The sequence below is a fragment of the Euleptes europaea genome, chromosome 3, assembly GCF_029931775.1.
Source record: "Euleptes europaea isolate rEulEur1 chromosome 3, rEulEur1.hap1, whole genome shotgun sequence".
NCBI lineage: Eukaryota > Metazoa > Chordata > Lepidosauria > Squamata > Sphaerodactylidae > Euleptes > Euleptes europaea.
Window position 1 is genome coordinate 121,581,192 of NC_079314.1, and position 142,423 is coordinate 121,723,614.

General features: G+C 50.0%; 3 protein-coding genes across 3 annotated transcripts in view; 1 reads left to right on the forward strand and 2 right to left on the reverse strand.

The window, feature by feature from the left end:
* Positions 1–2,009, reverse strand: part of TSPAN33 (tetraspanin 33) — a 20,521-nt gene extending 18,512 nt beyond the window's left edge. The window contains exon 1 of the mRNA XM_056846801.1: positions 1,899–2,009. Coding sequence (XP_056702779.1) covers positions 1,899–2,006 — 108 coding nt within the window. The 5' untranslated portion in view covers positions 2,007–2,009. The remainder of the gene's footprint in view (positions 1–1,898) is intronic.
* Positions 2,010–13,497: 11,488 nt separating this feature from the next.
* Positions 13,498–66,033, forward strand: TNPO3 (transportin 3; the record flags this gene model as incomplete). The annotated part of the gene is made up of 22 exons (XM_056846798.1): positions 13,498–13,635; positions 28,093–28,293; positions 30,510–30,583; positions 32,535–32,691; positions 36,403–36,546; positions 37,918–38,093; positions 38,851–38,989; positions 39,773–39,919; positions 40,798–40,905; positions 41,324–41,415; positions 42,609–42,748; positions 44,829–45,020; positions 45,698–45,789; positions 47,691–47,767; positions 48,891–48,951; positions 50,749–50,889; positions 52,721–52,837; positions 56,031–56,125; positions 57,252–57,408; positions 59,138–59,305; positions 62,418–62,530; positions 65,941–66,033. Coding segments are annotated over 22 exons (2,790 nt in total), but the record flags the coding sequence as incomplete, so codon positions are not given.
* Positions 66,034–71,027: 4,994 nt separating this feature from the next.
* On the reverse strand, positions 71,028–93,001 carry IRF5 (interferon regulatory factor 5). The gene is made up of 8 exons (XM_056846633.1): positions 92,810–93,001; positions 90,136–90,325; positions 82,012–82,058; positions 78,150–78,183; positions 75,995–76,324; positions 73,897–74,286; positions 72,520–72,638; positions 71,028–71,267 (listed from the first exon to the last, which is right to left on the reverse strand). The coding sequence occupies exons 1-8, from the start codon at positions 92,981–92,983 to the stop codon at positions 71,028–71,030; spliced, it is 1,524 nt and encodes a 507-aa protein (XP_056702611.1). The 5' UTR covers positions 92,984–93,001.
* Between the last annotated feature and the right edge of the window lie 49,422 nt (positions 93,002–142,423).

Genomic DNA, 142,423 nt, shown 5'->3' on the forward strand with positions numbered 1-142,423 from the left:
AGGGAAGAAATACTTCCTTTTATCTGTTTTGAATCTCTCACCCTCCTGTTTCATCGGATTTCCCTGAGGTCCAGTATTGAGAGAGAGAAAAGCTTCTCCCTGTCCAATCTCTCCATACCATGGATAATTGTATAGACCTCTATCATGTCTCCCCTTAATCACTTTCTTTCCAAGCTAAACAACCCTAAGCGTTTTAACCGCTCCCCATAGGGCAGTTGCTCTAGTCCCCTGATCATTTTGGTTGCTCTTTTCTGCACCTTCTCAGGCTCTGCAATATCCTTTTTCAGGTGTGGCAACCAGAACTGTACGTTTTATTGCAATCAGAGATTTTCTCCCCAGAGCTTAAGAACACCATAAAAACACCATGACCTCAAGATTAGTTGCCTTGACCTGGATGGCCCAGGCTAAACTGAGCTTCCCAGATCTCAGAAGATAAGCTGGGTCAGCTCTACTTAGCGCTTGGATAAGAGACCACCAAAGAAGCCCAGGGTCGCTATTGCAGAGGCTGACAACGGCAAACCACCTCTGAAGGTCTCCTGCCTTGAAAACCCTATAAGGTGATTATTACTTGACAGCACTTAATTATTAGCAGATGGAGTAGTCATCGAATCATAGAGTTGGAAGGGACCACCAGGGTCATCTAGTCCAACCCCCTGCACAAGGCAGGAAATTCACACGCACCCAGTGACCCCTACTCCATGCCCGGAAGATGGCCACGGTGCCCTCCCTCTCATGATCTGCCTAAGGTCAGAGAATCAGCATTGCTGACAGATGGCCATCCAGCCTCTGCTTAAAAAACCCCAGGGAAGGCGAGCTCGCCACCTCCCGAGGAAGCCTGTTCCGCTGAGGAACCACTCCAACAGTTAGAAAATTCTTCCTAAGTCCAGACAAGCCTGATCGTCTCAGATCTCAGAAGCTAAGCAGGGTCAGCCCTGGGATGGGAGACCCCAAAGGAAGTCTATGGTTGCCACGCAGAGACAGGCAATGGCAAACCACCTCTGAACGTCTCTTGCCTTGAAAACCCCAGGGGGTCACCATAAGACCGATTGTGACTTGACAGCACTTAATTATTAGCAGCCTGAATAGCCCAGACAAGCCTAATCTTCCCAGATCTCAGAAGCTAAGCGGGGTCAGCCCAGGTCAGTATTATATGAACACATGAAGCTGCGTTATAGTGAATCAGACCATCAAGGTCAGTATTGTCTACTCAGGCCGGCAGCCGCTCTCCAGGGTCTCAGGCAGAGGACTTTATCATCACCTCCTTGCCTGGGCCCGTTAACTGGAGACGCCGGGGATTGAACCTGGGACCTTCTGCATGCCAAGCAGAGGCTCTACCACTGAGCCACAGTCCCTCCCCAGTACTTGGATGGGAGACCACCAAGGAAGTCCAGGGTTGCTATGCAGAGGCAGGCAAATGGCAAACCGCCTCTGCCCATCTCTTGCCTTGACCTGGACGGCCCAGGCTAGCCCGATGCCAACAGATCTCAGACGCCAAGCAGGGTCAGTCCCGGATAATACTTGGATGGGAGACCACCGAGGAAGGTTGCTATGCAGAGGCAGGCAATGGCAACCTCCCTCTGCTCGCCTCTTGCCTTGAAAACCTATGGGGGGGGGGTGTCACCAGAAGTCGGACGCGACTGAACACTCAGACGGCTTTACTCCGCCGCCGAGATCAGTCTGCACCCAGGAGCCAGCAAGAGCATTCCCACGAGACGCCGGTTTCCGAGTCAAAGAGCAACTGCAGAATGTGACCCCCCTCCTCCCTTCAAGGGCAAAAGCCTTTCCCCCCGCGTCGCCTTCTCCCCCGGTAACCCAACACCCGCGGGCCTCGACACACGTGTACGCCCCATTCACACGGGACACCCCGGTTGCAGCCAGCCCCGGCCGCCGCGGCTCACCCAGAAGATCATGTTGAAGAAGAAGAGCAGGTACTTGACCAGGGGGCTGACGAAGGAGAAGTCCTCCGCCTGGGGGGCCGCGGAGCCCCCCGCCGCCCTCTTCGCCATGACCGGCCGGCTGCGCCGCTCGCCCGTCCACTGCGCCAGCTGCAGCCCCGCGCCCCGCCCCCTCTCGCCTCCCGGCCCGCCCATTGGCCGAGGCGGCCCACGCCTCCCTCCCGATTGGCCCCGCTCCCCTTCGCTCCCCTTTCCCCTTCTTTGGAACGCCGTGTATCGCTTTTCCAGGCGCCGCCACCTGTTCTTAAAGGGGCCGCGTCGCGCCAAGAGGTTCACACCTGCGGGCTGACTCCGGGTTGCCAACTCCAGTTTTTTTGGGGGGAATTACGGGAGATTTGGGGGGGGGGTGTCTGGGGAGGCCAGAGGGAGTTCAGCAGGGACGTGATAAAAACATTAACACATGAAGCTGCCTTACACTGAATAAACCTTGGTCCATCCAAAAAGAAGAAGAGTTGGTTTTTATATGCCGGCTTTCTCTACCACTTAATTCACAGTGGGTAGCCGTGTTAGTCTGTCTGCAGTAGTAGAAAAGGGCAAGAGTCCAGTAGCACCTTAAAGACTAACAAAAATATTTTCTGGTAGGGTATGAGCTGTGAGCTGTGGCTCACGAAAGTGAGCTGTGGCTCACGAAAGCTCATACCCTACCAGAGAATATTTTTGTTAGTCTTTAAGGTGCTACTGGACTCTTGCCCTTTTCTTCTACCACTTAAGGGAGACTCAAACCGGCTTACAATCGCCTTCCCTTCCGCTCCCCACAACAGACACGCAGTGAGGTGGGTGGGGCTGAGAGAGCTGTGACTGGCCCAAGCTCACCCAGCTGGCTTCATGTGTAGGAGTGGGGAAACAAATCCAGTTCACCAGATTAGCCTCCGCCGCTCATGTGGAGGAGTGGGGGGATCGAACCCGGTTCTCCAGATCAGACTCACTCCACTGCTCCAAACCACCGCTCTTAACCACCACTGCACCACACTGGCTCAGTATTGTCTACTCAGACCGGCAGCAGCTCTCCAGGGTCTCAGGATGAGGTCTTTCACATCACCTCCTTGCCTGGTCCCCTTAACTGGAGATGCTGAGGACTGAACCTGGGACCTTCTGCATGCCAAGCAGATGCTCTACCACTGAGCCACCCCCTCCCCATCCCATAGATGGCATAGAGTCTGTCCTCGGAAGCTTCCATTTCCTCCAGGGGAAGCCATCTCTGTGGTCTGGAGATCTTCTGTAACCCCGGGTTTGTGGGCAGAGCCTCGATTTGGGAAAAGGAGGAAGCTCTGTGGGGAGCCATATGCTCATAGAATCTTAGAGTTGGAAGGGGCCAGACAGGCCATCACGTCCAACTCCCTGCACAATGCAGGACCAGCCTAGAGCACATGGTTGCCAACCTCCAGGTGGTGGAAGGAATCCAGACAGCACTCACACAATATATATTAAAGTACTAATTTATAAAGGTGAAGGAAGGTGCAAAAGTGAACAATATATACAACAAGGTAATAACCAGATACACATATAGATATCAATAGCAGTCCAGCAGCAAAAAAGTTCAATGTATAAATATCCTGGGAGTCAGGTAAGTCAACGTCAATTCCTGAGTGTCCTGAGTAACAGGTAAGAAAAATTTTATACTCAAATATGGACTTCTTTAGATGTTGTAAGTTGCTGGAAAGCGGAGTCCCAGGCAGGAGCCACGGAGGGAAGCTGTTAGGACGTGTTGTCTAGATCCAAATCACGTTTCGCTCATGGCTTCATCAGCTATCTGTATCTGTGTATAGAAATAACCAAATATCCAACTAATAAAACATGATTTTCAAAAAAATTACAATACTCATAAAATTCATTATTTATTATCATAGTGTTAAAAATGATCAGGAAGGAAATATCTCTAGATGACAGAGATCAGTTCCTCTGGAGAATATGGCTTCTCTGGAGGGTGGACGCTAGCTATAATCTTATACACTGCTCAGGTCCCTCCCCCCGCTGAAACCCCACCTTCCCCAAGGCCCCACTCCCAATTTCCCATCCAGAGCTGGCAACCCTAGCTGGAGGACCTGTTCCACAACACGTGGAAAATGATATAGTGGTGTTGTTTCCCAGCCCAGAGGACCCTCTCACCGATGTCCAGTGTATGTGTGTGTGTGTGTGTGTGTGTGTGTGTGTGTGTGCACGCGCCATCAAGGCGAGGGGCCGTGGCTCAGTGGTAGAGCATCTGCTTGGCATGCAGAAGGTCCCAGGTTCAATCCCCGGCATCTCCACTTAAAGGGACTAGGAGAGTAGGTGATGTGAAAGACCTCTGCCTGAGACCCTGGAGAGCTGCTGCCAGTCTGAGTAGACAATACTGACCTCAATGGACCAAGGGTCTGATCCAGTATAAGGCAGCTTCATGGGGAGGGGCCATGGCTTAGTGGTAATGCATCTACTTGGCATGCAGAAGGTCCCAGGTTCAATCCCCGGCATCTCCAGTTGAAAGGACCAGGCAGTAAGTGATGTGAAAGACCTCTGCCTGAGACCCTGGAGAGCCTCTGCCAGTCTGAGTAGACAATATTGACTTCAATGGACCAAGAGTCTGATTCAGTATGCAGCTTCATGTGTAAGTCACAGCTGACTTATGGCAACCCCACAGGGTTTTCAAGGCAAGAGTCATTCGGAAGTGTTTTGCCATTGCCTGCCTCCGCATGGGCTGAGAGCGTCCGGAGAGAACTGAGACTGGCCCAAGGTCACCCAGCAGGCTTCATGTGGAGGAGCGGGGGAATCAAACCCGGTTCTCCAGATAAGAGTCTGCTGCTCTTAAACACCACACCACTCTGGCTCTCAGTGTCCAGTAGAGGACCCCAAAAGCTGTCCTTTGGTGACCAGCAAGGTCAAGAGTGGGTTTAAATTCCAGTTCAGGAGAAACAGTGAGAAATCAGGGTCAAACATTTCCCTGTTGCCGGGCCAGCGACTTGCAAAGATCACATATCCACCGGCTTGCCAAGAGGCCCCAGTGTGATCGGAGGATGCTGGAATCCATGTGTCTAGGGCAGGAACCCTCAACCTTGTTGTGTCTGGGGGCACTTTTGGAATGTGGAGACCAGGTGTGTTACGCCAAGCACAGGGGTCTCCTTTTATTGGGGGAAATTAGCTGGAGACTAGACAGAGCTTTGCAAGAGACTGGCGTGGGAATCTTTAAACCAATTTGTACGCCAGATGAGCAAACCAATGGAAAGAGTCCCAATAACAATTACATACTGTTACAGATAAAAGTAATAATACTAATAACAGACAATGAACTGTTATAGTATTATTATTGTTGTTATTATTATTATTATTACTTCTTTTATCTGTAACGGTAGGTAATTTTGATTGATATTTTTTGTTTCTTTTTCTTCCCCCCAATTTTATGTATGTATGTAGTTTTTATGTATGTAGTAAAGTTTTTAAATTAAAAACAAAACAAATTAAGTCAGCAGTAAACAAATAAAATACAATAAAATAAAGCCAGCAATGGCTGGGAAAGTGCTATTTCTCCACTTGCCAATGCTAACGAGCTTATGGAACTGAAATTAATTAATAAAAAAGGAAAGAGTTTAATGAATTTTAAGGGTTTTATTAAAAGTAATCAAATTTGTTGCACACACACACACACACACACACATACACACACAATTCCCAATACATACAGAGCTAAGAAAGCACAGGTTTGAGGAGGTGGTCACAAGGATAAAGGGGTCCCTGGGGGGGGGGGTTACAGTTAACTTCCCGAAGAGCGAGGTCCAGTGCGTGCCACCACAAACTGGCTTCCAGTAGGGGACCAATCCCATTGGTGAGCACTGATCTAGGGGATGCTCTCGGTTCACAAGGGGCACTGGCCTCAGCAGTTGGGTCTCACTGTCGGTCTTTATCACTGGTCCCCAACACGGAGGGTTGCCAACCTCCAGGTACTAGCTGGAGATCTCCCGCTATTACAACTGATCTCCAGCCGATAGAGATAAGTTCCCCTGGAGAAAATGGCCGCTTTGGCAATTGGACTCTACGCCAGTGAAGCCCCTCCCCAAACCTTGCCCTCCTCAGGCTCCGCCCCAAAAACCTCCCGCCGGTGGCGAAGAGGGTCCTGGCAACCCTATGCCCATGGATGCTCTGGTGCCCACTGGTACCATTCCTGGTGCCTGCCAAGTGTCTCTAGGAAGTAGGTAGGGCCAGATGTGACTTTTGCCTAGAAACGCTTCTGAGTGGTTGTGCAGATTGTTAAAAATGTTGCTTTGGCAGCAGCTGCCACCACAACACAAGGATCTTTGTTGTGTAACTGGAGGTAAGTTGCAGCAGCTATTTTGAAAGAACGAAAACCTGGGAGCTCAAACGCTTCCCACTCCCGTCGCGGCGCCACCTTGAAGTCGTATCTTATACACCCAATAACATTTACCATCACTACTCTATACCTGATGATCTTTTAGATGCCGCTTTGGATAAATCTTTACTTGGTGACTGGGTGTTTAGGATGGATGCCTTAATTGACAAAGCAACAATCCGAGAGTCTAATTTTTTCTCCTGGTTCCATAACTATAAGAAAGATCATCTTAGATCTTCCTATTTGGTTAACCTCACGTCTCAGAACCTTAGGGTGGCTTTTACCTTCCTAAGATTTCAGATTATGCCTTCAGCCTTTTTGACAGGACGGTATAATAAAATCCCAAAGGAACATCGCACATGTTCTGCTCTGCTCTGGCTAGACCTCACCTAGAGTACTGTGTTCAGTTTTGGGCACCACAATTTAAGAAGGATGCAAACAAGCTGGAAGGTGTCCAGAGGAGGGCAACAAAGATGGTGAGGGGTCTGGAGACCAAGTCCTATGAAGAAAGGTTGAAGGAGCCGGGTATGTTTAGCCTGAAGAGGAGAAGACTGAGAGGGGATATGATAACCATGTTCAATTACTTGAGGGGCTGTCATATGGAGGATGGTGCTGAGTTGTTTTCTGTAGCCCAAGAAGGTCGGATCAGATCCAACGGGTTGAAATTAAATCAAAAGAGTTTCCGTCAAGACATTAGGAAGAACTTTCTAACAGAGTGGTTCCTCCGTGGAACAGGCTTCCTGGGGAGGTGGTGGGCTCTCCTTCCCTGGAGGTTTTTAAGCAGAGGCTAGATGGCCATCTGTCAGCAATGCTGATTCTGTGACCTTAGGCAGATGGTGAGAGGGAGGGCACCTTGGCCATCCTCTGGTCACTAGGGGTATGGGGGGGAGAGGTAGTTGTGAATTTCCTGCATTGTGCAGGGGGTTGGACTTGATGACCCTGGTGGTCCCTTCCAACTCTATGATTCAATGATTCTATGTATCTGTGGATCTTTATCACCGGAGGACATTTTTCATTATGTGTTATCGTGTCCGTTGTACAGTGAGCCTAGAGCCAAATTCTTGGATGGAATTTTGAAGGGAGTGATTTTTTGTTCTGAAATCGATAAATTGTTGTTGCTTTTTACTCTCTGACTCTGATTCGCACGTAACCTTCAGAATGTCTCAGTTTGCTATTTCGGCCAGGAAGATCAGAGCTCTTGAAGCTATTAAGAAAAATTCTGTACAGGAAAGCAAATGAGTGTGATCTTTGTTTTAATAGAGATTTTGTTTTTATCCTGGCAATGTATATTGATGCAATTTTATCCTTTTTAGATACCATTTCCGGTTTTTTGTACATATGTAAGGTCATTTTGTAATGGCCTATGGCTAAACAAATAAATGAATTCATTCTTTCATTCAGCAGCTATTTTGTGATGGGCTCCACCTCTTGCGGCATCCATTTTGTGGCTGTGCCCACCACACTGTGTCAGAATGCCAAAGGTGCCTGCAGGCTCAAAAAGTTTGGGGAACCCTACTCTGGACCCATGAGCTGGAATGTGCTGGAAATCACACCCGATGCTCTTGAGCAATCACCCATTGATGTGCAAGATTTTGTACCATGTCCCACCAAAGAGACTTCGACGTCTGCAGGGAAGCTGTGCGTTGTGCGTTCCTCCAATGAGGGCTTGTTGGCTGTCTCTCAGTGGAGGGAAGGAACAGCAGCCTCTGCCTTTCCCGGGGCCTTCTCTGCAGCGGCCCCTTTGTACTAGTATAGCCTCCCAGCGCTCGTATGGAAGACTTTCACTTTGGTGGTGGTAGAAAGTGCTGTCAAGTAGCAGCCAACTTATGGCAACCCTTCAGGGGGTTTTCAAGGCAAGAGGCGTTCAGAGGTGGTTTGCCATTGCCTGCCTCTGCATGGTGACCCTGGACTTCCTTGGTGGTCTCCCATTCAACTACTAGGGTTTCCAACCTCCAGGTACTAGCTAGAGATCTCCTGCTATTACAACTGATCTCCAGCCGATAGAGGTCAGTTCCCCTGGAGAAAATGGCCACTTTGGCCATTGGACTCTATGGCCTTGAAGTTAGGGTTGCCAACTGCCAGGTAGTGAAGGAGAAAAAAGACACCTCTGTACTATTATCAGGAGGATGAGAAAACCAGTATAGGAGCAATGCTGCTAACAATGCCAATATATTATAGCTACATATACACTTTACAGTATGTGGTAATGAAACCACCAACAACACATACATTCAGTACAACAGTGGATGTACAAAATTTCCACAGCTCATTTGAATTCCATCAGGTAAGTATCAAATAAGTCCGTTGAAATAATTATCTTAGTCTTTTCTCAAAACAGATGCTGCAAGATGAACAGTCAAGGAGAATACGATCGTTTCGGAGCACAAGGGCTCAGTTCTTCATCAGTTCTTCAAAAGTTGCAATGCATGAAATCATATATCAACATCCATGATACCAGGCCACTTGAGTCCTTACCAGGAGTGGAAGGAACTCAGCATCTTACCCCTCTGGGGAAGTATTATGCACTTTATTCTGGAAAAGGTTATTCTTTGAAACCTGAGACGTGTCAACTGGCTGTCCTCGACGGCCTGGTGGGATGCTCTGTCCGGTGACATCAGGGCCCTGCGGGACCTTAAAGGGTCCCACAGGGCCTGCAAGGCAGAGCTATTCCCCCAGCAATCCCGCAAATATCGTCTGCTGGCCTCCCTGTTTCCTCCCTCCTGTTATATTATTGATGACAACTGAGGGGTGACCCGCCGCGTATATCCGGCAACATGAGCAGCGTTCAGGCGTCATCTGTAGGTCTGCAATTTTTAAGTTTTCAATTGGGATGTTATGGTTTTAAATTCAGATTTCATGGTTAGTTTCATTATGGATGTATTAATGCATCTTTTACGATGTCACCCGCCCTGAGCCGGCTTCGGCCGGGGAGGGCGGGCTGTAAATCACTAAATAAATAAGTAAATAAATAAAAATTCAGCTGAGTGCACGAATCTGGACATGTGTGAATCGGCCTTGAGTTCCTGGGACACAGAGCCCTTTGCCTGAATCCCTCGAAACAGACATTTCCTGTTTTCCTAAGATGTCGAGGACAGCTGCATAGCGGCGTGCCGGACTATTTTGCTCGGCACGCAAAGCTGGTACTCTGTGTCAAGAGCCAAGGTGAGGCTCGGAGGCCCTGGGGGGCGGGGGCTAGGGCTCAGCTCACTCCCAAGGTGTCTGTCAATGCAGAACCATGACATCCCCCCCCCAAGGCAGACACCTTGTGTTTGCTGGCCCACCAATATCTTGAGAGGCTGAAGGAGGATGAAAAGGTCGCCTGCTCCTAGTCTAGGTCCAGCATCCAGTGTCTTGTGTTTCAAGAAAACAGGCGCAGAGGCGAGCATGTTAGTCTTTGTCCAGAAAGTTCTTCTCCACTCCCAGATCTCATGAAATTGCCAAACCTAACCTAGATCTATGGGCCAGGCTGTGATCCTGGCCCATGTGGAGTTGGGGACGTAGTGTACTTTCGCACCACAATAAAGGCCAGCTTATAGAGGCTTACAAGAACCTCACTGGGATCTTGTGGCTGATGAAGTAAAAAAAACAAAACCCAACAGGGAGAGGCCGTGACTCAGTGGCAGAACATCTGCTTGGTATGCAGAAGGTCCCAAGTTCAATCCCTGGCATCTCCAGTTAAAGGGACTAGGCAAGCAGGTGATGTGAAAGACCTCAGCCTGAGACCCTGGAGAGCTGCTGCCGGTCTGAGTAGACAATACTGACTTTGATGGACCAGGGGTCTGATTCAGTGTAAGGCAGCTTCATGTATGCCTTGACCTTTGCAGAAGGTCCCAGGTTCAATCCCTGGCATCTCCAGTTAAAGGGACTAGGCAAGTAAGTGATGTGAAAGACCCCTGCCTGAGACCCTGGTGAGCCGCTGCCGGTCTGAGTAGACAATACTGATGGACCAAGGGTCTGATTCAGTAGAAGGCAGCTGCATGTGTACAATGCAATCAAGAAACAGTGGCTCTCCAAAATCTCAGCCCAAGGTAGCAACATTTGCTGACTGAAACTCTTTAAATACAAACCACCTTAGACTAAGCCGGCCCCTTGGCTTAGCCAAGAATGGTCCCCTCTCACTGGCAGTGGCTCTCAAGGATCCTGGGCAGGTTTTCCCAAAACCTGATACCAGAGGAAATAAGGTAAGATATTCTGTAATAGTGCAATACTGAAGGGGGGGCAGAGCTGCATAGGAGGTGGCGTGACACTATCACTGGTGTATATGTCGCTCTGGGTCCTCTGAAGTGGCATGGACGCCGATGCAGGCAACTTATGCTGGCACCGGGGAGTGGCGCAGCAGCCTCCTGGCATCATTTTTCTGGCACGAGAGCTCATGCCGGCGTCTGGGGGGGCAATCTCTGGAGCAGAGGAGCCTTTAGGCTGGGAAAAGCCTGGGGATTTGGGGATGGAGCCTAGGAAGGACAGGGACCTCAGTGGGGCACATTGCCACAAAGCACACCCTCCAAAGCTGCCAGGGGAACTAGGGTTGCCAAGTCCAGGATGGGAAATTCCTGGAGATTGGGGGGTGCAGTCTGGGTAGAGGAGGGCTTGGGGATAGTGTTGCCAGGTCCAGGTTGGGAAATACCTGGAGATTTTGGGAACGGGGCCTGAGGAGGGTGGGGTTTGGAGAGGGGAAGGATTTTAATGCCATGTGTGTTAAATGCCGTCAAGACACTTCTGACTCATGGCGACCCTATGAATCAAGGTCCTCCAAAACGTCCTGTCCTTAACAGCCTTGCTCAGGTCTTGCAAACTGAGGGCCGTGGCTCCCTTTCTAGAGTCCATCCATCTCTTGTTGGGTCTTCCTCTTTTCCTGCTGTCTTCTGCTTTTCCTAGCATGATTGTCTTTTCCAGTGACTCTTGTCAATGCCATAGACCACACCTTCCAAAGCGGCCATTTTCTGCGAGTGAACTGATCTCTATCGGCTGGAGATCAGTTGTAAGAGTGGGAGATCTCCAGACACCACCGGGAGGTTGACAACCCTATTTGGGGAGGACAGAGACCTCAGTGGGATATAATGCCACAGTCTACCCTCCAAAGCAGCCATTCTCTCCAGGGGAATTGACCTCTGTCATCTGGAGATCGATTGTAATTCCGGGAGAGCTCCAGGCCCCACCTTGAACATATGCTGGATCAGACCCAGGCCCATCAAGTCCAGCAGTCTGTTCACACAATGGCCAACCAGATGCCTCCAGGAAGCCCCCAAACAAGACGATTGCAGCAGCCTGTGTCTCACAACACCTAATATAATAGGCCTGCTCCTCTGATCCTGGAGAGAATAGGGATGCATCATGACTAGCATCCATTTTTACTAGTAGCCATGGCTAGCCCTCTCCTCCATGAACATGCCCACACCCCTCTTAAAGCCTTCCAAGTTGGCAGCCATCACCACATTCTGTGGCAGGGAGTTTCACAATTTAACTATGCGTTGTGTGAAGAAATACTTCAATTTATCTGTTCTGAATCTCTTTCCCTCCAGCTTCAGCAGATGACCCCACGTTCTGGTATTATGAGAGAGGGAGAAAAGCTTCTCCCTGTCCGCTCTCTCCATAACAATGCATAATTTTATAGACCTCTATCATTGCTCCCCTTAACAGCCTTCTTTCCAAGCTAAATAGCCCTAAGAGTTTTAACAGCTCCTCGCAGGGCAGTTGCTCTGGTTCCCTGATCATTTTGGTTGCTGTTTTTCTGCACCTTCTCAAGGTCTTGACGACAAGAGTCACTGGAAAAGACAGTCATGCTAGGAAAAGTTGAGGGCAGCAGGAAAAGAGGAAGACCCCACAAGAGATGGATGGACTCCATCAAGGAAGCCACAGCCCTCAGTTTGCAAGATCTGAGCAAGGCTGTCAAAGATAGGACATTTTGGAGGACTTTCATTCACAGGGTCGCCATGAGTCGGAAGCGACTTGATGGCACTTAACACACAAGCTCTGCAATATCCTTTTTTAGGTGTGGTGATTCTATGACCTTAGGCAGATGATGAGAGGAAGGGCATCTTGGCCATCTTCTGGGAGATCATGAAACAGAGGGCATCTTGGCCATCTTCTGGGAGATCATGAAACAGAGGGCATCTTGGCCATCTTCTAGGAGATCATGAAACAGAGGGCATCTTGGCCATCTTCTGGGCATGAAGTAGGGGGTCCCTGGGGGGTGGGGGTGGGGTTGTGAATTTCCTGCTTTGTGCAGGGGGTTAGACTAGATGACCCTGGGGATCCCTTCCAGCTCTATGATTCTATGATTCGGCACCATGCATAATTTTATTATTACACCCTCTATATTCCGGCAGCAATACTTGGATTTCCCCTAGAGACAGCGGGAGCCCCTCCAGAGACACAAGGCGGGAGGAAAAATGCCGGGGAGGGGGCTTCCTAAAGGCAGCGGTGGGAAGTCATTTTGTTGTTAAATTAGAGATATTACTTGTTTTTCTTTTTATTATTACTATTATAATCTGTTGATATATTAAATGAAGAAAATAACAATTATTATTAAAAAAAAACCCTAAAGGCAGGGGTGGGAAGTCATTTTGTTGTTAAATTAGAGATATTACTTGTTTTTCTTTTTATTATTACTATTATATTCTGTTGATATATTAAATGAAGAAAATAACAATTATTATTTAAAAAAAAACCCCTAAAGGCAGGGGTGGGGTGGAGGCTTTGGGGCCTCCCACCAGAGGTCGCAGGAGACCCCTCCCCCTCCTCCCCGGGCGGGCCACTTCCGGGTTGGCGCGTGGTGCCGCCCGGACGGCTTTGGCGGTGGCGCCGGGCGCGGGGCCGGAAGTGCGTCGTCGCTGGCCGTCCGTCGGTTCCGGGCGGGAGCGGCGGGAGCGGACGGCAGGGCGGCGGGGGCCCCTGCCAGGCGGCGCGGCGCGGCTGGGCTCGGCGGACGGCGCCCTCCTCGGGCGAGGCGCCCCGGCGGCGGAAGAGGGGCGGGGCGGCGGGGCCCGGAACGCGGCGCGCGAGGGGCGGGGTTTCCGGGGGGAAACGTCCTCCGGGGACACCGGCCCCCTCCCCGCCCGCTTCCGGCCCGGTAACGGACTCGCCCGGCCATGGGCTCCGAGGCCTGAGGAGCGCGCGGAGGCCGAGCAGGAGGAGGGCGGCGGAGCAGCGGCGGCCATGGATCCTGGCGGCGGCGGCGGCTGCCCTGGGCCCGCCGGAGGAGGCGGCGGCGGCGGAGGAGGAGGAGGCGGCGGCGGCGGCAGCGGCGGCGGCGGGGGGAAGCCCGCCCTGCAAGTGGTGTACCAGGCCGTGCAGGCGCTCTACCACGACCCGGACCCCAGCGGCAAGGAGCGCGCCAGCCTCTGGCTCGGGGAGCTCCAGAGATCGGTGAGCGCAGCGCGCCTGCGCCGGAGGAGGGGTGCGCGGCCGGGCCCGGCTCGACTCGACTCGGGAGCCTGGGCCTGGCGCGGGGACGGCAGGGAGGGCGAGGCCCCAGCGTGGGGGAGGGGGAGGGGAAGGGGAGGCGCCTGGGGCGTGGGGGGTTGGGAGGTCGCGTGTCCACAAGGCTCGGGTGTTGCCCCCCGCCGGGGGTAGATGCAGTTGGGGGCAACAGAGCAAGTGAGGAACCCCCCCCCTTAGATGCAGTTGGGGGCAACAGAGCAAGTGAGGGAAACCCCCCCCCCCTGTAGATGCGGTTGGGGGCAACAGAGCAAGTGAGGGAAACCCCCCCCTGTAGATGCGGTTGGGGGCAACAGAGCAAGTGAGGGAAAACCCCCCCCTTGTAGATGCAGTTGGGGGCAACACAGCAAGTGAGGAACCCCCCCCCCTTAGATGCAGTTGGGGGCAACAGAGCAAGTGAGGGAAAACCCCCCCCCCGTAGATGCGGTTGGGGGCAACAGAGCAAGTGAGGGGAAACCCCCCCCCTTGTAGATGCAGTTGGGGTCAATAGAGCAAGTGAGGGAACCCTCCCCCCATAGATGCAGTTGGGGGCAACACAGCAAGTGAGGAACCCCCCCCCTTAGATGCAGTTGGGGGCAACAGAGCAAGTGAGGGAAAACCCCCCCCGTAGATGCGGTTGGGGGCAACAGAGCAAGTGAGTAACCCCCCCCCCCCGTAGATGCAGTTGGGGGCAACAGAGCAAGTGAAGGAAACCCCCCCATAGATGCAGTTGGGGGCAACAGAGCAAGTGAGGACCCCCCCATCCGTAGATGCAGTTGGGGGCAACAGAGCAAGTGAGCCCCCCCCCCCCCGTAGATGCAGTTGGGGGCAACAGAGCAAGTGAGGTAAACCCCCCCCCCCCGTAGATGCAGTTGGGGGCAACAGAGCAAGGGAGGAGGGCTTCTGAGACTGCCCTGGACAGCTTGCTCTGTTGCCCCCAACTGCATTTACTGTGTGTGTGTGTGGGGGGGACTTCTCAATGGCATTGCCCTGCTTGGGCAGCTCGGGGACAAGAGGCCCCTCAGGCTGCTTCTGGGGAGGGGCAGCCGCCTTCCTCTAGGGCGATGTGGATCTGTCTGGGGGGTGGGAACAGGGAGGCCTTCTTCGTCTCTCCCATCCCCGGGGATCCCAGTCCCGAGAGGACAAAGTCAGTTCCAGAGAGGTGTCTGGAACTGCAGTTTCTCTCCCAGCCCCACCACCCCTCCCCGTCTCGACTTTCGAGCTCTGCTCAGAACCTAACTGTTGCGACAGATCTCTTGGCACCGGGCGGAGATTTTTCAGCACTTGGCAGCATTCTCCACGGAGCCCGGCAAAAGCATGTGCTGCTGCTCCCTGCACATTGCGACAGAAACACGGCACTTAGAGTTCTCGTGGCTTCAAGGAGTGCGCTGCCAGCCGGAGGGCTGTCTTTGGGCCCCGTGCAAGGATCTCTGCCCCTGCTCGGATGTGGCAGTGCCGGTAGCGGGAGTTGTTCAATTTGGACCTCTGCCCCGGTGTTTTGCTTACCTGTAACTTTGGCCCCGGGCTGTTTCCGTCCAGCGTTGTGACACCAGGGGGGAGGTGCCGCTTCCTTCTGCTGCCCTTCCTGGCCATGCGCTTTCAGGCCCTGGAACAGGGCTGGCCCTGGGATTGGAAGCCTTCATAGAGGACGGGCACAGGCCTTGCACTGCATGAAAACACAGTACAGATTAAAAACAAAAATTCTCCTGCATTAATGCCCAGTTGTGAACATTATTTTTTGTGCTTGATAAGTGCAGGAGATCGCATTGTACGTTACCGCCCCACCCTTTCCTGGGCCTGTGCTGCTGGGTTGCAGTTAGAAGTAGCTCTGCTCCTGGTTCTACAAAGGGTTGCACATGAGGAAGCTGTCAGCCGATTGGCAAGCCTGCCCAAGCTGATTATAGTTTCAGGGCAGCTGAGAGCTTGCACAGTTTTGGTCCCCTCTTCCCTTTCTTATCGCGTTCTGTGGAAACGGGAAACTGTGTTTAGGGGGACGTGGAACAAGTAACAGAGTGGCGTCCATAAACTGTTCCTTGTGGGTGCAGGAGAGCCAGCGTGGTTAGTGGTTAAGAGCAGTGGTTTGGGGTGGTGGAGTCTGATCTGGAGAACTGGGTTCAATTCCCCACTCCTCCATGTGAGCGGGGGAGGCTAATCTGGTGAACAGGATTTGTTTCCCCCTCCTACACATGAAGCCAGCTGAGTGACCTTGGGCTAGTCACAGCTCTCTCAGCCCCACCTACCTCACAGGGTGTCTGTTGTGGGGAGGAGAAGGTGATTGTAAGCCGGTTTGATTCTCCCTTAAGTGGCACAGTGAGTTAGCATATAAAAACCAACTCTTCTTTCTTGGGACTTTCTTCATTCTCAAGATGTTTGAAGCGGGTAGCTTTTGAATCTGGGAGGCTTGGGATCAAGCCCAGCCCTTGCCAAAGAATCATTATTATTGTCTTACAATGTTTTAATTTACTTCATTTATACTCTCAATTTCTGCCCAATGGGGACCCAAAGCAACTGACATCGTTCTCCTCTCCTCCGTTTTATCCTCACAGCAACCCTGCGAGGTAGGTTAGGCTGAGTGTGACTGACCTAAGATTACCCAGCACGCTTCCATGGCAGAGTGGAGATTCGAACCTGGATCTCCCAGATTGTAGTCTGACAGTCTAACCATTACACCATGCTGGCTGGGCTTCGCAACGTCAGAAATTATGGCTGTCCTGTAACATGCTTTTCCGTTGCAGGATATATTTTGGAGCGCACGTGCTTTATTTGGAAAATGTTTTCCCTGCTTTTCTCACGTGAACTCAAAGCCGTGATTGTTTGTTTAACATAGTGATAGGCTGACCGCCCAAGGGTTGAACACTCCTCATAGTTTCAAATTGGCCCAACATGCCTGTGGTTCTCCAAACTCCTAAAATCTGCAATCGTAGCATGTTCTGTCCTAGTAGATACTAGAGATAAGAAAAAAGAATAGCTTTCGAATTAACTCAGAGAGCCAATGTGGTGGAGTGTCTGTGGTACAAATGAATTACATGCCTATTATATTAGGTGCTGTAGAACATGGGCAGGACAATGCTGCTGCAGTCATCTTGCTTGTGGGCTTCCTCGAGGCACCTGGTTGGCCACTGTGTGAACGGACTGCTGGACTTGATTGGCCTTGGTCTGATCCAGCAGGGCTTTTCTTATGTCCTTATCAATAAGTTAAAAATATGGAACTGTCCTGAAAAATAGCCTTGGAAGAGAAACAGTATTTCGTGTTTATCCTGCCTCTTTCTGCAAAGGGCTCAAGTTTGGTTTTTCCTTCTCCATGTAATTGTCCCACCCACCACATAGGGAAGGGGAGGCTGATAGAGAATGGGAATCTGAGGCTGCAACCCACCCTCAAATTATGGAATCCTCTCCCCCAGGCGGTGAGAGCGTCCCTGTCCCTACGTGCCTTCCGGATCCAACAAAGGACTTCTCAGGAAGACCTTCAGGCTGGATTGAAACAGGACTGAAATGAGAGCCGGTGTCTTAAGAGCGTGGTGGTGGTTTTCAAATCTCTGCTGCTCATGAAAGGTCCCCGGGTGACCTTGGCCGGTCAGGGTACCTTTCAAAGTAATTTGAGAATGGCCAGAGGATTCAGGGCCATTCTTGCAAAAAGTAGAAGAGGCATAAGATCCCCACACCCTCGTTTCCTAGGCCTAATGCTTTGGGCAGTGGCTCCGCCTTGTTTGTGGGCTTCCTAGAGGAACCTGGTTAGCCCCTGCGTGAACAGACTGCTTGACTTGATGGATCTTTGTCTGATCCAGCAGGGCTATTTTTATTTCATACCTATTCTCTATAGTATCAGAGGAGCATGCCATAGCATATTAGTGATGTGGAGCACAGGCAGGATAATGCTGCTGCAGCTGTCTTGTTTGGGAGCTTCCTGGAGGCACCTGGTTGGTCACTGTGTGAACGGACTGCTGGACTTGATGGGCCTTCGTGTGATCCAGCAGGGCTGTTTTTATGGTCTTAGTTATGATGCATCCCTATTCTCTCCAGGATCAGAGGAGCAGGCCTATTATATTAGGTGCTGTGGGACACAGGCAGGACAATGCTGCTGCAGTCGTCTTTGCTTGTGGGCTTCCTGGAGGCACCTGCTTGACTTGATGGGCCTTGGTCGGATCCAGCATGGCCTTTCTTATGTTCTTATTGTGGAACTTCCTCCCCTAGGATGTGGTTATGGCTGCCAACTTGGAAGGCTTTCAGAGGGGAGTGGACATGTTCATGGAGCAGAGGGCTATCCATGGCTACTAGTAAAAATGGATGCTAGTCATGATGCATCCCTATTCTCTCCAGGATCAGAGGAACATGCCTATACTATTAGGTGCTGTGTAACACAGATAGGCTAATGCAGCTGCAGTCGTCTTGCTTGTGGGCTTCCTAGAGGCACCTGGTTGGCCCCTGTGTGAACAGACTGCTGGACTTGATGGGCCTTGGTCTGATCCAGCAGGGCCTTTCTTATGTTCTTATGTCTTCTGGCATTGTGGCTTGAACAGAACTAGGCAGGAGGCTGCTTTGCTAGTTAGGTGAACTGGGTGGAAAGATGGTACATCCAGTCTGGCTGGGAGTGGGGAAGGAGCCCTGTTTTCTAGAAGGGCTGATGCAGGGATGGGACGCATGCAGTAAGCAGAGGGGGCTGGGCATGAGCCAAGCAGCTGAAACAAACTAAAAGTTGGGCTGAAAGGGTTAACAAGCTGGTGGATTTGCTCTGGCTATAGTCCAACCCTTTGGGGCTGGAGTATTCTCTGAAGCGGAATGCATGTGTGAATCCTTTGGCAGGTCCTATGTGGGAGGTGAGTACCGTTCTCACAGGACTGAGTTATGCAGAGTTACTCCTGTCTAAGCCCGCTGATTTCAGTGGCTTATGCTGGAGTAGCTCTGCATTACAAGTCCACTGTTGGCAACTGGTGACAGGGTCTGAGGCGCTGTCTGTCAGCGTGCCGGTTGATCTTTGCCTGCAGTTCTCTGTGAGCCATGGTAAACTGACTCTGGGTGATGTACCCGGTATCTAGGATCCAGCCTGTACATGACCTTAAAGTTCTTGCACAGTTGTCTGTTTTTTTTGGGGGGGGGGGTTAAAACATTTTTTAAAAAAGAAGACTTACTTAGAGCCAGCATGGTGTAGTGGTTTGGAGCGGTGGAGTCTGATCTCAAGAATCGGGTTCGATTCCCCACTCCTCCACATGAGTGGCGGAGGCTAATCTGGTGAACCGGGTTGGCTTCCCCACTCTTACACATGAAGCCAGCTGGGTGACCTACCTCACAGGGTGTCTGTTGTGGGGAGGGGAAGGGAAGGTGGTTGTAAGCCGGTTTGATTCTTCCTTAAGTAGTAGAGAAAGTCGGCATATAAAAACCAACTCTTCTTCTACTTCATCCTGCTTTTCCATGGATTGAACATGCAAAGTGACCTGCAGGGCAAATAAAAAGGAATAACAGTTTGTCAAAATACATCAAATCACAATTAAAACTCAATCCAGCTTAAATCTGTCAGGCACAAAATAAAGATGCTGTCAGACTCATTCTAGGATAAATACATATTAAGTTTTTTTGCCAGAAGGCCTGTAAGAACGAAGGCAGGCATACTTCTTGGGGCAGGTAGTTCCACAGTCTAGGGGTGGTGGCTGGAAAGGCCCTGGATTTGCTGAGCAAACTTCTGGAAAAGCAGATCTCTGCAGGAACTCCCCCCCCCCCCAGTGATAGCAGAACTGGGGCTCGTTTGAGGCGTGGTGGTGGTCCTTTAGGTACTTTGGACCTGGGATTGCACCTGCTTGCAACTACATTGTGTTGTAGACAGACAAGCTGAAACGAGAGGAGTCATGATGCATCCCTATTCTCTCCAGGACCAGAGGAGCATGCCTCTTATATTAGGTGTTGTGGAACACAGGCAGGACTATGCTGCTGCCGTCGTCTTGTTTGTGGGCTTCCTAGAGACACCTGGTAGGCCACTGTGTGAACAGACTGCTGGACTTGATGGGCCTGGGTCTGATCCAGCAGGGCCTTTCTTACGTTCTTATGCAGGAAGGAAACCTAAATAAGCTCATGTGGGTCTTGAGCGGGCTGCTTTAAACATAAGGATGTTCCAGGATCCGAGGAGGAGGGCCAGGGGAGGTTTGTCACCTGCTGATGTTGTCCATCCATGAGCGTGCTGTCTGAGTGGAGGACAAATAAAGAGGCTGAAAAAACCTGCGCTTGCTTGCATCGATAGGCACACGGCTGGTGGGGTGTCGGCCGAGGTGAAAGAGAAACGCTGACCGCAGTGAACTGGCCTGTCTCTGTTTTGTGTTCAGGGTTTTGTTCTGTGTTTGGTCAACTTCGTTTGCACATTTGATGAGCGGAGGGCTTTAGGGTTACTCCTCTTTGGACCTTCTGCATTTTCGGCCAGAAAACAATAAATGCTCATCAGTGTTAAGAGGTTGTTTTTTAAAAAAATAAACGAAGTGGGGCGGGGGTAGGTAAAACCCTATGTGAGATCAGTTCATTGGTGGTTTAATGCATAGTTAAATTGTGGAACTCCCCGCCCCAGGATGTGGTGATGGCTGCCAACTTGGAAAGCTTTAAGAGGGAAGTGGACGTGTTCATGGAGGAGAGAGGTATCCATGGCTGCTAGTCAAAGTGGATACTAGTCATGATGCATGCCTATTCTATCCAGGATCAGAGGAGCAGGCCTGTTATATTAGGTGTTGTGGAACACAGGCAGGATAATGCTGCTGCAGTTGTCTTGTGGACTCCCTAGAAGCCCTGCTGGATCAGACCAAGGTCCATCAAGTCCAGCAGTCAGTTCATGCTGCTGAGGTCACCATGTTTGTGGGCTTCCTAATGGCACCCGGTTGGCCACTGTGTGAACAGACTGCTGGGCTTGATGGGCCTGGGGATGATCCAGCATGGCCTCTCTTCTGTTCTTATGTGGGCACTGGGGTCAGTAGCTCGAAATGTGCCCTCGCGGACACCTTTCTAATGACTGGATGCGGGCGTGTCATACTTGTTAAGCCCTCCCCCCAATATGTCCCATTCAGCAGCCTCAGGAAAATAAATTTCATTTCAAAGGGGTTACTGTTCCACCCTAGCACGAAAGATCGCATTTTCCGATCCTGAGACTGCTACGTGGGAGCTGGTGTGGGATAGGGGGTAGAGAGGAAGACTTAGGATCCTGGGTGACCTGGGTTCGAATCCCCATGCTGAGAGCCAGTGGCTAAGAGCGGTGATTTGGAGCAGTGGACTCTGATCTGGTGAACCGGGTTCGATTCCTCACTCTTCCACATGAGCCGTGGACGCTAATCTGGTGAACTGGGTCGGTTTCCCCACTCCTCCACATTAAGCCAATTGGGTGACCTTGGGCTAGTCACCGTTCTCTCTGAACTCTCTCAGACCCACCTACCTCGCAGGGTGTCTGTTGTGGGGAGAGGAAGGGAAGGCGATTGTAAGCCGGTTTCTTCCTTAAATGGTAGAGAAAGTCGGGCTCTAAAAACCAACTCGTCTTCTTCTCTTCTACCACAGAACCTCGTTGGGTGACCGTGGGCCCATCTCAAACTCTCAGCCTGGCCTACCTCCCAGGGTTGTCGTGGGAGAGGGGAGGAGGGGAGAACGATGTTGTAAAAGCCACTTTTAAGTCCTAGCAGGGAAGAAAACTGGGATGTAAATAAATGCCAAGGCATCCTCACGGCGGCCCTGTGAGAGCAACCCTGGACGGTGGTCTCCCATCCAAGTCCTAACTGGGGCCGACCCTGCTTAGCTTCTGAGATCTGATGAGATCGGGCTAGCCTGGGCCATCCAGGTCTGAGTTCTCTCACCTTTATGGTGGGAAGTGCCGTCACATCGCAGTTGACTCATGGTGACCCTGCAGGGTTTTTAAGGCAAGAGACGTTCAGAGGTGGTTTGCCATTGCCTGCCTCTGCATAGCGACCCTGGACTTCCTTGGACGTCTCCTATCCAAGCACTAAACTAAGCATTACCCAGCTTAAGCTTCCAAGGTCTGACAAGATCAGGCTAGCCAGCATAGTGTAGTGGTTAAAAATGGTGATTTGGAGCAGTGGACTCTGATCTGGAGAACCGGGTTTGATTCCCCTACTACTCCACATGAGCAACAGAGGCTAATCTGGTGAACTGGATTTGTTTCCCCACCCCTATACCAGCTGGGTGAACTTGGGCAAGTCACACTGTCTCAGCCCCACCTGCCTCACAGGGTGTCTGTTGTGAGGAGGGGAAGGGAAGGTGATTGTCAGCCGGTTTGATTCTCCATTAAGTGGTAGTAGAAAGTCGGCATATAAAAAAACCAACTCTTCTTCTCTCTAAGCTTCCAAGGTCTGACAAGATCAGGCTAGCCACCCGGGTCAGGGCAGAAACAAACAGTGGTGGTTTGCCATTGCTTGCCTGTGTGTAGCAACCATGGACTTCCTTGGTGGTCTCCCATCCAAATACTGACCAGGGCCTTTTGTAGCTGGGGACAAAAGAGACTCGGCTGGTCAAGATTGTGAAATCATGGCTGTGTCCCAGTTTCCCGACTCCAGCAGTCCCTCTGCCGAGCCACGCAGGCACTTGGATTTCTCCCTCCCCTGGCTGGGAAACACTTCTTTGCCTCTTGCTCTTGTGGTGTTATCAGAGTCTTGTTTGTTTCTGTTACCGAGGGCACGCTCCGTGGTGCCCTGTTTGAATAGGGGCCTCATCCTTCGACTCCATCCTGCTGCTCCCGCGTCGTTCTGTCTCCTTCTTTTAACCACCCTGTCAAAAAATGTCAGCCCCTCTCCCAGGCGGTCCTCTTGAAAGCTGTTTACCTCAGGGGACAGTTAATCGTTTCATCCAGCGCCCGGTGTGAACCCGAGTTCGGTTTCCCAAGCATGCTGGGATCAGTTTTCAGCCTCCGGGAGCAACGCTGGATCCAAATGTGAGAAAGGAAAAGGGCCTTGGAACCGGCGCGGGGATTTCCTTGAGGCTCTGGCGACGGTCACAAATCCAGGAGGGATCCTTTTTGAAATACTGGGTGATCCATGGTGCAAAAACGGATAACTTTCTCTCTTACCTGCCCTAGGTTTTGTATTTGTCCATCCTCCTGTGTGTTTCCCTCTCTGATAACTCTCTGAGCCAGCGTGGTGTGGTGGTTAAGAGCAGTGGTTTGGCGTGGTGGACTCTGATCTGAAGAACTGGGTTTGATTCCCCACTCCTCCACGTGAGCGGCGGAGGCTAATCTGGTGAACTGGATTTGTTTCCCTGCTCCTACGCATGAAACCAGCTGGTTGACCTTGGGCTAGTCACAGCTCTGTTAGAGCTCTCTCAGCCCCACCTACCTCACAAGATGCCTTTTGAGAGCCAGTGTGGTGTAGTGGTTTGGAGTTGTGGACTCTGATCTGAAGAACCGCGTTTGATTCCCCACTCCTCCACATGAGCAGCAGACTTTAATCTGATGAACTGGATTTGTTTCCCCACTCCTACCCATGAAGCCGGCTGGGTGACCTTGGGCTTGTCACACTCTCTCAGCCCCACCTACCTCACATGGTTGTCTGTTGTGGGGAGGGGAAGGGAAGGTGATTGTAAACCAGTTTGATTCTTCCTTGAGTGGTAGAGAAAGTTGGCATATAAAAACTAACTCTTCTTCTTTCCCACCTGCCCCGAGTCCTGAGATTCTGTCACTAAACCATTTCCAGGGAGGCCCAAGAGACATTTTCTCGACAAGGTATAGGTGAGACGGCCGGCCGGGGAGGCTGACCTACTTGAAGGGTTCCATTTATAGGGGAACAAGACACTCTCTGGCCTCATCTGCCGAGAACGCCTTTCCCTTCGTCTGGTTGTCAGTGTTCGCTTTCAAGCGCTGGCCTGCACCCCTGCGCACGTTCGTTCGTTGGAGTGTGCGGCTTTGGAAAGGAAGGAAAATTGTGCCAGTTCAGCGCCAATATTATGCCCTTTCTGTGGCATTTGGTGGCTGCTACAGACGCTTGGCACTCGGGTGAATTTTTTTTCCCAAGGCCAAGTAAGTTTTTCCTTAGAACGCAAACATGAGCGCTGCCAAGGGATGAAATTCCATGCTGTTCCCAAGAGCGAGCTCCGTTCCCCTCTCGATATATATATATTTTATTACTCTTAATCTTTTTTGGGGTTGCGCGGGGAGATCTTGTTTCGTTGTTGACCTCACGGGTAAATTACAGGGGTGCAAACATTTTGCAAATCCTTAGGAGCCACCCTGAGGGCAGAAGAGTCAGGGATTCCCTTCTCAGGCTTTTTGTGGGGAGGGGCATATATCCAATGACAAGACTCACTGGAAAAGACAATCATGCTAGGAAAAGAGGAAGACCCAACTAGAGATTGATTGACTCTGTAAAGGAGGCCCTCAGTTTGCAAGACCAGAGCAAGGCTGTTAAAGATGGGACTTTTGGAGGACATTGATTCATAGGGTCGCCATGAGTCGTAAGCGACTTGACGGCATTTAACACACACACATATTTACAAAGGGAAGTGGTATGGAGAAAAGGGATATTTTTACAAAATTAGAAGTTGGGAAGAAAGTGAAGTCCTGATGTGGAAGAGGGCTACAGCAGAGAGGGGCTCTGGCTTCCCTCTGCCCCCCTCTTAAGTGGTAAAGGGAGAGTGCAAGAGGATTCAGCTAGGTCCCAGATGCAGCAGGAGGAGATAGGCTTTCTGCCCAGTCACTAGTCCCAGTTGTGAAGTTGCCCATGTGCAAATGGTTGCGTCAGTGGCTCAGTGACGGAGCATCTGCTCAGCATGCAGAAAGTCCCAGGTTCAGTCCCCGGCATCTCCAGTTAAAGGGACTAGGCAAGTAGGTGATGCGAAAGACACTGCTGGTCTGAGTAGACAAATACTGACTTTGACGGACCCAGGGTCTGGTTCAGTAGAAGGCAGCCTCATGCGTCCCTGTGTGTATCCCTGATGTGCTTGGCATAGAAAGGGGTCCCAGGACATCAGCCTCTGAGCTAGGAGCCCTGCCTCCTGTCTCTTACTTTAAGGTCACGCATGCCATCTCCTGGTGGCGACTGGAAATTACTCTTCACATGCTCAGAGGCCTGGTTATCTCCAGCTGAGCTGCAGTGTGAAGAAAGAGGCTTGGTTAACACAACTCAGAGTGGAAGGTCCAGGCTTGGCTCGAAGTAACAGACCCTGGTCCGGCCTGCAACTGAGCAGGGCGATGCATTCTTCTGCTGTTGTTTAAACGCGCAGTCTGCCCCGTGTGGGAGGCCCTAGGCAAGCATCCATGGATTCAGGCGTGATTTCCCAGCTGATGCAAAAACGTGGTCTGGCAAAGGCGGAAGGGGTGGTTTTGCACATGGCTTTGAAAACGGCTGTGTAGCTTTGCGTGGGACTCTGCCCACTTCCCTCCACTCCTGTCCTGAAGAGGGGTTTTGCCTCGGCCAGTATCATATTTTAGTCAGGCTTTGGGGAAATGCTTGGTATGAATTCAGTTTCAGCCAGATGAAGTGTCGGTGTGGGGTCCTAAAACTGCACTGGTCCGAAGCTCAGCTCCAGCCAGAAGCAGTCAGTCTGCAGATGATTTGCACATGCCTGCTACTCACCAGAGGACTGTAACATGCAGGATTTACTTACACGAATGAACTGGGCCGTTGCAAATGTGGCTCAGTGGACAGAGTTTCCGCATTTTCCCACACTGATCGAAACACAGTGCTTTGCTGGTGTGGCGGTCCAGAGGTTCAGCTGCCAGAGATTTCCTGGCTCAAAAAAATACCAGGCTGCGTGGGAATCCAACCTGGGCAGCTGCTACCAGATTGAAGGCCGATCTGCACAGTGGGCAGAATTGAATAGCCGAGGGTGGGTTTTTTTTGGCCCGTTCAACTTCAGGCGGCAGGTGAAACATAGTGTGGTGATACTCAGTGGCTTGGGAGCTACCCGTGGCTCTTCTGAGCACTGTTCCCTGGTGCGGCACCTGTACCAGTTTTTGGTTCACGTGAAGCCACCTTATGCTTAATCAGACCCCCTGGATTCATCAAGGTCAGTATTGTCTACTCAGACTGGCAGCACCTCTCCAGAGTCTCAGGCAGAGGTCTTTCACATCCCCTGTTGCCTGGGCCTTTCAACTGGGGATGTCGGGGATTGAACCTGGGACCTTCTGCATGTAAGGCAGAGGCTCTACCGCCCAGCCGCAGCCTCTCTCTAAATGAAGCTGCCTTATACTGATTCAAACCTTTGGTCCGTCAAGATCAGTATTGTCTACTCAGACTGGCAACGGCTCTCCAATGTCTTAGGCGGAGGCCTTTCACATCACCTACTGCCTGGTCTTTTTTGTAAATGGAGATGCCAGGGATTGAACCTGGGACTTTTTGCATGCCAAGCAGATGTTCTACCACTGAGCCACAGCCCCTTCTCTGACCGTCTTGAACACATGAAGCTGCTTTATGCAGAATCAGACACTTGGTCCATCAAGTTCAGTATTGTCTACTCAGACTGGCAGTGGCTCTTCAGGGTCTCAGACAAAGGTCTTTCACCAGATCCTTTTAACTGGAGATTCCGGAGATTGAACCTGGGACCTTCTGCATGCAGAGCACATGCTCCACTACTGAGCACATGAAACTGCCTTATACTGAATCAGACTATTTATTGATCATTGGTCCATCAAGGACAGTATTGTCTGCTCGGACTGGCAGCGGCTCTCCAGGGTCTCGGGAAGAGGTCTTTCACATCACCTGCTGCCAGGTCCTTTAGCTTGAAATTCCGAGGGTTGGGACCTTCTGCATGCCAAGCAAATGTTCTGCCAACAAGCCACAGTAATAGTGAAAGTGGTTCTTCATGCGTTGTAGAGTGTGCGCCACCAGCGTAGCAGATTAGAACGCACCTCCTTGGGAACAGGACCCATCACACAGAAATCAGGTCCGCTAAGAAGCAAATGGTATCTGCCCTAAGTTGAGTGGCGGCTGCAGCCATGTTACCGGAGGGGAGAGGGATCAGCTGCAAAGGATTGCAGGCGTGCCCTGAAAGTCCTGTCGGAACAGGAATGCACTATGAGCGTTCCTCGATGCCTTCGGGTGAATTTTCCCCAGGGGAGCCAGTTCCAGAGAGCCAGCGTGGTGTAGTGGTTAAGAGTGGTGGACTCTGACCTGGAGAACTGGGTTCGATTCCCCACTCCTCCACATGAGCTGCGGAGGCTAATCTGGTGAACTGGATTTGTTTCCCCACTCCCCCACGTGAAGCCAGCTGGGTGACCTTGGGCAAGTTACAGCTCTGTTAGAAGAAGAAGAAGAGTTGGTTTTTATATGCCTACTTTCTCTACTTTTGGCCGCCTGGTAGCTAGGGTTGCCAGCTCTGGGTGGGGAAATTCCTGGAGGTTTTGGGGGGTGGAGCCCGGGGATGGTGGTGGTTTGGGGAAGAGAAACACCTCAGTGGATTATATGGCCACAGAATCCACCCTCCGAAGCAGGCATTTTTTCCACGGGAACTGATCACTGTTGTCTGGAGATAATTTGTAATGTTGGGAGGTCTCCAGGCTTCACCTGCAGGTTGGCAACCCTACTGGTAGCTCAGCTCCCACTGGGAGGAGTCCTGGGGGGCGTGAATAGTCAGAACAGAGGCCCTCAGAGTTCCTTGCAGTATGGACGCCCATCCCTTTCTAGAAGCAAGATCAGAAATCCCAGCATCTCTGTCACATAAGAACATAAGAAAAGCCATGCTGGATCAGACCCAGGCGCATCAAGTCCAGCAGTCTGTTCACACAGTGGCCAACCAGGTGCCTCTAGGAAGCCCTCAAACAATACAACTGCAGCATCCTCTCTTCCATAAACATGTCCACTCCCCTCTCAAAGTCTTCCAAGTTGGCAGCCATCACCACATCCTGGGGCAGGGAGTTCCACAATTTAACTATGCATTGTGTAAAAAAATATTTCCTTTTATCAGTTTTGAATATCTCACCCTCCAGCTTCAGCAGATGACCCCGCGTTTTGCTATTATGAGAGAGGGAGAAAAGCTCCTTGTCCACTCTCTCCATACCATGCATAATTTTATAGACCTCTATCATGTCTCCCCTTAATTGCCTTCTTTCCAAGCTAAACAGCCCTAAGTGTTTCAACCACTCCTCGTAGGGCAGTTGCTCTAGCCCTCTGATCATTTTGGTTGCTCTTTTTCTGCACCTTCTCAAGGTCTGCAGTATCCTTTGCAATATCACCTTGAGGGCTAGGAACTAGCTTTTGAATAAAATCAGTCATCTCTGGATTTCTGTGATGATTACCAGTATGTGCACTAGAAATCACATTTTTGCACTCCATACGAATTCTTTGGCTTTCTGTTTGTAGCTTTTTCGGAAGAGTTGGGCACACTTGCCAGGTTTTGTGGTTTTTCCCAGTCTGACTTGCCTATGAAACAGACTCCATACAGCTCAAAGGTGCTGATACACCTGCCTCGGCCTGACCCTGTCGTTCCACCTTGCCTCCCCCTCCCCAGGTACACGCCTGGGAGATTTCCGATCAGTTGCTGCAGATCCGGCAGGACGTGGAGTCGTGCTACTTCGCAGCCCAAACCATGAAGATGAAAATCCAGACCTCATTCTACGAGCTCCCACCGGACTCGCACGTCTCTTTGCGGGACTCTTTGCTCACCCACATCCAGAACTTGAAAGACATGTCTCCTGTCATCGTCACACAGGTAAGCGGCCAGCCTGGTGGGCATCTGGGACCCTCTGCTCAGTGGTGGATGACCTCAGAGTACTGGGGTGGAGGTCCAGGGTAGGAGACGGCTATAGTGTCCGTGTCCTTATCATAGAATCATAGAGTTGGAAGGGACCACCAAGGTCATCTAGTCCAATCCCCTGCACAATGCAGGAAATTCACAACTACCTCCCCCCCACACACACACCCAGTGACCCCTACTCCATGCCTGGAAGATGGCCAAGATGCCCTCCCTCTCCTCATCTGCCTAAGGTCGTAGAATCAGCATTGCTGACAGATGGCAATCTAGCCTCTGTTTAAAAACCTCCAGGGAAGGAGAGCTTACCACCTCCCGAGGAAGCCTGTTCCACTGAGGAACAGCTCTGTTAGGAAAATTTTCCTAATGTCTAGACGGAACTCATTTGATTTAATTTCAACCTGTTGGTTCTGGTCCGACCTTCTGGGGCAACAGAAAACAACTCGGCACCCTCCTCTATATGACAGCCCTTCAAGTACTTGAAGATGGTTATCATATCATACTTGAAGATGGTTATCATATCACCTTCTTGCGGGCTTCCCAGAAGTACCAAGCTGCTCCTGTATCCGGGCTTCCTGTGGGAAAAACGGGTGGCAGGGGTGGCCAGAGGTTCCTTTCGCCAGCTTTGGCTGTTCCTGGGCAGAAAAGATCTTACCACTGTGGTGCATGCCCTGGTAGCATCTACATTAGATTAGTGCAATGCGCTCTACGTGGGGCTGCCCTTGAACACTGTCCGGAAGCTACAGTTGTTACAGAATGCTGGAGCCGAGTGATGTCTGGAGTGGGTCATAGGGGCCGTATCACTCCAGTCTCGTTCCATATATGCTGGCTCCCAATTTGCTTCAGAGCCCAATTCAAGGTGCTGGTATTGACCTTTAAAAGCCCTGCATGGCCTGAGACCAACGTACCTTAAGGACCGCCTCCTCCCATATGAGCCTACCTGTAAACTCCAGTGTCCAGAACACACCTTCCTCTGGGCATAGAGCAGGGGTCACTGGGGGAGAGGGGTCACTGGGGGAGAGGGGGGGAGGCACTTGTGAATTTCCTGCGTTGTGCAAGGGGTTGGACTAGATGACCTCTTGAGATCCCAGTTCTATGATTCTATATCCCAGGGGCTGGGCTTCTAGGATAGCAGATAACAGCGTCGGGGCCCGATGGTAGATTGCTTCTTCAAGCCGCCACTGGGGGTTGCTTGTTTGCTGCCTGGCTGGCTCTGGTTCCTCCCCACCTCTCGCCATTATTCCCTGGCCGCATCTCGCCTGCTTGGAGTCCCTCCTGTCCTGAGCTCACTGCCAGGGCTCTGGAGATGCGGTCATATTAATGGAATTAAGTATCCAAAGGTCAAGAAGAAATAAACATCCAAGGCTAAAAGTTATATGTATGTATGTATTTATTACAGGCTAAAATCACATATAACACATGTAAGGCCCTGCAAAAGCCTACCAAATCAACATGCTCATGTAACAGCGTGGTGTAGTGGTTAAAAGCAGTGGTTTGGAGCAGTGGACTCTGATCTGGTGAAGCAGATTAGTTTCCCCACTCCTCATGAAGCCAGCTGAGTGACCTTGGGCTAGTCACTCTCTCTCAGCCCCACCTACCTCCCAGGGTGTCTGTTGTGGGGAGGGGAAGGGAAGGTGATTGTAAGCCGGTTTGATCCTTAAGTGGCAGAGAAAGTCGGCATATACAAATCAACTCTTCTTCTTCTAACTCAATTAGACATAAAAATCACACAATTAGACTCTGCCCATATGCATTTCAGCCATATAGCCTTCTTCAGTGGTCTAAACAATCACCACTCCCGACTACAAATTACTTACATACATTTCTAAAATTCTCTATGACTGCATGCGCGTTGTGTTCTGAAAAAATAAATAAAAAGATATAAAAATATTAATTAAACAATTAACATGTATGCATCAATTATATTATTATTTTTTTAAAAAATTAAGACTTAGTTACTGCAGGGTAACAAATAATATATAACTGCAAAACTTCTTCCTCTGTTTTAGGCTTCCATACAGATGGGAAACTATTCCCTGTGTGTGTTTCCCTCTTAAAGTTTCCCTCTGAAAGACCGTCAGTAGTACCCGGCGGGGGGGGGGTGTTTTGGGGGCAGGAGGGAAGAGGCTGGCCTCTTCAGGTTGTCTGAACCTGCTGCTTTTTCCTTCTATCGGCAGCTCGCACTCGCGATAGCAGACCTCGCCCTGCAGATGGCCTCTTGGAAGGGCTGCGTCCACACACTGGTTGAAAAGTAAGTAACGCCCCGTGAAGGTCTTCCTCTTCCCCCTCCCCCTCCCCAGTGATAAACGTCAACATGTGTAACAGGTGTGTGAGGTTTACCCTTGCCAGGTGTGCAGCCTCACCCTCTGCTATGCTAGAGGGGAAATTTAAGTTGGAAACGACTTGATGGCACTTAACACACACACACACGCCCTGGGAGGAGAGATTCTGCCCCTGTAAATCAGGGGACTTAGAAACTATTGAGCACGCCCTCCTGAATTGTAATTTTTACACATTCCCCCGTTCTAAGTTTATTGAGCCCCTCTTATTGAGAATGGGACCTGACAGAGCAGGAGAAAAGATTGAGATGCTCCTACAAGGGGATAATCCTTCAATCACTTTACAGGTTGCGAAATTTTGCATGGCAGCAATGAAAATTCGTCGCCATAGAACAGTCTCTTAGCCCAATTGGCAGATATATCTCGGCTGTTATTTCTCTTTTTAAGTGTTATAAGACTCGGACTGTAATTCATTGTTTGTAAGACTATATTAGTCCATAATATTGTCGAAGGCTTTCACGGTCAGAGTTCATTGGTTCTTGTAGGTTATCCGGTCTGTGTGACTGTGGTCTTGAGAGACACTGTCCTTCAGTGTTACTCCTCTGAAGATGCCTGCCACAGCTGCTGGCGAAACGTAAGGAAAGAAAATACCAAGGCCACGGTCACACAGCCTGGATAACCTACAAGAACCAATATATTAGTCCATGTTTCTTGTTTTATCTGGCTAAGGGCCGTAAATAAACAATCTGTCAGTTGTGCTAGGTGCAGTGTGATGTAACGTCCAAGCGGATGACCTTGAAATCAATGGAGGAGGGGCTGTGGCTCAGTGGTAGAGCATCTGCTTGGCAGGCAGAAGTTCCCAGGTTCAATCCCCGGCATCTCCAGTTAAAGGGACCAGGCAAGAAGGTTATCTGAAACACATGGAACTGCCTTATATTGAATCAGACCCTCAGTCCATCAAAGTCAGCATTGTCTACTCAGACCAGCAGCTGCTCTCCAGGGTCTCAGGTATAGGAGGCCTTTCACATCACCTACTTGTCTAGTCCCTTTAAGTGGGGATGCCGGGGACTGAACCTGGGACCTTTTCCATGCCAAGCAGAGGCTCTACCACTGAGCCACGGCCCCTTTCCTGGAGAGCCGCTGCTGATCTGAAACTCCTGCGCAGCTGAAAGAATTGGGCCATTGAAATTGGGGGGGGATGTGGCCTACTTTTTTGGCCCCTTTGAAAATGGGTTCAGAGCACTGGGGGCCGGTTGGGCTTCTTGGATAGCACCAGTGGGGATGTGTTCTGTGGGTCTCAGGCGGCCTAGAGGGGAGGGGGGGTCTCTGGGAACACGTTCCCCTTTTGTCCTGAAATGCAGAGAAGGAAGCAAAACTGAAGGTTCTGCTGCCAGCCTCGGTGTGCATATGGGGGCCTGGCTCAGTGGCTCCTCTCTCTCATCCAGGATGGCTTCCCTTCCAGCGTGAGAGCCAGCGTGGTGTAGTGGTTAAGAGCAGTGGTTTGGAGCAGTGGACTCTGATCTGGAGAGCTGGGTTTGATTACCCACTCCTCCGCATGAGTGGCGGATGCTTATCTGTTGAACTGGATTTGTTTCCCCACTCCTCCACATGAGTGGCGGTGGCTAATCTGGTGAATCAGGTTTGATTCCCCACTGCTACACATGAAGCCGGATGGGTGACCTTGGGCTAGTCACAGCTCCCTCAGCCCCACCTACCTCCCAGGGTGTCTGTTGTGGGGAAGGGAAGGTGATTGTGAGCTGGGTTGATTCTCCCTTAAGTGGTAGAGAAAGTCGGCATATAAAAACCCACTCTTCTTCTTCCATTCTTGTTTTTGTGTCACTCCCGTGGCAGTGCCATGCCCGCCCCGCAGCGTCACCCTTCTGAGCCTTTTCACATCTCCCATTCCTCCCCTGCATCTTCCAGGTACAACAACGACGTGATGTCGCTGCCCTTCTTGCTGGAGATCCTGACGGTGCTGCCGGAGGAGGTCCACAGCCGGTCCTTGCGCATCGGGGCCAACCGCCGCACCGAGATCATCGAGGACTTGGCCTTCTACTCCAGCACAGTTGTCTCACTGCTGGTAAGGTGGAAGCCACCGAGCCGAGAGTTGGAGAGCTCGGGAGACACGACTCACAAGCCAGCGTGGCCTGGTAGTCAGAGTGCTGCCCTTGGCCAGCGTGGGTTTCCTTCGAGTTGATCCTTCGAATCAATGGGGGAGTGGCCGTGGCTCAGTGGCAGAGCATCTGCTTGGCGTGCAGAAGGTCCCGGGTTCAATCCCCGGCATCTCCAGTTAAAGGGGCCAGGCAAGCAGGTGATGTGAAAGACCTCCCCTGAGAGCCCCTGGAGAGCCCCTGCCGGTCTGAGTAGACAATACTGACTGTGATGGGCTAAGGGTCTGATTCAGTAGAAGGCAGGCCCATGTGCTCAATCCCTGCTTGCATCCATTGGCCACTTATTATATATCCCATCAAGAAACTTAGAGGGAAGAAGAGCATTATATCGAAGGAGCATAAAAGCCCTAAGATATTCACGGTTTGTAATGTCTGACAGATAAGGCATGGTGATGTTTCTAATAAGCAGGTCCTTTCTAAAAAGGGGATTATGAATCCTGTTCAAATCACGCTGCCTCTCTACCTCAAAGACTCTTGTCTTAATATGTTCTTTGGCTGATTCACACGTCATTGATAGAAGGAGCTGACGGGAGAGCTGGTAGTGGCCCAGTTTTTTATTGAGAGCTAATTGCCAGGGGGCAACAAAAGAGTCTGTTAATATCATGGACCACGGCCCTTCAGCGAGGGTTGATGTTCTCCGGAGTCTCCGCCTGGCGGGTCAGGACAGGCACTCAGCTCCTCAGATATGGAGAATTCTTCCCCGGGGGTGCCCTGCAGTGACCGTCCTGGGTCAGGGTTTGGCTAAGTCGGCCGGCTCGCTGTTGCAGAGGCAGAATCGCTGAGGGGACGGCGCAGGGCCCTTTCTCCCGCTCTCTGCCGGCTTTTGCTGAGCTTTCATTTTTCCGTCACTGATGGCTCCGTGGGATGATGCACGGCTGACCGACTCCTTTGTGACCCAGTGGCACTTTTTGTTTGGGTTGCTCCTGGATTCCCTGGGCGATTTCCCAGAATGCCCTGCAACCACTTCGGTCTCTGCCTCCACTAAGATGGTGGCTGCTGGTTGGGTTCACGCTGCCGGTTTTTGTATATTAGCAGCTTGTGAGGTTCTTAGTGTAGAATGGGCAGTGTGTGTTCCACCCGTTGCTGGAGGGTGAGAGATTCAAAACAGACAAAAGGAAGTATTTCTTCACACAACGCATAGTTCAGTGGTGAAACTCTCTTCCCCATGATGTGGTGATAGCTGCCAACTTGGGAGGCTTTAAGAGAGGAGTGGACATGTTCATGGAGGAGAGGGCTATCTGTGGCTTCTAGTAAAAATGGATGCTAGTCATGAGGCATCCCTATTCTCTCCAGGATCAGAGGAGCATGTCTGTGAAACAGGCAGGATGCTGCTGCTGCAGTTGTCTTGTTGGTGGGCTTCCTGGAGGCACCCAGTTGGCCACTGTGTGAACAGACTGCTGGACTTGATGGGCCTGGGTCTGATCCAGCCTTCTGTTCTTACCTATTTTCTCCAGGATCAGAGGAGCATGTCTATTTTATGAGGAGCTGTGGAACACAGGCAGGATAATGCTGCTGCAGTAGTCTTGCTTGTGGGCTTCTTAGAGGCACCAGGTTGGCCACTGTGTGAACAGACTGCTGGACTTGATGGGCCAGGGTGTGATCCAGCAGGGCTTTTGTTATGTTCTTAACACAGGCAGGACAGTGGTGCTGCAGTCGTCTCGTTTGTGGGCTTCCTAGAGGCACCTGGTTGGCCAGTGTGTGAACAGACTGCTGGACTTGATGGACTTGATGGGCCTTGGTCTGATCCAGCAGGGCCTTTCTTAAGTTCTTATATAGTGTTGTTAAGGGAAGGGGGTCATCAGGGCTTTATTTTTATTTTTTAAAAGCCACATGAGGCTCAGCGTTGGGAAGGGGCCCCTGCCCCTTGCCCCCAAAGGGCACCCCGCTCCTTAGTTCTAAGCACTCGGGAATTCAGTTCCTTTGTTTGTAGCGCGTCTTTCTTGCTGAGACTCGGGGCGGATTCCACAGCTTAAAGCCAAGCGGTCAAATTGGCAATGTCTGACAAACAACGTAATAGGACTGGGATCCCCAAAATTGGAAATGGTGCAAACAAGTGTCATGCAAGAAAGAATGGAGTTAAAGTAGGTGGAGCTTTGGTCCCAGAACCTCCCCCACAATTATATTTTGTTTTTTCCTTCATATATATATATATATATATATATATATATATATATATATATATATATATATATACACACACACACACACACACACACACACACACACACACACACACACACACACACACACACACACACACACACACAGGCCAGAAATAAATTTCTTGCTGAGATTTTAAAGGGTATAAATTCTTTTCCTCTGGTGAGAAACTTAATTTTCCATCTTTCCAGTTTGGATCAGTGTTGTCCTTATAGGGTGTCCCAATTCACCCTATAGGGTCCCTTGGCAGCCAAGAAAATATGGCCTCGAACTGTGTCTAAAGACTGGACTATTTAATCATATATAGTGAAGGTGTTCACATGTTTTTTGACATGTCCTTAAGAGTTTTTAACATTATAATGTCCTTGCTGTTGCCGTAGGTGTTTATGTCCCCTTTCTGTGTCCTGATTGTAACGGCCTTTGGCCTTATACAGTAAATACAATGTGACAGAAGTAGACAGTAATGCAGTCAGAGCAAAGTAATGCGCTCAATGAACAGTGGGATAGATTTTGGCGATGTTGCCTGTTGCAGCTGCCGGATGTTAAAGGAAAGGCACTCTGTACGTGGTCAGAGATACTATCGCGTCTCTTACCCGATTTCTTGAAAGAACCAGCATGGACACTGATGGAAAGGATATAGCGCTTAATTTTCTCAAAGATTGTCAGGGGCAAAAAGACGGTTGAGCTGTCCCCAGCAGTCCTCTCACCCCCCCGGAGGCACAAGTCTCCTCCCAATTAGGGAATGCAGAGAACATCAGAATATAAGAAAGGCCCTGCTGGATCAGACCGAGGTCCATCAAATCCAGCAGTCTGTTCACACAGGGGCCAACCAGGGGCCTCTAAGGAAGCCCACAAGCAAGCCGAGTGCGGCAGCATTTATCCTGCCTGTGCTCCACAGCACCTAATAGTCATGATGCGTACCTGCTTAAGGCATGCTCCTCTGATCTTGGAGAGAACAGGTATGCATCATGACTAGTATCCATTTTGACAAGTAACCATGGATAGCCCTCTCCTCCATGGACATGTCCACTCCCCTCTTAAAGCCTTCCAAGTTGGCAGCCATCACCACATCCTGGGGCAGGGAGTTCCACAATTTAACTATGCGTTGTGTGAAAAAAGACCTCCTTTTCTCTGTTTTGAATCTCTCACCCTCCAGCTTCAGCAGATTACCCCGTGTTCTAATATTATGCGAGAGGGAGAAAAGCTTCTCCCTGTCCACTCTCTCCACACCATGCATAATTTTAAAGGCCTCTGTCATATCTCCCTTCTACCACCTTCTTTCCAAGCTAAACATCCCTAAGCGTTTCAACTTCTCCTCATAAGGCAGAGCGGTACAGTGTTCCACACGTGCCGCGGCGAGGGTCATGCCAACGAAGCGACTCTCGCAGGCGAGCAAGTGGGTGAGCCCCCCCGCAAAAGTTCCTCTAAGCGCTCGTCTCACCTTTTCCCCTTCCGTGCAGATGACCTGTGTGGGGAAGGCTGGCAACGACGAGAAGATGCTCATCAAGGTCTTCCGCTGCCTGGGCAGCTGGTTCAACCTGGGGGTCCTGGACAGCACCTTCATGGCCAACAGCAAGCTGCTCTCACTACTCTTCGAGGTCCTGGTACGTCTTCTGGCCTCCCTGTTCTGCAACGGGCGGCCAGGTCAAGTGGTCAGTGGTTAACAGCTGAAGAGGGGGGCTGTCCGGAGGCCACGTCTGTCTCCTCTGCCCTTGGCCACCGCTGCCGGGGTCAGGGGTTTCCAAATCTGGTCTTGGGTTACTGGCCTCTTTGCGCTCGCCATCGATCTTTTCTTGCCCCCCCCCCCGAGTCCTCTGGCCCGTGTAGGGGGCTTGGGGTTTTACGTAGATGGTTTTGTTTCAGACAGTTTTATTTAAGACTGCATTTGACGAATTTAGCTTTTATTTATCGGCAGTCCTAATTAGAGTTTTTAAATTGTGGTCTTTGATGTGTTTAAAAAAAAACCAACCAAGGTGGTTTTTATTTATATTGTAAGCTACCTGGAGTTGCACAAAGTAAAAAAAGGCACATAATAAATACATATACAAATAATAATAAGAGGAGGAGTTGGTTTTTATGGGCTGACTTTCTCTACCACTTAAGGAAGAATCAAACCAGCTTGTAATTGCCTTCCCTTCCCCACAACAGACACCCTGTGAGGCAGGTCAGGCTGAGAGAGCTCTAAGAGAGCTGTGACTAGCCCCAGGTCACTCAGCAGGCTTCATATGGAGGAGTGGGGAAACCAACCTGGTTCATCAGACTAGCCTCCGCCATTCATGTGGAGGAGTGGGGAATTGAACCTGGTTCTCCAGATCAGAGTCCACCGCTTCAAACCACCGCTCTTAACCACTACATCATGCTGGCCCTAAATAAATAAATATTGCATGGGTAATGCCTTCCCTGGACTGCTGTAGTTTCCCCTTCTCTCTTCCCAGGGTGTCACCTGCAGCTCTCCTGCCCCTTCCCTCTTCCAGCCCTGACATGTTCCCCAACCTTTCCTTGCCACCTAACACAGATTGAGCAGCGTCCGGGTCTCTTAAGAGACAGTGTGGTGTAGTGGCTGGGAGCAGCAGACTCTAATTGGGAGAGAACTTTGTTTGATTCCCTGCCCCTCCACATGAGTGGCGGACTCCAATCTGGAGAACTGGGTTTGATTCCCCACTCCTACCCATGAAGCCAGCTGGGTGACCTTGAGTAATTCACAGTTCTCTCTAAACTCCCTCAGCCTCACAGGGTGTCTCTTGTGGGGAGAGGAAGGGAAGGCGATTGTCACCCGGTTTGATTCTTCCTTAAGTGGTAGAGAAAGTCGGCATACAAAAACCAACTCCTCTTCTGTGTATCCCCTGCTGTTCAACCATTCTGGTCACAAAACAGATGCTGATGTTAAGAGTTCTAGTGGGAAGGAGATGCAGCTAGTAGCCAGAAAGTGCCCCCGCAGGATGTCTGAGCCAGCTTTATGTTCTGTCTCCTTCCAGCAACAGGACAAGACGTCGTCGAACCTGCACGAAGCCGCTTCTGACTGCGTCTGTTCGGCGCTCTACGCCATCGAGAACGTGGAGACCAACCTGGCCCTGGCGTTGCAGCTCTTCCAGGGGGTGCTGACCCTCGAGACGGCGTACCACATGGCCGTGGCCCGAGAGGATTTGGACAAGTGAGTCGCTGCGTTAGAAGGCCTTGGTGGAGCCTGTAGAAGAGGAGGCGCGTTGCTGGTCCAGCATTCGACAGCCTAAGAATTCCATCCGTGAGGTTGAGCTCATTGGCCCTGACTAGAAAATTTATGGCACATGAACACATGAAGCACATGAACCCACCTTATACTGAACTAGACCCTTGGTCCATCAACATCAGTACTGTCTACTCAGATCGGCAGCGGCTCTCCAGGGTCTCAGGCAGAGGACTTTCCTATCACCTACTTGCCTACTCCCTTTAACTGGAGATGCCGGGGATCTGCATGCCAAGCAGATGCTCTACCGCTGAGCCAGGGCCCCCCTCTATGGCTTTCCAGGGTTTCAGGCAGGGGTCTTTCACATCACCTACTTGCCTAGTCTCTTTAACTGGAGATGCCGGGGATTGAACCTGGGGCCTTCTGCATGCCAAGCCAAGGCTCTACTGCTGAGCCACAGCCTCTCCCCCTAATGGCAACCCCTTCCATTTATGCTTTTCCTGGTTTATTGTTAGGAACAATTCTCAAGCGTTCCACGGATCCTGCCACCCATGGAGTTGGTAAAAATCCATTTGTAACATCACGAGACTTGCGAGTTCCCATTTTTCTCCGTTCAAGAAAGGGCAACTCGTGGGCGTGTTCATGGTTAGAAAATTTTCAGCCAGATGTGCTTTTATGTTCCTGGGGGCTTTCCCTGGCAAAGGCTGCCACTCAGTGACCCGCCCCGCTCGATTCTCTCTTTCAGGGTTCTGAATTACTGCCGGATCTTTACGGAACTCTGCGAGACACTTCTGGATAAGATCGTCTGCACTCCTGGCCACGGCCTGGGGGACCTGCGGACTATTGAGCTGCTCTTGATCTGCGCGGGCCACCCGCAGTATGAGGTAGGAACGTCCCCGGCAGCCAGCAGCGCCCATGTGCCTCCTCACGAGGTAGCGAAGATTGAATTCAGTCAATCGACCTTTATTGGCATATACTCAGAAACATGACGTAAGCAGTACACAAAATTCACTGTCCATACATTTTCAATTTAAATATGATTTAGACTTTAGTCCTAATATTGATAACTTCCATCAAAAATTCTGCTACCTTTAAAGTGACCAGGAATAGTATAATTCAACAAAAACCGGCATACAGAGAATTCTTGACTAGATTTCATTTTATCAATCAATGGTAGAATTTGTTCTTAGGCAGTTCATGAGAGGGAGGGCATCTTGGCCAACTTCTGGGCATGGAGTAGGGGGTCACTGGGTGTGTGTGTGGGGGGAGGTAGTTGTGAATTTCCTGCATTGTGCAGGGGGTTGGACTAGATGACCCTGGTGGTCCCAAATATGATTCTAATTGTTTTTTTACGAGGACCATTATGCAGGTGATAATTCATGATTATATGCTGTAGCGTATTGTGTTGACTCAAGCCACATACGCATAATCTTTTCTCAAATGGAATATTTTTAAACCTGCCATTTAGGATTGCCGAAGGGAGGGCATTCAGCCTGGCAAGCATAAATGTCCTCTGTGCAAAGATTGAGTTGTTGGAGGGCCATTTAGCAGGGGTGTGTGTGCGGGGATGTCTAACGGAGGAGCCAAGCATTGCTCTGCGTGCATCCCCGCCAGGAGAAGGGGCGCTGCCGCGTCCGCTAGCTCAAAAAAACTTCCTCCCGCCACAGGTGGTGGAAATTTCCTTCAACTTCTGGTACCGGCTGGGGGAGCATCTTTACAAGACGGACGACGCTGTCATCCACAGCATCTTCAAGGCCTACATCCAGAGGCTGCTCCACGCCCTGGCGCGACACTGTCAGCTGGATCCAGACCACGTAAGCTTGGCTGGTCTCCCTTCCTGCCCCTGAACGTGAAATGTGAGCGCGCCTTTTCCTCTGGGCCCCAAAGGTGGTGAGGCCGAGCTAGGCGGCTTCTTGGCTGTGGTCACGGGCCATGCAGCCGTTCGCCCCTCCTGAGACAGGGAGATTTTGGGGGCAGAGGCTGAAGAGGGCAGGGTTTGGGGAGGGAAGGGACTTCGATGCCTCCCCAAAATCATTTTTTAGAGCCATTACTGCTCTTTTCCTTTAGTACCTGGAGGTTGGCAACCCTACCAGCAAGTTGTGATTTTGATTATTTACTGCTTTGAGCTTCAGAAGGAGCAGTTTGTATGGTTGTTTTTTTGTTTAAATGAAAACTGCAAGAGAGAATTGAGCATGGTCTTGTCCATATATTCAGAGAACTGTTGTGGCAGGCTTTGGATAAAATCCAGTTCCCAAATCCATTTCCCGGCTTTGTTAGTTTATTAGCTAACGTTGCCCTTACTCTTGTTGGGTGAGTCAGTTTAGAAGAAGAAGAGTTGGTTTTTGTATGCCGACGTTCTCTACTACTTAAGGGAGACTCAGACCGGCTTACAATCACCTTCCCTTCCCCTCCCCACAACAGACACCCTGTGAGGTAGGTGGGGCTGAGAGAGAGCTCTAAGAAAGCTGTGACTAGCCCAAGGTCACCCAGCAGGCTTCATGTGTAGGACTGGGGAAACCAACCTGGTTCTCCAGATTAGCCTCTGTTGCTCATGTGTAGGAGTCGGGAATCGAACCCGGTTCTCCAGATCAGAGTCCACCGCTCCAAACCACCGCTCCTAACCACTACATCACGCTGGCTTAATTTCTTTCTGTGTCCCATACCTCTTTACCCCCTGATTTTCCTATGCTAGGAAGGGATTCCTGAGGAGACGGATGACTTCGGAGAGTTCCGGATGAGGGTGTCGGACCTGGTGAAGGACTTGATCTTCCTTGTCGGATCCGTGGAATGTTTTGCCCAGGTGGGGAGTATGTGCCGGGGAAAAAAGGGTGGGATCCCGTGTGGTTTGCATTTTTTCCCCAAATTGCCCGAGATGCATCAATACTTTCTTCCGCTTTGGGGGTGAGATGAGGTTCCGAAGGGGCTTCGTTCTTTATCCCGCCGGGATCATTGGCCTGCCCTTCCTTTGTGTCGCTCGGCGGCGGGAAGTCTTAGCGGTTGGCTGCAAAGCTTTACATGTCCTGTAACCTTACAGATGTTTGGTTATGACTTGGCTGCCTCGGTTCTCCCAGATGTTGGGACGCCAAAGCCCCGTCGCTAAGCGCACGGGCTCGGCCAGCGGTCTCGGGGACCCATTCTGCCTCGTCCGCGCCTCTCTCCTTGCCGAAAGCCCTTCTCGGTTCTCAGCTCAGCCCTTCTCGCCCTCTTTCCCTCCACAGCTTTACGCCACCCTGAAAGAAGGAAACCCTCCTTGGGAAGTGACGGAAGCCGTGCTCTTCATTATGGCTTCGATAGCCAAGAGCGTTGATCAGTAAGTACTGGGGAGCCAGGATGCAGCTATCCACACTGTGGGCACAGACCGCTGCTGGTTGCCGTGAGGTCCTCACTGAGTCCTTTCCAGATTGGCCGGGGATCCTGGAGGGTTTTTGTTGCCATCTTCTGGGCATAGAGTAGGGGTCACTGGGGATGTGGGTGGAGGAGGTAGTTGTGAATTCCCTGCATTGTGTGGGGGGTTAGGCTAGATGACCCTGGTGGTCCCTTCCAACTCTATGATTCTATTCTAGTCCAGTAGCAATTCAGAGACAAACAAGATTTCCAGGGTCTAAGCTCTCTAGAGTCAAAGTGCCTTCATGGCTACTAGTCAAAATGGGTACTAGTCATGATGCATAGCTATTCTCCAAGGAGCATGCCCATTATATTAGGTGCTGTGGAACACAGGCAGGCTAATGCTTCTGCAGTCACCTTGTTTGTGGGCTTCCTAGAGGCACCTGGTTGGCCACTGTGTGAACAGACTGCTGGACTGGATGGGCCTGGGTCTGATCCAGCAGGGCCTTTCTTATGTTCTGCATACAGCTGCCAGGCAGATGGACTGACTCATAGCCCACCTACATTGAGGCCCACACACCACCAGCACAAGCATATTTGGGGATTTCTGGGGTTGCCAGCCTCTAGGTGGGGCCTGGAGACCTCCTAGAATTACAGCAGGTCTCAGACTACAGAGACCAGTTCCCTGGGAGAAAATGGCTTCGGAATGCAGGCAGGAGAATGCTGCTGCAGTCGCCTTGTTTGTGGCTTCCTGGAGGCCCCTGGTTGGCCACTGTGTGAACAGACGGCTGGACTCGATAAAACTTGGTTTGATCCAGCAGGGCCTTTCTTATGTTCTTATGCCCTTGGTCAGACCTTTGACCCGCAGAAGCTCATACCCTGCAAATCTAGTTGGTCTTTAAGATGCTACAGGTCTTAAATCTTGATCATAGACACAGAAACTCCCTTCTAAACTCCTTGACTTCAGCTGGCATAGAAGAGTGTTCCTCTGGGGAGGACAGCACTGGAAAGGCATTTTAGACATCTTGATCCCGTCAGTATGCCCCAGAGCTCAATTTTATATGCAAACTCAGTTACAAATGGTGCGTTTTAAAGCAGTAAGATAAGCAAGAACGTCCATGTTGCTGCTTGGGCTGTGTTTGTTACCTTGGCGACTGATCCACTGCCTCCTGCTCTCAGGGAGAACAACCCGACGCTGGTGGAAGTGCTGGACGGGGTGGTGCGCCTGCCCGAATCGGTGCACCTGGCTGTCCGCTACACGAGCATCGAGCTGGTTGGTGAGATGAGCGAAGTGGTGGACAGGAACTCCCATTTTCTTGGTGAGTGGTTACGGGGGGATGTGCTCTCTTCTCCCCCATCTGCTTTTGTGTCTAGCAAGGAGCATCGTCAGGATCCCTGCAGTTATTAGTTGATAGCAACGCAGGGTTTGATTGGCGGCAATACTCGGTGGAAGCTTCAGTCCCAATGTTAAACAGCCTGCTGTTTATCCCGAAGATAACCCTTAGCATTTAGACGACGTTTGGGGGTGTTTCAAAAGGCCCCTGTAAGGTAGGCCAGTCCGCCTCCAGATTGCAGGTAAGAGGTGGAGCCTGTTTGCCTGAGGCTGCCTAGAGTGGGGGTGGGGGGAGATCCAGGGGCTTCCTGGTTTGTAGCTCAGTCTCTTGGACTTGAGGCTGCTCTTGATCACAGGGAAGCGGCTTAACAGGCAGGACAGGCTCACCTTGTGCTTCCCGAAGACCTTTGCTTCAGCCCGTACGACTCGGGCCTCGGGAAGGCTTTGGGTAACAAAGATGGTGAGGGGTCTGGAGACCAAGTCCTATGAGGAAAGGTTGAAGGAACTGGGTATGTTTAGCCTGAAGAGGAGAAGACAGAGAGGGGACATGATAAACATCTTCAAGTACTTGAAGGGCTGTCATAGAGGGGAGGGTGCCGAGTTGTTTTCCGTTGCCCCAGGAGGTTGGACCAGAACCAACGGGTTAAAATTAAATCAAAACAGCTTCCATCTTGACATTAGGAAGAATCTTCTAACAGTTAGAGCGGTTCCTCAGTAGAACAGGCTTCCTCGGGAGGTGGTAAGCTCTCCTATCTAGTGATAGAAAGGGAGAGGCGCCTTCACCCACCATGCCCCATGACAATCTGTTTCCACAAACCAGGCCACAGCGTGTTGCTGGCAAACAGAGCAGGCACTTGGTCAGAGGTGCCCACTGATGACTGGGGCTAGGAAGCCACTCTAGGGTCAGGAAGAAATTTTCCTCCTGGCCAGAATGGCCAGGGATCCTGGAGGTTTTTTGTTTTTTTTTGCCATCTTCTGGGCATGGAGTGGGGGTCACTGGAGGTGTGTGTGGGGGAGGCAGTTGTGAATTTCCTGCATTGTGCAGGGGGTTGGACTAGATGACCCTGGTGGTCCCTTCCATGATTCTATGAAGGTGCATTGCCGCTGATGAGGTCTGTGGATCTCTTGATGCTGCTGCTGTTAATTAACCTGCCAGGACGAGAGATCCTATACCAGTGATGGCGAACCTTTTAGAGACTGAGTGCCCAAACTGCAACCCAAAACCCACTTATTTATTGCAAAGTGCCAACACAGCAATTTAACCTGAATATGGTTGCTAACTCCAGGCCGGGAAATTTCTGGCGATCTGGGGGACAGCGGAGTTTAGGGAGGGAACTGATCTGTGTAGAGCTGCGGTCGGTTGTAATCTTGGGAGATTCCCAGGCCCCAACTGGAGGTTGGCAATCGTGTATGTGGGGTGTGTGTGTGTTAAGTGCCTATGAATCAAAGTCCTCCAAAAAGTCCTATCTTTGGCAATCGTACTGGGGAGAAATCCCTGCGACGGCGGGAAAGCAAGGCAACGTACCCGTGTTACCTCAGGATCAGCCACTTATTGCAGCCTCGGGGAAGTTGGCTAGGCTGCACAAACAGCAGTTCTGGGCCATCCAGTTCAAGGCAAGAGATGTTCAGAGGTGGTTTGCCATTGCCTGCCTCTGCGTAGCAACCCTGGACTTCCTTGGTAGTCTCCCATCCAAATACTGACCAGGGCCGACCCTGCTTAGCTTCCGAGATCTGACAAGATCAGGCTAGCCTGGGCCGTCCAGCTGAGAGCTTCTAGTGTTTAGGGGGTGGTGAAAAATGCCACCCATGTTTGCAGTCGCGAATTAGCATGGTCCTTTTTAGCTGGGTGGTTAATTGGCCAAAAGATCCTTTTCCGCTGGTCCGTTGTTTCATTGGCTGCGAGTGGCTAATTTGCAACTCCATGGCGAGGCCCTCTTCCTGCGACCACGCTTGGAGCGCTTCCTCTTAAAAACCCCTTTTCTTTTAACCATCTATGCATAGAATAAAGGGACCCTCCCTGATTAATGACTTGCTTCCTGGCTTCTACCCCCTCTCCCAAAAAACAGATCCGGTGCTCGGCTTTTTGATGAAGGGCCTCTGCGAGAAACAGCTGGCCTCGGTCGCTGCCAAAGCCATTCACAGCATCTGCTCCGTGTGCCGGGACCACATGGCTCAGCATTTCAGCGGCCTGCTGGAAATCGCCCGCTCCCTGGACTCCTTCATGCTCTCGCCGGAGGCAGCGGTCGGACTCCTGAAAGGTACGTGCCCCTCTGGGAGAGAGAAGAAGAGTTGATTTTTATATGCCGACTTACTCTACCATTTAAGAAAGAATCAGACTAGCTTACAATCTCCTTCCCTTCCCCTCCCCACAACAGACACCCTGTAAGGTAGCATGGTGTAGTGGTTAAGAGCCGTTGTTTGGAGCAGTGGACTCTGACCCGGAGAACTGGGTTTGATTCCCCTCTCCTCCACATGAGCAGCGGAGGCTGATCTGGTGAACTGGATTTGTTTCCCCACTTCTCCACATGAAGTCAGCTGGGTGACCTTGGGCAAGTCACAGTTCTCTTAGAGCTCTCTCACCCCCACCTACCTTACAGGGTGTCTGTGGTGAGGAGGGGAAGGGTAGGTGTTGGTAATTCAGTTTGATTCTTCCTTAAGTGGTAGAGAAAGCAGGCATATAAAAACCAACTCTTCCTCCTCCTCCTCTTGTAGAGAAGGGGACAGACTAATCTCCCTGGCTCGGTATGAGGCAGTGCCAGAGCCGGCCCTTTTCCTGTCCTCCGTTTCAGCCCCTGGACATCGGGCGGCAGAACTGGGAAGGACCCGGGCTTGAAACCCTGGAGGGCTGCCATCGGTTAGGGTGGGGAGTCGTGAACTGTAAGGGGCCTCTTGAAAGGTTTTCATTTTTCCCTGTTTTTTCCCCCTTGGCGTGCAGGGACTGCCTTGGTGCTGGCCAGGCTTCCGCTGGAGAAGATCTCGGCGTGTCTCAGTGAACTTTGTGCCGTTCAGGTGATGGCGCTGAAAAAGGTACACTGCAGCTTAGCGTGACTGCTTGATGGGGTTTTTTTACATCAACAACAAAGGGGGGAAAAACCTAACCCTAAAAAACAGAATTAAGTACCCAAAGGTCAAGAAAAAATGAACATCCAAGGACAAAAGTTATACAATCTGAAAGTTATATCTGTACAAAATATGTATGAATTTAGAATCATAGAATCATAGAGTTGGAAGGGACCATCAGGGTCATCTAGTCCAACCCCCTACACAATGCAGGAGATTAACAACTACCTCCCCACACACACACACACAGTGACCCCTACTCCATGCCCAGAAGATGGCCAAGATGCCGTCCCTCTCATCATCTGCCTAAAGTAATAGACTCAGCATTGCTGACAGATGGCCATCTAGCCTCCAGGGAAGGATAGCTCACCACCTCCTGAGGAAGCCTGTTCCACTGAGGAACTGCTCTGTTAGAAAATTCTTCCTAATGTCTGGACGGAAACTCTTTTGATTTAATTTCAACCCGTTGCTTCTGGTCCGACCTGGGGCAACAGAAAACAACTCGGCACCATCCTCTCTATGCCAGCCCTTCAAGTACTTGAAGATGGTTATCATATCCCCTCTCAGTCTTCTCCTCTTCAGGCTAAACATGCCTTTCCTAATAGGACTTGGACTCCAGACCCCTCACCATCTTTCTTGCCCTCCTCTGGACACATTCCAGCTTGCTTACATCTTTCTTAAATTGCGGTTCCCAAAACAGAACACAGTATTTATTACAGGCTAAAATCTAATAACTCATATGGCCCAGCAAAACCCTACCAAATAAACATGCTCATATAACATATAACACAATTAGACATAAAATCACACAATTAGATTCTGACCATTCATGTTTCGGATTCCTCAGTTGCCTAAACAATCACCATTCCAGACTACAAAATATATACGTATATTTTCAAAATTCTCTATAACTATATGTGTGTTGTGTTCTGAAAAAATAAATAAACACGATATAAAAATATTAAGTAAACAATCTATGCATCAATTGTTTTTAAAAGTTAAATATAACAAATAATATATAACTGCAAAACTTCTTCCTCTGTTTTAGGCTTCCATACAATTTAGGATTCGGGCCTCATATGTGTTATATGAGTTATTAGATTTTAGCCTGTAATAAATATATACATATTTTGTATGGACATAACTTTTAGATTGTATAACCTTTAGGGGTTTTCTTTACCCTGGGGAGGGAGCATTTTTCAGGAGAAAAAAAAGAAGTTTATGATATAAAATGTGATAAGAAGACTCCAAGAATGAGTCCCGGTATTTGGGACACGAGCTTGTGTTTTAACTTCTGGGAGCACCGCAAATGCCTTTATTTTCTTCTAAGAAGATAATTCACAGTGGGTAGCCGTGTTAGTCTGTCTGCAGTAGTAGAAAAGAGCAAGGGTCCAGTAGCACCTTAAAAACTAACAAAAATATTTTCTGGCAGGGTATGAGCTTTCGTGAGCCACAGCTCACTTCTTCAGATACAGCTAGAATGTGAATCCATCTGTCTTTAAGTAGAGGAGAGTGAATTCAGACAAGCATTAGTATGTAAATGTTAACAGTATGTAAATGTGAATAGCAGGCGTGATGGGATTAGGTGTGGTATGCAGAAGAGTCCGAGATGTCCAGGGGAGAGATGGGTGTGGAGAAATCAGCATTGGTAATGAGCCATGAATGCAAGGTCTTTATTCAGCCCAGGTAAATGCATTGTCTTTAGTTTGAATATCAAACTAAATTCAGCAGAGAAACTCATTACCAATGCTGATTGTCAGCCAAAAAGAGACTGAGGCAAGCCCAAATATTGAAAACCTTGACTGCTGGCTGTGTTGTGTCAGGTGTCCTAAGGGCCTCCTCTACCGTGTTCCCTTCTTTTTCTCCAGCTTCTCTCTCAGGAGCCGAGCAACGGCCTCTCCTCAGATCCCACCGTGCCCCTCGATCGCCTTGCTGTTATATTTAGGTAAGAAGCCGTGGGGGCTGTTTGGTGAGTCTCCCCTGGCCTGCAGTGGCTGGCGGATGGCTTCCTAAGGCCCGCTAGGATTGCCTGGAAGCTGGAATTCCATGGAACTGTGAAAACCAGGGGGGAAATCCACCCTTTCAACTGGAGATGCCGAGGATTGAACCTGGGACCTTCTGCATGCCAAGCAGATGCTCTACCACTGAGCCATGGCCCCTCACCACAGCTTTCCAGAGTCTCAGGCAGAGGCCTTTCACATCACCTACTGCCTGGTCGTAGAATCATAGAGTTGGAGGGGACCACCAGGGTCATCATGTCCAACCACCTGCACAATGCAAGAAATTCACAATTACCTCCCCCCCCACACACTTCCAGTGACCCCTGCTCCATGCCCAGAAGTTGGGGGAGGAAACCCCTCCAGGATCCCTGGCCAGTCTGACCTGGAGGAAAATTGCTTCCTGACCCCAAAGTGGTGATCAGCAGATCCCTGGGCATGTAAGAAAGAATCATGAGAGCCAAACGCTGACAAAACCCTTTCTGCCCTCCCTCTCATGATCTGCCTAAGGTCACAGTATCAGCATTGCTGACAGATGGCTGTCTAGCCTCTGCTTAAAAACCTCCAGGGAAGGAGAGCCCACCACCTCCCGAGGAAGCCTGTTCCACTGAGGAGCCGCTCTGACTGTTAGAAAGTTCTTCATAATGTTGAGATGGAAACTCTTTTGATTTAATTTCAACCCGTTGGTTCTGGTCCGACCTTCTGGGGCAACAGAAAAGAACTCCGTGCCATCCTGTATATGAAAGACTGTTTTTAATGTTATTATTTATGACTGGGTTTTAATGTATGATATGACTAGGTTTTATGACAGATTGTAATGGCCTTTGGCCCCAAACAATGAACTTTATCATATCGCAGACATTGGTCCCTGGCTGAATGGGTCCCTGGGCCACTCTTCTGCCACAGGAGCAGTAAGTCTGACTGTCTCCTTGGTCAGGGCGGAGTGGGACTCACAGTAAGGTCAAGTGGATACAAGAGCCCGTGAGGTTGGGTGTCCGATGCTCACTGCCCCACCCGTTCCCTTATTTCACCCCAGGCTGGACACAAACTGGTTTTTGTCTCTCTCCTCAGGCATACCAACCCCATTGTAGAAAATGGACAGACGCATCCGTGCCAAAAAGTCATCCAGGAGGTATGGGGATATCGGGTGAGAGGTTTGCCATTTGTGGCTGCTTAGATCAGTCATAGAATCATACAGTTGGAAGGGACAACCAGGGTCATCTAGTCCAACCCCCTGCACAATGCAGGAAATTCACAACTACCTCCCCCCCCCCCACACACACATCCAGTGACCCATACTCCATGTCCAGAAGATGGCCAAGATGCCCTTCCTCTCATCATCTGCCTAAGGTCATAGAATCAGCATTGCTGACAGATGGCCATCTAGCCTCTGCTTAAAAACCTCCAGAGAAGGAGAGCTCACCCCCTCCCGAGGAAGCCTGTTCCACTGAGGAACCGCTCTTAACTATTAGAAGATTCTTCCTAATGTCTAGACAGAAACTCTTTTGATTTAATTTCAACCTGTTGGTTCTGGTCCGACCTTCTGGGGCAACAGAAAACAACTCAGCACCCTCCTCTATATGACAGCCCTTCAAGTACTTGAACATGGTTATCATATCCCCTCTCAGTCTTCTCCTCTCCAGGCTAAGCATACCCAGCTCCTTCAACCTTTCCTCATAGGACTTGGTCTCCAGGCCCCTTGGTTTCTCTGTCTGGCAGCAGCTGTCCAACAGATCTGGCAGAGGAAGGCCTTCTCTGGCATCTGCTATCTGGGATTCTTCCCCTGGAGATGCCAGCAATCACACTGGGGCCCTTCTGCACACAAAGCTGATGCTCCCCTCTCAGCTACAGCCACGGGAACTTAGAATCAAAGAATTATAGAGTTGGAAGGGGCCACCAGGGTCATCTAGTCCAACCCCCTGCACAATGCAGGAAATTCACAACTACCTCCCCCCCACACGCCCATTCACCCTTACTCCAATCCCAGAAGATGGCAAAAAAAAAAAAAAAAACCTCCAAGATCCCTGGCCATTCTGACCTGGAGGAAAATTGCTTCCTGACCCCAGAGTGGCTTCCTAGCCCCAGTCATCAGTGGGCACCTCTGAACAAGCACCTGCTGTGTTTGCCAGCGGCACGCTGTGGCCCAGTTTGTGGCAACAGATTGTCGTGGGGCATAGTGTGTGAGGACGCCTCTCCCTTTCTATCACTAATCTTGCTTCTGAAAATGGGGTGAAATAAAATACAGAGAAGTTTAGAATCACCGTGATTACATGACTCTACCTCGCAAGACCTCTGCAACCGTTTTGGGTTGCCTGGGAAATGTGGTCTGTGGTTGCCTAAGCAGCTCCAAAACAATATGTGGGATCTCATGAGTTAGTCTCTCTAGATCTTTCTATTTTATTTAATCCGTTGTTTTTTTAAGTCCACATTTCCCCAAACCTGGGTTTGCAGAAACATCTACCCCTGGCTGTACGTGGCCCCATTGTGTGGATTGCTTGATCCGCATGGTGGTATATGTGAGAACACTGCTAACCGACAGACTGTATTGCATGGTAATTTCACACATTATGCACATGAATGTGCAAATGAGCCTCCCAGAGCCGCCTCTCCCAGCTTGCCAGGCTCCCTCATGTCCTGACCTACCTACCGTTTGAGAACCACTGGGACAACAGGGACTGAATGTTGGTTCCATAACGCCTCTGTGAGGCTAGCTCTGATTTCAGCCGCAGGGTCCGCCGTGTCACGTCAGGCTTTGCAGTCTGGGTAGCAGCTGATTCCTCTGTTCTGCATTGTTGCAGAGAGACCCGTTCAGTGCAGCGGGGTAGCTGGGGTGGGGCTGGGTGGCGTCATGGAGCCTTTAGGGGGGCGCGGTGCCCTGCGGCCCGTCAGTCGTCTCCTGCCATTCAGTCTCCCTAATCCTTCTGCCTAGATCTGGCCAGTCCTGTCAGAGACCCTGAACAAACACCGTGCCGATAACCGCATCGTGGAGCGCTGCTGTCGGTGCCTGCGCTTCGCTGTCCGCTGCGTGGGGAAAGGCTCGGCGGCCCTCCTGCAGCCGCTGGTCACGCAGGTAAAACTTGCATGGGGGTGGGTGCGTGGGGTGAGACAAAAAACGAGCAGCTCTATCAAGGTGGCCATATTTCAAACACTTTATTATATTTACTTCATTTGCACCCTGCCTTTCTCCCCAATGGGGGACCCAAAGCGGTTTGCCATCGTTCCCCTCTCCTTCATGTTATCCTCACAACAATCCTGATCCAGCATGGCTTTCCTTATGTTCTTATATAGGACAGGACTATTCATGGCTACTAGTCAAAATGGCTACTAGTCAAGATGCATACATATTCTCTCCAGGATCAGATGAGCATGACTGTAATATGAGGTGCTGTGGAACAGAGGCAGGACAATGCTGCTGCAGTTGTCTTGTTTCTGGGCTTCCTAGAGGCACCTGGTTGGCCACTGTGTGAACAGACTGCTGGACTTGATGGGCCTTGGTCTGATCCAGCAGGGCCTTTCTTATGTTCTTATGGAGGACGAGGCTATCTATGGCTATTAGTAAAAATGAATACTAGTCATGATGCATACCTATTTTCTCTAGTATCAGAGGAACAGGCAGGTTGCTGCTGCTGCAGTCGTCTTGTTTGTGGGCTTCCTGGAACAGATTGCTGGACTTGATGGGCCTGGGTCTAAGCCAGCAGGGCTTTTCTTATGTTCTTAGGTAGATTAGGCTGAATGTATGTGGCTGGCCCAAGGTCACCCAGCGAGTATGGATTTGAACCTGGGTCTCCCAGATCCTAGACAAGTACCCTTAACTACTTCACCAGCTCTCAGAAATAGGGTTTGCCATTGGGAGGGACAGTCAGCTTAGATTTTATGCCAGCGCCTGCTCGCGTGCCATGCCAAAGCAGGCACCCTCGGAATTCTAACACACAGTGGTAAGTGCAGCCACAAAGCGGCTGCCGCAGAAGGCGGAGCCAGCCACGAAATAGCTGATGCAGTTGACCTTTGGTCAAACAGTGAAGATCCTCAACCTGTGGCGGCAGCTGCTGCCAAATCAACATTTGTAAAAAATCTGCACAGCTAATCAGGTCTCTAATGGCCATTGAGAAGCCCTGCTGGGCAGAAACCCCACTTGGCTCTGACCACTTTCTAAAAATACTTGATGTGCACCAGGAAAGGTATTGTTGAGCATCATGGCACCCATGGGTGCCATAGAACATAAGAACATAAGAGCCATGCTGTATCAGATCCAGGCCCATCAAGTCCGGTAGTCTGTTCACACAGTGGCCAACCAGGTGCCTCCAGGAAGCCCCCAAACAAGGCGACTGTAGCAGCATTATCCTGCCTGTGTTCCACAGTACCTAATATAATAGGCATGCTCCTCTGATCCTGGAGAGAATAGGTATGCATCGTGACTAGTATCCATTTTGACTAGGAGCCATGAATAGCCCTCTCCTCCATGAACATGTCCACTCCCCTCTTAAAGCCTTCCAAGTCGGCAGCCATCATCACATCCTGGGGCAGGGAGTTCCACAATGAGAACATAAGAAAAGTCCTGCTGGATCTGACCCAGGCCCATCAAGTCCAGCAGTGTGTTCACACCATAGCTAATCAGGTGCCTGTAGGAAGCCCACAAACAAGGCGACTGCAGCAGCATTATCCTGCCTGTGTTCCACAGCACCTCATATAATAGGCACGCTCCTCTGATCCTGGAGCCATGTTGGAGACCCCTTGGTCTATGCTGTGGCTCTTGGATTTGCATAGTTCTGGTGCTGATGGGTCTTAAACTTGTTTAGTTTTGAAGCCTCTGGCTCCTTGACGAGGTGCTAAGGTCTCTCTCTCTCTCTTCCCCCCCCCCCCCCGGACGCCGTTCCTCTGATGCATGCCTCTTTTCTCGGCAGATGGTGAACGTCTATCAGGAGCACCAGCATTCCTGTTTCCTCTACCTGGGGAGCATCCTGGTGGATGAGTACGGGATGGAGGAGGGCTGCCGGCAGGGGCTGCTCGACATGCTGCAGGTAAGTCCCGGCTGGCCGGGTTCAGCGCTGCCTTCCGCTGTTCCGGGCTTTGCGTGAGTGTGCTGGTGGACGTTGCCGAGGCGACCTTGGGAAGCAAGGACAGATGGGCTTGTTTATTAGAAGGTGTTTTCCAGGGTTTCTGCCCTGCTACTTCCTTATTGGTCTAGTGCTGCATTAGAAGGATACCTTTATAGTGGGTCAGTCTAGATCAGGGGTGTCGAACTCACAAGGGCCGGATGTGACATAAATGTCACTTGGTCGCCGGGCCACGTGCACCATAAAATTTAATGGCAGGTACCAGAGATGCAAACTTTATAGAGGACACAGACAAAGCCAATTAACAATACTAGAATAATAGAACCATAGAGTTGGAAGGGACCACCACGGTCATCTAGTCCCAAGCTTCTTAAACTGTGGGTCGCGCAACTGAATGTGGAGGTCTCGAAAAAGTTGATTTATTATCAGTAAATGTTTGATTTGTATGCCTATTTTATATACCTATATACCCGGAATCACGAGTGGAAAAAGTTTAAGAAGCTCTGATCTAGTCCAACCCCCTGCACAATGCAGGAAATTCACAACTACCTTCCCCCCACACTACCAGTGACCCCTACGCCATGCCCAGAAGATGGCCAAAAAAACTCCCCTCCAGGACCCCTGGTCATAGAATCATAGAGTTGGAAGGGACCACCAGGGCCATCAAGTCCAACCCCCTGCACAATGCAGGATATTCACAACTACCTCCCCCCTCAACACCCCTAGTGACCAGAAGATGGCCAAGATGCCCTCCCTCTCACCATCTGCCTAAGGTCACAGAATCAGCATTGCTGACAGATGGCCATCTAACCTCTTCTTAAAAACCTCCAGGGAAGGAAAGCTTACCATCTCCTGAGGAAGCCTGTTCCACTGAGGAACCTCTGTAACTGTTAGAAAATTCTTCCTAATGTCTAGACGGAAACTCTGTTGATTTAATTTCAACCCGTTGGTTCTGGTCCGACCTTCTGAGGCAACAGAAAACAACGCAGCACCCTCCTCTATATGACAGCCCTTCAAGTACTTGAACATGGTTATCATATCCCCTCTCAGTCTTCTCCTCTTCAGGCTAAACATACCCAGCTCCTTCAACCTTTCCTCATAGGACTTGGTCTCCGGACCCCTCACCATCTTTGTTGCCCTTCTCTGGACACGTTCTAGCTTGTCTACATCTTTCTTAAATTGTGGTGCCCAAAACTGAACACAGTACTCTAGTTGAGGTCTAACCAGAGCAGAGTAAAGCGATACCATCACTTCGCGTCATCTGGACACTATACTTCGGTTGATGCAGCCCAAGACCGCATTTGCCTTTTTAGTTACAGCATCACACTGCTGACTCATGTTCAGTGTTTGGTCTACTAAGACCCCAAGATTCTTTTCACACACACTACTGCTCAAACAAGTCTCCCCCATCCTATAATTATGCATTTGATTTTTCTTACCTAAATGCAGAACTTTAAATTTGTCTTTGCTGAAGTGCATTTTATTAGTTCTAGCCCATTTCTCCAGCCTGTCAAGATCATCCTGCATCTTGGCTCTGTCTTCTACCGTATTTGCTACCCTTCCCAATTTAGTATCATCTGCAAATTGAATAAGCATCCCCTCTATTCCTTCATCCAAATCATTTATAAAGATGTTGAACAACACAGGGCCCAGGACAGATCCCTGAGGAACTCCACTAGTCACTTCACTAAGTCGACGAGGAACTTAACTAGCACTCTTTGGGTACGATCTGTCAACCAGTTGCAGATCCATCTAACAATAATAGGATCTAACCCACATTTTCCCAATTTGTCAACTAGAATACTGTGTGGAACCTTACCAAAAGCCTTACTGAAATCTAGATAAACTATGTCTACAGCATTCCCCTGATCCAGCAAGGTACTGGTAGTAACTTTCTCAAAAAAGGAGATAAGATTAGTCTGACATGACTTATTCTTGAGAAACCCATGCTGGTTCTTAGTGATCAGATCCATCCTTTCTAAATGCTCAAGGACTGACTGATGATTTGTTCGAACACTTTTCCTGGTATAGAAGTCAAGCTGATGGGTCGGTAGTTACCTGGATCTTCCTTTTTCCCCTTCTTGAAGATGGGGACAACATTTGCCCGCCTCCAGTCTTCTGGCACCTCACCTGTTTGCCAAGACTTTTCAAATATAATGGACAGAGGTTCCGAAATTACATCTGCAAGTTCTTTGAGTACCCTTGGGTGCAATTCATCTGGCCCAGAGGATTTTGTTTCATTTAAAGAAACCAGGTGTTTGTGCACTACCCCAATGCCAATTCTAGGCTGCAAATCCCTTCCCTCATCACATGTTCTGTTTATGCCATGTTGAGCACCATTTCCCTCACGAGAAAAAACTGAGGAAAAGTAGGAATTGAGGAGTTCTGCCCTCTCTTCATCTCTTGTTACAATTTCGCTTTCCGGTCCACGCAATGGGCTTATCTTGTCCTTGTTCTTACTCTTACTCTGTACATAGGAAAAGAACCCTTTTTATGTTGTGTTTAGCATCTCTCGCTAGCCTAAGTTCATACTGAGCTTTAGCTTTCCTAACACTCTCCCTACAAGCACTAGTTATTTGCTTATATTCCTCTTTGGTTATAAGGCCCTCCTTCCACTTCCTAAATGAGTCTTTTTTATTTCTCAACTCTTCAAAAAGCTGTTTATGGAGCCACCCAGACCTCTTTAGGCTCCTCCCATTTTTCCTTCTCATAGGAATGGTCAATCTGGCCTGGAGGAAAATTGCTTCCTGACCTCAAAGTGGAGGTTCATAGAATCAAGGAGTTGGCAGGGACCACCTAGTCCAACCCATTGCACAATGCAGGAAATTCAATACTACCTCCCTCCCACACCCCCAGTGTCCCCTACTCCATGCCTAGAAGATAGCCAAGGTGCCCTCCCTCTCATGATCTGTCTAAGTTCATAGAATCAGCATTGCTGACAGATGGCCATCTAGCCTCTGCTTAAAAACCTCCAGGGAAGGAGAGCTCACCACCTCCCGAGGAAGCCTGTTCCACTGAGGAACCGCTCTGACTGTTAGAAAGTTCTTCCTAATGTCTAGACTAGGGGTCCTCAAACTACGGCCCGAGGGCCGGATCCGGATTATGTCTACAGCATTCCCCTGATCCAGCAAGGTAGTAACTTTCTTCTTCATCCTAGGCTCTGTGCGTCCCCACGTTCCGGCTCATCGAGCAACCAAATGGCCTCCAGAACCACCCGGACACTGTGGATGACCTCTTCCGGCTGGCAACCAGGTACATAAGCCCTGAGCCAGCCCCTTGGCCTGGCATGCGCCAGACTGATGCGTAACTGTCTGCAGCCAACCAAGGGACAAAATGCTCCTGTATTGTTCTAAGACAGGGATCCCCAACCTTTTTGAGCCTGCGGGCACCTTTGGAATTCCTTTTTGAGCCTGCGGGCACCTTTGTGGGTGCAGCCACAAAACGGCTGCCAGCAGCTTCCCTTCAGTCACATGGTGAAGATCCTTGTGCCATGGTGGCAGCTGCTGCCAAAGCAACGTTTTAAAAAATCTGCACAGCCACTCAAAGGGCTGTAGCTCAGTGGTAGAGCCTCTGCTTGGCATGCAGAAGGTCCCGGGTTCAATCCCCGGCATCTCCAGTTAAAAGGACCAGGCAAGTAGGTGATGTGAAAGACCTTTTTCTGTCTGAGACCCTGGAGAGCTGCTGGCAGTCTGAGTAGACAATACTGACTTTGATGGACCAAGGGTCTGGTTCGGTAGAAGGCAGCTTCATTTGTGTTCATGTGTATTCTCTGTTGACTCAGGATAAAGTATTTCAGGGAGGGTTGGCATGTAGAAGGTCCCAGGTTCAATCCCCAGCATCTCCAGTTAAAGGGACTAGCAAGTAGGTGATGTGAAAGACCTCGGCCTGAGACCGTGGAGATCCGCTGACAGTCTGAGTAGACCAAGGGTCAGATTCAGTATAAGGCAGCTTCAAGCCTCACTGAGGAGAAGCCCCATTTAGCCCCACCCACTCTCTAAAAACACTTGGTGGGGACCCCCTGTTTTGAAGGTCAACACTTCTGGACCTTTGGGGTGGGTGAGCAATGCGTTCCAAAGCTTAGTGGCCACCTCTGTCAAGGCCCCGCTGTGCCCCAAAGGTCCTTCCTTTTCACTTGAGGCTGTGAGTGCTGTTTCTTCTGGAGATCAGGTGTGGGCGCTGGGTGGGAACAGTGAGCCGGGGCAGGGTTCCTGGCAACGAAGCGGCCAATGCCAGCTGCTCGAATGGGGCCCGGCCGCTGACAGGACGCCCACTGTGGTTGGGGACAAAGAGATTCGTGGCCCTGCTTTTCCCCTCCCCGCTCATGCGTGCTGTAGGCTCTGTGTACGAAACAGGTTCTTGACTGGCCCTCTCCGTTCAGGTTCATCCAGCGCAGTCCGATCACGTTGCTCCGGAGCCAAGTCATCCTCCACATCTTGCAGTGGGCGATTGCTGCCACCACCCTGGACCACCGCGATGCCAACTGCAGCGTCATGAAGTTCTTGCGCGATCTTGTCCACACGGGAGTGGCCAATGATGTGAGTGGCAAAGAGGGGAAGGAGGGCCCCTGTGAATCTCCCTTCTTCTGGGTAGACTGAGAACGAGAATCATAGAGTTGGAAGGGACCACACTATGCCCAAAAAACCCCCTCCAAAATCCCTGGCCAATCTGGCCTGGAGGAAAATTTCTTCCTGACTCCAAAAGTGGCATAACCCTGGACATGCAAGAAAGGGCCACGAGAGCCAAGCTCTGGCTCATTCCTTCCTGCCCTCCCTCTCACTATCTGCCTAAGTTCACAGAATCAGCATTGTTGTCAGATGGCCATCTAGCCTCTGCTTAACAACCTCCAAAGAAGGAGGAATCATAGAATCATAGAGTTGGAAGGGACCACCAGGGTCATCTAGTCCAACTCCCTGCACAATGTAGGAAATTCACAACAACCTCCCCAATATGCCCCTAGTGACCCCTAGTCCATGCCCAGAAGATGGCCAAGGTGCCCTCCCTTCTCATGAACTGCCTAAGGTCATAGAATCAGCATTGCTGACAGATGGCCATCTGGCCTCTGCTTAAAAACCTCCAGGGAAGGAGAGCCCACCACCTCCGGAGAAAGCCTGTTCCACTGAGGAACCAATGCAATTGTTTGAAAATTCTTCCTAATGTCTAGATGGAAACTCTTCTGATTTAATTTCAACCCGTTGGTTCTGGTCCGGACCTTCTGGGGCAACAGAAAACAACTCAGCTCCATCCTCCATATGACAGCCCTTCAAGTACTTGAACATGGTTATCATATCCCCTCTCAGTCTTCTCCTCTTCAGGCTAAACATACCCAGCTCCTTCAACCTTTCCTCATAGGACTTGGGCTCCAGACCCCTCACCATCTTTGTTACCCTCCTCTGGACATGTTCTAGCTTGTCTACATCTTTCTTAAATTGCGGTGCCCAAAACTGAACACAGTACTCTAGTTGAGGTCTAACCAGAACAGAGTAAAGTGATACCATCACTTTGCATGATCTGGACACTACTTCCATTGATGCAGCCCAAGATCGCATTTTTCTTTCCCAAGGACTTTCCCAAGTCCTAGCAAGGACTTCGTGTGGCCCGGGATGAGTGGAAAGTTCCCAGTTATAAGCAACAGCCTGTTGAGCTTCAAGTCTTAGCGAGGCCTTCTCAGAAATGTTCAGCCAGCTTGCCTGGAAGTCAGCTCTCCAGTCCCTGAAGTTCTAGATTGCAGTCTGGCTGTGACTCTGATAGAGCATCCATTTTGCATGCAGAAGGTCCCAGGTTCAATCCCCAGTGTCTCCAGTTTAACAGGATCAGGTAATAGATTATGGGAAAGATCTCCGCCTGAGACCTTGGAGAGCCGCAGACCGTATTTGATGGCCCAATGATCAGACTCAGTAGAAAATAGCTTCCTGGGGGAGTTCTGTTCAGAAGAGGGCCGTGGCTCAGTGGTAGAGCATCTGCTTGGCATGCTGAAGGTCCCAGGTTCAATCTCCAACTAAAAAGATCAGGTGGTAGGTGATGTGAAAGACCTCTTCCTGAGACCCTGAAGAGCTGCTGCCCATCTTTATAGAGAGTACTGACCTGATGGAACAAGGTTCAGCATAAAGCAGCTTCATGTGTTCTGAGGAGGGACCATGGCTCAGTGGCAGATCCTCTGCTTCGCATGCAGAAGGTTCCAGGTTCAATCCCCCCCCCCCGGCATCTCCAGTTAAAGGAACCAGGTAAGTAAGGTGATGTGAAAGACCTCTCTCTCTCTCCCTGCAGCATGAAGAGGACTTTGAGGCCCGGAAGGAGCTCATTGGGCAGGTGATGACCCAGCTGGGGCAGCAGCTTGTGAGCCAGCTCCTGCACACCAGCTGTTTCTGCCTTCCGCCTTACACCCTGCCCGATGTGGCCGAGGTGCTGTGGGAGATCATGCAGGTCGACAGGCCGGTAAGGACCGGGGCCGGAAGTGGGAGTTGGGGCTGGGCGCATGGTGGGTGGGTGGGTGGAAATCAGGCAGAGAGGAGGGCTGAGGGTTGTTGTTACTGGAATGGCCGGGCGCCCGGCCTGCTGTAGTCCGGACACAGAGCATCACCAGCAATCTGAGGCTTCTGGTGGCTTGTATTGCCGGTGTTTCTCTTCCCTGGCTCAGCGTCTGCAAATGTTCATTACGAGCTCTTTCCAGTGTGTGTGAGGGATCGCTGCGCAATCCGGTTGAACACTTGAAGACATGAAGCTGCTTATACTGAATCAGACCATCAAGGTCCATCAAAGTCAATATTGTCTACGCAGACGGGCAGCTGCTCTCCAGGGTCTCAGGCTGAGGTCTTTCACATCACCTACTTGCCTAGTCCCTTTAACTGGAGATGCCGGGGATTGAACCTGGGACCTTCTGCATGCCAAGCAGATGCTGTACCACTGAGCCACGGCCCCCCCATGACCTATGCAACTGATTCTCTCAGTGAGTCCATTAATAAAAGAACTACACATGAAGCTGCCTTATACTGAATCAGACCATTGGTCCATCGAAGTCAGTATTATCTACTCAGGCAGGCAGCGGCTCTCCAGGGTCTCAGGCAAAGAAAGGTCTTTCAAATCACCTACTTACCTGGTCCCTTTAACTGGAGATGCCGGGGATTCAACCTGGGACCTCCTGCATGCCAAGCAGACGCTCTACCACTGAGCCATGGCCCTTCCCTAGATGGTTGCGTGTTGGGAACATCCTCTCTTGTATCTTATTTATTTCACTTCTATTCCCCAAATTTGCATCCTTTCGTTCTGCCCTTACAAGGGCCACTGAGTCAGCGAACAAGTTAAAACATACACAATTCCATCTCGTTTTAAAAACCATTAAAATCAATCCCCACAAAAAAAACACATCGTTAAAACAATTTAAAAACAGGCTTAAAATACACTCATAACATTAAAAAAAGCAATTAAAACAATGGTTAGGAAGGCAGGACCATTGAGGGAATGCCAAACGGAACGAAAAAGCCTATTTGAAACAAGTTTCTATCCCTCATCGTTTGGAGATGCGTTTGGTAACGCCTCTTGAGATGCTTTCGGAACTCGTGTCTTGAACCGTGTGTGTGTGGCGGGGGGGGGGGGACAAAACAAAGCTTATTCTCACGAAAGCTCAGGGCTGCTTTTTCAGCCCTGCGCTGATTCTCCAGGACTCCCAGCACAGAGAGACCTTGCCCATCTCTGGGGATTGACCCTGGGGCCAGCAAATGATTGGTTCTGCCCCCTCTAAATGTGAATTCCCATAATTTCATGGGGGTTTGCCCCGAGGGAAGAGAAGCACTGAGTTTTAGGCTGCACCATAAAAGGGTCCTAATTTGGGGGAGCTGTGGGATGGTGGTCTTATGATTCGGTTAAGGAGTACACCTGATACCCAGAGGCCTCTGGGCACATCATCATGTGGACAGGAATGAGCATGTGGATATTGTGTATTTGGATTTCCAAAAAGCTTTTGACAAAGTCCCCCACCAAAGACTGCAACTTCATAGTCACGGGATAAGAGGACAAGTCCTCTTATGGATTGAGAGCTGGCTGAAAAATAGGAAGCAGAGAGTAGGAATCAATGGTCAGTTCTCACAATGGCGGGATGTGAGCAGTGGGGTGCCTCAGGGATCTGTGTTGGGACCGGTGCTTTTCAACCTGTTCATCAATGACCTGGAGTTGGGGTTAAACAGTGAAGTAGCCAAGTTTGCAGATGACACCAAATTATTTAGGGTGGTTAAAACAAAATAGGACTGTGAAGAGCTCCAGAAGGATCTCTGCGTACTGGAAGAATGGGCATTAAAATGGCAAATGAGATTCAATGTGAGCAAGTGTAAAGTGATGCATATTGGGGCAAAAAATCCCAACTTCACATATACACTGATGGGATCTGTGCTGGCAGCGACAGACCAAGAAAGAGATCTTGGGGTGGTAGTGGATAGCTCAATGAAGATGTCAACCCAGTGTACGGCTGCTGTAAAAAAGGCAAATTCTATGCTGGCCATAATTAGACGAGGAATAGAGAATAAACTTCTGATATCATACTGCCCTTGTACAAATCTATGGTGAGACCACACTTGGAATACTGTGTACAGTTCTGGTCACCACACCTAAAAAAGGATATTACAGAGCTTGAGAAGGTGCAGAAAAGAGCAACCAAAATGATTAAGGGACTAGAGCAACTGTCCTACGGGGAGCGGTTAAGACTCTTAGGGCTGTTTAGCTTGGAAAGAAGGCGGTTAAGGGGAGACATGATAGAGGTCTATAAAATTATGCATGGTTTGGAGAGAGTGGACAGGGAGAAGTTTTCCTCTCCCATAATACTAGAGCACGGGGTCATCTGCTAAAGCTGGAGGGTGAGAGATTAAAAACAGATTAAAGGAAGTATTTTTTCACACAACGCATAGTTAAATTGTGGAACTCCCTGCCCCAGGATGTGGTGATGGCTGCCAGCTTGGAGGGCTTTAAGAGGGGAGTGGACATATTCATGGAGGAGAGGGGTATTCATGGCTGCTAGTTAGAATGGATACTAGTCATGCTGCATAGCTATTCTCTGTAGTATCAGAGGAGCATGCCTATTATTTTGGGTGCGGTGGAACACGGGCAGGATGGTGCTGCTGCACTCATCTTGTTAGAGGCTTCTTAGAGGCACCTGGTTGGCCACTGTGTGAACAGACTGCTGGACTTGATGGGCCTTGGTCTGATCCAGCAGGGCCTTTCTTGTGTTCTTATGTTCAGCATCCACAAACCAGGATCAGAGGAGCAGGCCTATTATATTAGATGCTGTGGAACACAAGCAGGGTAATGCTGCTACAGTCATCTTGTTTGTGGGCTTCCCAGAGGCACCTGATGGCCACAGTGTGAACGGGCTGCTGGACTTGATGGGCCTTTGGTCTGATCCAGCAGGACCTTTCTTATGTTCTTATGAGGAGGGATGGCTTTCTTGTTTTTTGACTGGGAGAGGCTCCTAGGAGATCGCCTGAGAATCCCTTTCTTGTGAGTTGCTTCTTAGTTGGGAAAAAAATATTTTTGTCCTTCTCTTCCCCCACCCCCACCCCAGACCTTTTGTCGCTGGCTGGAGAACTCGCTGAAGGGCTTACCAAAGGAAACATCGGGGGGAGCCATGCAAGTGACGCACAAGCAGCTGACGGACTTCCACAAGCAGGTCACGAGGTCAGTGGCAGCCGGGGGAGAGGAGGGGGGCCGGTTTGCAAAGGCGCGGGTTGGGGGACAGTCCCCGGCACAGGGGGTACGGGCCCTTCTCGTGGCCTGAGGGCCACATCTGGGTCTCTGCCCCTTCTAGAGATTGGTGCAGAAAAGAGGGAAAGCCGGCTCCTCCCTAGGAGTCTTCTTCAAAGCAGACGGAGACCCAGGGGTGGTCTCTCTCCCCTCCCCAGCCTGCTCTGTTGCTCTTAGACCCCATAGCTGCTCAGCAGTTATTTGGGCCCAGCGGGATGCCGACCTCCAGATGGGGCCTGGAAATCTCCCAGAATTCCAATGGATCCCCAGCTACAGAGATGGGTTCCCCTGGAGAAAATGGCTGCTTTGGAGGGTGGGCTGTATGGCATTATACCCCCAAGGGAGCCAGCGTGGTATAGTGGTTAAGAATAGTGGTTTGGGGCGGTGGATTCTGATCAGGAGAACCGGGTTTGATTCCCCACTCCTCCACATGAGCTGCGGTCACTAACCTGGTGAACTGGGTTGGTTTCCCCACTCCTGCACATGAAGCCAGCTGGGTGACCTTGGGCTAGTCACAGCTCTCTTAGAGCTCTCTCAGCCTCACCTACCTAACAGGGTGTCTGTTGTGGGGAGGGGAGGGAAGGCGATAGTAAGCCTGTTTGATTCTTCCTTAAGTGGTAGAGAAAGTCAGCCTATACAAACCAACTCTCCCTCCTCCTCCTCCCCCCCCAGCCTTCTCCAGCCCCCCCTGAATCTCCCAGCCTGGAGTTGGCAACCTTAGGTGTCCCCAACAAATTGGCAATTTGAGGACTGATGTAAAGCTCTGGAGGGGGGTGGGGGTGGCAGGCTAGGATTCCCCCCCCGCTGCTCTAATGGGGGGCCCCTTGGCCTTTCCCTCTTGGTCCCTCCCCTCTCTTTAACCACACCCACTTAGCCCCCCATGCTCACCAGTCTTCTGAGTCTTCCCCTCAAATGACCACAAAGCCTGCCCCCACACCGTTTTTGACCCCTCTCAGAAAAGAGAGGAAAAATGTTTCAGCAGAAGAGAAAAATGAACAAATTGGGGAAGCGGGTCTATTAGAATCATAGAATCATAGAGTTGGAAGGGACCACCAGGGCCATCAAGTCCAGCCCCCTGCACAATGCAGGAAATTCACAACTACCTCCCCACTCCACACTCCTAGTGACCAGAAGATGGCCAAGATACCCTCCCTCTCATCATCTGCCTATTATTGTGCAGCCATTGGGAGTGGCTCGGGGTGGAGGAGTAGCTTTAGGATGTGGACAGAATGGAGCGGGTGCCGAGGAGAGCGAGGAGGATGATCTGGGGCCTGTAGACCGAGCCCTGCGAGGAAAGGCTGAGGGACTCGGGAATGTTCAGCCTGGAGAAGAGGAGGTTGAGGGGGGGACAGGATTGCTCTCTGGAAGTATTTGAAGGGCTGTCACATAGAGGAAGGCAGGGAGCTGCTCCTGTTGGCAGCAGACAACAGGACTCGCAATAATGGGTTTAAATTGCGGGTGGAAAGGTACTGGCTGGATGTTAGGGAAAATTTTTTTTTTACAGTCAGAGTTGTTCAACAGTGGAATCGGCTGCCTAGAGAGATGATGAGCTCCCCCTCACTGGCAGTCGTTAAGCAGAGGCTGGACAAGCACTTGTCAGGGATGCTCTAGGCTGATCCTGCATTGAGCAGGGGGTCGGACTAGATGGCCTGTATGGCCCCTTCCATCTCTATAAGTCTATGACGTTGGCCCCCCTGAAGCAGCCAGAGAATTCCTGCCAGCCGGTTCTGTCTCTGCTTGAAAGCTACGGACAGCTGAATTCAGGTCTCCGAAAACATACTCCGGTGCTTCCGTTGCTCCAGCCTAGAGAAACAGTCCGCCCTTTGCCTGAGCAGCAAAAGCAACAGCGCAGCCTCCACCTTTGCCTGGCAGCTGGCACACCTCCCACCTCCCCTGCCCTCCTGTGGTTTGGGCCATGGAGGGGAAGGCCAAGGGACGCAGCCCGCCCGGATGCAATTCCTGGCGGGCCTCTCCTGGCCGAGGTTCACATGGGAATGAACGGAAGGGGTCTGATGCGAAGCACTTGTTGCTTTCCGTGAGGCTTGTGCGGGAGAACTCCCTGGGGGGCGGCTCCCTTTCCGTGTGCACAAGGGGGCGCGCCGGTTGGTGGGTGCCACCCCTCGGTCCGGGCCTGAGTTCCACACGCCGGAAACGTCGCCCTTTCTGTCCCAAAGGTTGCTAACGTGGGGCGCTGGGCACTCCAGAGCCGTCGCCCCCTCTGTGGGCAGAGGACCGGGGTGCGGCGTCCAAAGCGCCCCCCGAGGTGAGCAGAGCCCGGAAGGTTCCTGGGTCCAGCCAGCTGTCAGCCGGGGTCTGGCTTTCCCCTCTTCCTCTCCGTTGCCGATCAGGTTTTTCTGGTCTTGCGCATGCCGGGGCTCTGCTCCTTTTGGGAGGGGAAAACCACAAGGGATGCTCAGGCCTGCTCTGCAGCTTCTGTCAGCGCGGCCCGGCTGGGTCGGGCAAGTTGGCACCTGGCCGGGGCCCTCTCTGTACCTACAGCTCTGCCAGCAGACGGGAGTCCCTTCCCCGGCAGGTCTGGGGCAAGCCCTGGCCTGTCCCTCTGCCTCTTGCTGACGGCTCACGCCCAAAAGCCACCTTTGCTGGCAGACATCCTGCCTTTCCTTCCTTGGCAATCGAGGCTTCCCTCCCAAGCTGGGATGGACTTGGCTCTTCCGAGCGGCTTCTGTCGGCGTGCCTGGTGAAGGCCCCCGTACTCTGCTTTTGGGGTTGTGGAAAAGGGCGCAAAACCCCGACAGGCAAATATGCTGGTTGTCTACATACAGCTTGGCTCAGTAATCACACTTGGAATACTGTGTATAGTTCTGGTCACCACATCTCAAAAAGGGATATTGCAGAGCTTGAGAAGGTGCAGGAAAGAGCAACCAAAATGATCAGGGGACGAGAGCGACGGCCCTATGAGGAGCGGTTAAAACACCTAGGGCTGTTTAGCTTGGAAAGAAGGCTGTTAAGGGGAGACCTGATAGAGGTCTATAAAATTATGCACGGCTTGGAGAGAGTGGGCAGGAAGAGCAATCATGTCCCCCTTCAACCTCCTCTTCTCCAGACTGAACATTCCCGAGTCCCTCAGCCTTTCCTGGCAGGGCTCGGCCTCCAGGCCCCTGATCCTCCTCGTCGCTCTCCTCTGCACCCGCTCCATTCTGTCCGCATCCTTTTTGAAAAGGGTTTCTTCAGTACGGTTCCTGATTCCCACAACATGGCTTCCCCTTGGCACGTGCAAGTGCAGAGGGTCCCACGAGAGAGGGCCAAAGAATTGGAGCATTTGCAGTTTCCTTCCCCCAAAATAACGAGACTCTCCTTTTTCCCCCTTCCACCTCCGTCTCTAGTGCCGAGGAGTGCAAACAGGTTTGCTGGGCTCTGAGGGACTTCACCAGGCTGTTCCGGTAGCCTGCACCGCCTTCGGTCTGCCTGTCTCCCAGGTGAGCAGAACCTCCCTCCCTGCTCTTGGGGTCCTGGGCTTGAAGGTTGGAATGGGGGCTTCCAGTGCCTGGCTAGGATTTTCACATGGGAGAGGGTCACTGCTTCTTTTGTGTTGGGTGACATGAAGCTGCCTTATACTCAATCAGACCGGCAGTGGCTCAGGCAAAGGTCTTTCACATCACCTACTTGCCTGGTCTCTTTAACTGGAGATGCCAGGGATTGAACCTGGGACCTTCTGCAAAGGTCAAGGCACACGTGAAGCTGCCTTCTACTGAATGAGACCCTTGGTCCATCCAAGTCAGTATTGTCTACTCAGACTGGCAGCGGCTCTCCAGGGTCTCAGGTAGAGGTCTTTCCCATCACCTACTTGCCTGGCCCCATTAACGAGATGCCAGGGATTGAACCTGGGACCTTCTGCATGCCAAGCAGATGCTCTACCACTGAGCCACAGCCCCTCCCACTATCAAATGCAGGATCACTGCATTAGACAGAATATGTTGGCTATCTTGTGTGTCCCACAGTTTCAGAGGCTGGCCCTGTTGGTCTGCAGTAGAGGAGCAAGGTTCGAGACCGGCAAGATTTTCCAGGTCTGAGCCTTTGATTTTTAAAGCTCCCTTCGTCAGATACAAGCAGGGAGGTTTGACTCTCGAAAGCTTATACCCCAAAATCATGTTGGTCTCTAGGGTGCAGCTGGACTTGAATTCTAGCTCTTGTGTGTTTGGTATTTCTTTTTGCTGGATTGGTTAACTCTCTGACTTTGTTCGGAAACCGTGGGGGGCGGGGCAGCATAGAAAACTTAAAATAAACTGTCCAATGACAGCGTAACATGGAATTCTTCTACCTTATTTGGACCCGGGACCCCCAGTGAATTGTGCCCTGCATCTTTCGTCCCCACTACAGAGTGATTGACTGCTGGGCTTCACAAAACTCTGTCAGGCCTTTCTCCCTCTCTCATAATACCAGAACACGGGGTCATCTGCTGAAGCTGGAGAGTGAGACATTCAAAACAGATAAAAGGGAGTATTTCTTCACACAACGCTTAGTTAAGTTGTGGAACTCCCTGCCCCAGGATGGGGTGATGGCTGCCAACTTGGAAGGCTTTAAGAGGGGAGTGGACATGTTCCTGGAGGAGAGGGCTATCCATGGCTACTAATCAAAATAGATACTAGTCATGATGCATCCCTATTCCTTCCAGGATCAGAGCAGCATGCCTATTATATCAGGTGCGGTGGAACACAGGCAGAATGGTGCTGCTGCAGTTACCTTGTTTGTGGGCTTCCTAGAGGCACCTGGTTGGCCTCTGTGTGAACAGACTGCTGGACTTGATGGGCCTGAGTCTGATCCAGCAGGGCCTTTCTCATGTTCTTAGGTTAGGCTCCCAAACGTAAAAACTACTATGCAAAAAGCTTTTGAAAAGTGCTCGGTTCTATAAAACTTCCCTGTTCGGGGCCTGTGTTTTTTGTTCATGATGGATTGAGTCCTGCAGACCTGTTCTGCTAACTGGGTGCTTTCCTTTCCTCCCGCGCAGCAGCCTCCCCCCCCCCCACAAGAGTTGGGGGAAAGCATCCCTGTTAGTGGAACAGGTCCATGTGATCCAGCCTCGTGAGGGCAGCCTGGGCCAGGAAATTGTCCCTTTTGCACGTTGGAAGCTGACCCCCTTTTCTGTCCCCTTTCCCAGGACTGTCTTTATTTTCAGAAGAGGAAATAAAACATAACCAAGACTCTGTCCCACAACCAGCAAACTTCATTGTGGCCGAGGGCTCCGACTCGCTTTGGGGTGTCCCGCCGGACCGGAAGAGACGCTTCGCCGCGAGATCGAGTCGGTGAAGTTCCTGCTTGTGAGTGAGAGAGAGAGAAAGAGAGGAAAACACAAAAAAAGGGGGGGCGCAACTTATCCGCGACTATCGATGGCTGCAGCCGACCTACGGCATCGCGGGGGGTGGGGAGCTGCTTTCCAGATGGACTTGCTTTAAAAAAAAAAAAGAAAAAGGAAAAAAAGGAATAAAATGTTTTTAAAAAAAGAGCAAACCACGAAACGATAGAAAACTAATTTGCCTGGCAGCAAAGCAAGAGGGGAGAGAGGAAAAAAAAAAAGCAAAGTAGAAAACTTTCTGTGAAATGAAAATAATTACTTAAGGATCCGTGGGGATTAAAAATCTTATCTGTCTAGCAAACCCAGAGTCTGCCCTGCAGGGGTGGGGAGGAAGGAAGGGGGAGCATCTCAATGTTTTTTGTTTTTTTTTGCAAACACCTTCCCGGTTTCCAGAGCCCTGCCTCTCCTCCTCCCCAAGTCCAAAAGGAAAGATTGCTCAAAACTGGTAACTGCCATGGGGCACGGTATCTTTGGGGCGGGCGGGAGGAGGAGGGCCATCTTGCCCCCTGCCCCCCGGAGAGGGTCTCTCTCGCCCTTCCCCCCTCGCTATGTAGCTGACTTCGATAAACTGTTATAATATATATTATATTATATATATATTTTCTTTTTTTAGTTGATTTGGGTTTTTTGAAAATTTGGTTTAAATTTGTTTCGGATATGTTTTTTTTTTTTTAAACCGAGGCAGGGGTGAGAGGGAGGGAGACTCTGGAGGAGACAGGGACGGGTAGGCTTACTTCGCCGAACCGATCAGGCCGTGACTCGGGGCGGGGTGGGGAAGAGTCGGGGCCCTGCGCAGATGTTAAGACAGGAAGGGGTGCTGTTCCGTCTGGTGTTGTAGCCATCTCGAGAACAAGGAGGGGAAAACACACACACACACACACACACAAAAAGAAATAAAAAGCGATAAAAAGTTTAAAAAACGGCACCCGAGCCTGTCTCGTTCTTGTCTCCGGCTGGCTGAGTCTCAGTGTTCCCTCTGCGGCTGATACCTCCCCCCCCCCCCCCGAAGATATTCCATGGTCATTTGAGCAGCTGTTCCCCTCCTTGTGTTTGAGGGCTGGTGGGGTGGTTCGAATCCCTCGTTCAAGTCCGGATGCCCGCCAGGGGACCTTGGGCCCCTACTACATGCCCAGAAGACGGCCAAGATGCCCTCCCTCTCATCTCATTAAGTAGGGGGTTGGACTAGATGGCCTGTCTGGCCCCTTCCAACTCTATTATTCTAGGTGTTGACTCAGAGTAACCCCCCTAGCGTAGTGTGGCCTGGCGTCTCTCTTCTTGCCTCCACCCATCTTCCCCAGTTTGGCCAATAGGAGGCCTCCCCCTCCTGCCTTTTTTTTAATGCACCGGCTGAGCCCCTGAACCGTGTTTCCCTCCCTGCCCGTGGATCGTGAGCCTCAGCGAGAAACTCTGCCGTTTGCTCGGAGGTGGCTCGGAGTAGAGGACCACCCCATGCTATAGAACAGCCCTTTGGGTCGCCAGCATGGTGCAGTGGTTAAGAGCAGTGGTTCGGAGTGGTGGACTCTGATCTGGAGAACCGGGTTCGATTCCCCACTCCTCCACATGAGTGGCGGAGGCTCATCTGGTGAACCGGGTTGGTTTCCCCACTCCTCTTCATGAAGCCAGCTGGGTGACCCTGGGTTAGTCACAGTTCTCTTAGAGCTCTCTCAGCCTCACCTACCTCACAGGGTGTCTGTTGGGAGGGGATAGGAAGGAGATTGTTAGATGGTTTGAGTCTCCTTAAAAGGTAGAGAAAATCAGCATAAAAAACTACTCTTTCTATTATTATTATTTAATTTCAGGTGGGTAGCTGTCTTGGTCTGCAGTAGAAGAGCAATATTTGAGTCCTTTAGCACCCCAGCATAGCTGTGACAAGAGTATCCAGAGCTAGGACTATATAAATTGGGGAGGGGGTTTCAGTTTTCACCCTGCAAAATGAACCCACATGGTGTAGTGGTTTGGAGCGGTGGACTCAGCTCTGGAGAACCGGGTTTGATTCCCATCTCCACATGAGCAGCGGACACATATCGGGTGAACCGGGTTGGTTTCCCCACTCCTACACACGAAGCCAGCTGGGTGACCTTGGGCCAGTCACAGCTCTCTTAGAGCTTTCTCAGCCCCACCTACCTCACAAGGTGTCTGTTGTGGGGAGAGGAAGGAAAGGCGATTTTCAGCCACTTTGATTCTCACTTAAGTGGAAGAGAAAGCGGGCATATAAAAACCAACTCTTCTTCATACTCAGGTGAAGGGTGTTAAAACCTCCACCTAAATACACCTTTTAAACTAACTGCTGTGTTTGCAAACCATCTTTGTTCCCTTCCAGTAGCATTGCCAGCCTGTAATAAAAACCACTTGACGCGAGGGAAGGGGAAGAAGGCAAGGGGCAGGTCCCTCGGTCAATCAAAGCATGCACCACCTCTGCAAGCACCCCTTCCCACTCATAAGAACTAGAAACAGGGAGGTTTTTGTTTTGCAAACTTTCATTCAGAACCTCAGCCAGCTGAAGGGCGTCCGTTCTGCGGGGAGTCGGCTGCTTCAGAGATTTTTGTCCTCCCTGAGAGAGCAGGGCCCAGATCTCCAAAAGGACCAGGGTGGCAGCGACTGTGCCCCATCAAACCAAGGGGCAACAGAGGAAATAGCAGCAGGCAGCGCAAATTTTGGAACCACTCCTCCCCCGCCCCAAGCTGTAGCTAGTGCTAGCAGCAGACTCTGGGCACAAGCCAAGTGCAGCCGCGCCCCGTCTCTCGCTTTCTGCCTCTCGTGGCCAGAATGAGCTCTTGCCTTCAAGTCCTCTTTAGGAGCTTCCCTGTGGCACCTGGCTGTCCCCTCTTGGAGGCGGCATACTAGTCCCAACCTGGCAATTCTGACATCAAGTGGAGTCAGCTGCGGTTAGGCTCCCGGAGGCGTCTCCTGGTTCTCTTTCTCCCCCTCCAGTTGGCACTTTCTCGTTTGAGAACAGTTGGAAATAGCGCTCCCAGCCTCAGTCGACGGCTTCTGTTAAATGGGTTCGCTGTGCAGAGTCAGTGGCTGGCAGCCTGGGGCCTGGCTATGCCAAGGTGAGTCCTGTCCATCGACAGGGGCCCCCAGTGCTGTGGTGGTGGGTGGGAGGGGCCCATGCCCCCCTCACTGGTGCATGCGTTCGGTGGCGTTGGTCTGCATCGGCCACGTTTCTGGTCCCGCCGGCTCCAGGGTTTGGAGCTGGACATTCTGCTGGGTTTGCCACAGCTGGTGCAGCTCCTTGAACTGCTCAACCATCTTGTCCTTGAGATCCGGGTGGGAGATCTGGAGGCGGACGCTGTCGGCTGACCAGGACAGTTCCCCGGAGAACATTTCCAAGAGGAGGCGGGCGGCCACTGGTACCACCTGTGAGCCGGGGGGGAAGGGGGGGACAGAGAAGAGAACAAGATGAAAAAATGAGCCCCAATTCCCACCTTGGGGGAGAAAAACCCCTCTGCTCGGTGTTTTCCATGACCTATGCAACTCATTTTCACAGTGAGTCCATTAATAAAAGAACTACACATGAACACATGAAACTGCCTTCTACTGAATCAGACCCTGGGTCCATCAAAGTCAGTATTGTCTACTCAGACCGGCAGCAGCTCTCCAGGGTCTCAAGATGAGGTCTTTCACAACATCGGCATATAAAAACCAACTCTTCTTCTTTTCACCTTTTCTTTGTTTCCTTGCTCAGCCTGAAGCTTGAACTGGCTGCGTATAGTCTTTACATCCTTGTTTATTACCCTTTCTTATATTTTGAATACTCAAAACCTCTGCAACCACACCATGCCTATTTGGTCCTGTTTTCCCAAAGAGCATTAAATGGGAGAGGCATCGGGTGGGCGCTCCATCTCTAAGGCCGGGAAGCGCAATTAGTTGTCCCCATACTAGCTAGTATAAACTGAGGAGACAAGAAGGGGGGGGGGGAGTTGGTTTTTATATGCCGACTTTCTCTACCACTCGGGAGGGGCTGTGGCTCAGTGGTAAAGCATCTGCTTGGCATGCAGAAGGTCCCTGGTTCAATCCTCGGCATCTCAGGTAAAGGGACTAGGCAAGTAGGTGATGTGAAAGATCTCTGCCTGAGACCCTGGAGAGCTGCTGCCGGTCAGAGTAGACAATATTGACTTTGATGGAACAAGGGGGGTCTGATTCAGTAAAAGGCAGCTTCATGTGTTAAGGAAGAATCAAGCCGACCTATAATCACCTTCCCTTCCCCACAACAGACACCCTGTGAGGTAGGTAAGGCTGAGAGAGCTCTAAGAGAGCTGTGACTGGCCCAAGGTCACCCAGCTGGCTTCATGTGTAGGAGTGGGGAAACCAATGTGGTTCTCCAGATTAGAGTCAGCCGCTCACGTGGAGGAGTGGGGAATCGAACCCAGTTCTCCAGATTAGAGTCCACCACTCCAAACCACCAGTCTTAACCACTACACCACGCTGGCTCACAAGTAGGCAGGATCTTTCAAAGAAGATACAGAGTAGTAGACGTACAAATTCATCTAGCAGGCGGAAGTCTTAGCTTTGTTGAGGGCAGCAGTTGCTCCCAAGAGAGAAGGGGGTGCACCCCTGAAGTAAGGGAAAGGGGGAGTGCTGCTCCCCCCCCATACACACACACACACACCTGGACTGTGATCAGCTTCTTCTCCTTGGGTTTATGGTCTGGCCATTCTTCTCCGAAGCAGAAGAAGATCTCATAGGGCGGCGGCACAGTGCTCTGACCCTTCTGGAACATGATGAGTCCTAGCAAAGAAGACAGAAAAGAGCCAAGGGGCAAGAGTGGACTAAAGTTATTCACAGAAAAAGAAAATAATAAATTCAGAACATAAATCAGTAATTGCTTTTTAAAAAAACAGCAGTAAGTTCTGGCATTTCAACACTGGAAATCCACAACAGAAATTACTATTAGTATCTGGTATACGACCACCTGTGGAATATAGATCTGTTGGGGAAATTAACTCATCAGGTTAGAAAAAAAAACCAAGCCACTTTGGATGCCCTATAAAAAGCCAAGGAGGACCCCAGCCGCTGCCATTTCTGGCCAGCGCCGGTGCCCCTTTCAGAAGCCCTTGGGATTCTCGGCGAGAGAACCAAACACTTTAGACCAAACACTGAACATGAGTCAGCAGTGTGATGCAGTAGCTAAAAAGGCAAATCTGATCTTGGGCTGCATCAACAGAAGTGTAGTGTCCCGATCATGCGAAGTGATGGTATCGATTTACTCTGCTCTGGATAGACCTCAGGTAGAGTACTGTGTTCAGTTTTGGGCACTGCAACTTAAGAAGGATGTAGACAAGCTGGAACATGTCCAGAGGAGGGCAACAAAGATGGTGAGGGGTCTGGAGACCCAAGTCCTATGAGGAAAGGTTGAAGGAGCTGGGTATGTTTAGCCTGGAGAAGACTGAGGGGATAGGATAACCATCTTCAAGTACTTGAAGGGCTGTCATATGGAGGATGGTGCCAAGTTGTTTTCTGTTGCCCCAGAAGGTTGGACCAGAACCAATGGGTTGAAATCAAATCAAAAGAGTTTCCATCTAGACATTAGGAAGAGTTTTCTAACAGAGCGGATCCTCAGTGGAACAGGCTTCCTCGGAAGGTGGTGAGCTCTCCTTCCCTGGAGGTTTTTAAGCAGAGGCTAGATGGCCATCTGTCAGCAATGCTGATTCTATGAACTAAGATGGCCGTCTGTCAGCAATGCAGATCATGAGAGGGAGGGCACCTTGGCTATCTTCTGGGCATGGAGTAGGGGACGCTGGGAGTGTGGGAGGGAGGTAGTAGTGAATTTCCTGTATAGTGCAGGGGGTTGGACTAGATGACCCTGGTAGTCCCTTCCAACTCTATGATTCTATGAACATCACCCTCTTACCTGCAACTGACTGCATTTTGACCTCACTATTCTAGTGGGGCATCTATGCCAGGAAGGGGGGGAGATTTCCGGGCACAGCTAGAATCCTCGGGTGTGTGTGTGGGGGGGGCGTACAGGGGTACATTCCCCTCTCACCGTTGAGGAAGTTCTCCAAGCTGAAGAGCTTGATTTTCTTCTCGCGCTCGATGGGGTTGGGGCCAGCCAGCTCGCCCGCGCAGGGCCCCGTCCAGAAGACTTTGCACTGGCACAGCCGGATGGCGTAGATGTCCTGGCCCTGCAGCTCCAGGATGAGGCCCCGATCCAAGAACTCCAGCAGCTGGTTGGTATAGAAGCGCTGCTTCTCGTTTGGCACGGCATCTGTGCTGGGGAAGCGCACCTGCTCCACCGTCACCGGCCCAAACAGCTCCACCTGCTCCTGAGTTGGCTCCAGGTTGCTGTAGAAGAGGCGGCAGCCGTGGGGGTTGCTGATGGTCAGGTTGCCCACCGAGCGGCCGCGGTACTGGAACCGGATGTCCAGGTCTGTCACTGGGGGAGGAAATCGGCAGAGGGGGTTACCCCAGCACCATGAACCTAGAGACACACCCTCTCATCCCAGTCCCCCATTGCGGGCCCACCTCGGGAGGTGGTGGGCGCTCCTTCCCAGGAGGTTCTTAAGCAGAGGCTAGATGGCCATCTGTCAGCAATGCTGATTCTGTGACCTTAGGCAGATCTTGAGAGGTAGGGCACCTTGGCCATCTTCTGGGCATGGAGTAGGGGGTCACTTGGGGTGTGAGGGGGGGAGGTAGTTTTGAATATCCTGCATTGTGCAGGGGGTTGGACTAGATGACCCTGGTGGTCCCTTCCAACTCTATGATTCTATGATTCAAGAGCTGGCGAGTGGCTGAGTGGGGGAGTCCCTGGTTCGAGTTTTGACTCTCAGAAGCCTTGGGCAAGACCCTCGTTTTAACCCTCACGGTCAGGCGTCCCCACAAGATGGAGCTGGCACTGGGGTCCCCAACCTTCTTGAGCATGTGGGCACCTTTGGAATTCTGACACAGTGGGCGCAGCCCAGGGTTGCCAGCCTGCAGGTACTCACATATACGTAAAGTACCACCGTTGGACTGAACATAATGGTTTATGTAATTTCAAAAACGTGATTTCCGACAAATAACTCAAGTTGTGCAACAAAACAATCTCTACTTATATCGGCAGGTCATGCTGTTTAGTGCTTGAGCCTCCGTTTCGCCGGTCTGCCCTTGCGCAGCAACAACAGACTTCTGATGAAGCTAATGCAATTGGCAAAACAAGGATAAGATTCGCGAAACCTTGTAAACTTGCATAGATTGTTTTGTTGCAACTTGTACAGATTGCTTTGTTGCACAACTTGAATTATTTGTTGGAAATCACATTTTGAAATTACATAAACCATTGCATTCAGTGCATCAGTGGTACTTTATGTATATGTGTGTTCCAGGTACCGCTCCCCTTCTGGCATTGTAAACTTCCAGGTACTAGCTGGAGATCTCCTGCTATTACAAGTGATCTCCAGCTGATAGAGGTCAGTCCACCTGGAGAAAATGGCTGCTTTGGCCATTGGACTCTATGGCATTGAAGCCCCTCCCCTCCCCAACCCCCACCCTTCCGCCCCCAAAATCTCCCACCGATGGCAAAGAGGGACCTAGCAACCCTATCAGAAAGGTTGGGGACTGCTGGCCTAGGAGAACCAGCCGAGAATGATTATTTCCCTTGAGGATGCGACTCAAACCAGCCCAAGAATAGGATGCGGGCACTGAGCAGGGAGGTAGCCAAGGAGGACAGACCACGCCTGAACCCAGAAATCCAACAGAGGGAGGGTACCGTGCTGGGCATCTCCTCCACTCAGTAATAGAAGAAGAGTTGGTCTTTATATGCCGACTTTCTCTACCACTTAAGGAAGACACAAACTGGCTTACAATCACCTTCCCCTCCCCACAACAGACACCTGTTGGGCAGGTGGGGCTGACAGAGTTCAGAGAGAGTTGTGACTAGCCCAAGGTCACCCCGCTGGCTTCGTGTGTAGGAGTGGGGAAACCAACCCGGTTCACCAGATTGGAGTCATGTTGGAGGAGTGGGGAATCAAACCTGGTTCTCCAGATCAGAGCCCACCGCTCCAAACCACTGCTCTTAACCACTACACCACGCTGGCTCTCTTCCGTTCCTCACATTCCCATCCACCCCAAGACCGCGGCCCGAGCCTCCTCGTGAGAAGCCTTACATGGCAGCATGTGGGGGCTAATCAGTAAGTTGGGGAAGCACTGCTCCACGGGGGCCGCAGGACAGACCGCCTGTGGCAATGACTCCATGGCCCCGGGGACGAGAGGCGCCAGCGGCATCCGGCTGGCCGTTTCGGCAAAGTTCGGTGCGGTGTGATCCCCTCCAACGGCGAAGGCTGAAGGAGGCCCAGCATGGGGAGGCGGCGGGGACACGCCGGGGACATCCTGGGGCCCCAAGTGTGGGAAATGCCCATTGCCGCAAGAGCTGTGGTAGGGGACCTCTTGCTTCAGCCACGGGTACGGGGGCAGCGGCTCCACGGCGTGGCTAGGATCTGCGAAGAGGAGAGTCAGCCAGGCAGGGTTGCAGATCGGGATGCAGACCTCCCCCTTCCCCCACATAACACAACCTCAACCACAATAGACCCAAGAACGTAAGGAAAGCCCTGCTGGATCAGACCAAGGCCTGTAAAGTCCAGCCGTCTGTTCACACAGCGGCCAACCAGGTGCCTCTAGGAAGCCCACAAACAAGGCGACTGCAGCAGCACCATCCTGCTTGTGTTCCACAGCACCTCATATAACAAGCATGCTACTCTGATCCTGGAGAGAGTAGGGATGCATCATGACTAGTACCCATTATTACTAGTAGCAATGGATAGACCTCTCTTGCATGAACATGTCCACTCCTTTCTTAAAGCCTTAAGAACATAAGAAAGGCCCTGCTGGATCAGACTGAGGCCCATCAAGTCCAGCAGCCTGTTCACACAGGGGCCAACCAGGTGCCTCTAGGAAGCCCACAAGCAAGGCGACTGCAGCAGCACCATCCTGCCTGTGTTCCTTTACAGCACCTAATATAACAGGCCTGCTCCTCTGATCCTGGAGAGAATAGGAATGCATCATGACTAGTAGCCATTTTGACTAGTAGCCACGGATAGCCCTGCCCTCCATGAACATGTCCACTCCCCTCTTAAAGCCCTCCAAGTTGGCAGCCATCACCCTACGAGGAAAGGCTGAGGGAGTTGGGAATGTTTAGTCTGGAGAAGAGGAGGTTGAGGGGGGACAGGATTGCTCCCTTTAACTATCTGAAGGGCTGTCACTCAGAGGAAGGCAGGGAGATATTCCTGTTGGTGACAGAGGGTAGGATCTGCAGTAATGGGTTTAAATTGAGGGCGGAAAGGGCTGGAGATTACGAAAATGGGTTTAAATTGAGGGCTGGAGATTAAAAAATTTACAGTAAGAGTGGAATCGGCTCCCTAGGGAGGTGGTGACTTCCCTCCTCACTGGCCGTCTTTAAGCAGAGGCTGGACAAACGCTTGTCAGGGATGCTCTCTAGGCTGATCCTGCACTAAGCAGGGGGTTGGACTAGATGGCCTCTATGTCCCCTTCCAGCTCTATGATTCTATGATTCTACATCCCGGGGCAGGGAATTCCACAATTTAACTATGTATTGTGTGAAGAAATATTTCCTTTTACCTGTTTTGAATCTCTCACCCTCCAGCTTCAGCAAATGACCCTGCATTCTAGTAGTATGAGGGAGAAAAGCTCCTCCCTGTCCACTCTCTCCACACCACGCATAGTTTTACAGACCTCTGTCATGTCTCCCCTCAACCGCCTTCTTTCCAAGCTAAACAGCCCTAAGCGTTTTAACCACTCCTCGTAGGGCAGTTGCTGTAGTCCCCCTGGTCATTTTGGTCACTCTTTTCTACAGAAGAGAGTGGCAGAGTCTTATCAAGTGGTCGCTGCACACAAACGCAGCCAGCACACCATCCATGCCACTGCTGAAACTCCCAAGTTTGCAGCATGCAGGTAGACGGCACCTGTTTGAAGCAAAAAGATGCCGGCAGGCTGTCCATGATCACATGCCTCAAATTTGCACTCCCGCTAAGCAGGATTCGACACCTGAATGGGCTTTAGAGAACTAAGCCGCCAGCTTGGCAGAGGATCGGCTTCCGAGATCTGACAAGATCGGGCTAGCCCGGACCATCCAGGTCAGGGTGTGCGAGCATTACTGTGTTTAACACATTAAACAATTGGCTCAGTTTTCTAAGAAATGCTCCTCTCACAGAATTATTGTACTGTCCTGCATATGATAGTAAACCCCCCCTTGACCCTTCCTGCCCCACAGTCACACTCTCCTCCCCCAGAAATTCCAACACCCACCTGCAATCTTCAGCGCTGGCATGATCTTCTGCAACTGCAAATCAAGAAACGTCGGTTAGTGACCAGCAGACAAGAAGACCTCTGGCTGGAACCCAAAGCCTTTAAGCACTTCTTTAGCCTGGAGAGGAGAAGACTGAGAGGGGATATGATAACCATCTTCAAGGACTTGAAGGGCTGTCATAGAGAGGAGGGTGCCGAGTTGTTTTCTGTTGCCCCAGAAGGTCGGACCAGAACCAACAGGTTGAAATTAAATCGAAAGAGTTTCCGTCTAGACATTAGGGAGAACTTTCTAACAGTTAGAGCGGTTCCTCGGTGGAACAGGCTTCCTCGGGAGGTGGTGAGCTCTCCTTCCCTGGAGGTTTTTAAGCACAGGCTAGATGGCCATTTGTCAGCAATGTTGATACTATGACCTTAGGCAGATCACGAGAGGGAGGGCACCTTGGCCATCTTCTGGGCATGGAGTAGGGGGGTCACTGGGTGTGTGTGTGTGGGGGGGAGGTAATTTGGAATCTCCTGCATTGTGCAGGGGGTTGGACTGGATGACCCTGGTGGTCCCTTCCAACTCTATGATTCTTCACTAGCCCTTTCGTCCAGAACTGCCATTACTTCCTCCTTCCGTTCCTAAACAAAATGGCTGGCATCCAGTTTTCTCTCCATAGTTTCCCCATCTCTTAAAAGGCAACAGCAATCTTAGTTCACGGTTGCCTTAACAGCATCGCAGGGGCTTTAATAACTCTCGTCTCCGCTCGGCTTCATTTTTGCTCAAGGGATTCATGACTCCATCGTAATTCAGCAGTTTCCACCAGTGGTGCTGTGGGGGGGGGGGATGGATTTTGCTTTGTAGGTGCCGCCAAGGCCATTGTTTGGGGGAGGGGTTGCTATAGCATAGTGTAAAGTGAAGCGTGGAACCCCCCCCCCCTTCCCGGTCAAGTGTTGCTTGTGGCTCCATACGTAGGGTTGCCGGTTTAAGGTTGGGAAATACTTGGAGATTTTGGGGGTGGAGCCTGGGGAGGGTGGTGTTTGAGGAAGGAAGGGACCTCAGCAGGGTATAATGCCCTACTGTCCACCCTCCAAAGCAGCCATTTTCTCCAGGGGAACTGATCTTGAGATCTATTATAATAGCGGGAGATCTCCAGGTGCTACTTGGAGGTTGGCAGCCCTATTGCCAGATCTGGGTTGGGGAAATACCTGAACATTTGGCGGTGGAAATATTGTCGAAGGCTTTCACGGTCAGAGTTCATTGGTTCTTGTAGGTTATCCGGGCTGTGTAACCGTGGTCTTGGAATTTTCTTTCCTGACGTTTCGCCAGCAACTGTGGCAGGCATCTTCAGAGTAGTAACACTGAAGGACAGTGTCTCTCAGTGTCAAGGGTGTAGGAAGAGTAATATATAGTCAGAAAGGGGTTGGGTTTGAGCTGAGTATTGTCCTGCAAAAGTATTGTCCTGTAAGTATCAAGATAATGTGCTAATGAGGGTATGGTATGTTAATATGGAACCATTGTATCCTGAAGTGATCTGTTAATGTGTGTAATCCAAAGCTAATCTGTATGGCTATTGTTGAATGTTGTCTTTGTCTGGAGGTTTTTCAGGGCAGGAAGCCAAGCCTTATTCATTCTTAAACTCTCCTCTTTTCTGTTAAAGTTGTGCTGATGTTTATGAATTTCAATGGCTTCTCTGTGCAATCTGACAAAATAGTTGGTAGAATTGTCCAGTCTTTCAGTGTCTTGGAATAAGACCCTGTGTCCTGTTTGTGTCAGTCCATGTTCAGCCACTGCTGATTTCTCAGGTTGGCCAAGTCTGCAGTATCTTTCATGTTCTTTTATCCTTGTTTGTATGCTGCGTTTTGTGGTCCCGATGTAAACTTCTCCACAGCTGCAAGGTATACGATATACTCCTGCAGAGGTGAGGGGGTCTCTTTTGTCTTTTGCTGATCGTAGCATTTGTTGTATTTTCTTGGTGGGTTTAAACACTGTTTGTAGGTTATGTTTTTTCAAAAGTTTCTCCATCCTATCAGTGACTCCTTTAATAAATGGCAAGAATATCTTTCCTATGGGAGACTGTTTTTCTTGAGTTTTCTGATTTTTGTTTGGTTTAATGGCCCTTCTGATTTCATTCTAGCAAACGGCTACTCCAAGAATGAAATCAGTCTCCCATAGGAAAGGTATTCTTGCCATTTATTAAAGGAGTCACTGATAGGATGGAGAAACTTTTGAAAAAACATAACCTACAAACAGTGTTTAAACCCACCAAGAAAATACAACAAATGCTACGATCAGCAAAAGACAAAAGAGACCCCCTCACCTCTGCAGGAGTATATCGTATACCTTGCAGCTGTGGAGAAGTTTACATCGGGACCACAAAACGCAGCATACAAACAAGGATAAAAGAACATGAAAGATACTGCAGACTTGGCCAACCTGAGAAATCAGCAGTGGCTGAACATGGACTGACACAAACAGGACACAGGGTCTTATTCCAAGACACTGAAAGACTGGACAATTCTACCAACTATTTTGTCAGATTGCACAGAGAAGCCATTGAAATTCATAAACATCAGCACAACTTTAACAGAAAAGAGGAGAGTTTAAGAATGAATAAGGCTTGGCTTCCTGCCCTGAAAAACCTCCAGACAAAGACAACATTCAACAATAGCCATACAGATTAGCTTTGGATTACACACATTAACAGATCACTTCAGGATACAATGGTTCCATATTAACATACCATACCCTCATTAGCACATTATCTTGATACTTACAGGACAATACTTTTGCAGGACAATACTCAGCTCAAACCCCTTTCTGACTATATATTACTCTTCCTACACCCTTGACACTGAGAGACACTGTCCTTCAGTGTTACTACTCTGAAGATGCCTGCCACAGTTGCTGGCGAAACGTCAGGAAAGAAAATTCCAAGACCACGGTTACACAGCCCGGATAACCTACAAGAACCATTTGGCGGTGGAGCCTGAGGAGGATGGGGGTTTGGGGAGGGGAGGGACCTCAGCAGGGTACAATGCCATAGAGACCAAGCTCCAAAGCAGCCTTTTTTCTCCAGGGGCTCCGTAGTCTGGAGATCAATTGTAACACCAGGAGATCTCCAGGCCCCACCAGACAAAAAAAGCTAATGCGATCTTGGGGTGCATCAACTGAGGCATAACATCCAAATCGCAAGATGTCATAGTCCCCCTGTACACTGCATTGGTCAGGCCACACCTGGAGTCTTGTGTGCAGTTCTGGAGGCCTCACTTCAAAAAGGATGTGGGCAGAATGGAGCGGGTGCCGAGGAGAGCGACGAGGATGATCAGGGGCCTGGAGACCAAGCCCTGCAGGGAAAGACTGAGGGACTCGGGAACGTTCAGTCTGGAGAAGAGGAGATTGAGGGGGACATGATTGCTCTCTTTAAGTATCTTAAATGCTGTCACTTAGAGGAAGGCAGGGAGCTGTTCCTGTTGGCAGCCAAAGATAGGACTCTCAAGAATGGGTTTAAATTGCGGGCGGAGAGGTACCGGCTGGATAATAGGAAAAAGCTTTTTACAGTCAGAGTAGCTCAGGGGGTTGGACCAGATGGCCTTTCTGGCCCCTTCCAACTCTATGATTCTATGATAAGGTTGGCAACCCTAGGATGGCCCCAGCACGCAGCTCTCCTGCTTCTTGACACAACCCGCTGGCTTTACGGTTAAATCCTGTGAACCTGTTTACAAATGGCAATTCCTGGGACTCTTGCAGAGACACTTGCTTGAATGTTCTGCCAGATCCTCCAGCCCGCTGGAGTCACTGCGTTCACACAACCACAGGGAACCCCACGATTGCCTCCAGCAGACAAGCTAATTCACCAGCTGGTGATTTGCCGACACTCACCTCCTCCTCCTCTTCCCCTCCGGCATTTTCGTCGCCGGCAAAGGCTTCTGCAAGATAAAGAGAAGACAGTCAGCTTCTAGGGTACTGAAACAGCCAAGTGTCCCCTTTCCACACTGTGCTTGGGACACTCTCTAGGTCTGTGGCTCAGTGATAGAGCATCTGCCTGGCATGCAGAAGGTCCCAGGTTCAATCCCCGGCATCTCCAGTTAAAGGGACGAGGCAAGTAGGTGTTGTGAAAGACCTCCGCCTGAGACCCTGGGGAGCCGCTGCCGGTCTGAGCAGACAATACTGACTTCGATGGACCAAAGGTCTGATTCAGTAGAAGGCAGCTTCATGTGTGACCATATTTTCCAGGAGACTGGCACCTGCGCATTTACATTTGCGGGAAAGATGTACACTTAGCAGTCGGGAATCAACGCAGAATCAGCACAGAGAGATGGAAAGCTTATAAACTAGGAATGAAACCTTAGCTAATTCCAAGGCTGGAAAATTACTTTGACTGCATAGATGCAAAATATCTTTGATAAGATGACTAGTAATGCTAAAACTTTTATCTTTAAGCAGGGCAGTTACCCTGGTCGTAAAATTGTGTTGAATAGCATGGCATTGTAATCTGTCTGATTATCTTTTCATTTTCTTGTCTTTTTCACATTTATTGTGGATACCCTTATTCCTCCTTTTTTCTGTTTTCTTTTTTTCTTATTTACCCTTTTGTATTCTTTTTATATTGAAATAACATTTAATAATAATTAAAAAAAAACTAGGGACTTGGGCAAAGGTCCCCCAGTGTGCTGCCCGTGGGTACCATGGTCCCTAGAAACACCTTTCCTGGTTCCTGCCAAGTTTTTAAAAAGTGGGTGTGGCCAGGTGAGGGTTTTACCCAGAAAGGCTTCTGATTGGCAATGCAGATTTGGTTGCTTTGGCTGCTCTAACCACTGCACCATGCTGATTTCACTGAGGTCTGTAATGAGACTGCTTGGGGCATTTGGGCTTTGGGCCGGCCCTGCAGAGAGGAGAGAGGAAAGAAGCGAAAGAAAACATGTGGCCGGAGAGAAGATCAGCAAAGAGGACGTGAGGTTCCCTAAACAAAAGACAGAGATTATTTCCCCCCCAGAGAGTTGAAGGAGAACCTTGGCTTACCTGTGAAGGTTCCTTCTACACTGAGGGAGGAGTACATCTTCATCAGCAGGTTTTGTCGTTCCTATGCTCAGGGAGGCAGGATCCAAAAAACCTTTGCTTCCTGTCACATGTGCTAGGACCGCCCTCTGATAACCAGTTCGAGGACTTCCATAGCAGAATTTTTTAAAACAGAAAGACAGGTGTGCACCCAAAAGAACAAGGAGCAGCCACTGCAAAAAACACAGCTTAAAACCAAGAATTAGTAACAAGTAGAACATGAAAATACTTTATTCTAATTCCCCTTATTTATTATTCCAATATATAACGTATTGTTTTCCCATTTTTAAATTTTTTTTTAATTCAGTTTTATCTGGACACTTGACATTATTCATCTTGATCCATTCTTCACCCTGGGCGGGCAAGATGTCCTCCTCCCTCAGTGTAGAAGGAACCTTCACAGGTAAGCCAAGGTTCCGTTCTCCCACTGAGTTCGGAGTACATCTTCATCAGCGGGATCTTCAAAAGCTGAAGTTCACTGGTAGGGAGTCTTCATTGATCATTTGATACAACATTCTGGAGGACTCTCCTGCCCAATGCCGCGTCGGATGAAGAATAGGCATTTATCTTGTAGTGTCTTATGAACATAGAAGGGCTTGACCAGGTCGCAGCCTTACAGATTTCTTCCACGGATGCATGGCCATCAAATGCTGCTGAAGTAGCGGCGCTGCGGACTGAGTGAGCGGTAATTCCAAACGCACTGGTATGCTGCTAAGTTGATAGCACAGCTGGATACACTGTTTGATGCGCTTGCTGATAGCTGCCTTTGACATTTTGCAACCTTTACTGGGTGATGAAATAGAAATGAATAAAGACTCCAAGCGCCAGAAAAAAGATGCGTAAGGCTCTTTTCACGTCCAGAGTGTGCCAGTTCTTCTCCTTTGGATGAGAAGGGTGAGGGCAAAAGGATGGAAGATGGAGTTCCTGTTGTCTATGGAACTTAGAATTTACCTTTGGGATAAAGGCCGGATCTGGACGTAGTACTACTTTATCCACGTGAAAGACACAGAGGCTTTTTCTAGATGACAAAGCCGCTAGTTCCGACACCCTTCTAGCTGATGTAACAGCCGTGAGGAAGAGAACTTTCATCCTAAGGTGACCCAGGGAAGCCTCCCGTAAGGGTTCAAATGGGTGTCGAGTCAGAGCCTGGAGTACCACGTGAAGTCTCCAAGTCGGAAATTATGAATTGTCGGAGGAGAGATGGCCGAGGCTCCTTTCAAGAAAGTGACTATGTGGGGATGCCTTGACGTTGGGTAGCCATCCAGTTGGGGAACAACCGTCGCGATCGCCGTCACCTGTCGTTTGAGAGTAGATGCCTTCAGCCCTTGAGCTAATCCCTCCTGGAGAAAGTCAAGCAAGTCGCCAGTGGAAATGGTCACTGGATCAGTATGTTTCCTCCCGCACCATCTAGCGAAGGCCTTCCAGGAAAAATTGTATATGTGCCTGGTGGATTGTTTCCTGGCTTCCAACATGGTGTTGATGACCTCTGAGGTATAGCCTGACTCTAGCAACCTTGACCTTTCAAGAGCCAGGCGGTCGGCTTTAACCAGGCTTGATCTGGGTATACTAAGGGGCCCTGTTGGAGAAGGTCCTGGACTGGAGGTAGGGACCATGGCTCCTGGATCGATAGCTCTCTCAGTGTCGCGAACCAAGGTCGTCGGGGCCATCGAGGGGCTATGAAGTTGACCAGGGCCCTCTCTTGTCTGATTTTTCGTAGAGCTTTGGAGATCACTGGTAGAGGTGGAAATGCATAAAGGAGACCCCCCTGGCCACGGGGACAATAGTGCGTCTATTCCCTCTGCCCTTGGATGCATAAATCTTGACAGGAACCTTGGGAGCTGGTGATTTTCGCCTGTTGCGGTCCATGATGGGTCTTCTGAATTTCTCCATTATTTGAAGGAAGGTCTCTCTCTTCAAGGACCACTCCCCCTCGTCCACCTGCTGTTGGCTGAGCCAATCTGCTCCTTTTATCTGCTCTGCCCTGATGGACACCAAGTGAGCCTCTGCCCAATTCAGAATTGTTATGGCTTTTGCGTGAAGGGAGGAGGAATGAGACCTGCCTTGCTTGTTCATGTAAGCTTTTGCTGAGACATTGTCCGTTCTCAGCAGGACGTGACTGTTCTCGATTCCTGGCTGAAACTCTATCAAGGCTTTCCGGATTGCCCGTAACTCCAGCCGATTTATGTGGAGGTGACTCTCTTCCGGTGTCCAACGACCCTGTGCTACTTGTTGCTGCAGAATTGCCCCCCAGCCTTCCACGCTGGCATCGGTGAAAATCTGGATCGTGGAGATCGGGAGATAGTTCTGGCCCTTGGCTAGGTTGTGGGACCTGGTCCACCACCTTAAGCTGTCCTTCACTTGTCTCGGGACGGTGAGTCGTGGGTTCCTCTTTTGAGTAATCTGCAGTTGAAATGGCTTGAGAAACCATTGCAGGTCCCTCATGTGGAGGTGAGCCCATGGCACAATCCCTATGCATGCCACCATTTTCCCCTGCATCCTAAGGACAACAGGCCGGAGGATTTGGAAAGAATCACTGTCCTTGTCAACTTGACAATGGAGGAAATCTTGTCTGGTGGAAGGAAGACTGCATTCTGGTTCGTGTCTATAACACCCCCAGGTGATGGATGAACTGGGATGGAGAGAGGGTGCTCTTGATCCAGTTTACCAGGAAACCATGGAGTTCTAGAGCCTGGAGGATGGTCTCTGTGTGCTGTAAGGACAGTTGTTCTGAAGGAGCGCTCACCAGGATATCGTCTAAATATGGGAAGACATGGACCCCTACCTCTCTCAGGTGAGCCACCAACGTCACTAGGACCTTGGTAAAGACCCTCGGGGCAGATGAGAGACCAAACGGGAGGGCCCGAACCTGATAGTGATCGAGGTTGTACGCAAAGCGGAGAAACGTTTGGTGCTCAGGGTAGATGGGGATGTGTAAATATGCTTCCGTCAGGTCTATTGACGTCAGAAATGCTTGGGGACGGAGTGCCTCTATGATGGACCTGAGTGTCTCCATTGTGAAACGTTTGAGCCGGATAAATTTGTTGACGTGCTTTAGATTTAGGATTGCGTGCCAATCTCCGCTTCTCTGTGGAACAGTAAAGAAAACGGAGTATACCCCGGCGCACCGTTCTGTCTGGGGGACTGCTTCGATTGCCCTGATTTGAAGCAGGTGGTCTATGGCTGCTTGATTGCGGGCTATCTTGTCCGGTTTGGAAGAGGAGGGGGAGAGAAAGAAGCGGTTTGGGGGGGATTTGCATAGTTCTAGGCTGTAGCCCTCGTGAATAATCTTCTGCACCCAAGTGTCTGGGTGAAGGAAGTCCCAGGTATTGGCAAAAAGCTGGAGTCTTCCCCCCACCGGACTGTCCCAGCAGTCATTGTTTCCCAGGTTTCTCACTAAATCTGCTGGACTTGTCCAAGTTGTGGCTGGAATCCCTTGTTAAACCTAGGGCCCTTGCGAAAGGATCCCCTTCCAGAATTCCAGTTGTTCCTTCTGTTGTCCGCTCTGCCCCTTGCCAGGGTGTGAGAGGTTTGGAAGGGATGAAAGGAAGAAGAGTAAGAGGTCTTACCTTCTTTCCTTATGTATTTTGGCAAGGCCTTTTTCTTGTCTTTCGTCTCGACTAGTATGTCCTCTAGTTTAGAGCCGAAGAGCCGATCACCCTCGAATGGGTATCCCAACAGGATGGATTTTGAACCTAAGTCAGCTGAGCAGGACCAGAGCCAAAGTGCCCTCCTAGAAACTGCCAGTGCCCTAGCTGACATAGTAATGGAATCAAGAGTGGCGTCCACCATAAAATTTACTGCTTTCAGAACTCTGTTAAGACCACTCAGAACCCTTTTATTGTCTTGTGGAGTCCAGTCAATTATTTTTCTGATCCACATGTTGGATGCCCGAGCCACCAATGCTGCCGCAGCCGATGCTTGTATGGATACGGCTGAAGCCTCATGGGCCTTTTTGATAGCATAATCAGCTTTTCTATCTAGAGGGTCCCTGATGTTGCCAGCCCCATCCTCAGAAAGTAAGCCGGTGGATTGCACAGCGGCGACTGGTGCTTCAACTAAGGGAACCTGAACGAGGTTAGAAGCTCGGGACTCTAGATTATCCATTCTTCTAACAGCAGTGGGGAGCTGTCTGTTAGAGAGAGGCTTCTCCCATTCATTTTTGAGAAGGTCCTCAAAGTATTAGGGGAAAGGCAAAGCCCGGGTATGGGTCCTCAGTCTGGTGAAGAATTCCTTCATGCCCCTAAACTTAGTCTTACTTTTGGAAGCCTCTGAGTCCTCATCCTCATGAAGATCTAAGGCTGCCAATACCTTGCTCAGGAACGCCTGATAATCTTCCCCGGCAAATAACCGGGATTGTTGTTCCTGATTTTGAGTCTCCTCCCACTCCTTGTCTTCTCCTGAGGAGAACTCGCCCTCTTCTCTATTGCTAGAAGAGGGAGAAGGGGACCTGTACCTGCTGGAAGAGGACAAGGGTGCCTGCCTTGCTGCCTTAGTTGGCCAGGCATGGCGTGTGTCTCTGGAGCATTCCCCACGTTCCGACTCAGAGTGGATGGAAGCCCTGGAACCCGGGGACGAGGCTCTGGATCTTGTGACGTCCTCACAAGAATGGTCGCTAATTGGGGCAAATTCCTCTCTCAATGCCTGCCGCATTAAATTTATCAGACTTCAGTTGCCCTCCCCCCCCCCTTCCGCAATTAAAAAATGAACATTTTCAACATGACCCGGGGTAGTCCCAGTAGCATGAACTCCAGAGGAGCTGGCATCACTGGGATCAAGTTCGCCCTCGTAACCTCTAGAGGCCGAACGGGGAGTTGTGGCGGCCAGCTGGTCCGGGCACGTCTTTTTTGTGCCGTTTTGAACGTCTCCTGGCTGGAGGCTCCGCTTTTGTGCCACCGCCTGCAAATCGGGCTGATTTGCCCGTTTTCCCCCTTCGTGGCTCTTGGATGCTGCTAGGGAAAGCTGTCGGTGGGGAAGGAGTCCTTCAACTTGCTCCTCGTCTCCTGACACTAATTCCTCTGAAGCCCTATCTCCACTCTCAGACATATTGTAAATGGAGGAGGGGGGAGGGGAGGGGAGGGGAGGGGGAGACAGAGGCAAAGACGAGGGAAAACAGTAGATGCAAGAGGAAAAGGCTGCTGGGTGCACACAGACCAAGATTAGGACTAAGAAAAAACACAGAAATAAAGTTAGACAGGAATAATTATTGAAGTGCAAAGGCTAGGAAAGAAAGTTTGCTACAGAGCTAACCACAAATGCTGCTTTTCCCTCTAAGGCAGGAAGAGAACTGGATATCAGAGGGCGGTCCTAGCACATGTGGCAGGAAGCAAAGGTTTTTTGCATCCTGTCTCCCTGAGCATAGGAACAACAAAACCCGCTGATGAAGATGTACTCCGAACTCAGTGGGAGAAACGATCGATCATATTTTTTATTCCACCTTTCTTCAGAGGAGTTCACAGTTCTCACTGCCTCCATTTTACCTTCACAACTGCCCTGCATGGTAGGCTAGGCAGAAACAGCGCAACCAGCACATTATTCCAATGAGTTTTATCGCTAAGCAGAATTTGAATCTGGGTCTCCCAAGTCCTAAACCAATATTCTAACCCAGACTTTCCCAAACTTTTTGGGTCACGGAGCACTTTTTAGGAGTGAAATTCGTCTCGGAGCACTAATTTTCATCTGGCACCTATATACTAAACCGAACGACAGTAGTATTTTGCTCTCCAATCTCTTCAAGGAGCACTGCGAGATGTTTCATGGAGCACCAAGTGCTCCTTGGAGCACAGTTTGGGAGCCTCTGTTCTAACCGATACACCGGCTTGGCCATTTTTGGCCCACTATTATTGCTAGCCAAGCAGGTTTTCCTGGTGCTTCAAAACCTGCCATACCTGTTTGTCCAGGGACAGCAAAGACAATCAATGGCATGTGAACCACGTGAAGTAACAGGTTGGTTCCTGACGATCCATCGTGATGGGGGAAAGCGCTGTCATGCAAAGGCCTCATAAGCGCCACCCTATAGCAGAATGGATCCACAGGATCACAACCCAGGAATGTAAACATACTGCCTGCACAACTCTTGTGGGGACGGGATTGAAAGCCATTGTCCAACCACACACAAGCTTCATATTTCGCTTCCTACACAGGGCCTTTGAAATGTGGTCTTGGAGGAGGAGAGTGTTACGGATACCCTGGACCGCCAAAAAAAACAAATTGGTGGGTTATAGATCAAATCAAGCCTGAACTGGCCCTAGAAGCTAAAATGACTAAACTGAGGCTGTCGTAGTTTGGTCACGTTATGAGAAGGCAAGAGTCACTGGAAAATACTATCATGCTAGGAAAAGTTGAAGGCAGAAGGAAAAGAGGAAGGCCCAACAAGAGATGGATGGACTCTATAAAGGAAGCCACAGCCCTCAGTTTGCAAGACCTGAGCAAGGCTGTTAAGGATAGGACATTTTGGAGGACTTTCATTCACAGGATCACCATGAGTTGGAAGCGACTTGACAGCACTTCACACACACATGTTAAAGTGCCATCAAGTTGCTTCCAACTCATGGCGACCCTATGAATCAACGTCCTCCAAAATGTCCTATCCTTAACAGTCTTGCTCAGGTCTTGCAAACTGAGGGCCGTGGCTTCCTTTATTGAGTCCGTCCATCTCCTGTTGGGCCTTCCTCTTTTCCTGCTGCCTTCAACTTTTCCTAGCCTGATGGTCTTCTCCAGTGACTCTTGTCTTCTCATAATGTGACCAAAATACGACAGCCTCAGTTTAGTCATTTGAGCTTCTAGGGTCAGTTCAGTCTTGACTTGATCTAGAACCCACTGATTTGTTTTTGTTTTTTGGCAGTCCAGGGTACAGGGCCAAAAAAAGAGGACTGGGAGAAGCAGTTGGAAGGGGAGCCCCAGAAAGGAGAGAGGGGGTCCGGAATCGAGGCTCCACGGGCCGGCTGGTACCTCCGTTGGGCTGCGGCACATCGCAAACCTCGTAGATCTTGTAGGGCTGCATGGGGGTGTCCTTCGTCCCATCATAGATGAGGTTGAACTCCCGGCTCTTGTTGAGAGCGCAGCGCAGGTTGGCTTTCCACTTGGCAGGATCCGGCTCGTCCACCCCTTCATTGTACTTGCCGGTCTCTTTCGCCCAGGCCTACAAAAGAACGGGGATCCTATTTAGAGGCCACCTTTCCAGGCCGTCAAGGCTCCCAATCCAAATATGAAAGCAAGATATTTTTCCCCCCAAACTAGCTTCATTTGACGTAGGGTTGCCAACCTCCAGGTACTTCAAAAGAATAATTCACCAATGCTGTATGTAGGCTATGCAAATAAATAAATAAATAAATAAATAAATAAATAAATAAATAAAATAAATAAACCAGCACTAGGCTAAACCTCTCAACATGGATTGTATATCTTCAATTACAATGTGCAAACACTTACGACATACAACCTATAAACATACTATACACGTAAGAAAATCTACTCTTACAACAGTACAAAACAATACAATACAAAAAATACAATACAAGACAATACAAAACAATACAATTAAGGTTGCCAGGTCCCTCTTCTCAACCGGCAGGAGATTCTGGGGCGGAGCCTGAGGAGGGCGGGGTTTGGGGAGGGGAGGGACTTCAATGCCATAGAGTCCAATGGCCAAAGCGGCCGTTGTTCTCCAGGTTATCTGATTTCTATCGGCTGGAGATCAGTTGAATTAGCAGGAGATCTCCTGCTACTACCTGGCAGTTGGCAACCCTAAATACAAAAAATAAGCCCATAGAGATCCTCGGTTTCCATAAACTTGAACAACTAGCATTTCATCAGGGTTGCAAAGGTAACAAATCAATTCTTTTGCTGACAAAATAGCAGCCCAACTCTATCTTCCCTCCCCCGGTTTGGGAGTTGGACTGCTATTTTGTCAGCAAAAGAATTTTATGGACTTATTTCTTATGTTTTGTATTGTTGTAAGAGTAGGTTTTCTTATGCGTATAGTATGTTTATGGGTTGTATGTCATAAGTGTTTGCACATTGTAACTGGAGATATACAATACATGTTGAGAGGTTTAGTCTAGTGCTGGTTTATTTTTATTTTTTGCATAACCTCCAGGTACTAGCTGGAGATCTCCCACTATTACAACTGATCTCCAGTCGATAGAGATCAGTTCCGCTGGAGAAAAATGGTCGCTGGGGCTACTGGACCCCCTCTTTTCTTGCCGAGTCCTGCTTGGGAAATACCTGGATATTTGGGGATGAAGCCTGGGGAGGGACCTTAGCCAGGTTAAATGCCATAAAGTCCACTCTTCAAAGCAGCCATTTTCTCCAGGGAAACTGATCTCTGTCATCTAGATATCGGTATTCTCAGGAGATCTCCAGCCCCAGAGGATAGGGTTGCCAGGTCCCTCTTCGCCACCGGCGGGAGGTTTTTGGGGAAGCCTGAGGAGGGCAGGGTTTGGGGAGGGGAGGGACTTCAACGCCATAGAGTCCGATTGCCAAAGCAGCCGTTTTCTCCAGGGGATTAGGAAATCAGTACAGGGGCGACAAAAATGTACAATAATAATTACTATTAAGTGTAACCAATCTTTATCCTATGGTGTCTAAATACAACTATACATATAAACATACAGTGTTATATACAAGCAAACAAAAATAACAAGCACAACCAAACAAGTCCAGACACAGACACTAACAAAATTCACAAAAAAATGCAAGGTCTTTGGCAAGGTGCTGCATTCTTCTATAAGTCCCATGCAGGTAAGTGTGCAAATCTAGCAGAAATACCAATTTTAGAGGAGTAATTTGATGGAGGATACGGCCGTTTCAAATTCTTATGGGTAGAATTCTTCATCAGTCCTTCATATAGATTCCTCTAATATTGCACATCTTAAAGATTAAATTTCAAAATACTGGATGCATGTTAGCCATGGCTGCCTTAATGATAACTACCCTTCGTGGGAACTAACATGCATCCAGTATTTTGAAATTTAATCTTTAAGATGTGCAATATTAGAGGAATCTATATGAAGGACTGATGAAGAATTCTACCCATAAGAATTTGAAACGGCCGTATCCTCCATCAAATTACTCCTCTAAAATTGGTATTTCTGCTAGATTTGCACACTTACCTGCATGGGACTTATAGAAGAATGCAGCACCTTGCCAAAGACCTTGCATTTTTTTGTGAATTTTGTTAGTGTCTGTGTCTGGACTTGTTTGGTTGTGCTTGTTATTTTTGTTTGCTTGTATATAACACTGTATGTTTATATGTATAGTTGTATTTAGACACCATAGGATAAAGATTGGTTACACTTAATAGTAATTATTATTGTACATTTTTGTCGCCCCTGTACTGATTTCCTAATCTCCTGATAGTAGTACAGTGGTGTCTTTTTTTCCCTGTTTTCTCCAGGGGAGCTGATCTCTATCGGCGGGAGATCAATGGTAATAGCAGGAGATCTCCAGCTAGTACCTGGCGGTTGGCAACCCTGCAGATGGAGGTTGGCAACCCCCCAGCCATTCCGCAAGTGTCTGAAGGTCACAGTGTGCACATTTGGGGGTGGAGGTTGAACGGCAAGCCCCTGCCCGCCCGCCCCCCCACCCCATCCTGCCCTGGCTTCCCCCTGCAGAACCTCCAGACCTTGAAAATGGTGTTCTCGTCTTCTTGGCTGGGCGTGTGCCGCGTGGCATGGCGCCAGGGGATGCAGAACTTCTTGTGCTCCGTTTCCACCCAGCAGAGGCCTGGGTACTGACCGCTGCTCACTTGCGCCACCAGCCAGGGCTTCAGACGGATGCGGCGGGGCTGGGAGCTCATGGTGACGCGGCCGGCTGCCGGGACCCCAACCTGAAAGGAGAAGGAGGGCCGGGGGGGGGACCGTCAGCACATGCGACAGAAAGCAAAACCCATGAGCATAACAAGTCTTGTGCAACCTCTCTGCAATGCACATTCCTTTTGGCATACTATGGTGCGTAGGGTTGCCAGGTCCCGGCGGAGTTGCTTCTAGTCCCACAGGGCCTGGATCTCACTTGGCAGAGTGTCCCACCAGGTCAGGGCCAGCGCCAAAAAGGCCCTGGCCATGGTCGAGGACAGCCGCACGCCTTTCGGACCAGGGATCGCCAGTAGATTTTCTCCAGCAGAGCAGAGCAGAGTGCTCTTTGGGGGGGAGGTGTAATGGGAGAGGTGGTCCTGCAGATAGGATGGTCCCAGATTGTGTAGGGCTTTGAAGGTCAATACCAAAACCTTAAACCTGATTCAGTTTTCAATCTGGAGCCAGTGTGGCTGGCAGAAGTAGGGTTGCCAAGTCCCTCTGCGCCACCGGCGGGAGGTTTTTGGGGCAGAGCCTGAGGAGGGCGGGGTTTGGGGAGGGGAGGGACCTCAATGCCATAGAGTCCAATGGCCAAAGCGGCCATTTTCTCCAGGGGAACTGATCTCTATTGGCTGGAGATCAGTTGTAATAGCGGGAGATCTCCAGCTAGTACCTGGAGGTTGGCAACGCTAGGCGGACGACTGGTCAAACATGCACCCTCCATGTGGTCCCCAGCTCTAGGTTGGGAAATACCTGGAGGTTTCTGGAGTGGAGCCAGAGGAAAGTGGGGTTTGGGGAGGGGGGGACTTCAACGCCATAGAGTCCAATTACCAAAGTGGCCATTTTCTCCAGATGAACTGATCTCTATCGGCTGGAGATCAGTTATAATAGCAGGAGCTCTCCAGCTAGTACCTGGAGGTTGGCAACCCTAGGTCCCCGTAAGGACCCGTGCTGCTGCATTCTGGACCAGCTGAAGTTTCTGGAACAGTCTTAAGAGCCGCCCTGCATTGAGCGTTACAGTAGTCTAATCTGGAGGTGACTGTTGCATGGATCACTGTGGCCAGGTCAGGGAGAGAGAAGTATGCCATGGAGTCCACATTCTGTAGTGGCCTTTTCTCCAGGGAAACTGATGTCTGTAGTCTGGAGATGAGCTATAATTAGAATCATAGAGTTGGAAGGGGCCACCAGGGTCATCTAGTCCAACCCCCTGCACAATGCAGGAAATTCACAACTGCCTCCTCCCCCACGCCCCCAGTGACCCCTGCTCCAGGCCCCACCTGGAGGCTGGCATCCCTATTATATTCACACATAAGATTTATAGGAAGGAAGGAAGGAAGGAAGGAAGGAAGGAAGGAAGGAAGGAAGGAAGGAAGGAAGGGTTCCAGAGCAAGAGTACCTCTTCCTCAAATACAACCATTCAAGCATTTTTGCATTTAGGAACTGCCGGGGTCAGATCCTAAGACTCGGTTCCGCTAACAAAAGCGCTTTCTTCCCTTGACCAAAATAAAGCTGCCTGCCTCTTGCATTGGGGGGAAGAACCCCTCCCTCGGGGGAAAAACCGTCACCACTGGCAGAACGGATCCCAGGGCATCCAGCCCCGTCTAGCAAATTTCACCATTCTGCTGAAATAAAAACGGGGAAGTTTTCCAGCTCTCTAGATTTCGATCACAATGCCCCAGCACTAGGCTAAACCTCTCAACATGGATTGTATATCTTCAATTACAACGTGCAAACACTTACGACATACAACCTATAAACATACTATACACATAAGAAAACCTACTCTTACAACAGTACAAAACAATACAATACAAGACAATACAAAACAATACAATTAGGGTTGCCAAGTCCCTCTTCGCCACCGGTGGGAGGTTTTTGGGGCGGAGCCTGAAGAGGGCGGGATTTGGGGAGGGGAGGGACTTCAATGCCGTAGAGTCCAATGACCAAAGTGGCCATTTTCTCCAGGGGAACGGATCTCTATCGGCTGAAGATCAGTTGTAAAAGCTAGTACCTGGAGTTTGGTACCTTAGCCCCGGTGGGGGGGGGGGGTTGCCTGTAGCCCTGGCATTGGGGGGGTGTTCAGTAGGCGAGGGGAACTGGGAAATTTCTATTCTGGTCATCAATTGTAATGGTCATTTAATCATAAGCCACCTCAAGCAAGATTCTGAAGAGGCAGACCAGAAATACCCTAAACAAATAAATGAAGTTCTGCAGGAATGATTTTGGATCTGAGCCCACACACAGCTTGCCCAAGGCCATTTGATTAATTAATTAATTTCAAATATTTTTATCCCACCCTTCCCAAATGCTCAGAGGGAAAACAAGTCTCGGAAGCCAAAAAAGCTTTTCACACCGAGAAGTCAAAACTCGTGCCAGTTATGATCACGTGTTCAGAGATGACACCGACAGATTCCAAAATCCAAGCGTGCCAGCGTGGTGTAGCGGTGAAGAAGTCGGACTATGATCTGGAAGACCCAGGTTCGAATTCCTGCTTCTGCCATGGATACTCACATGGTGACTTTGGGCCAGTCCTACCTCACAGGATTCTTGTGAGGATAAAATGGAGGAGTGCAGGCATGCTGTGAGCTGCTTTGGTTCCCCAACTGGGGGGGTGGAAACGCGGGGTGCAAATAAAGTAAATAATAAGTCCAAAAAATAATGAGCACTGAAATTGCTCTCCAAGGGCGTTTGCTAAGCCCTGCTCTCCGCGATCTTCTCTATCTGAGAGAAGCCAGTGTGGTGGGCGCCGCCACAAAATGGCAGCCACAGGAGGTGTGGGGGGAGGAAGTTGTGAATTTCCTGCATTGTGCAGGGGGTTGGACTAGATGACCCTGGTGGTCCCTTCCAACTCTATAATTCTATGGTAGAGAAAGTTGGCATGAAAAAACCAACTCTTCTTCTGCTACTGTGCTACGATCTTCCCCGTGCAGGCTCCCAGCTCATGCTGCATCCCGCGCCAGCTCTTAAGAGAGCACACCTACACCTCCGGCCTCACTCGGAGAGGCCACCATCCAGCATCCAACCATGGGTCTGAATGCATGGAAGGCGCTTCCTTCCTTCCTTCCTTCCTTCCTTCCTTCCTTCCTTCCTTCCTTCCTTCCTTCCTTCCTTCCTTCCTTCCTTCCTTCCTTCCTTCCTTCCTCTCTGCTGGGAGAGGCTCGTGGCCAGCCTGCCACTCACGCCCACTCGGGGAGCTTGGCAGAGGCTCCGGCTGGGCAGGTTTGCGCCCCAGAGAGGGTGGGAGGGAAGGACGCCAGCCCTGCCAGCTGACGACGAGAGGCGGGTGAAGCCGCTTGGCTGGCGGGAGGCCCAGGAAGGTCAGGATCCTGTCGCCAGCGTCTGAGTGCGACGAACCAAGGGTGCCTCCTTCCCAAACGGAGCCCCTGGCAGCCCATAATTCACCCTCTGTCTTTCTCGTTGGGCGCTCCCTCAAAGCATTCCACAATGACGAAGAAGCAAAGCACCGAAAGAGTTAGAGCAAAGAGGGACCGGGCCACCCCATCTACGATATTTTGACAACTTTATATACGGCTGAAATATAACATCTCATTTAAGGGGTTTAGTTGCCCATTTGTGTGGAAGCACAAAACAGACGAGGAAGTCTTGCAGAACACAACGTTCCTTCAGTCACAAGGATTTTAGAAAGACATGGATATTTTTAGTCTGGAAATGTGATTGTTTTGACCACTGAAGAAGGCCATTTGGCTGAAACGCATTTGGTCAAAGTCTAATTCTGTGATTGTATGCCTATTTGTGTTGCATGTTTACATGCATATGTTTGTTTGGCAGGCTATTGCAGGGCCTTATATACATTATTGATTTTAGCCTGTAATCAATATATATTTTGAGAAGAAAGTAGACTCCTTTGAAATGTGGGTTTGGAGGAGAGAGTTACGGATACCCTGGATGGCCAAAAAACCAAATAGATCAAATCAAGCCTGAACTGACCCTAGAAGCTCAAATGACTCAACTGAGGCTGTCGTATTTTGGTCACATTATGAGAAGACCAGAGCAGCTGGAAAAGACAACAGTGCTAGGAAAAGTTGAGGGCAGCAGGAAAAGAGGAAGACCCAACAAGAGATGGATGGACTCAATAAAAAGGAAGCCACAGCCCTCAGTTTGCAAGATCTGAGCAAGGCTGTCAAAGATAGGACATTTTGGAGGACTTTCATTCATTGGGTCGCCATCAGTTGGAAGCGACTTGTCGGCACTTAACACACACACACATTTTGTACTGATATAACCTTTACATTGTATAATCTTTGGCCTTGAGTGTTGATTTTTTCTTGACATTTGGGTACTTAATTTTCTCGTCCCCAAATCTCCAGGAATTTCCCAACCTGGAGCTGGCAACCCTACCAATTGGGCTATCTGGGTCTCACTCAGCTTCCTAATTCAGTCTTTCTTAGTTTGGCTTTTCGTCCTGGCTTGCCTTTCTAGCTGAGGTTGCCAACCTCCAGGTGGTGGCGGGAGATCTTCCACTGTTACAACTGATCTCCAGCCAATAGAGATCAGTTCCCCTGGAGAAAATGGCCGCTTTGGAAGGTGGACTCTATGGCACTGAAGCCCCTCTCCTCCCCAAATCCCCACCCTCCTCAGGCTCCGCCCCCAAAGCCTCGAGATATTTCCCAACCTGGAGGTGGCAACCCTACTATTAGGGCTCTGCCTCTACATCTCGGCTGCCTAGCCCAAAAGGGCTTTCTAACGCTTGGTTTATACCGTATCGACTGTCATGGCTTCCCTTGAGAATGCTGCAAGCCGTTCCTTGAGAATGCTGCAAGCCGTCCCTAGTCTCCAAGTCCTGTCCTGCAGTCCCCCCTGAGAGGGGGTTGAAGTGCAAACTCAAAGGGTCTTGCAGGGTTGCCAACTCCAGGATGGGAAATTCCTGCAGATTTGGAGGGTGGAGCCTGGGGAGGGACGGGCAGGACTTCACTGGGGTAGAATGCCATAGAGTCCACCCTCCAAAGCAGCCATTTCCTCCAGGGGAACTGATTTCTATCATCTGGAAATCAGTTGCAATGCCGGGAGACCTCTAAGCCCTACCTGGAGGATGGCAACCCCATCACTGGTTTACAGGGTTGCCAGGTCCCTCTTCGCCACCGGCGGGAGGTTTCTGGGGCGGAACCTGGGGAGGGCAGGGTTTGAGGAGGGACTTCAGTGCCATAGAGTCCAATTGCCAAAGTGGTCGTTTTCTCCAGGTGAACTGATCTCTGTTGGCTGGAGATCAGTTGTAATAGCGGGAGATCTCCAGCTATTACCTGGAGGTTGGCAACCCTAATCATAGATATAAAGATGTCTCAAAGTCTGGAGCAGTTATAAAGTATTTCAGGACGAGACCTAGGAAGGGTGGGGTATGGGGAGGGGAGGGACAATGCCATAGAGTCCCCCCCTCCAAAGTATCCATTTTCTCCAGGGGAACTGACCTCTGTGGTCTGCAGGTGAGCTGTAATTCCGGGGGATCCCCAGGTCCTACCTGGAGGCCGGCATCCCTACAACCCTAGAGTGGAGGCCGGGTAGAACAGTATTTGGGGAGGAGAGGTCACCGTGCAGGGTACACATGAAGACCACCCTCCAATACGGCCGTTTCCCCCAGAGGAACTGATCACTGTCGTCTTGGTAGTTGTAATTCTAGGAGAACATAGGAAAAGCCCTGCTGGATCAGACCCAGACCCATCAAGTCCAGCAGTCTGTTCACACAGTGGCCAACCAGGGGCCTCCAGGAAGCCCACGAACAAGACGACTGCGACAAGCATTTATCCTGCCTGTGTCCCACAGCACCTAATATAATGGGCATGCTCCTCTGATCCTGGAGAGAACAGGGATGCATCATGACTAGTAGCCATGGCTAGCCCTATCCTCCATAAGAACATAAGTAAGGTCACACGCTGGATCAGACCCAGGCCCATCAGGTCCAGCAGTCTGTTCACACAGTGGCCAACCAGGTGCCTCCAGGAAGCCCACAAACAAGGCGACTGCCGCAGCACTTATCCTGCCTGTGCTCCACCGCACCTAAGATAATAGGCATGCTCCTCTGATCCTGGGGAGGATAGGAAAGCATCATGACTAGTATCCATTTTGATTAGTAGCCATGGATAGCCCTCTCCTCCATGAACATGTCCACTCCACTCTTAAAGCCTTCCAATTTGGCAGCCCTCACCACATCCTGGGGCAGGGAGTTCCACAATTTAACTATGCGTTGTGTGAAGAAATACTTATAAGAACGTAACATTTCCAGGCCCTGCCTGGACACTGATAACCCTAATTTGAAACTCCACTAATTTGGCCTGAAGCGTCAGGGCAGCCTCCCCTCCCTCCTTGAACCCCAGAGCTGCTGCTTCAGACCAAACCTTTCTAGATTCTTACAGGATCGCCTCCTCCTATGCTGAGAAATCTTTGCCCAAGGCTGTGCCTTACATCCCCCTCCCCTCTCCAGTTAGATGAGCAGCTACCAGAGACACGGTCCTTTTGGTGATGGCGCCGGGATTTCAGCATGCCCTCCCACAGGCAGGTTTGCCCCTTGACTGCCCCGACCCTAAAAACCCTTCCAAATTGTGCAGCCAAGAAGCAGAAGGATCTGTGATCGCAATCGATTAAGCTAGCTCAGAAGTGCTGCATAAGCCTGGCTTCCCAACTCCCCAGGTAGGGCCTGGAGATCTCCCGCAATGACCATGGCTCTCCAGGCAACAGACAGGAAGAAAGAAAACAGCAGCTTTGGAGGGCAGCCATCACAACCCTGCTGAGCTCCCTCCCCTCCCCAAACTTCCCCCCTCCCCAGGGTCCACCCCCAAATCTCCAGGAATTTCCCAAGCCAGAGCTGGCAGCCCTGGCAGAAACCCAGTCCCTTCTCTTACAGGGACGCACCTGTGGATTTCCAGCCTCAACCTGTTCCTAGCCGCTTGAGAGCTGCTGGTTCAGGAACTCCCTGCACCTGGAAAACGAGGATTCACCGGCGTCAAAGGGGAGACGTGTCATTCCTTTCCAGGCCTTCGGCTCGTACGACCGAAAATGGTTCCTTTTTCTGTGCGTCTCGGTCTCTCTGCAGGTTTCTCGTGCATCCCACTCTCTTTGTGTGTGTTTCACTCACTGCCTTCTCTAAACTGCAGGGATGACTCAAAATCTCCCAATTCTGGTTCCGCAGGTGCGACTGCAGCGCTCGAGCCGGCACGGGGGCCAGCCCCGAGACTCGGCTGCTCCGTCGCACACGCCAGGGCAAAATTAGCTCCGGCCCCACATTTAGTCGCCACCCACGTTTCTCTTGTGCCTTTCCTGAGACTCTGGGGCTGGTGATCGGGGCTGCCTTTTCCACCTTGAAAAGCCTCTCGCTTATTTACTTATTGTGATTTATTTCCTTCATTTGTACCCCACCTTTCGCCTCAACGGGGACCCCAAGGCGGAGTACATGATTCTCTTCTCCTCTGTTTGATCCTCGCAACAACCTTGTGAGGTAGGTTAGGCTGAGAAAGGGCTCCCAGTAAGTTTCAATGGCAGAGTGGGGATTCAAGCCTGGGTCTCCCAGATCCACGTCTAACCGCTACACCAAAATGGCTCTCATGGGTGGGGTTGGCAGGTCCCTCTTCGCCACCTGCGGGAGGTTTCAGGGGCGGAGCCTGAGGAGGGTGGGGTTTGGGGAGGGGAGGGACTTCAATGCCATAGAGTCCAATGGCCAAAGCAGCCGTTTTCTCCAGGTGAACTGATATCTTATCGGCTAGAGATCAGTTTTAATAGCAGGAGCTCTCCAGCTGCCACCCTACTCATGGGGCCAAGCAACAGGTCAGACCTTGCGATGAGTGAACAAGACCAGTTACTTGGGAAATTGCTGGAGATTTGGGGGTGGTGTTTGGGGAGGGCATGGTTTGGGGAGGGACCTCAGTGGGATAATATGCCATAGAGTCCTCCCTCCAAAGCAGCCATTTACTCCAGGGGAACTAATCTCTGGAGACCAGGTGTCATTCCAGGAGATCGGCAAACCCCAACTTAAGGTTGGCAACCCAAGTTGTAGCGTGGCAGTTGGGTGCCAAATCTCAGCCACAAACCCCTTGAGTGACTTCCTGAAGCCTTCTCCCCTCTTAACGTGAACAAGTTGGCAGGGGTGAGCGTTGTCTTGAACCCCTTGTGAGTGGGAAGCCGAGGATTTTAACAAAACAGATTGAATTTATAAAGGACTAGGGGATGCGTTATTGATGGGTACTAAGAAGCTAGAAGCATGCTCCAGCTGGGAAAGAGCACAGACGCCAGGAGAGAAACAAATTGTGTTGCCAGCTCCAGGTTGGGAAAAATCTGGAGATTTTGGGGGGAGGAGGAAGAAGAAGAAGAAGAGTTGGTTTTTATATGCCAACTTTCTCTACCACTTCAGGAAGAATCAAACCGGCTTACAATCACCTTCCCTTCCTCACAACAGACACCCTGTGAGGTAGGTGGGGCTGAGAGAGTGTGACTAGCCCAAGGTCACCCAGCTGGCTTCATGTGGAGGAGTGGGGAATCAAACGCGGTTCTCCAGAGCAGACTCCACAGCTCCAAACCACCGCTCTTAACCACTACGCCACGCTGGCTCTCTGGAGAGCCTGGGGAAGGGGAGGGACCTCAGCAGGGCCCAATGCCATAGAGTCCACTTTGAAAGCGGCCGTTCTCTCCAGGTGAACAGATCTCAATCGCCTGGAGATCAGCTGGAATCCCAGGAGATCTCCATCCCCCACCTGGTAGATGGCAACCTTAGAAACAAGGCTTGTGCAAGAAAACTTTCCAGTGGATTCCTTGTTCTCTCTAACCCAGAAGGGGGAGAAAGAAATGTGCAACTTATAAAGAACGCCATGCTCCACTTCCTTCTCTCCCCACGATCGGCCTTGCTGTCCTTCTCTGCTTCTCCCGAGGCATGAGTCAGAGAATGTCGGACGGGAGTGGATTTCCAGTGAGTCAAAGGCAATTCCCTTTGCCTTACAAGGTGTAATTAGGCGGTGGAACTCGCCGCCACCAGGTGTGGTGGAAGCTGGCAGGCACGACTCACGTTCTGCCCCCGCCTACCGAAAGGAAGGGGCAGGCATGGTGGGGGGAGACCCACAGGGAGACGTCATCTTGCTCATAGCCCCCCCCCACCATAAACTACAGCCAGCCGGGGAGACATGACTGCTCTCTTTACCTATCTGAAGGGCTGTCACTCAGAGGAGGGCAGGGAGCTGTTCCTCTTGGCAGCAGAGGGTAGGACTCGCAATAATGGGTTTAAATTGCAGGCAAAGAGGTACCAGCTGGATATTAGGATTTAATTTTTTTACACTAAGACTTGTTTGACAGTGGAATCAGCTACCTAGGGAGGTGGTGAGCTCCCCCTCACTGGCCGCCTTTAAGCAGAGGCTGGACAAGCACTTGTCAGGGATGCTCTAGGCTGATCTTGCACTGAGCAGGGGGTTGGACTAGATGGCCTCCATGGACCCTTCCAACTTTATGATTTTATGATTCTATGATTTTAAGCTCTGAGGAATTGCTTCTGGAATCCTCACGCCACCAAATAAGACCCCTGCCATGGATTGCCACCCCCAGGTTGGGAAATTCCTGGAGATCTGGGAGTGGAGGCCCCTTAGGTAAAAAGGTAAAGGTCCCCTGTGCAAGCACCGGGTCATTACTGACCCATGGGGTGACGTCACATCATGACAATGTTTTTATGGGGTGGTTTGCCATTGCCATCCCAAGTGGTCTACACTTTACCCCCAGCAAGCTGGGTATTCATTTCGCCGACCTCGGAAGGATGGAAGGCTGAATCAACCCTGAGCCGGCTACCTGAAACCGACTTCCGTCGGGATCGAACTCCGGTCGTGAGCAGAGCTTTGGGCTTACAGCTCTGTGCCACGGGGCTCCTTGTGGAGGCCCCTTGGCCCAGTATAATGCAGAATCCGCCCTCCAAATCATCCGTTTCCTCCAGGGGAACCGACCTCTATAGTCTGGAGCTCAGCTGCAATTCCAGGAGAGCTCCAGGCCCTACCTGGAGGTTGGCAAGCCTTCCCAGCCTGAGCAGAGATGGGAAGCCAAGGCTCCCCGGGCCTTCCCCATTGTGCTATGCACACAAGCAGAGAAGACTCTCACTTTGGGTTGTGCAACTGCCGCTTCACAGGGTGCGGCAAACGCCCCTCCCGTCCGCTTCTCCCACCTCAGCACAGGTGGCAGGAGGAGAAGGCAGGCCTCTTACCAAACGGGGAGTCGCACGGGACCAAAGAGCGACCCGAGCTGTCGGACGGGCCTCCGCTCTTTGCAGAGGGAGCCTGCGGTGGATAGGGTTGACAGGTCCCTCTTCACTACCGGAGTGAGGTTTTGGGGGCGGAGCCCGAGGAGGGCGGGGCTTAGGGAGGGGAGGGACTTCAGTGCCATAGAGTCCAATTGCCGAAGCGGTCATTTTTCTCCAGGGGAACTGATCTCTATCGGCTGGAGATCCGTTGTAATAGCAGGAGCTCTCCAGCTACTACCTGGCAGTTGGCCACACTAGTGGGGGAGCCGAAAAGTGAATGCGTGCACAAACATAAGAACATAAGAAAGGCCATGCTGGATCAAATCAAAACGAATCAACCAAAAAACGGGGGGAGCCAGTGTGGTGTAGTGGTTAAGAGCAGTGGTTTGGAGCGGTGGACTCTGATCTGGAGAACCGGGTTCGATTCCCCACTCCTCCACTTGAGCGGCGGGTGCTAATCTGGTGAACCGGGTTGGTTTCCCCACTCTTACGGAGTTCACCTTTCCGAGCATCCATTTTCTCCAGGGGAACTGATCTGTGTAGTCTGGAGATGAGCTGTAATTCCAGGGGATCCCCAGATCCTGCCTGGAGGCTGGCATCCCTATCTGAGAAAGACATCCCCATCTGGAATTCCTAAGAAGCGTTAGTCAACATCTCTCGGAATATCAGTGCTTTGAAAGCTAGGTGGAAACCTGTCCTCTGCCATACCGGAAAAATATCTTCCTCCGAAATATTTAGTGTACCACCCTCTGGAACAATGGCATTGGTGGCTAGACAATCCCCAAACCCTGACCCCAGATGCATCCTTGCAGGCTCAATACAGTTAAGAGCCAGCATGGTGTAGTGGTTAAGACTGGTGGTTTGGAGTGGTGGACTCTGATCTGGAGAACCGGGTTGGTTTCCCCACTCCTCCACATGAAGCCAGCTGGATGACCTTAGGCTAGTCACAGTTCTCTTAGAGCTCTCTCAGCCCCACCCACCTCATAGGGTGTCTGTTGTGGGGAGGGGAAGGGAAGGCGATTGTAAGCTGGTTTGATTCTTCTTTAAGTGGTAGGGAAAGTCGGAATATAAAAACCAACTCTTCTTCGTCTTCAGGGTATAATATCATAGAGCGGGGTTTATGGAGGGGAGGGGCTCCAGTTAGGGTTGCCAACCTCCAGGTACTAGCTGGAGATCTCCCGCTATTACAACTGATCTCCAGCCAATAGAGATCAGTTCCCCCTGGAGAAAACGGCCGCTTTGGCCATTGGACTCTATGGCATTGAAGTCCCTCCCCTCCCCAAACCCCGCCCTCCTTAGGCTCCACCCCAAAAACCTCCTGCCAGTATCGAAGAGGGACCTGGCAACCCTAACTCCAGTGGAATATAATGCCACGGAGTCCACCTTCCAAAGTGGCCGTTTTCTCCAGGGGAACTGATCCCTGTCGCCTGGAGATCAGTTGTAATCCCAGAAGATCTCCAGCCACCACCTGGAGGTTGCTAAGAAGAACCAGTACTAAGCCAATATATACTCAATAGAATTCAATGAACAACAATTTGTATATTTCAACAATTATACGACAATACAAGCATTGTAACAGTAATGTGAATGTGCAAACAAAAGTTTTAACAACAACATAAGCAAAGACCACATAAAACAACAACACAAAACAACAGCAGTCCACAAGGGAGGACGGAGAAGTCCAGCAGCAGACCAAGCCGTCCTGTACCGCAGCCAGGACAAACTAGAAAAGGGAGGGAAATGGGTGAATGGCTGGTGGCTAGTGGGGGGCAAAATCCAGCTGCCATCTGAAGGACTCTATAGCATCGTGCAAAGAGCCCACCGCTCCAGCCACATGGGGATAAAAACTCTTACTGCTTGGCTGCAAGAGCGCTACTGCAATCCAGGTATCTGAGCCCTGGTCCAGTGCGTTGTTGCCACTTGTCCCGAATGTTTGAGGACCAACCCCAGGCCCCCATTGCCCAGGGGGGTCCAAGACAGACTATGCACAGCCCAGTACCCAGGGGAAGCGTGGCAAGTTGATTTCGCAGAAATGCCACCTAGGGGAAGGAAGAAACACATTTTGGTTTTTGTTGACATGTTCTCCGGATGGCCAGAAGTTTTTGCAACTGCAACCCAGCAAGCAAAGGAAGTTGTTGCTGCCCTAATGGAGAGTTTTATACCGCGCTTTTCTATTCCTAAAGGTAAAGGTCCCCTGTGCAAGTACTGGGTCATTCCTGACCCATGGGGCGACGTCACATCCCGACGTTTTCTAGGCATTGTTTGCGGGTTGGTTTGCCAGTGCCTTCCCCAGTCATCTTCCCTTTACCCCCAGCAAGCTGGGTATTCATTTTACCGACCTTGGAAGGATGGAAGGCTGAGTCAACCTTGAGCCGGCTACCTGAAACCAACTTCCGTTGGGATCAAACTCAGGTCGTGAGCAGAGCTTCGACTGCAGTACAGCAGCTTTACCACTCTGCGCCACGGGGCTCCTAGGGGTTTGGAAAGTGACAATGGTAGCCCTTTCCTATCGGCAGTTACTCAGTCTGTGAGTACTTTCCTGGACATTAAATGATCACCACACACTCAGCACACGTCCACAGGCATCTGGAAAAGTAAAATGCATGAACCAGACGCTCGAAACTCACATGCCCCAGCCCGGGAGACATCACTCCCCTGGCTCTCACATACATCAGAGCAGCCCAGTCGCCTGGAAATGTATGGGGGGGGGGAGAACCGTTGCCTTGTATTGTGCACAATCTGGCCCAGGTTTTCTTCTGTTCTATCAACAGGTGACTGACGCCATCCCCCATTGCAGCCTGCCCGCCCTTCCGCTCGCCCCGAATGCTGAGCAGCCTCGTTGGTCCAACAGCAGTGAAAGCAGAAGGCGTTTTTAAGGCTTGGATCCATTACTCCCGCATAAAACCTGCCTATGCACCAGATGACAGCTGGCAGGTGGAGCAGCTTGATCCTTTGCGTTTAAAAATCAGCAGAAGAGCTCCAGAAGCCCCTTAGATGAACTGGGTCTCTTCCTCTCCACTTGTGCCACTCTTTTCGTTTACAGTCTGATTGTCATCTTTGCTGTTCAAAGGACTGTGTTAGTGGCACCCCCTGAACCTATAATTCTGTTCTCTTCAGTGACTCTACTTCAGTAACTTTGACTCAGTGACTCTCAGTGTTCTTCAAATAGACTCTTCAGCGACTTTAGTCCTGCTTCTTCAAAGAGACTCTGCTTCAGTTTTCCTTCAGTGACTCAGGATGACAATGAACTTTCTAAGTGCCTTATGTGTTCTATGGTTTATAATCCTGTCTAACCCTTGTGACTCTCTTACAGTGAATGATCCTTGCCACAGATCCTATGGTTATGTTGGTACCCCCAGGTATAAGCGCATGCTACACCCAGTCACCTCCAGACACCAATACGCCAACGTGGCACGGGCGTTTTATTCATTTTCTTTTGTCAATCCTGAGTGCCTTCAGCCCCCTTTTCATAGCTGTTCAGAAAAGGGAAAACCTTTTGTTATGGCCAGAAACCCCGGTTTCCAGAAGGGGAACTTTAATGGAATCCCTTGTCCCAAATCTGGCCTATGGTTCTGTGTTCCTAGACAAAAGCTGCCACATGCCCAAACAGCCATAGTGCACAAGCATCATAATTTCATAGCTACGGCAGTAGAAGTAATCAGACTCCATCCTGGCCCCGTTCCAAGTTCTACTGTGAGCCCATCAGGCCCCCTCTCGCTATACCAAGAATTGCGATCTTCAGCCCAGTTCTCAGACCCTGGCAAAGATCTTTTTGTTGACTTGAGAGAATGAGTTGCTCTTACCCTGAATGTATCTGATTGTTGGGTGTGTGTGGGGCAGAAATGAGCGAAAATCGGCCCTGGGTTCCTTTAGAGCACTGGTTCCCAACCAGGGGTCCATAGACCCCCAGGGGTCCGTGAGAACTAAATTAAGGTCCGCGAAACAAAGTTATAAACCCATAATAAATTAATATTTTCAATTAAAAGTTCTCTATTATAAAAATATATATTCAAATATTATTCTAAGTTTAATGTTTAACTAACAGTTATGATTAAAGTTTATTTTCAAATTCTCAGAATTTTTATTTTGAACCTTGGGGTCCCTGCACCGAACAAAAAAGTCCTAGTGGTCCCTGGTCAAAAAAAGGTTGGGAACCACTGCTTTAGAGATTCCACCGAATGGAATCACCCTCTCACTTTCAATCCCAGTGCCAGGCCCCGCCTTTGGACACTCAGAGCCCCCACCACCGGGACTTTGTGTGCTTCTAGGCGACCATCAGACATCTTCTTTCAACCAGTGGGAGAAACACCCTGAACTTTAGTTCTACTGGTAAATGGATCACATCACACTTGGTGGCCAAGCAAGCCAAAGTTCTTTTTCCTGACACAACAATCAGGTGATGCTTGCCATTTAGAGAATGACTCTCTGATGTACAGTTGTTCCACTAACAACCCCTTTCAGGTATTCCCATCTCTAAGACTCTTATGGGAACAACCGGCCAATTTCTCCCTTCAGTGGACAGCTCTTGATGGATTATTCTGGCTGTGCGGAAAGTCAGCCTACTCCCAGTTGCCAAAACACTGGACTGGAACATGCACACTAGGCACGATCCAACCAGGGTTTTTCTTGCTGCCTGCAGACTCTGGGGACTCTCTGGGGATTCCACTGTATGATGACCTCAGGAGAACCCGCAGAGCCATTGACATAGGGGGAAACCAGTGGGGTGACCAGTGGCCAGCAAAACGCATCATTGAGTATTATGGCCCAGTAACTTGGGCCCAAGATACCATGTATGGGTACAGAACCCCAATATACATGCTTAACCGTATAATCAGATTACAGTCTGTGTTAGAAATAATAACAAATGAATCTGCTGCTGCTTTTGAATTGATAGCTCATCAACAAACACAGATGAGAGCTGCTATTTATCAAAATCGGCTGGCTTTGGATTATTTGCTCGCTCATGAAGGTGGTATATGTGGGAAGTTCAATTTTAGCAATTGTTGTTTGAAAATAGATAACAATGGAAAAGCAGTACTGAATATTGCTTCTGAGATCCGAAAGATTTCGAATGTGCCAGTTCAAAACTGGAAGAAAGCGTGGGACTTGGAATGGTGGAATCAATGGTTTAGTGGTGACTGGTGGAAAAAAGCAATGTGGTTTATCGGTTGTGCCTTAGCCAGCATTATTATCCTTCCTTGTTGTACTCCATGTTTCACGTGGCTGATAAGGTCCGTTGTTGACAGCTCACACTTAGTTGCAATGCCTGTTGACAACCTCCCGACTGGGGCTCCTGGGAGAGTAATGATACCTCGTTCCTTTCCTAAGGAACTCACCAGTCCACTGGAACCCTGACTTTACATGCACCTCTCTCCCTTTGGAAGCATCCAAAGGAAAAAGAAAAAGAGAGAAAATGTGCCTGAGTAATCATACCTGCATCACATTCAGACATACAGGCAAGCATGCAAGCAAAAGCTGTTAGCTGGCAGAAGCCGCTTCTCAGTAACCTTCTCCCTTCCCTGCTTAACAGCCCGCTCTCTCTCCCCTTCAGCGAGTAACTCGTTTGCACTGAAGAACGCACACACACACACACATTCCAAGGGCTGGAAAAGTCTCCCCTCTGCAATAAAGCTTCCGCTTTCAAGGGAACGCTCTGAACTCAATAGAATAGGCTCTATTCATAAATGTTGCAAAGAGCATACACGCATGCGCTCTGGCAAAGCTAGGACTGCCTGTTCCTGAAAAAGTATCTTCTTCTGTTGGAATGTGAAAAGTCTATATAATCTTTTGCTGTTGCCCCGCCTCGGTGTGAGACTGGATCTTAGTCCCCGTTGGCTTCAGATCCTGCTTTCACCCAGCTATCGTGTATTGATCAATAAAACTGGCTGTAAGCTCAAACCATCCTCCTCCCCTCATTCTTGAATCAGATTCTATGGGAATCGGGGAGCACATCATTACGCAAATCTAACAGAGACAAAGAGGATTATGAGAATAAGCGCATCTACCATTGGGAATATTCTGAACCTCAGAACAGGTCTAATTGGAAATACTGTGAACGGGATGACCGTACTAGGATCCCTCTCTCAGACCAAGATAGCATCACATCCTACGAATCGGATGGATCTGCCAGATCTTATCAATTACATTCCCATGGGCAGGGACAGAATTTTCCCCATGCCCCCCGCCCACGAAAAAACCAACGGAGGAATCGATAATTTTGAACATTTCCTCCAGGACACTTACACAGGATGAGATGGGTGTTCTCAATTTGGGCTAGGCTTTGTACCAGTACCTCCTTACTCCTCGTTCCTAACGAAGGTTGACCTGTTTAGGTTTTTCCGCAATATAAAGTTGTGCGACTTCTTTAAGAACACAGCAACACCTACGGATGAACGTTGTCCTTTTAAGCCCAAATCTACATTCATCCCGAACACATCCAATCCCATGGTTAGCACTTTCCAACTTCTTGTTAACCGTGATGTTGAAAAACTAGAAAAACAAGCATGGGCATATCCTCCAAATCTCACTCCAGCACAAAAGCACGCCTTGAAATCTTTATCTGAGGACCTTTCCATTAAGATCCACCCTGCGGATAAAGGCGGCGCAATTGTCATTTTAGATTCTTCCTTGTATGATCAGGAAAACAAACAGGCAACTTAACAATTCAGAATTTTACAAACGCTTGCCTTACAACCCCTCTAAAAAAGTTACCAGTGTAATTCGGACTGTTGTCTATGAAGGACTAACATTGGGTTTCATAACTAAACAAACAGATTTTTTGTGCGTCATATAAGGTTCCGTTATTTTATACACTGCCTAAAGTCCACAAGGACAGCCATAATCCACCAGGCAGACCCATTGTGTCCTTACTTGGAGCTCAGTTGGAACCTATTGCACAATTTCTGGATTTTCATTTGCAACCCTTTGTGAGCAGAACACCTTACATTTTGGATTTTGGTGATTTCATTAAACATGTGGAAAATTTTGCACTACCAAAACATGCCGTTCTAGCGACATTGGATATGTCAGCATTATATTCTAACATTCCTCTTGATGCAGCACGTACCATTATTTTGGACTTTTTGGACACCCGAGCTTCGCCCATGCCACCTACTCATTTTTTGGCTCAATTGGTTGATATCATCTTTGAGAATAATTTCTTTAGATATGGCCCCCAATTCTACTTGCAGACGAAGAGAGTAGCCATGGGTGCCTCGTGCGCCCCAGCTGTGACGAATCTGTACATGTCAGATTTTGAGGACAAATATTTATTTCATAACAAGTCAACCCTTTCAGTAGTAACATGCTCTTATATCGTCGTTTCGTGGATGATTTATTTTTCATATTTACATCTGAACAGTCCTTCTCAGAATTTACAACTTGGATTAACACTTTAGACTCACATTTAAGTTTTTCAGGAGAATGCAACCAGCCTAAGATCACTTTTTTAGGCTTTGAGTTGTTTGTTTCTCATGATTTCAAGCTAGCTGTTAAACCATTCTGCAAACCTATTGCCAAAGATTTTGACTTACACTTTACCTCTTATCATCCCACACATCTCAAAGCCAACCTTCCATATAGTCAGTTCCTCCGACTTAAACGAAATTCATCTTTCCCACAGGATTACCACAGTGCAGCCACTAGACTACAACACTCTTTACACAACAGGGGTTTCTCTAGCCAAGTGTTGGACCATGCAAGGCTTACAGCCGATTCTCAAGACCGCCAAAGTCTATTTCAGAAGTCTTCTGAATATTGTCGAAGGTCAGAGTTCATTGGTTCTTGTAGGTTATCTGGGCTGTGTAACCGTGGTCTTGGTATTTTCTTTCCTGATATTTTGCCAGCAGCTGTGGCAGGCATCTTCAGAGGAGTAACACTGATGTTACTCCTCTGAAGATGCCTGCCACAGCTGCTGGCGAAACGTCAGGAAAGAAAATACCAAGACCACGGTTACACAGCCCGGATAACCTACAAGAACCAAAGTCTTCTGAACATTCCAACAAGATTTTCTGTTCTTTAGCCTATAGCCGGTTCTCTGTTGGAATCCAGAGAATAATTAGAAAACATTGGCATATATTGTCTGACGTGCAGGATGTTCAGATGGTCCTATTTTGGGACTTCGCAAATCCACATCCTTAAGGGACCAGCTAGTGAAATCTGATACTATTGTGACACGTACTTGTCCAACCACTGTTGGACACTTCCCCTGTGGCTCATGCACCGTGTGCACACTTTGCTTACCTGTGAAAGAGTTTAGCTCACAATCTGGGTTTAAGTTTAGATTAACACATTTTTCAAATTGTTCCACCTCTCGGGTTGTCTATTTAATTACCTTGACAGGTATTGAATTACCTGTTCATGTTCTTTATTGAATGTGGGATGCACCATGAGACCTGTCAAACTCAGGACTGGGGAGCATCGCTCTTGCATTAGGTCCAAAATATTGGAGGCTCCCCTAGTCAGCCACTTTATAGAGAAAAAACACACAGAAAACGACCTGCGCTTCTTTGTCATCTGGGTCTACAAAGACCACCCATACAACAAGAATGACGCCCAAAATTTTTTACTTCAGAAAGAAATCGTGTACCTACACCTGTTCAAGACACTGTCACCTAATGGCTTGAATACTGAAGCAGACCTCTCTTGTTACATTTAACATCAATACTGTCTTTAAGCTGGCTATAGCTGCAGCTCGTTACTCTAGCAACATTCCTTTAACACACGGTCTGTCTAGTTAACTCATTACTTGCCCTTATCTGGAGACCGTGGCAAACGTTAAAGACTGAGCTATTTTTAGCTACATGAATTTTGCTGGTTCCACTGTGACTGCCAAAGAGATTTAATGCTGGTAATGTATATCCTGTGGGCTGTATTACTACTGTCAACTTGTTAATTTGATTTTATTGGGTTACAATCACTGTTGTAACTGACAATGTGTGACCTTACCTTTACACACTTTTCCAGTGGCTATGAGACCATGTTGAGTTAACTTAATCTTATGAATTGACAAGGTGTAAATTAATTTTTGATACCATGAAACTATCACACACTTTATAATTTTGCATTTTAGGCTGAATAAGCCAATGTATATTGGTGAAAACGCTATACATCCGGAAGGCATTCCCGGGCTCTGCTCTGAGCTTCGCTGGGCACTTTGTACCATGATCTTGCATATTTCAAACGTTTGATACGTGGATTTGCAATTTGTGGTCCAACTGAGACTGTTCATTGTTTGAGGCTTACAAGCCCCTTGCTAGGGGACTTCTCCGTCCTCCCTTGTGGACTGCTGTTGTTTTGTGTTGTTGTTTTATGTGGTCTTTGCTTATGTTGTTGTTAAAACTTTTGTTTGCACATTCACATTACTGTTACAATGTTTGTATTGTCGTATAATTGTTGAAATATACGAATTGTTGTTCACTGAATTCTATTGAGTATATATTGGCTTAGTACTGGTTCTTCTTAGCAACTAACTTAGCAGTACTAGTGATATTTCATAACCACCTGGAGGTTGGCATCTCCCAGTAAAACCAGCCCAGGGGAAAAGCCCGTGTCTGGAGGCACAAAGAAGAGGCCGAGGCTTCCTTGCCCCCTTGAGGCTTCCCTTCTTAAGCCAGCTGCAGGAACCGAAAGTCTGCAGGCGTGTTTATTGGGCTGGATTTTGGTTCTTCCTGGAGACGGGACAGCTGGCTCTTGAAATGAGGAAAGAGGCCGGTCTGTGAAGAAATGAAACTCAGTTTCCCCAAAACACAGAGCAAACTGCATGAGCAAATCACATCGCCCACTCTGGTCTGCGGAAGAGGCTTTGTGTGGGGTCAATCCTTAAAGCCAGCCCAGAACCTTCAGCTGGAACAGAAGGGGGCAGACTGGCCGTTCCCCAGGCCCTGCCATCCAGAGCGAGGGGCACTAAAACTGAAAGTCCGCCACGGGGCACCAGTTTATTTCTCGACAAAGCTAAGGTTCCTCTTTTTAACTTTAAACGAAAGCACTGTACACTGCAAAACTACGTCCACTGTTAAAAATTCCTCTAGATGCAGAACCGGGTTTGATTCCCCTACTCCTCCACATGAGCAGTGGATGCTAATCTGGTGAACTGGATTTGTTTCCCCACTCCTACACACGAAGCCAGCTGGGTGACCTTGGGCTAGTCACAGCTCTCTCAGCCCCACCTACCTCCCAGGGTGTCTGTTGTGGGGAGGGGAAGGGAAGGTGATTGTAAGCTGGTTTGAGTCTTCCTTAAGTGGTAGAGAAATTGGCATATAAAAACCAACTCTTCTTCTTTTGCACATAATATATAGTTAGAGACAGGGGCAGCCAGCCCCCTAGGCTGCCCCAAGAAATTGCCTATGGTGCCAGATAGGGTTGCCTTCTTGCTATCTTCGTTTGTTCAGTCAACCCTCCAGGTACTAGCTGGAGATCTCCTGCTATTACAACTGATCTCCAGCTGAATAGAGATCAGTTCCCCTGGAGAAAATGGCCGCTTGGGCAATTGGACTCTATGCACTGAAGCCCTTCCCCTCCCCAAACCCCATCCTCCTCAGGCTCCACCGCAAAAACCTCCAGGTATTTTCCAACCCGGAGCTGGCAACCCTAGCCAAAACGCATTTGGTCAGGAACAATAATGGTCCTTTGTATCTTTGCACATTTGTGAGGCTATCATTTGGGTCAGGATATGTGTTTTTAAGGAACATTGTAATATATATATACATTCTTGTCATATCTCAGAAGCCAAGCAGGGTCGGTCCTGGTTAGTGCTTGGATGGGAGACCACCAAGGAATACCAGGGTTGCAGTGCAGAGGAAGGCACTGGCAAACCACCTCTGTTAGTCTCTTGCCATGAAAACCCCGCAGGACTGCCAGAAGTCAGCTAAACTTAACAGCAAAAAAGGAAGGGTTTCCCCCCCAAAATGGTTCAGTGGGCCAAATCCACTAGGCCCATTCCCACTCGTGGAAACTTCCATGGCCTAAAATCTAACGAACCCCTGAAAGGGAGAACGTTAAACCCGCATCTAATTTAGAAAGGGAAGATGTAGAGTTGGATTTTATATGCTGACTTTCTCTACCACTTAAGGAAGAATCAAACCGGCTTCCAATCACCTTCCTTTCCCCTCCCCACAACAGACACCCTGTGAGGTAGGTGGGGCTGAGAGACTGTGACTAGCCCAAGGTCACCCAGCTGGCTTCGTGTGTAGGAGCGGGAAACCAACCCAGTTCTCCAGATTAGCCTCCGCCGCTCATGTGGAGGAGTAAGGAATCAAACCCGGTTCTCCAGATCGGAGTCCACCGCTCCAAACCACTGCTCTTAACCACTACACCACGATGGAGAGAACGGGGGTGCAGGGTATGCATTACTGAAGCAAAGATCCACTCTTCATTTGGTGGAGAAAGAGTTCCAGGAGATGCAGAAAACCCAACCGAACACAATTCAGGTTTGTGACGCTGCATCATGAAAGGCCGATACCGTTCCCAGGTGCCTTGACCGACCAGACCGGGCTGCTTCTCCCTGGGATGCCGTTGTTCAAACTGCCGCCAAGTGAAGCCAGGGGCTGGAATGACCTTTTCAAAATGACCCCCTCGCATTCCTGTCATCCTTCTCAAGTCCCAACTCTAAATCACAACCTCTCAGACTCCCTTCAACAGCATTCTGGATGTTTAACTTTATAGCAGCCCTCCAGGGCTGAGCCCCCCAAACCAGTTCGGCCAGCTTGACTTCAAGTTTGGAGTCCCCCAAATACCTGGCCGTTGCTACTTTCTGGACAGCAACGTCCCTTGGCTTTAGCCTTGAAGTAAGGCGATCCCCTGCTACCAGCAGACGACTTGTTCCACCGTCTGTCTAATGCAGTGGTTCCCAAACTTTTCGGGCCGCTGCCCCCTTGGTTCCGCAAACTCAACCCTACTCTATCCTATAAAAAGCATTATTCAAAATAGGGGTTGGCATGACGCACTAAAGAAGATAACAATAAAATTTCAAAACTCGTCAGATCTCAGAAGCTAAGCAGGGTCAGCCCTGGTTAGTATTTGGATGGGAGACCACCAAGGAATACCAGGGTTGCTGTGCAGAGGAAGGCACTGGCAAACCACCTCTGCTAGTCTCTTGCCATGAAAACCCCAAAAAGGGGTCGCCATAAGTCGGCTGCGACTTGATGGAAAGTTACACACACACAACAATTAATTGCACATCTATTCAAAACCAAATTAAAACTTTTTAGTTTCCGTCTAGACATTAGGAAGAATTTTTTAACAGTTAGAGCGGTTCCTCGGTGGAACAGGCTTTCTCGGGAGGCAGTGGGCTCTCCTTCCCTGGAGGTTTTGAAGCAGAGGCTAGATGGCCATCTGTCAGCAATGCTGATTCTGTGACCTTAGGCAGATGATGAGAGGGAGGGCATCTTGGCCATCTTTTGGGCATGGAGTGGGGGGGGGGTCACTGGGGGTCGGGGGGGTGTTGTGAATTTCCTGCATTGTGCAGGGGTTGGACTAGATGACCCTGGTGGTCCCTTCCAACTCTATGATTCTAGTAGAAATTCATTCAACCAAACTGATGAACTTGATCCAGTGGTACCAGCTCTTCAAAGTCTGGGGGGAAATTCTGATAGTTTCCCCCAAATTTGCCAGCATGGTGCCATAGCTTGATCTATTGTGAATTAGCGAACAACACAGTTGAAGGGGGCCACCTCTAGCGGCCCCTGCTGCCCCCTTACCTCTTAGTGCCCCCCTAGATAATCCCACCGCCCTCCAGGGGGTGGTACTGCCCACTTTGGGAACCACTGGTCTAGCAGATGTTAAGAGTTTTCCCCTAAAAATCCCCCTCCAAAATATGGCTTGCTGCAGCATCTGTTCACGCATCATTGGTCAGTCAATCAGTTATGCAATATTTTTAGTCTGCAAAGTATGTTTCAGTCTTTCCTGTTACGAGAGCCAGCATGATGTAGCAGTTAAGAGTATGAGACTAGGATCTGGGCGACCCAGGTTCGAATCCCTGCACTGCTAGCTCGCTGGGTGACCGCGGGCCAGTCACATATTCTCATCCTAGCCCACCTCACAGGGTTAGGACATAAGAACATAAGAAAGGCCCTGCTGGATCAGACCCAGGCCCATCAAGTCCAGCAGTCGGTTTGTTGTGAAGATAAAATAGAGATGAAGAGGACAACACAAGTTTCTTTGAGCCCCCATTGAGGAGAAAGGCAGCGTATAAATGAAGTACATAATAAATTCTGATTTGAGGTAAAGTCAATATTCTTCCCATTTTACAGGTCGGGACCCAACACTGAGAGGCAGTGGCAGGACAAGGCTACAGTTCTGCATGTAAGGGAACATGGGATTTGAACCCAAGTCCCAATCTCTGCCTGCTAGGATTGTGTGTTAAGTGCCGTCAAGTCTCTTCCAACTCATGGCGACCCTATGAATCAAAGTCCTCCAAAATGTCCTATCATTGACAGCCTTGCTCAGATCTTGCAAATTGAAGGCCGTGGCTTCCTTTATTGAGTCAATCCATCTCTTGTTGGGTCTTCCTCTTTTCCTGCTGCCCTCAACTTTTCCTAGCATGATTGTCTTCTCCAGTGACTCTTGTCTTCTCATAATGTGACCAAAGTATGACAGCCTCAGTTGAGTCATTTGAGCTTCTAGGGTCAGTTCAGGCTTGATTTGATCTAGAACCCACTAATTTGTGTTGTTTTTTTGGCAGTCCACGGTATCTGTATCTGCTAGGATACACTACCATTTTTCCCTCCTGCCTTTCAACAACCTCTTTCCTCCTTCTGTAGGCCTCAGGGTAGCTACGATTTTAAGAAATAAAAATAAAGAAATAAGAAGTAAAGAAATAAGAAATAAAAATCCAACAGAATCAGATATTAACATTTTTAGAAAGCAGAGTTTTTCAGAAGCATCCTCGCCAAAATATACCTTTCCTTTTCCAGGATCAACCTCTGGGTGAAAAAAATTGTTCCACAAGCCAAAAGCCGTCTGAGATGTTATCAAGAATCCCCTTTTGCCCAGGACAGGTAAGAGCGTCAGACGAGTGAATCACTCAGATCTCATCTGACATCCGGTATTCCAAAAGGTTCTCGAGAAGGGCCATAGAAACCAAAGCCTCTGCTTGGTGCTGCCCACGCTAACAACTGGTATTCAGCAGTGCACTGCCCCTGAACATGGAAGTTCCACTTAGCCATCATGATAGACCCAAATCTGCCAGAGCTAAAATTCTAAGGCGCAGCTGGATACATCTTGTGCAGCGGACAATACAAACCAGAGCGGTGGGTAAGGTTGCCAACCTCCAGGTACTAGCTGGAGATCTCCTGCTATTACAACTATTACTTTGGCCACTGGACTCTATGGCATTGAAGTCCCTCCCTTTCCCAAACCCCGCCCTCCTCAGGCTCCGCCCCCAAAACCGCTGGTGGCAGAGAGGGACCTGGCAACCCTATGTTTTTGTGCATAAAGAGCCATGTTGTTTCTTAAAAACAAACAGATGAGAAAACAGAAGGAAAAACCGAAAGAAGCAGAGTCTGGCCTTTTCCTTCTCTATCCTTCCCTTCGCTTCCTGTCCTGTCCTGGCTGTTGAGCATTGAAGGACACAGCTGGTTTTCGGCTACCGGAGGCACGATGGATGACTGGCATCTCCTTCTAGGTATGTGCAGCTGCCAGCCAGGGCCAAGCCCTTGCGGTGTTGCTTGGGCCTGGCCGGCAGCAACATGTGCCATGAGTGGACAAGGCCCACCTTGTTTCAGGTGTCAAAATACCTGGAACAGCCTGGGGCTTCATCTACCTTCCTTATTTAATTGCCTGGCAATTTTTTTTTAATGCAAACCGCTAGTCTTTAAGCTGCAGGCAAAGCCCGCCCGATACTTGATGCTCAGCCCTAAGCAAATGGATCCTGTGCGATTGCCTTCTCCACCGACCACGTTTCCCTTCCTCTTCAGCTCTTCTTCCCCCCAGGTTTCCTCCTGAGCATTCTGAAAAGTTAGATAAATATCAGCCAGGGGAACCGTTCAGAAATGTCTTGTCAGTAATCTGCAAGGCCTCAGGACAAGGGGATGGACAAGATGACCTTAGGCAAAGGAAACGGCCACTTTCCCCAACAGCAAGAGCTAGGGTTACCAACCTCCGGACAACAGAGATCAGTTCCCCTGGAGAAAATGGCTGCTTTGGTGGGAGGACTCTACGGTCCCCAAAAACCCACCCTCCCAAGACCCCACCCCCAAATCTCCAGGATTTCCCAAGCCAGGGACCTGTTGCAAATTTCCTGCATTGTGCAGGGGGTTGGACTAGATGACCCTGGTGGTCCCTTCCAACCTATGATTCCATGAGCCCTAAGAGCCCCATGCAAAAGCAAAGCAAAGCAGCCAGGGGGCCTCTCTCAGCCCCCACCTGCGGGCCTGATATAGCTCAGGTTTATGCATCCCTCCCTTGGCTCCCTTTTCCTGTCTGAAAATCCTCCCCCCTTTCCTGTCTGAACCTCCGCCCCCCCCATACTGTTAGTCCTGGTAGCCAAAAAGGACAGATACCAATACTCCCCCTGGCCTAGCGTTCCCAAGCTCCAGGTGGTGGCTGGAGATCTCCCACTATTACAACGGATCTCCAGCCGACAGAGATCAGTTCAGATGGAGAAAATGGTTGCTTTGCCAATTGGACTCTATGGCATTCAAGTCCCTCCCCTCTCCAATCCTTGCCCTCCTCAGGCTCCACCCGCAAAATCTCCAGGTATTTCCCAATCTGGAACTGGCAACACTAAACTTCAGAATGGAAGAGAGTAGGGTTGCCAACCTCCAGGTACTATCAAAATAGACAAAAAGAGGATTTATGACATTAATATGAGATATTGTGATTTATTGTACACTTACCTGGTCAACATATCTGAATTGTAAAATATAATGGCACACCATTTTTCAGATCAGTTCCCCTGGAGAAAATGGCTGCTTTGGCAATTGGACTCTACGGCATTGACGTCTCTCCCCAAACCTCACCCTCCTCAGGCTCCGCCCCCAAAACCTCCCACCGGTGGCGAAGAGGGACCTGGCAACCCTAGCTAGACTCTCTGGCATGGCGAGAAACATTCTTGGCCACCCAAAAAACACATCATTATGTACACATTCAAGGAGCTCAAAGTATCCAGGAAGTGGCGTGCCGCTTCCCTTTCCCACCCTTTCTGCCTTCTAGCTGGGGGAAGTGTACCCAGAACAGTGACTCATGCAGAAAAACACCAGGGAGAGCAGACTCCTCTAGAGGCACAGGATTCTTTCTCTTACAAACTCAGGGGATGTGCTACACATCCCCAGAGAGGAGCAATTTAACCTTCCCGAAATCGCCACCCCCAGAACTGCGTCCGCTGTTCCTGGGGAAACGTCTGGGTACCTGCATTTGGGGAGGGGCCGTGGCTCAGTGGAAGAGCCTCTGCTTGGCATGCAGAAGGTCCCAGATTCAAAGCAGGACGATGCTGCTGCAGCCGTCGTGTTTGTGGGCTTCCTAGAGGCGCCTGGTTGGCCACTGTGTGCACAGACTGCTGGACTGGATGGGCCTGGGTCCGATCCAGCAGGGCTTCTCTTATGTTCTTATGTTTTTATTAGAGGGGTGACTACCTCCTAGCTCGGGGGGGGGGGGGCTCTTCCTGCTGCTTCCATGCTAACCCTCAGAAAGTTTCTCTTCTGCTATTTTAAAGCACGCCTCCCTTCTAAATCTCATGAGGGGCACTGCATGAAGACGTGCGCTTCTCCTTCCTTCCTCTCTGCAATCTAGGCGATTTTTGAGAGGCAGCTTGCTAAACCATCCGTGCACGCTAAGGTCATTGACCTAAGAAAGTGAAGAAGGATCCATCTAAGTCAGTGGTTCCCAACCTTTTTTTGACCAGGGACCACTAGGACTTTTTTGTTCGGTGCAGGGACCCCGAGGTTCAAAATAAAAATTTCAAGAATTTGAAAATAAATTTAATCATAACTGTTAGTTAAACATTAAACTTAGAATAATATTTGAATACATATATTTTTATAATAGAGAACTTTTAATGAAAATATTAATTTATTATGGGTTTATAACTTTGTTTCGCGGACCTTAATTTAGTTCTTGCGGACCCCTGGGGGTCCATGGACCCCTGGTTGGGAACCAGTGATCTAAGTCCAGCTTCTGGGAAACCCACAAGCACAGCATGAAGGTTCTTCCCTTGCTCCCAGCAAGTGCTACTCAGAGGTACACTGCTTCGGAACATGGAGGTTCCATTTAACCATCGACAAATCTATACCGTACATAAAAGCGCCTAATGCCTTTTTAAAGCCTTCTAAGTCAGTGGCCCTCACCATTTCCTGGAGCAGTCAATCCCATAAGTGATTTATGTGCTGGGTTACACACACTAATATGCATGATGCATGAAGAAAGCACCCCCCCATTAGCCTGTTTACTTAGCCTGCATTATCAAAAATGGTAAAAGAATGGATATACTGAAACCGCAAATGATCCCAACGTTTGTCTTTCCAGCGTTTGAGAGATAAGATTCCCTTGCGCTTGCCTTTGCCTCCAGATTAAAGCGAGATACGTTGGATCACGAATTCCATAATTATTAACACGGATGCCCAACATCAAAGGCAGTGGCAGCATTTGGGGGAGGGGAGAGGAGAGGAAGGAAGGGGCTGGGGTCTCAAATCAGGTCCTTAGATCCGGATGAAACCTCATTATCGGGCCCAGTAGATAAATAATTGGATTTGCAGATGACCAGGCCCAGGGTTCAAATTCCTCTTCTGTGGTGATCTGGACCGGCCATGTAAGAACATAAGAAAGGCAATACTGGATCAGACCCAGGTCCATCAAGTCCAGCAGTCTGTTCACACAGTGGCCAACCAGGTGCCTCTAGGAAGCCCACAAGAAAGACGACTGCAGCAGCACTGACCTGCCTGCATTACACACCACCTGATATAATAGGCAAGCTCCTCTGATCCTGGAGATAATAGGGATGCATCATGACTAGTATCCATTTTGACTAGTAGCCATGAATACTCCTCTCCTCCATGAATATGTCCACTCCCCTCTTAAAGCCTTCCAATTTGGCAGCCCTCACCACATCCTGGGGCAGGGAGTTCCACAGTTTTACTATGCATTGTGTTAAGAAACACTTTTTTTTTGTCTGTTTGGAATCTCTCCCCCTCCAGCTTCAGCAGATGTTTTGGTATTATGAGAGAGGGAGAAAAGCTTCTCCCTGTCCCCTCTCTCCATACCATGCATCATTGTATAGACCTCTATCGTGTCTCCCCTTAACCGCCTTCTTTCCAAGCTAAATAGCCCTAACACCTTCTCTTGAAGCTTCAGTTGCAAAATGGGAATGGTTGCCAACTCTGGATTGGGAAGTTCCTGGAGATTTGTGGGGTGGGGCCTTGGGACGGTGGGGAGCTCAGCGGGGATGCGATGCCATAGAGCCTCCCCTGAAGCTGGTGTTTCCTCCAGGGGAACTGACCACTGCAGCCTGGACATCGGTTGTAAGTCTGGGTGATTTCCAGGCCCTCTCTGGAGGCTGGCAACCCTACAATCGCCACACGCATTTCCAAAGCCTGTTAGAAGTTTAAGACGGCCGCGAACATGCTGAAAACTGACAGCAAACGCCTCCGGTGGTCCTCTTAAATTACAGAAGAGAATTTCCCCCAATCTAACTCAGAAAATGTATAACCCGGTATTTTACACTGAGATTAGTCTCAGATTCACTCTTTGCAAGGTCTGTCTCTGTTTTATCAGGCAAATAGCCATAAATAAATAATAATAATAATATTGTTGAAGGCTTTTACGGTCAGAGTTCATTGGTTCTTGTAGGTTATCCGGGCTGTGTGACCGTGATTACTCCTCTGAAGATGACTGTGGTTACTCCTCTCCTTCAGTGTTACTCCTCTGAAGATGCCTGCCACAGCTGCTGGCGAAACGTCAGGAAAGAAAATACCAAGACCACGGTCACACAGCCCGGATAACCTACAAGAACCAATAATAATAATAATATTTTAAATATTCATTTGTAGGTAGCCAAAGGCCTTTTACGAAGTAAATTAAACAATGAAACAAGAAAACTACACAATAAAGATGAAATGCAAGATGCCATAAAGTTTATGATAAACCCTGGTGCAAGGCACATTATCTTCTGTAATAATAATAATCATAAATAATAATAATAATAATTACAGAAGAGAATATAGCTCGCACCAGGATGACCACAGTCATTCTCACTTCTGCTGCTATGTACGTGTATAATATTTTCCTGCCTCCTCATAGCTCTCAAAGAGGTCTACGAGCTAAGACCACCAGAAACCACATGGCAGTAAAAACAAAAACAGCTGTAAGAAACACAAAGGGGAGCAAACAACGGCCGGGGGGGGCACATCTGGCCACGGACGTTCCCCCCCTGGCCCTCAAGCCGCTGAACCGTTTGTTGCGAGACGGCAGCGTCGACTAGCAGGGCACAGCGCATAAACAGCTCAAGGGCTGAACACTATTCAGAGCGGGCCGAGAGGGAAACGGGGCACATCTGGATCTCCGCCCACATTGGAGGGCTCCGACTTGGATGCCTCCGCTCTTAACCACTACACCATGCCAGCTCTCGATGGCCTCTATGACCCCTTCCATGATTCTAGAAAAGCAGGATATTTACTTTTTTGTTAAGAGCATAAATAAGAGGTTCAAATTGCTGGGAGGGGGATTGCGGGCTGATGTATTGGCTTGCCTCAGCCCGAGAACGTCCAGAGCACAGGTCCCCGTAGAGCAAAATTCAAAATCCAGCATTATGAAAAATAAACCCGGGGCCATTCACTAGATGCCAAATACCAGGGAAACCAAGGTCTTCCATCTCATAAGAACCTCAGAAAGCCCTGCTGGATCAGACCCAGGCCCATCAAGTCCAGCAGTCTGTTCACACAGTGGCCAACCAGGGGCCTCTAGGAAGCCCACAAGTAGGGTTGCCAACTGCCAGGTAGTTATCCTGCAAGGAACTTGACATTGCCATTATATAGAAGTTGCTACTTTCATCCCCATGGGAGAAGTGAAAACAATAGAATTCCTGTATATGCATGTGAAATGATTCTGATAGTAAGTAACATATGATTTTTATACAGCATTTTATGTACTTTAAACATTGTAAGTGCTATATATAGACATGTATATTTTGTATGTAGAAAACGGGGCTGAAGAAGAAATGAAACGATCGTCCCCCTCATCATTCATCGTTGAAGAAGTGTTCCAGCTTGATCTACATTGAATATTTGAAAATAGTACCATTTGGACTGTCTTAAGATATTGTGGTATTTATTTATTTATTTCACTTTATGCACTTTAATACACTTGTTTACTAGATTGTTATCCAGTAGTTATTTCAGCCAGTCCTGTGCTAATTTCCTAACCTGTGGTAGCAGTACAGTGGTGTTAATGTTGGTTGCTCAATTGCCAGGTAGTAGAAGGTCTCCTGCTAACTCAACTGATCTCCAGCCGATAGAGAAAAATGGCCGCTTTGGCAATTGGACTCTATGGCGTTGAAGTCCCTCCCCTCCCCAAACCCCGCCCTCTTCAGGCTCCGCCCCCAAAATCTCTCGCTGGTTGAGAAGAGGGACCTTGCAACCCTACCCACAAGCAAGACGACTGCAGCTGCATTAGCCTATCTGTGTTCCGCACCTAATAGTATAGGCATGCTCCTCTGATCCTGGAGAGAATAGGGATGCATCATGACTAGTATTCGTTTTGACTAGTAGCCATGGATAGCCCTCTCCTCCATGAACATGTCCACCCCCCTCTTAAAGCCTTCCAAGTCTGCAGCCATCACCACATCCTGGGGCAGGGAGTTCCACAATGAGAACATAAGAAAAGCCCTGCTGGACCAGACCCAGGCCCATCGAGTCCAGCAGGGGCCAACCAGGTGCCTCTCGGAAGACCACAGAAATGGGCAGGCAGCAGGCCAACAGCAGGTGTTGCTTCCCGGCACTGGGTTCTAGAGCAGGGGTGTCGAAGTCAATTGTTATGAGGGCCGGATATGACACAAATGTCCCTTGGTTGGGCCGGGCCTCGCCAGCACCGATTTGAGACTGGGTGATGTAGCTGCCTCAGCTGCCTGGCGGGCCGTATAAGAGCTCTCAAGGGGCTGGATCCGGCCCCGGGGCCTTGTTTGACCCCACTCATCTAGAGGTTGACTGCTTCTGAACATGGAGGTTCCCCTTTAGTCACCTTGGCTAGTAGCCAATGACAGACCTCTCCTCCATGAATCTATCTAATCCTCTTTCACAGCTGGTGGCCGTCAATACACTCTCTGGTAGCAAATCCCACATTTTCATCCCTCGCTATGTAAAGAAGCATGTCCTTTCGTCTGTCCTGAATCTGCTGCCCGCCTGTTTCACTAGATGACCTCGAGGTAGATCAGAACTGCACACAATATTTCCAACGTGAGGCCGCGCTCGAGCTCACTACAAGGGAAGGACGCATGAACACACGAAGCCGCCTTCTACTGAATCAGAACCTGGGTCCCTCCAAGTCAGTCTTGTCTGCTCAGACCGGCAGCAGCTCTCCAGGGTCTCAGGCAGGGGGTCTTTCTCATCGCCTACTTGCCTGCTCCCTTTAACTGGAGATGCCGGGGATTGAACCTGGGACCTTCTGCAGGCCAAGCAGAGGCTCTACCACTGAGCCACAGCAACACCAGCCGTTTTATTTCCCACCCCTTTCCCCGGTCCCAGTGGGTTTAGGGCTTGCAAAATAAACACCAGCATTTATACCTATAACAACAGCAGCAGCAGAATTGGGATATCGATGAAACGCACCCGGTCCTCCCGGCAACTAAAATTTCCGCTTGCAGAGCAAAAGTCCCCGCGAAGCTGGGGAAGGGTGGGGGGAGGAAATCGGTGCCAACCGGGGTGCCCCCCAGGTGCCAACCTCCTGGGTTCGCCTAGTTAAAAAGTCTCGGTGGGAAGTGGATCCACTTCGGCTGAGGAGGGAAGGGAAGACTGAAATGGAAAGCTGGCAGGGGGGAAGGGGGAGAGGGCAGACCTGCCAAGAGCTCCCCCGCAAACCGCCCCCTCGCCGTCCAAGTGGGCACACAAGTGCCAACGCTCCGGGGCGGGGGGGGCTGCGCCTTCCCTTCAGCTGGCATTTCACCCCCAGCTTCGACGGCCCTGCCCAAGGGAGGTGGCTGTGAATTCCCTGCAATGGGCAGGGGGTTGGACTAGATGACCTTGGGGGTCCCTTCCGACTCTAGGATCCGATGACTCCAAGTCGGGGGGGGGTTGGAGGGAGGGGAAGAGGCTCGGAGAGAGCTGCTGGGAGGGTGTCGTCGACCAACGGCACCAGGACCCCCCCATCCCCATCCCCATCCCCTGCTAGGCTCCCCCCATAGCTCACCTGGCCGCGGCGTCCGCTGGCTCCGGGCTGGGCGTCCGACTGAAGCTTCCGCGGGGAGGAGCCGGCCGGCCCGCCCCCCGCCCCCGCCGGGCGTGTGTGGGGCGGGGGGCGGGCAGGTGCCTCCCTTCCGGGCTGCTCCGGCGCTCCCTCCCCGCCAGGAGCCGCCCCCGGGGGCCCACACCTGGCCGCGCCCTCACCTGGGCCCCAGCCGCCCACCTGCGCGGGAGCCCGGCCTCACCTGGCCGCGCGCCGAGGCGCCGGGCACACCTGGGCCCGCCCCCCCGCCTGCCCGGGGCAAGATCCCCTGGGCCCCGGGGTTGCCAACCTCCCGGAGGGGGCCTGGACGTTCTCCCGGAATTAGGACTGGTCTCCGGAGAGGGTTGCCAGGTCCGTCTTCGCTATCGGCGGGATTTTGGGGAGGGCGGGGTTTGGGGAGGGACTTCGATGCCGTAGAGTCCAATGGCCAAAGCGGCCCTTTTCTGCAGGTGAACGGACCTCTACCAGCTTGAGATCGGTTGTAATAGCAGATCTCCAGATAGTACCTGGAGGTTGGCGACCCTGTCTCCAGATGACAAGTTCCCCTAGAGAAAATGGCTGCTTTGCAGGGTGGGCTCTGTGGCATTATACCCCCCTGAGGTCTGGGGTTGCCAACCTCCAGGAACTAGCTGGAGATCTCCTGCTATTACAACTGAGCTCCAGCCGATAGAGATCAGTTCACCTGGAGAAAATGCCCGCTTTGGCCACTGGAGTCTTTGACACTGAAGTCCCTCCCCAAACCCTGACCACCTCAGGCTCCGCCCCCCAAACCCTCCCTCTAGTGGCGAAGAGGGACCTGGCAACCCTAATTATACCCCCTGAGGTCCCTCCCCAAACCCTGCCTTCCCCAAGCTTCACCCCCAAATCTCCAGGAATTTCCTGGCCTAGAGTTGGCAACCCTGCCTGGTCCTGTAGCCCTCCCCGACACCCTTTGCCTGTCTCTGCACAGATCCTGCCCCCTAGGAGCTCCCTCCTCTGCCAGGCCGTTTAGAAATTGCCCCCACCAGCATGGAGACCTGCCCCCTCACCCATTCCAACTAAGTCTCTGTTCCCCCCCCCCCTAAAAAAAACCTGGAACCCTTTTGGTTCTTGCCTCCCATCTACCCTCTCCTCTGCCTCCCCCTCTTCGTAACAGCCTTTCTGTAACGGTCTTATTTGTGAAAGCATTTTTAGGTGCTCAGGGAACAACCCAGGTTCTCCCCTTCTCCAATTCGCTCTTCACAACAACCCTGCAAAGTAGTTTTCTGCTGAGGCCGGAAGGCTGGCCTTTGCATCTGGCAAAGAAAGTTCTAGTCCGGGAAAGCTGACGCTGACATAAAACATTGCGAGTTTTTAAGGTGCCCTGACCTGGATCGCCCAGGCTAGCCTGATCTCATCAGATGTCAGAGGCTAGTAAGTAGGGTTCCCAGCTCCGGGTTGGGAAATACCTGGAGATTTTGGGGGCAGAGCCTGAGGAGGGCGGGGTTTGGGGAGGGGAGGGACTTCAATGCCATAGAGTCCAGTTACCAAAGCAGCCATTTTCTCCAGGGAAACTAATCTCTCAGCTGGAGATCAATTGTAATAGCTTGAGATCTCCAACTACCGCCTGGAGGTTGGCACCCCACATAGAGTCCACCTTCCAAAGAAGCCATTTTCTCCAGGTAAAATTCTCTGTTGCCTGGAGATCAGTTTTAACAGCAAGAGATTTCCAGCTACCACCTGGAGGTTGGCAACCCTACTAGTAAGGGTCAGTCCTGAATAGTATTTGGATGGGAGACGTCCAAGGAATGCCAGGATCGTGACACAGGCAATGGCAAACCACCTCTGTTCGTCTCTTGCCTTGAAAACCCTACGTGGTGACTGTAAGTCAGCTGTGACTTGATGGCATTTTCTGCCACCAGTTTTTAAGGTCTTCCAGGAGCCCCGCAGCGCAGAGCAGTAAGCTGCAGTATCGCAGTCCAAGCACTGCTCACATCCTGAGTTCGATCCCGACGGTGCCATCCTTCTGAGCTCGGTAAAATGAGTACCCAGCTTGCTGGGGGTAAAATATAGATGATAGAGGAAGGCAACAGAAAACCACCTGGTCAAATGCCTAGTGAATGTCATGATGTGACGTCACCCCATGGGTCAGTAATGACACGGTGCTTGCAAAAAACCTTTACCTTTAAGATACCCACCCCCCATGACTGGCTGAAGGTCACCTGTGGAGTTTTACAGTGAGTGTTTCAGGTGGGCAGCCGAGCTGGTCTGCAGTCGAAGAGTAATATTCGAGTCCAGTATCACCTTAAAGACCCACAAGATTTTCGGGGTATCTGACAAAGGGCGCTTTGACTCTTGAAAGCTTATACCCGGGAAGTCTTTAAGGTGTTACTGGACTCAAATCTTGCTTTTGATGGGGAGTGGAGATTCGAATCTGGGTCTTCCCAGGCCTCTAACTTACACCACCACTCTAACTGCTACACCACCATGGCTTTCTTTTGAGAAAAGAGACATGGTGAATTTCGCATTCCCAGCCGGCCTGGGAAATTGTTTATATTTGGGCACAGAATTATTAGGATTTCCTTTGTCCCTCTTTAAGAATATAAGCAAAGCCCTGCTGGATCAGATCCAGGCCCATCAAGTCCAGCAGTCTGTTCACACAGTGGCCAACCGGGTGCCTCCAGGGAGCCCACAAACAAGGCAACTCCGGCAGCATTTATCCTGCCTGTGCTCCACAGCACCTGATATAATAGGACTGCTCCTGTGATACTAGAGAGAACAGGGATGCATCATGACTAGTATCCATTTTGACTAGTAGCCACTCCCCTCTTAAAGCCTCCCAAGTTGACAGCCATCACCACATCCTGAGGCAGGGAGTTCCACAATTTAACGATGAGAACCAACTTTAAAGGACAACCATCAGGCGTGTGAATGAAGAGCAGTAAAACCCGGCGAGGTAGGTCAGACTTGCACCCATTTTCCAGACGGGGAACTGAGGCTAGACGCAGCTCACCGCCCAAGGCCATTCGGCGTGTCCAGAACTGAACAAGCGCCCAACATCCAGGTTGCATTCCAGCCGGTCAGGAGACCGGGCCCCTGGTGGCTGCTTTGTTTTCCTCTTGCCAGGGAAATGGCTGATGCCAAATTCCCATGAGCCCTGCCCCGGCCTGGGGCAAGTTCAGCAGGGTGAGTTCCTCCCACCTCGAGGGAGGGTTCTTCTGCTGGCATCCCATGAGTAGGTGAGGCGGGTTCCATTTGGCAAAAGTTACTCATGCATCCGTGGAGTCCCCCAATGCTCTTAACCTGACAGAGCGGGTACCAGCATCATTAGGGATTCCCTTCCTCACCCCACCCCCCAATCTGAGCCTTGACTCAGAGTTTCTATGACAGGACTCACTGCTTGCAAAATGAGGAGCATGTCATAGATGTCGCTTATCAGTTCACGGGAGCCTTTCTCCACCTGGGGTTTTCCCTTCGCTTGGAAGAAACTGAGAACGGGATGCACCGTCCTTTGCCAACCTCCAGATCTCATAGAATCGTAAAGTTGGAAGGGGCCACACAGGCCATCTAGTCCAACCCCCTGCTCAATGCAGGATCAGCCTAGAGCAGTGGTGGCAAACCTATGGCATGCGTGCCAGAGGGGGCACTCGGAGCCCTCTCTGTGGGCACGCGCGCCGTCGCCCCAGCACAGCGTTCGCCTGAGTTAGTTACTAGAAAGCCAGAGGGACACGGGGCCAGGGTGCCCCCTCCCCCTCTCCACGCGTGCCTGAGGGCATTTCTCACATCACCCGCCCCTCTGCCCAGCAGCCCAATGGGAGCGCTTCCTTCCTCCCGTCACATGCAGCCGGGCGGCTCACATGCGGCGTGAGGGTGCGGCGCGGACCTGTTGAGTCTGTGGCAAAGGTGATTCCTGTGGTGAGGTTGGAGAGGAGCTAGGTTGGAGGGGAGCATAGCTCACAGCGTGGCAAAGCTGGAGGGGAGCAGAGAGCTCGGGCCACAGCGCGGGCTTTGCGGCACCTCCCACCTTTCAGTGAAATGCCCTACTAAAAGAGGAACACCGACTTACCCAGCATGTAATTAACCTGTGGAACTCCTTGCCACAGGATGTGGTCATGGCATCTATCCTAAATGCCTTTAAGAGGGGATTGGACAAATATCTGGAGGAAAAGTCCATTACGGGTTACTGGCCCTGATGGGTATGTGCTACCTTCTTATTATAGGTGTGGGCCACTGTGAGATACAGGAGCTGGACTACATAAGTCCAATGCATGTACAGCAGAGGTGAATCAAAGATAGGAAATGCACTCAGATGCCTTTTTCAGAGCAGGCCAAAAGGTCTGCAAATACAAAAGGAACCCCAGCTGAGAATCACTGCCGTAGATTGTTGATTCAGGGAATATCCATTTCTTTAGTGTTAACCAATAGTGTTCGCTATTTTTGGTATAGGGATAGATTTGTATTAGGTGCTTCATTTTTTTTAATTGTGTTTTTCTTTTAAGACAAAAGATGTTAATGTATCAGTTGTTTTTTCTAAACTAAAACCTCGGTATTCAGGTTAAATTGCCGTGTTGGCACTTTGCAATAAATAAGTGGGTTTTGGGTTGCAGTTTGGGCACTCGGTCTCTAAAAGGATCGCCATCACTGGCCTACAGCACCCCTGACTAGTGCATGTCCAGCCTCTGCTTAAAGGCTGGCAGAGAGGGGGAGCTCACCACCACCCCAGGTAGTTGATTCCACCGTCGAACAACTCTGACTGTAAAAAACCTTTTTCCTAGTATCCAGCCAGTACCTTTCCTCTTGCAATTTAAACCCTTGTTTGTGAGTCCTATCCTTTGCTGCCAACAGGAACAGCTCCCTGCCCTCCTCTGACAGCCCTTCAAATACTTCAAGAGAACAACCCTGTCCCCCCCTCAACCTCCTCTTCTCCAGACTGAACATTCCCGAGTCCCTCAGCCTTTCTTTGTAGGGCTTCCTGGTCTCCAGGCCCCGATCATCCTTGTCGCTCTCCTCTGCACCCGCTCCATTCTGCCCACATCCTTTTGGAAGTGAGGCCTCCAGGACTCCACATAGGACTCCAGGTCCAGCCTGACCAATGCGGTGTTCGGCAGAACTATGACACCTTGCGATTTGGATGCTATGCCTACATTGATGCACCCCAAGATCACATTAGCTTTTTGTTGTCGCTGGGATTACGACTGATCTCCAGATGACACAGATCAGTTTCTTTAAAGGAAACGGCTACTTTGGAAGGGGAGCTTTTTGGCATTATACCCCATGGGGGTCCTTCCCTTCCCCCCAAGTCCCGCCCTCCCCAGGCCCCACCCACAAATCTAGTAATTTCTCAACCCAAAGTTGGCAACCCTCTGGGCTGGGAAATGCCTGGAGATTTGGGAGTAGAGCCTGGGGTGGGCATTGTTGTGGGAGGGGAGGGACCTCAGCAGGATATAATGCCTCAGAATACACCTTCTGAAACAGCCATTTTCTCCAGGGGAACTGATCTCTTTCAGCTGGAGATCAGCTATAATTCCAGGAGATCCCCAGCTACCATCTGGAGGTTGGCAACCCTGTGCCAAAATACTTTGCTCTGGAAGTATCAGAAGTGACTAGCAGGTCCCAGGCCCCAAAGTCTTAAATTTGGTACTTGAGTAATGATTCTTGTTTGGGGGGTGGGAGGACATTTCCCATCAACCCTTCTTTGGAATCTTCAAATGGAGGGTCTTTCTGTTCCTCTAGGGTCTTGGGGGTGGGTTGGGGGCCTTATTACGGTTTGAAATTAAATCAAAAGATTTTCCGTCTAGACATTAGGAAGAATTTTCTAACCATTATAACAGTTCCTCAGTGGAACAGGCTTCCTCGGGAGGTGGTGAGCTCTCCTTCCCTGGAGGTTTTTAAGCAGAGGCTAGATGGCCATCTGTCAGCAATGCTGATTCTATGACCTTAGGCAGATCATGAGAGGGAGGGCATCTTGGCCATCTTCTGGGCATGGAGTAGGGGTCACTGGGGGTGTGGGGAGATGTAGTTCAGAATTCCCTACATTGTGCAGCGGGTTGGACTAGATGACCCTGGTGGTCCCTTCCAACTCTATGATTCTATGAATGATAAAGCTGGGGAAGGTTCCCCGCCCTTAGATGAATTGGCTCAACCAGCATCTGTATGACCTGGCTCAAACAGTCCACATGTGAACATAAGGACATAAGAAAGGCCCTGCTGGATCAGACCCAGGCCCATCAAGTCCAGCAGTCTGTTCACATAGTGGCCAACCAGGTGCCTCCAGGAAGCCACAAACAAGATGACTGCAGCAGCACCATCCTGCCTGTGTTCGCAGTGGCCACGTGAAGTAGATAAGATGAGAAACCAGGAAACTCGGTTCCATGTGCAGCCGAGCGCAATTTCCCCTTCCCGACGTGCCAAAGAGACATCTCTCTGACACTTACAAGGGTCACTCCCCACAATGGAATCGAGGGGGAGGGGAATCTGAGGTCAAGGAATCACACGAGCCATTTCCCATCTTGGTTTCTGTTTTTGCCCAGTGTGAAAAGCCTGATAATCAGTCCAAGATGTATGCGGGTGCACATTGAAGACCTGCAACAAATTGGTTAGCAGAAGTTACCAGACTGGCTGCTTAAACGGGACACGCTTCACTGGTCCCACACAGGGATGGCTCACGTTGCTACTTCTGCTGCAGATGCGCAGCCCTTCGCAGTGGCCACGAATGCACCAACACATGAAGGCACCTTCCGTGGAGTCAGACCACCCATCTATCAAGGTCAGCCTGGACTACTTCGATTGGCCACAGCTCTCCAGGGCCTCAGGCACAGGTCTTTCACGTCACCTACCACCTCTTCCTTCTCAACTGCACATTCCCCGGATTGAACCTGTGACCTTCTGCATGCCAAGCAGATGCTCTGCTGCTGAGCCCAGAACCTCTCTAAACAGCAGTTTTCCCACGCTTTCCTAACCTCGTTCCTTGCATTGTACCAAACCAGGTTTAGGAAAGATCTCTGCAAACTAGGGAAACATAAAAGCAGAGTGCTTAGAGGATGACACTGTTTCGTTGTTCCCAAAAACAGCCAAGGTGGAGCCAAGGTGGAGGGAGGGGCTTTGGCTCAGTGATAGAGCCTCTGCTTGGCATGCAGAAGATCCCAGGTTCAATCCCCGGCTTCTCCAGTTAAAGGGACTAGGCAAGTAGGTGATGCGAAAAACCTCTACCTGAGACCCTGGAGAGCTGCTGCCGGTCAGAGTAGACAATACTGACTTTGATGCACCAAGGGTCTGATCCAGTATGGCAGCTTCATGTGTTCATGTGAAACACCTGTATGGAAGCACCTCACAATAGATTGGCATTGTAGCAATCGTGAAAACTATATGATGCTTTCCAATGGAAAGGTTGGGGTCTGTGCCTACCTGGGAAATTCCCAGGTATGTAGAAAAATATGACTGAAAATTAACCAAAACAAAGGTGTGTGGTGTGTGTTTGGCTGTCAAGTCACAACTGACTTATGGCGACCCCATTGGGTTTTCAAGGCAAGAGACGTTCAGGTAGGGATGCCAACCTCCAGGTACTAGCTGGAGATCTCCTGCTATTACAAGTGATCTCCAGCTGATAGAGATCAGTTCCCCTGGAAAAAATGGCCACTTTGGCCATTGGACTCTATGGCATTGAAGCCCCTTCCCAAATCCCGTCCTCCTCAGGCTCCACCCCAAAAACCTCCCACTGGTGCCGAAGAAGTACCCGGCAACCCTATGTTCAGAGGTGGTTTGTCATTGCCTACCTCTGCATCATGCCTATGGTATTCCTTGGAGGTCTCCCATCCGAATGCTTGCCGAGGCTGAGAGTGTGTGACTGGCCCGAGGCCACCCAGCAAGTCTTCATAGCAGAAAAGGGATTCGAACCTGGGTTTCTCAGATCCTAGTCCGACACCTTAACCTGTACACCATGCTGGCTCTAGAAAAGAGAAAGGGAACCACCTAGAAACGGCTTGTGCTCAGTACACTTTAGGAACACAGAACATGTAGAACTGCTGAGAATTGGCTTACTTCACAGTGCTCACTGAGAGAGGATTCCCCACCCCAAAACCCAATTGCCGCATAAAAAAGCAGTTTAAGAACAAAAAACAAAAAAAGGAACAATCTGAAAGGAAAGGGGGGGGGGAGAAATCCAAGCCTCGGTTTAAAGAAAAAAAACACCTTTCTTTTGCTCAGAAAGAGCCCCAAGGAAGCATTTGAATCCCCGCCTCTTTACACGCTGCTTTGTGATTGGCTGTGAGAGATGCCAGTCTTCCTGTGGCCCAAGCTTTGCCGTCTGCATGGAGATTTCAGCCAGGCTGAGCTCAGGGCAGATGGAAGAGTCGGGTTAACAGGGGAATGGGAAGACCTGGACATTGCGAGGGCTGGCAGCGAGGTCATTTCCAATGGACGGAAAACTCACGCAGAACTCCAAGGAACAACCAAGTCAGACTGGGGATGAATTGAGTCCAAGTACTCATGCATAAATGACCGTAGCCTGCTGCTGGTCGGACGCTGGCCCAAGGCTTACAGTGCGATCCTATGCAGACTTACTCCAGTCAAAACGCCTGGAAGGGGTATGAGCTTTCCATGAGCCACAGATCACTTCTTCAGATACAGCTGGAATGTGAGTCCATCTATCCTTAAGTAGAGAAGAGTGAATTAGAGACACATAGAATAGAATCAGAGTGGGAAGGGGTCCTCAGGGTCATCTAGTCCAACCCCCTGCACAATGCAGGAAATTCACAACTACCTCCCCCCCCATACACCCCCAGTGACCCCTACTCCATACCCAGAAGATGGCCAAGATGCCCTCCCTCTCATGATCTGCCTAAGGTCATAGAATCAGTATTGCTGACAGATGGCCATCTAACCTCTTAGAATCATAGAATCATAGAGTTGGAAGGGACCACCAGGGTCATCTAGTCCAACCCCCTGCACAATGCAGTAAACTCATAACTACCTCCCACACACACACCCAGTGACCCCTACTCCATGCCCAGAAGTTGACCAAGATGCCCTCCCTCTCGTGATCTGCCTAAGGTCATAGAATCAGCATTGCTGACAAATGGCCATCTAGCCTCTGCTTAAAAACCTCCAGGGAAGGAGTACTTACCACCTCTCAAGGAAGTCTGTTCCACTGAGGAACCGCTGTAACTGTTAGGAAGTTCTTCCTAATGTCAAGACGAACTCTTTTGATTTAATTTCAACCTGTTGGTTCTGGTCTGACTTTCTGGGGCTACAGAAAACAACTTGGCACCCTCCTCTATATGACAGCCCTTCAAGTACTTGACGATGGTTATCATATCCCCTCTCAATCTTCTCCTCTTCAGTCTAAACATACCCAGCTCCTTCAACCTTTCCTCATAGGACTTGGTCTCCAGACCCCTCGCCATCTTTGTTGCCCTCCTCTGGACCCGTTCCAGCTTGTCTACATCCTTCTTAAATTGTGGTGCCCAAAATTGAACACAGTACTCTAGGTGAGGTCTAACCAGAGCAGAGTAAAGCGATAGCATCACTTCGCGCGATCTGGACACTATACGTCTGTTGATACAGCCCAAGATCGCATTTGCCTTTTTAGCTACCGCAACAAACTGCTGACTCACTTTCAGTGTTTGGTCTACTAAGACCCCAAGATCCTTTTCACACACACTACTGCTGAGACAAGTCTCCCCCATCCTATAATTATGCATTTGATTTTTCCTACCTAAATGCAGAACTTTACATTTATCTCTGTTGAAATGCATTTTATTGGTTTTAGCCCAATTCTCCAGCCTGTCAAGATCATCCTGTATCCTGGCTCTGTCTTCTACCGTATTTAGTATGACAATTTAGTATCATCTGCAAATTTAATAAGCATCTCCTCTATTCCTTCATCCAAATCATTTATAAAGATATTGAACAACACAGGGCCCAGGACAGATCCCTGAGGCGCTCCACTAGTCACTTCTCTCCAAGTGGAAGAGGAACCATTAATAAGCACACTTTGGGTGCGATCTGTCAACCAATTACAGATCCACCTAACAGTAACAGGATCTAAACCACATTTTCCAAATTTACGGATATTATAATATTAAGAATATCTTCTTAAAAACCTGCAGGGAAGGAGAGCTCACCCCTTCCCTGGAAGCCTGTTCCACTGATGAACCACTCTCACTGTTAGAAAATTCTTCCTAACGTCAAGATGGAAACTCTTTGGATTTAATTTCAACCCATTGGTTCTGGTCCGACGTTCTGGGGCAACAGAAAACAACTCGGCACCATCCTCTCTATGGCAGCCCCTTCAAGTACTTGAAGATGGTTATCATATCCTCTCTCAGTCTTCTCCTTTTCAGCTCCTTCAACCTTTCCTCATAGGAGACAATGGCAACGTAAATGTCAAATGCAAGTAAATGACATTAGCTAATGACAGACTAACACGGCTGCCCATCATGATCTATCTCCTTAGGATCGCACTGTTGAACAACCTTGGAGCTGCTTCTCAGTTTCCAAATGCCAGGCTCTTCTCCCAGCCCTGAGGCATGCACCAGACCTGGGTAGGGTTGCCAACTCCAGTTTGAGAAATGTCTGGGGATTTCGGGGTGGAGCCTGAGAAGGGCGGGGTTTGGGGAGGGACCCCAGTGGGGTATAATGCCATAGAGTGCACCCTCCAAAGTGGCCATTTTCTCCAGGGGAGCTGATCTCTATAGCCTGGAGATCAGTTGTAATTCCGGGACCTGGCGGCTGGCAATCTTGGCGCTGGGGCAAATGGAAGTTCAGGTTGAAACAGATTTGCGGCAGTCCTCACGGACATGGGTGGATGACCTTTTCTGGTCAGTTCGGCTCTGACAAATGACTCAGCACAGGAGAGGCGTACAAAAATGGGGAAATGCAAATCTTAAGGACTGGTAGTGAACGCACCAGGACGAGGGTCCTTTCACTTCTGAACAGTCACTGAAGATCCTCCAAGGCTGAAGTTTAACATCATCAGCATTTGTAGCTGAACTGGAGATGAGGGAACCAACAGCTGCCAACGCCATCCTTATTCAGCTTCACATACTGATGATGTTAAACTTCTAACAGTTAGAGCGGTTCCTCCGTAGAACAGGCTTCCTCGGGAGGTGGTGAGCTCTCCTTCCCTGGAGGTTTTTAAGCAGAGGCTAGATGGCCGTCTGTCAGCAATGCTGATTCTATGACCTTAGGCAATCATGAGAGGGAAGGTATCTTGGCCATCTTCTGGGCATGGAGTAGGGGGTCACTAGGGGTGTGTGGTGGGGAGGTGGTTGTAGATTCCCTGCATTGTGCAGGGAGTTGGACTAGATGACCCTGGTGGTCCCTTCCAATTCTATGATTCAGCCTTGGAGGATCCTCCCTTTCCTCTCAAGGCCTGGAAATCTGTGGGGGTGGTTCATGGAAAAGCAGCCCTGTCCTGAAGGGGTGATGGGATTACACCATCGGGAAAGATGGTGAGCAGGGCTGCCAACACCAGGTTGGGAAATTCCTGGAAATGCTGCAGAGTCCCCCCTTCAAAGCAGCCATTTTCTCCAGGACAGCTGATAACTTCAGCCTGGAGGTCAGTTATAATTCCAAGAGCTCTCCAAGTCCCACCTGGAGGTGGGCAGCCCTTGGGTGGATTGAATTAAATGTGGTGGAACTGGTGTCAGACACGAGAGGCCCACAGGTCTCAAAAAGGGTGAGGAGAGAGTGAGGCTTTTCACCTTATAGCGACCATCTAGAAGTACTTGGCTACTCCTTAGCTGGAGGCAAAATACGGGTTCCCCAACCTTTTGAGCCTGCCGGCACCTTTGGCATTCTTTGGCATTTTTTAATTGAATGGATGCAACACAAGAGAATGAAGAAGGAGGAAGAAGAGTTGGTTTTTATATTCTGACTCTCTCTACCACTTAAGGAAGAATCGAACCGGCTTACAGTCACCTTCCCTTCCCCTCCCAAAAAAGACACCCTGTGAGGTGGGTGGGGCTGAGAGAGCTCTAAGAGAGCTGTGATTAGCCCAAGGTCACCCAGCTGGCTTCGTGTGGAGGAGTGGGGATTCGAACCCGGTTCTCCAGACCAGAGCCCACCTCTCCTAATTGCCACTCTTAACCACTCTCTGGCTCTCACCACGCTGGCTCTCAGCACAGAAGAGGATGTGTTCCCGGCACATGAAATAAAGACAGAGAGGCTGTGGCTCAGTAAAGCATCTGCCTGGCATGCAGAAGGTCCCAGGTTCAATCCCCGGCATCTCCAGTTAAAGGGACTAGGCAAGTAGGTGATGTGAAAGACCCCTTCCTAAGACCCTGGAGAGCCGCTGCCGGTCTGAGTAGTCAATATTGACTTTGATGGACCCAGGGTCTGATTCAGTAGAAGGCAGCTTTATGTGTGTTCATGTGACACCCCCTAACTAGAAGTTGGCTGAAGCTGGTTCAGTGGTAGAGACGCCGGTGGAACCGTTCTGAGCAGCTGCCAAGGGAAATGGCCACAGCTGGCAGAGTTGGCTTGGGGAGGAGAGGAGAGAGGGTGGCTGGGCATCCCTCGCTCTGGGGCATAGCCCCAGTGCCCTGTGCCCATCCGCCTTGCCGTGTGGACACTAAATGGGCTTCTTTGTGGCAACCTCTGCCTAGCAGACCGACAAATGAATCTCCCCCCACTCACCCCAGAAGAGGAACTCTCCTCCAGCGGTGGGTGAGACAGAGATGAAGCAGCTGCTTGGCTCTGAAGTGGAACAAGAAGAGGAACTGAAAGAGGCGGGGTGGGGTGGCGGGGACCTCTCTGACCTCCTTTGACAAACCAGCTGCCTTGAGCATCTGAGGGTCTGATTGTGGTAGACCCATTTCACCACCAGGGATCTGTGGCAGAAGTGGGGGTGGGTGGTTGACGGGGGCACGAATTATATTCCCTCCCCCAGGGCTCACAGTCGGCAAGTGTTTTTCATTTGTTCTGGTCTGGGTTTTCCATTGGGTTTTTGGGAAGAGCTAAGTGGCTGGGGATAGGAAGAAGAAGAAGAGCTGGTTTTTATATGCCAACTTTCTCTACCACTTAAGGTAAAATCAAACCGGCTTACAATCACCTTCCTTTCCTCTCCCCGCAACAGACATTCTGCGAGGTAGGTGGGGCTGAGAGAGTTCAGAGAGAACTGTGACTGGCCCAAGGTCATCCAGCTGGCTTCATGCGGAGGAGTGAAGAGTTGGTTTTTATACCCCTCTTTTCTCAATCTTCAAGTCTCAAAGCGGCTTACAATTGCCTTGCCTTCCTCTCCTCCCATCGGACACCTTGTGAGGCAGGTGTGGCTGAGAGAGTTCAGAGAGAACTGTGACTAGCCCAGGGTCACCCAGAAGGCTTCATGAGGAGGAGTGGGGAATTGAACCCCGTTCTCCAGAAAGAGACCAGAAGGCACAGTCCTTTGATGGCCCAACACCGCAACTAAAGACCTGGTGTTTCTGCGTAGTCTGGATCAGCTAGAATTGCTGCAACATACAAACAGGACCCACCTGGAGCCTTTCACAGAGCATCCTTTGCGTGTTGTGTCATACCATAACCCTTAACCGACGTCAGTTAATTCTCTCATGCTTCAGACTGCTTCTTCCTTAATTAGTTTGTTATTGACCCTGCTTTATTATACTGCAGTAGAAAAGCTCAATTCGAGTCCAGCAGCATCTCAGAGACCACCAAGATTTTCAAGGTATGAGCTTTTGAGAGTTAAAACTTCCTGGGTCAGATAGATTCGTCTGACGAAGGGAACGTTGACTTTCAGAAGCTCACACCCTGAAAATCCTTGTAGGTCTCTAAGGTGCTACAGGACTCTAGCCATTTCTGCTTTTGTTTTATCTTCACGGCAGAAGAGAAGCTAGAACCTCTGACCTCTTTCATCCCGTTACATATAATAACCTAAGTCATTCAGGTCCTTGGCCTAGAGAATCACACCTGATTTATGACACTGTGCCTCTCAGAGAGCCAGCGTGGTGTGGTTGTTAGGAGCGGTGGTTAGGAGCAGCTGACTCTAATCTGGACAACCGGGTTTGATTCCCTATTTCTCCACATGAAGCCAGTTGGGTGACCTTGGGCTCTTCTGTGCTGAAAGCCAGCATGGTGTAGTGGTTAAGAGCAGTGGTTAGGAGCGGTGGACTCTGATCTGGAGAACCGGGCTTGATTCCCCACTCCTCCACCCGAGCGGTGGACTCTAATCTGGAGAACTGGGTTGGTTTCCCCACTCCTCCACACGAAGCCAGCTGGGTGACCTTGGGCTAGTCACAGGTCTTAGAGCTCTCTCAGCCCCACCTACCTCACAGGGTGTCTGTTGTGGGGAAGGGAGGGGAAGGTGATTGTAAGCCAGTTTGGTTCTTCCTTAAGTGGCAGAGAAAGTTAGCATATAAAAACCCGCTCTTCTTTTTTACTCAACTCCTCCCCTTTCTGTAATATTCTGGATAAATATGAGGGAAATTATTTTCTTTCTTTCCATTGCATCTGAAGAAGCAAGCTCTGACGTACCCAAGCTCCTGCTGGAATAAATTTTGTGGCTCATCTCCTTGGCATGCAGAAGGTCCCAGGTTCATCTCCAGTTAAAAGGACTAGGCAAGTAGGTGATGTGAAAGACCCCTGCCTGAGACCCTGGAGAGCCACTGCCGGTCTGAGCAGACAATACTGACTTTGAGGGACCAAGGGTTAGTAGAAGGCAGTAGAAGGCAGCTTCATGTGTTCAAGGTGCCACTGGACCTCTGTTTCCTTTCGGTGCAATAGACTAACATGGCCACACCTCTGGTATAACTTACCAAACTCCCTGTTGACATTCCCAAAACTTCAGCATCTGCCTGCAGCTGCCTTAAGCTAACAGTAGGACTGGTACTTTTTGACATCTCTGCAAGGGTCCTGAACAGGATATAATCTGGGGTAGACATCCCCCTCTTATCCTCCTAAGCGATACAGCCAGGGACCATCACTGTGGTCCAGTTAGCGCAGTTCAACCATGCAACCTTAGCTTAGCTGTTGCTCTCAGTTCACCATCAATAGTATGCCTGCTAGAGCATTTACACAAACAGATTAGGCTGTCGCTCTGAATAATTCACAGAAAACCTCAATTTAGTAGGTAAATAAATAGGACTTCCCCCTCCCAGGTACAATAATTGTGTGATCATTGGGGAGGGTCCGTGGCTCAGTGGTAGAGCATCTGCCTGGCATGCAGAAAGTCCCAGGTTCAATCTCCGGCATCTCGAGTTAAAGGGACTAAGCAGGTAGGTGATGTGAAAGACCTCAACGTGAGACCCTGGAGAGCCGTGGCTCAGTGGTAGAGCATCTGCCTGGCATGCAGAAGGTCCCAGGTTCAATCCCCGGCATCTCCAGTTAAAGGGACTAGGCAAGGAGGTGATGTGAAAGACCCCTTCCTAAGACCCTGGAGAGCCGCTGCCGGGCTGAGTAGTCAATATTGACTTTGATGGACCCAGGGTCTGTTTCAATATAAGGCAGCTTCATGTGTGTATCTTGGAGCAAAACAGCTTTGCACATGGATTCTTGTAATAAGTCGTTTTGCCACGAGAGGGCATATTCTGTAGCATTGATAGCAAGTTTATGCTGGAAAATCCATAGGGTGGAACTTCTATGACCCCTTCCCTTCACACCACATTGCTCTTCTGTCCTCAGAAACAGTGTGTATCCAGCAAGCACATTCTCTTCCAACCATAAATGGCAAATGAAGTTCAACGTGGGAAGGGTAAGGCGATGCCTACTAGAACAAAACGTCCTGATTTAAGATATATGCTCATGGATCAGAACTGGCTGAGATGGAGACTGAATGAAGTCGTGGGAGTATAGCAGGAGGCCTCGATGAAAATGTTAGGTCAGCGGGAGTCAACAGTGAAAAAAGGGTTTTCCCAGGGTTTTCCTCTCTCTTCCATAATACTAGAGCTCAGGGCCCCAAAGGACGTTGTTGGGAAATTGGTTCAGGGCAGACAAAAGGAAATACTCCTTTACTCAACAAGTAGTTAAATTGTAGAATTCACTGCCAGTGGAGATAGAGATGGCCATGAGCATAGGGGGCCTTAAAGGTTAGACAAATTCAGGGAGAATAGGTCCATGGAGATTAAAGGGAACTTTCATATGGAAGCAGCAAACCTCTGAATACCAATGCTAAGAGGAAGCAGGAGGAAATATCAAGAAACAGATGAAGCCGGGCACTTAATTTTAAGTCTACGGACACCATTAGTATCTGTAAGCTCTTGGATACATTCTAAATATTATCTTCCTAATAAAATAAAATGTCAAATTTTATTGAACGATACAACAGTAGAGATCACTGTGGCGGTGGCCAATTTCTTAGTCGATGTGTTAACAATGAAAAATTTGGGAAACTCTGTGTTATGATTTTATGTTTGTTTTAGCTATAGTTGTATTCATACTGTTTTTTCCTCTTTGTAATATTGGATATGCCATTAAAGGTTTACTGATTGATTGATCGATTATCTGTAAGCTGAATAGCTTGATGGCTGTATCTGGTGGTGACTATTTGTTGCAAATATTGTATATAGTACACTTTTATTTATGTGCACAGTCCTTGTCTGTGGATCGTTGCTTTGAATACACTTGATACTGTTTGATTAATATTGAGCCTATTCTTGTAATTTGTATTGAACTATTTCAGCACAACTAGGGAGTAATTTTGTTTTGGTCGCACCTGGAGGTTGGCAACCCTGTCTGCAGGGTCTCCGGCAGAGGTCTTTTCACGTCACCTGCTGGCCTGGTCCCTTTAACGGGAGATGCCACTGGGGATCGAACCCGGGACCTTCCGCATGCCAAGCAGAGGCTCTACAAACTGAGCCACGGCCTAATATTACTTTAATGTCATAGATCAGTCTTACATCCAGCTTTCTTGAAGCACGTTGGCTTTAAAATTAAATGCAAAAGGTGAAGAAAGCTCTAGGGAGAATAGGGAAAAATGATTATTTTT

What these genes read in the sequence shown, in the direction of transcription:
- IRF5 (XM_056846633.1), bottom strand. Translation starts at nt 92,983, where the DNA reads ATGAGCTCCCAGCCCCGCCGCATCCGTCTGAAGCCCTGGCTGGTGGCG. An exon ending in TGTGCCGCAGCCCAACGGAG is followed by an intron (nt 82,059 to 90,135) that starts GTACCAGCCGGC and finishes TTTATCTTGCAG; the next exon opens with AAGCCTTTGCCGGCGACGAA. An exon ending in GCCAGCGCTGAAGATTGCAG is followed by an intron (nt 76,325 to 78,149) that starts GTGGGTGTTGGA and finishes TCCTCTTCGCAG; the next exon opens with ATCCTAGCCACGCCGTGGAG.